The sequence below is a fragment of the Miniopterus natalensis genome, chromosome 6, assembly GCF_054644295.1.
Source record: "Miniopterus natalensis isolate mMinNat1 chromosome 6, mMinNat1.hap1, whole genome shotgun sequence".
In the NCBI taxonomy this organism is placed as follows: Eukaryota; Metazoa; Chordata; class Mammalia; order Chiroptera; family Miniopteridae; genus Miniopterus; species Miniopterus natalensis.
The window spans coordinates 83,155,027-83,296,745 of NC_142086.1; the positions used below are offsets into that span (position 1 = coordinate 83,155,027).

Consider the following 141,719-nt stretch of genomic DNA (forward strand, 5'->3'; position numbering starts at 1 on the left):
GGAAGCAGCACTCTGAGACTTGTGCAAAATTAAAACAGAATCCCCCAAAAGAAGAGAAACCAGAGAGAAAAAGTTGATGTCTGAAAAGGGCAACGTGGTCAGCAGACGATCATCAGCAACCTTAGGTGTCGAGAATGAATGAACCTCTATGTCCAGGGAGGCTGCATGTCAACAAGGAGTCATGTCCCCACACCACCATTGGCAGGGTGGCTGGAGGCAGTTCAGACCAACAAAGCCTGAGAATTACAGACTATCTCTGAGGTGACTACTAAGAGCCATAGCCCAGGAGAAGACTGAACCCAGAAGAAAGACATGGGACAGAAGAAGCAGCAGTGAGCAGGTGTAAATAAGCTGTAAAAGAAACAATATAGTGACTGATTTGGGGAAACATGAAAGTAAGGTAGAACTAAGATAGCAGACCTTTGGGTTTCCCCCAAATGACCCTGCAGGGTAGGGGTGGAGAAACACCAGAGCTTCTCTTTGCAGTCACCCCTTGACCTAACATCATAAGGACACACAATGTGTCACTGTGGTGGTGCTTACTGTATTGCTCCCATACCAGGCCACTCTTTCACCCACAGGACAGAGACAAGGGGGACTTCCGTGCTGTGAAGAGGTAGACAGAGACCTTCTCCCACCAGCCACTGCACACCATGTGCTGTTCTTGCTGCTCACAGACCCAGGCCACTGCCCTGTGAAGGCAGCAAACCAGCTGCTCCTCGCCAGTGAGCAGTGCCCCACAGGCTCCATCTAGCAGAGGGGCACCTCTTCCTATTTTTCACAAAGGAGCCTGATAGAATAGTGGCTCTATTCCCCTCATCCCTCTCATCAGAGTGGGAATTCTTGTGTTGTGGCAGGTCCATGTGGCTTTGTCCCATCAGTCTCGAGCCCCACCTTCTCTTCCTATTCCCCGCCCTGTCCCACCCTGGGGGTGGATGACCTAGCTCACTAAGCCAAGTTCTGCCCACACTTTGAAAACATTCACCCACCCTGGTGAGTGTTGCTCAGTGGTTGAACGCAGACCCATGAACCTGGAGCTCACAGTTCCATCTCTGGTCAGGGTACATTCTATAGGCTTGATCCCCATTGGGGGGTGTGCAGGAGGCAGCTGATCAATGATTCTCTTTCATCATTGCTGTTTCTATCTCTCTCTCCCTCTCCCTTCTCTTTCTGAAATCAATTTTTAAAAAACCAAAAAACATATTTTAAAAGAAAACATCCACTCATTAGCCCACCATAAGCCTGGATATATGCTGGTGACTAGGTCTTCCCTGGAGAGGCCCACACAAACCTTGGAAGCACTCCTGGGAAGTGTGGCAGGGAATTCTGAGGACCCAAGATGTGGTCTAGAAGGGAGGGGCATGAAATCTAGGTGGAAACACCCCTGTGACCCCCAAACATCTAATTCTACAGGGAGAGTTAGAGTAGGGCCAGAGAGGTCTGAGGGTATCCTTCAGGTCTGAGGGCTGCATTCCAGGTCGCCTATACCCAGATATGCGGATTGGCAGGTGATGTTGCTTCACTTTAATAACCATTCCTCATAAAGTAGGTGCTTTAAAAGATACACGTGCACGCACACATGCACCCACATGCACACATGCATGAGCATGCATGCACACACACACATGCACATAACCCCACAGCCTGAAAATGACTTTACTAACATGAGCCCAAGGGGGTGGCTGGGCGAGACTGCTGACCCTAGCCAGTTCCCACAAGCTGCTCACAGGCCACATCAGAGGACAAATTAGGCTAAACCATCATGATGTTCTAATCCGGCTTGAGAGTGGAATGCTAGCGCATACTTTAGCAAAAAACAAAAGACCTCATGGAATCTATCTTTCCAGGTAAAAGTGGAGTTTTCAACAATCAGTGAGAAAATAAAAAACGGACAATGTGCTCTGAAAACCAATATTTGAACTGTTTTTAATGTTACATGACTTGTTGCCAAGAGCTGTTACATTTGTCACCTGTACCAATTCTCATATTTGCTCGTTTTCAAAAGGTAGGAACATTTTTTTCTAATCTGTTAAAAAACACACACAAAAACAGTCTTTCAAATAAAAAGTTTCAGCAAATTATGAACCCATTTGTTAAAAAAGACACAAACGCAACTCTTCCCGATAAGTTTGCAAGAACCACGATGATGAGTTTCAGGAGAGATATAAATTTAGCAGCCGAATTTCAACAAAAGCTTTTCCATAATTGATGGATGAACTGAAACAAACAATATCATGATTTTGGAAGTGCAGCTGACGATACGCTTCTTATGTGAATTTACATACAATTCAGAGGTTCTTTTGAGCTCTGACAGACACATATTGAAACATGCCTATCTTAGACACTACCAAACCACTGATGTTGGAAGGAATGAAGCATATTCACTCAGACCAGCCTCCCTAAATAGTACTGTAATTATTAACTTTAAATGAGTAATAATGTTAAATTGAATGCAAAATGTTTTTAATAATAAATGAACATTCTGAAATATTGCTTATTTCATTTTATCTCATCCTTTCTCATTTTCATGTATATTCTGCAGCGTATTTAATATTTTAGGACAGTTATGTCTACATTTTAATAGATTACATAAATTTTGGGGAGTTTGCTCAGATGCTTTTAACTGATGGGTGGGTGACCAAAAAATGTAAGACCACTCATCAAATTAAAGAATTTTTTAAAAATTTTAAAGAGTTAAAAAAACAACAAAAAACACTAAGGGGAAATTGGGAACAGCAGAGAACAAAGTGCAACTGGACAAGTTTTATATGGACACCATATGTTCATTCTTACATGAGCACAGGAATGGATCCCTGCCTGCAAGGCAGTGAGAGTAATGGCCTCTCCTGGAGGCTGGTGGGGACTGAGACATAAGTCATTAGCACCCAGCACAAGGTAATCGCTACATAAAGGCTGCTGTTCTAATGAGGTTGAACTGTAGTGTTTGCCAATATTGGATGGTGTCTGACCTACAAACCAGCGTTTTGGAGGGAGGGTGAGCAGCTGTCAAGGAATGTGGTAGAGCCCAGTCTCCCGGTGCCCACAATATTTCCTGCCCATGTGTTCTCTTCGCTGGCTGCTCGCTGTGAAGAGACAGGACCTGTGTCCACTACCCTCGAACCAGAGTGGACTCAATTGAGACCATGATGTATGTGATGCTGCAGGACATCTGTGTCCAGGCCGAAAGGACAATCCAGCTTTTGCCTGGCTCTGTCTCTCTTGGGCCAATCACCTGGAGCGCTGAGGCCGAGTAAAAAGTTCTCTAGCCTGACACCACCATGCTGGAGAGGCCACACAGAGAGACCCATGTACCCAGCGAGAGCTCCCTTGGAACTCCGCAACTGAGTCTGCCCAGCCTGGGTGCCAGGCATAGGTGCGAAGGAGACTTTGGTGGTCCCCAGCCACTGTCCAAATGCGAGAGAGCTTAGGGCCAATGGAGAAAAAGAAACAATTGCTCTTTTTTAAGCCACTGAGTGTTGGGGTGATTAGTGCCGGTACCAGATAACTGGACCAAGTGACTTACAGTCTCAATGCTTAGAAATGTGCAGCTGGGACTTCAAACCACAGCTCCTGCTGCCACAGACTACGGTCAGTGCTCAGGCCTCAGGCCCCAGTGCTCAGGAGGGCCTGGGAGGGGTGGGAAGGAGAAGGGTTGCTAATTCACATTGACTCAGCAAGTACCCATCAGTGCATCCTACAGCCACACATGGAGGGGAGCCCGGGACCCATGGTGGGTAATGCAGGTGCCCACTCATGATGGGTGCAGAGAGAAATCACACAGTCAAGTCTATGAATTCGGTGACTTCTGTCTCAGGAGAGGCTGCTGCTCTGTCCCTCCAGCCCTGCCCCCATCTGCCTGATGACATCTCTCACTTCCTCTTCTGCCTGGGGAGGGCATGGCCACCAGGTGGGTGGCTCATACCGCATTTTACAGAGGAAACTGCAATACAGGCGGCTCACCACTGACTGTGTCTGCTTCTTTAAAGTGCAGTAAAGGTAAATTTGCATCAGTCCAAAGCTAAGACATGTCCTCGAAGCACCAGGATTAACAGCTCAGTATTACAGAGGCTCACGTTCGTTCTGCAATGTTCTGTGACATCCTCCCCAGGAGGCGAGACCATCCCCCAGGATCAGTCCTGAGAGCCCGTTAAACAAGTTGTCTCAGCAGAAACACCCCCCCGCCCCCCAGCCCTGGCTGTCCTGCTAGATTGTGTTACAATAACAGATGACACTTTGGACAAAACTTGGCATTAAAATGTTTAAGGGGGAAAATCTGACCAGGATGAAGTGCCTGATCCTTTCCAGGGTTTATATCTCAGAATGGGGAGGACTTAGGATTAAAAACCTTCAGTCCTGGAAATGAGGCACATTGTACTTCCTGCTGCTTGTCACTTGAAATGAAAGTATTTGGATTAAGTTTATTTTTTCCTCTTTAAGCTGCCCGGCACATACTTTGCCCTGAGAGTGGTTTTACAAAGCAAAGATATTTATTTTCAGAGTGGTGGAAAATCATACCCCTTTGAATGACCTGCTTATGTGAGGAGAGAAGACATGAATGGCACCCAAACCAAATCCAGCTGGTAGCACGCACAGTGACAGTCCTCACCCTCCCAGTGTGACTGCATACTAGGTGTGTAACAGTATCACTAGGTCAGGTCAAACTGTCAAGTCAAATATGGCCAAGTGGGAGGGGCCAGGCCTTAGAATCTCCCTGTCCCCTCTCTCAAAACAGGGTTCACAGTCACCAGGGGTGAGAGAGCCCTGAGTCACCTCTGGCAGTGTGACTCAGCCATTGGCTCTTTCTGAGCCTCAGTTTTTCCTTCTTTACATGAGAGGTGTGGACATCCATGTCCTGACTTGGCCACGAGGTCACTGTGGAGCCAGATGGCATCACAGGTTCTGTGAAATCGAGTTAAGCAAGGCACTATGAACCATCCTGAGGAGCCAGCAGGGTCATCCATGCTGGTGGCGTGGCTGGTGGGTGAGGAGGGGGTGGTGCTAACCAGGCAGGGCCCACAAGATCTGATTCTCAGCAAGGCCCCTTCACCTCTTACTCATAAGTACGGAGTGAGCACAGACTGTCCCAAGCAGCCTCTGAGATTCCCCCTACAAGCCCCTACAAGTGGCCTTTCCATCTCCACCAGCAGGGCCAGCCCCTCTCCACTCTAAGGTGGGTCAGTAGTAGCTGCCTGCCTTGTTTCAGCCTCCTCAGTGTAGGCTCCTACCCTGCACTCATTCAGCAGAAACCATAGCAGGGCACTCATTCTGTATTCCAGCATGTTCCAGTATGTTCTGGCATGTTCCAGCATGTTCTGGATGATGGGCACCCATTGGGATTGGGATTGAGCCCTTCCTCCCAACTGCTCTGGAAGGAGATCAGAAATCTGCAGATGGTGACAAGAACGGTGAAGGGGACCCACACGGGTGGTGATAAAGATAAGGGTGTGCTGAGGCAGGGGGCTCTGGACTCCTGGGCAGGCCTAACAGCTCCACCCAGGAGCCCTTGCCAGGCCTTTGCGGAACACTGGCCCAGCTCCAGCTCAATTATACTCCACCACCCCCTACCTCACAAGCCACACATCTGTTGGGACATTTTCTTAGAAACACAGGAATGACACAAACATGTAGAGACCCTTGGGAGCCCAGCCCAGGATCAGGCCCCATTAGGAGACAGGAGGTCACCAGATGTCCAGGAGGAAGTGACCTTCCCAAGACCTCACAGCTGGGACCATGGTGAGCAAGAGGGGATGCAGGGTCTGCTGACCCATGCCAAAACTTTAACAATGTTTTAACTGACCACTTAATTCAAAAATTTAGTTTAAATAAAATGTAAACTTCTAATTTTTCTGAAATGTGCTTTTTGATGTTCTGTGTCCTTAAATATGATTTGGCATGCAGAAAAACTGCACTGCAGGGCTAGGTCACGGAGAGGTGGAGACGGAGGGTGAAAAGCCAGAGCTCCTGAGTGAGAAAAGTGACAAGGTGGCCCATGTCAGCAGAGGATCAAGTCTTCTCCCTTGGGCAGCCTGGGAGTGAGATGGGCATGAGTTATAGGCAGGAGTTTGTTTGCTCTGTGGTTGGACCAACAGGGAAGAAGGCAAAGTGTCAGCTGGGGTAGAGCTGGGTGGGAGCGGCCTCTCTCCCTTGGCCTGGGGATGGACACAGCCCTGTGAGCCACCCCCAGGTGCAGGGGTGGGGGAGGTGGGTGGGTGGGTCATGAGATCTGCATGCATTTCACAGATGCTAACAGCAGGTGGTGGTGTGGGGGCACTTGCATGAGGACCTTTGGAACTTGCGTGGGGTACAGGACAGGGCAGGTGACAGGTGTCCCTCATATAGACATCTCCACCAGAGGTAGTGATGAGACTGCAGCCACCAAAACCACATCTGGGACCCTCATTGCCAAACTTGCTTAATAAACATCCAGGAAATTAAGCCGGTCAGTAGGCGCCTCTTCCTACAGATTTGCAGGGTCCCCATAGGCTTTGCAGAAGCGAGGGTTCCTCCCTGCCCATGCCTGCGCCACGATGTTTTATTCACTATGTTTTACATCTTTCATGGGCTCCCCTCCCCCAGAGGCCTCAGAGGAAGCGCACAGCGTGTCCTTGTCAGCGCCTGGACCTCCTTTCAGAGACGGCAGCTTCCACTCAAATCAGGGTGATCAGTCCTGTCAAGCAGAAGCTGGTTGTCAGGTTTTTGTGTTTTTAAGGTATTGCGTAGAAAGCAAAATTAAATGAACACTTGCGCAGTATGGGAGGAGAATCCAGAGGGGTGTGCCACCTGAGGGAACCCCGGGAGCACCAGTCCCTGGGCCCCCCACAGAACCCTTGGTGAAGACCCCAGGCTGTTTGCTGTGGGATGAAGAAGCGCTGATGAGGTAGGACCCAGGTCAGAGGGGGCAGCTAGCCCAGCAGGTAGCCCAGAGGTGAGGAGACAGCAGACCTCTGGCTATGGACTGGGCTTAATCCTCTAGGGCTGGAGCTACCCCCAGTCCCCAGGTGCCATCATGGGTCGTTTCCTACCAGAGGCTCCCTGGAGGGCTGCCTCTGGTCCCCTAACTGAGCCTTTCTCTCAGAGGCCTTGGGCACAGTCCCAGGGTTGCCTTACAGTCTAAGACAGGGACCCTCCTGCGGCCCCATCCAGCCATCCGGCTGAGCTGGGGTATGAATATTTGATGAGGCCACGCAGATGAGTCAGGATACATTTGCAGCCAGAAGGATGACAGGCGGAAGGAGAGAAATAACACTTCATCTCCACAGAAATTCCTGCCAGCCTCACTGAAAGGGCAGGTGGGGGGCACCTGGGGGCTCCAATGGCAGTAGGAAAGTGGGCTTTGTCCCCAGAAAGTGACATCTCAGAAGGGGCTGCAGCCTCCAGAGGTCAGGGAGAACCCACGAGAGCAGAGCAGGTTTCACCCTAGCCCAGTGCTCTGCACAGCCCCATCCTCCCAGGGAGGCCTTGGTCACTGCTGCTCGGGAGGTGCCGGCCGTGATGCCAGACTTGCCAGCTCTGTACCAAAGTGGACGGAGCCCTGAGGCCCAGTAGCAGATGTGGGTGGGTTTTCTGCTCCCCTGCTGCGCGCCCCCCCCCCCCTTTGTACCATGAAGCAGGATAGCAAATGAATGACCTCTGGAAGGCCTGGTTCAGCCCTGCACCTGGATGGGTGACCAAGGTTGTCCAGCGAACCTCGTGAGCTTCACTTTGCCCACATGTGAAATGGGAGGAGGGTGCCTGTGGAGAAGTCCACTGAGCCTCCCAGCAGCGGCTTCTTCTCCAGGGTGGCAACCGCCCTTCTCTCTCGACACCTGCGCATGCACAGTTTCTGAAAGATCCCATGTAGTTACAACAGTGGGGACCAGAGCTGGAGTTTGTGGGGGCTGGACACAGAAGAGCTTGTATCTCTAATTTTATTCCCTTTATCATGTTTCAATTACATCATATGCACATACTAGTTTTGTACCAATTTGGAAAAAAAAAACAACAAGAGGAGGAAAAAGGAAAAAAATTAGTCTAAAAATCTGATTAATTAACTCTGTTTGCAAAAGGTACCCAGTTGGTTTCCCAGTTGCTGTGTCAAATCAACTCAGTGATAGAATTAATTTCTCTCAGTCTGTTTTCAACAGAGAGAAGCACAATGTTTAGACATCAGTCCATTTATTATGAAAATTGAAATGTGTGCCTAAACGCAGCAAGCCTTGCAGGGGAGAAGCTCGAGTGAATGCTCTGCACGTCCCTTTAAAACCTCTTTGTCCCTGAGAATCCTCACAGCCTGTCTCTTATCTTTCCCAGCTCAGTGGCGCAGGTTATGATGAAGATATTCTTAGACCCACTGTCGTAAAACAGAGCTGGCCACGTCACTACTGCTCTCTCTCTCCTCGTGAGTCAAAAGGAGCTGTGCTGGCTGCAAGGTGACAGAGACCCATGCTGTCTCAGTTTTAAAGAAGCTCCTCTCCTGTCACTGGATACCCTCTCCGAGGGTCACAGCTCCCTCCCCAGGGCCACACCACTCTGCAGTCACCAGAAAAAATAAAATCCCTGGCCTCAAACTCTGGGTCTGCATTTAATGAGGTGGGGCATGGACATGTCTCCAACAGATATTGATGACACTTCCCCCCTGGGAACCCTGCTCAAACACTGTTTCCTGCCTGAGCCAGTCCCACCACCTGTCACCCCAGGAGACCCACTGCATGTTTGTCTGTGTTTGTCTCTCCACCAAGATATGAGCACCATGGAGGCAGCATATGCCCCTTTCCTTGTCACTCTTATGCCCCCACAATGTCTGTAGGAGCTCCTATAGCCAGGCAAGGTGGGGAGGTGGCCACTGTTCAGGGCTGCGTCCCTCACAGCCGTCCTTGCGTGGCCCAGGTCCTCCCCCGGGGAGGAGGCAGGACAGCCCTGTGCCTCTGGCCCGGGCTGTAGGGAGCAGCCACTACCCCCCTGGCTCACTCTCCCCTCCTCCAGCTGGTACAGCAAGGAGGGGCACCAGATGGAGGGACCCCATCCTCTACAGGGAGGACAGCGGCAGCCACCCAGCAACCCCAGAGAACACGCTGCTATGCTGGAGCTGGTGGGATTTGGGATCTGTTTGTTAACACCTCCCCCTCTCCCTCTTCCTCCCTCTTTTCCCCTCACCCTCCTTCTCTCCACAGAGCTGCTGTCTGGGGTGGTAATAACAATGTCTGAATTAAGAATTAGAGAATAATGGTGACAAGTGACAAGGGAAAGGACCCGATTAGAGAGGACTTTAGAAGAGACACCCTGAAGTCATGACATTTGGGCTCAGTTCTCAAGGCTGAGTGGGAGGCATGGAGATGCAGAGGGTGGTGAGTAAACATCTAGCCAGTAATTAAAGCCAGTGCGAGGGGGAAGATTCTATCAAACCACCGACTTGTTATAGAAGTAGGCGCAGGGCCACCTGGGGGCAAATGACAAACTCTAGATGCTAAGACAATACAGACGTGTACCAACACAGATGCACTCAAGGTGATGAGATTCAGACCACGAGGCATCACCCCTGTCAGTCCACTTGGGCCTCCAGAGCCTGGCAGACCGCACCCACCCCCTTCACGGCCCCCACACCCTCTTCTCTCACACCTTCTATCAGGAAATTAATCTTGTGCAAGCTTTCTCATTACAGACGTTGATAAAGCAGCTGGATTCTGAATTCACAAGGGAGCAAAGCAGCAGCTTCAAGGAGGGAAAGGCTAGTGGAACAGGGGGGAGGGTCCTGGCCACAGGCATGAGCTGGCCATGCCCAGGGTCACCACATGAGAACCCCCAGCTGCTCTGAGAGGAGGCCCCTGTCTTGGTCAGCTTGGGTGGGTGTAACAAAGCACCACAGACGGGATGGCTTAAACCACAGACATTCATAGTCTCACAGTCCTGGGGGATTGGATGTCCAAGATCAAGATATGACAGGGCTGATTTTGCCCTGTGTCCTCACGTGGTCATTCCTCTGTGTGTCTGTCCGTATCGCCATTCTCACAAGAACGATAGTCCTATTGGATGAGGGCCCATCCTAGTGACCTCATTTAACTTAATCATGTCTTTAAAGACCTACCTCCAAATACAGCCATATTCTGAGGTGCTGGGGATAAGGGCTTCAACATAGGAACTGGGGGACACAAATCTGCCCCTATAGACCCCAACCCCACTCCAGAGACTAAAGATGAGATCAGGGGCCACAGTGGGGCCCACTTCTCCAACTCTGCCCTGTTGCTCTGCTGGCCTCACTCCACTTCCACGGGGAGGCTATGTGGGGTCTATAAGTTTCCCCAGTGTAGATCTCAATGGCCACACCAGTGCCCAGGACCACGACAAGCTCACGTGAGCTGCTCCAGGGGTTCAAAGATTCTCAGCAGCTCTACAAGCAGCACCAGGGATATTTCCCACCACCGCAGACTTGGGTCAGAACCTGCCTGGGACCCAGGAGCCCAGGGGCCTGGTGCAGACACCTTCCTCACTGCTTTCGGGATCCAAATACTCACAAATCAAGTCTTCACGATCTTGGGTGAAGGTGGGGACTATGCTCTGGTTCCAGGTGTTCAAAGGTGTGGTGGGAAGGCCCCCCTTCACACATATGCCCACTCCCACCCTCTGGGCTCATCAGCCCTTCCCCATGGCCCCTGACAGGCCAGTCCCAACCTCTACTTACCCCGAGTGTTTACAAGCTCCTCCTTCCCCAGCCTCCTGCTTGGTGGCACCAGGCCCACATCATTGTTGTAATTACTTTTAAAATCATAAGAAAAACAAATTCCAGCTCAAAGAACATGTTTCACATATAATATTGATACTTTGGTCTTCACATCAGCACAGTTGTAACAGAACTTTTACCATTTCTTATGAAAGGGGACCCAGGAAGGCAGGAGCCCCTCAGCTCTCAGAGGTCGGGGGTGGGGGGGTGGGGAGCACACCTGCTTCAGTACCTCTCAGCGTTCCAGCAACAGTAATGTGGGCCCCATGGTTTCCAGAACATCTACCGGCGGGACCCTCCCCCTTAACTTCCGGGTCCCTGGCACTTGGCAAGAGCCAAAATTCCTGTGTCAAATCGAGTTTCCCCAATTCTTGTTGAACTGATTGCAGGAAGCTTTCTGATTCTGAGAAATCCCTGTGGGAAGAGGCCACATCTGCCCCTTCTTGCCTGCAGAAATGTGCAAATTACTCCCTGGTCCCAGCGGGAAGTGGACGCAGCTGGCAGGGTTCAGAGCCAGGGGCTTTGGAGCAGAGCCAGCAGGCAGGATGCCCGGGCTCCCCCCCCCCCCGCCCGCCCCCGCCCCTCAGGGGTGGCAGGGGGTGCTGGGGAGCCAGCCAATGGGCAGGGGGTGGCTGCACAAATGCTGATCTTCCAAGGAGCATTCCCTGCGCAGTCACGCTGTCTGGGAGATTTACAGCCCCTGGGCCAGGAGGAGGGTGGGCACTGTGGTCTTGCTGGGAGGGCATGAGCTCTTTGGCGCAGGCCTACACTGACCGGGCGCTGAGCCTGCCCCTGAAGCCTCCCATTCTGGAATGGTGTTTCACCAGCCCACTGAGGCTTCCTGTCAGCAGGAGGGCAGGGCCCCTTCCAGGCCTCCGTTCCTGGTAGACAGGTGAGGCCAGCAGACCCGCGAGTGCATGTCTACATTTAAGGAGAAATGGGAGCAGTGGAGTGGGCTGGAGGACGTCAGAGCCTTATTAAAACAAAGCAGCAAGGCTGGCTGAGGAAGGGAGGCACACAGGCCTGACATTTGGAGCCTGGCCTCACTCCACAAACATCATCAGTGATGCTGACTCTTTCCCAGGTCCTCTTTACTGGAAGAAGGAAGGACAGTGCGAGTTCTAGACATATGTGGTACTGACTCACCATGAGGCACTGAAGTCCTGCAAAACACAGTAATGTGTTACTGCATGGAAGCTGGTCCAGCTGGTCCCAGTCCGGGTAGAGGCTGGAACTAACCTTCCCTCTCCCATCCTCGGTGAGACACAGGTGAGCTGGGAAAACACTCCTGTGTCTCCTTTACTCTTACACAGAACATTTCCTTCCTGATACTGTTGGTCACCAAATGTCTGGAGTTTTCCTCACCAAGAAATTCTCCAACTCCAGCTGGGTCTCCTACAATTCAATTCAGTTCTGACACCATCCACCTGGAGTTAGCTTCAGATCCTACAGGTTCGGGACTCAGTCCCACAGGGTGCTCCCCTCCCCCCCCCCCAGTTACTTCAGATGCCACTCAAAGGCCCAGGTTGTCACCTGTGTATCTGATCAGAGGTCTCCATGACCCCTCCTTGGGTTTGACTGATTTGCTGGAGCAGCTCAGAGCTCAGGGAAATACCTGTATTTGCTAGTATATTAAAGGGTATAGTAAAGGACTCAGGTGAAGAGCCAGATTAAGAGATGCACAGGGCGAGGTCTGAAGGTCCTGAGTACAGGAGCTTCTGTCCCTGTGGAGTTGGGGTGCATCACTCTCCCTATGTGGATGTGCTCACCTATCTGGAAGCTCCCCGAGCCCACTGCTATTGGGATTTTATGGAGGCTTCCACATGAAAGCATGCTCAGTCATTAACTCCATCTCCAGCCCGTCTCCCCTCTGCCAAGGCAGGTGGCCTGGAATGCCCACCTCACCTCCTCTTTCCTATTGTCCCAGAAGGACACATGGCAGGACACTGCTCTCTGTACTGGTGTTAGATGAACCCTCCAAGTTCCAAGAAACAGAACACTCAAGTCAAACTGGGTAAGCATGCACTTGGTAATAGGGCTGACTCTAGTAACTAGACAATCTCAGATAGAGCAGGCTTCGGGTGTGACATGATCCGGTTTCCAGTACGCCTCTACAAATAACTCTTAAGCAATCCTCTATCTATCAACCTGATCCTCAAGGTAACTTCCCTCATGATGTCAAAGTAGCTGCTAGTTCCAATCTTCACATCCAGAAAGAGAGACAACATGGAAGTGCTACCATAGAGGACAATGCAATTCACCTTACCACACCACAACCCTCACTGGGAAAATGTGAGTGTCTCTAACATGACTGCTTGTGGGGGACGGGCACCCAGCAAAATTAGGGTATTTAACAAATGATGGGGGAAGGTGGTTGGGCCGACAAACACAGATTCCATGCAATGCAGCCCACTCCTCAGATAAGATGGCAGCAGTCCAGCCAGTGGGGCCACCAGGCCTGGTGGGGGCCTGACATCCTCCAGCTCATTATGTTCAGTTCTGTCCTATCCCAGGACTGGGAGCTGTCCTCAAACCATGTCCCTTACCCCAAAGTCCAACTTAAATTTCCCACCTCTGCTGAAACAGCCCCTGGTGTCCTCTATCTGGCATGGGCCCGCCCTGTGGCTGACCTCTGACCTCTGGCACAGCCCCACTCTATCTAGGAAAGACTTATTTGTCCCCCCACCCTCCATCTGCAAGCAAAGCTGCAGGGTTAGGGAGTGTCCAGCCTTGTATATTATAGAAAATTGGTGTCCTTCCCTTTTCAACTTCATAAAAGCCCCAGTCTGAGCCCACAGAGCCCTGGAATATTCCACCAGAGGGAGCCCTCACCTGCAGGGAGGAGAAGGCAGGGCCCACAGAGAACCAATCACCTTCTCAAGGTCGCACAACGAAAACAGAAGGCGTTTCACCACAAACGAATTTGTCAACACAGCCTAGAGCGCAGGCGTTTCCAGAGTTAAGAGGTACCCACACACCCATCCTTCTCAAATCCAGGTGTGGGAGGAAGCCTGTGCTTTCAGAGTGGAGTGTATCTGGGAGGCTGCATGTTCCTTTGGACAGAACAGTAGCAGGACTGGGAGCCCATCAGGTTCATCTTCAGAGACCGCTGGTCTTAGTTTCTGTGTGGAGGTAGCAGCTGGAGCACAGGGCCTGGTCTCACACTGAAATCCAAACACCTCCTGGGGACACGCGCCAGCTCTAGCCTTGGCAGCTGTGCGAACCTGGCAACCGGAGCAACAGAGGCCCATTTGACAAATTAAAGACATGACGAAGGAAAAAGGGCTCTGGAAATTTCCATTTGAGTGCTGGGGACCAAAGCTGCCCCCTCCCCCCCCCCCCCCCCCCCCCACACACCACCACCATCAGCACTGCTGGGACCTTCGTGCCAAGGAGCCCAGCAGGCTGTTTCCACTCAGCAGCTAAGGAAATGGCAGCTCTTACACAGGCTTCTTTTTTAAACATGAGACATGTTCAAAGACAGAATTCAGAAGGCACGTTTTTCTTAAAAATTATGACTTACTCTATCCAAGCTGCGTGCTGAGCAATGAGATTGGATGAAACTTAATCAGGTTCAATGACAAAGCTTCTCTTGGTGAATGCCAGATTAAATTATTTGTGTTGCAGATTTGGGCATTTTCAAAGTACACTTATCATTTTAAAATCCAGACAGAACTTTAACACACTTTGAGGTGCAAGAGGCAGCGCTGTGGTCTCCGGCTCCCCACCCCATCCCCTTGCCTGTAACACAGACAATTCAGATTTTACCAGAAGCAACAATTCCAGTTTCTTGGATTGCTATGAGTTTTTCCCTGCAGTTTTATTGGGAACACAGATAAACTGCCCATTTAAAGTAAACGGTTGATTTACACACACTTGTGAAGCAATCACTAAAATCATGACCATAAATATACTCACCCAAGTTCCTTCCTGCCCCTTGCCATCGCAGTCCCCAGGCCGCTGTTGGTTGACCAGCTCCCCATCCCCATCAACAGATCTGTATCGCCCAGAATGTCATACAAATGGAGTCATCAGCACATACACATGCTGGCTGGGTGTCATATGTGACTCGGTGTAACCCCCCATATCCCCACCACGCCGTGTGGTCAGCAGTTCCTTCCTTCCCCTGCTGCTCAGCCTCCCCAGTGTGGATGCACAGGTCTACAATCCCCTAGCGATGGACACTGAACTGGTGCTCATTTGGGGCAAGTACAAATAAAGCTGCTCTGAATGAATATTTTGTTTCTCTTGGGTAAATACCAGAAGTGGTATCGCTGGGCCACACAGAAGGTGTGTCTTTTGCTTTTTAAGACAATGTCTGTTTCCCAAGGCGGTTGGTCATGTCCCTTATCTCCCCACCACAGTGAATGGCAGTGACAGTCCCTCCACCTCCTTGCCAACACCTCAAATGGTTCTCTTTTCTGTTTTAGCCATCCTGGGGGGTGTAATGCCATCTCATTGGGGTTTTAGTTTGCATGTCCATAATGAATAATGACATTTTTTCATGTGCTTATTTGCCATGGGTAAAAGCTTTGCTGTTCCCCACCCCCTTAATATAGGGCTGTTCAGGCATTTTGTAGGATGCCCCTCAGTCCAGACTAGCACGGTGATTTCTCATGACTGGACTGGGGACACGGGGTGTTAGGAGGGAGACCGCAGAGATGCAGCACGTTGCTCATCACATCCTGTCTAGGAGCCTGCCATTGACATGAACTGTCACCACTGGTGTTGACCATGGTCCTCTGGCAGAGGTGTGTCTGTCAGGCTTCTCCACGTTACTCTTCCCTCCCACACTGTCCTCTGTTGGGAGTCTGAGTTGTTAACACTGGTGGATGGTGCTATATGCTGCTCCGCTCTGTCCTGGGCCACATTTAGGGTCCCCAGGAACCCTGGCAGGCCAGCTTTATGCATGAGTCCCAGCACCCATCCATAATTTCAGTGGGTATGGGTGGCCCATGTCATAGCCCTCATAGAGGTGTGGATTTGGGGACCACCATGATGACAGCAAGGGAGTTAACCACTCCTTAACCACTAAGGCAAGGTTGGGAGCAAGGGTGTGGCAGCCATTTAAAATGTTCAGCCAAGGTTGCTGGTTCGATCCCTGGTGTGGGGCATACAGGAGGCAGCCAACAGATGCTTCACTTGCATCAGTGTTCCTCTGTCTCTCCTTCTCACTTCCCCCCTCGCTCTCTCTTTCTCTCTCACTTCCTCTCTTTCTAAAAAACAAATTAATAGAATAACAAGTGCTAGCAAGGATGTGGAGAAAAGGGAATTCTCGTGCACCATTGGTGGGAATGTAAATTGGTGCAACCACTATGAAAAGCAGTATGGAGGTTCTTCAAAAAATTAAAAATAGAACTACCATATGATCCAGCAATTCCATTTCTGGGTATTTATCTGAAGAAAACAAAAACACTAACTTGAAAAAGCTATATGCACCCCTATGTTCATTGCAGCATTATTCACAATAGTCAAGATATGGAAGCAATCTAGTGTCCATCAATTGATTGCTGGATAAAGATGTCGTACACATATACAGGGTGGGGCAAAAGTAGATTTACAGTTATTCATATAGAAAATAATACAATAATTAATAAATTATAATACAATAAACTCTGTGTTTTGTGTACTCACAACTGTAAACCTACTTTTGCCCCACCCTATACGATGGAATACTACTCAGCCATAAAAAAAGTGAAATCTTGCCATTTGCAACAACATGGATAGACCTAGAGGGTATTACACTAAGTGAAAGAAGCCAGACAGAGAAAGACAAACACTGTGTGATCTCCTCTGTGGAACCTGAAAAACAAACAAATGAAAAAACAAAACAAAAAACAAAACAGAGACGGACCCATAGATACAGAGAACAAGTTGACAGTTGCCAAAGGGGAGAAAGTGGGGAATGAGAACAAAATTTTTAAAAATGATGAGGGGTAAAGTGAAACACAAAATATAAAAAGAAAACAAATAGTAGGAAAACAGTAAAAATAAATACATAAATAAAAAGTCAAGCCACTTGGCATCCTAATTTTGAAAGCATGACCCTTAAACTGTCCTCCATTAGGTGGCCTCGTGGAACTAGCGACGAGCTTCCTCTTCATTAAACACAGTAGATTTTGCCCTAATTCTCCCTGCCCGGGACTCAGGGGGCCAGGCGGAAGGCTGGCGGTGCAGTTACCACACACACCGTTTTCCTCGAGGAGGCAGTTTCTGCTGGTGCTCAGGGGTCCGTGTTGTTAACTGAGCCATGAACTCCTGTCCTTAGCTGTGATGCACTCTTCCCTCCTGTCACCCTGAGAGTCATCAAATTCCCCCAGGAAGGGAGGGAGGCAGAGGTCAATGAGGATGACTGTCACAAGGATCCTGACTACTCCCAGAGTGCGCAGTGCCATGCTGTAACTGGTGGTTCACCCTGTGCCAGCTTGTCCCCAGTGGGTCAAGATTTAGTCACTGGAGGGAAAAGGCGTTTTCACAGCTCCATCTTGCAGCAAGACTGTGGTGCACAGAGAGCCACTAGGTGGACAGTGGCCCATGGACAGCAGCAGTAGACTTGGCTGGGCTGAAGGAGGTTGCTTCGCATTGGGACCTTTGTGGAGGGCCTGACCAAGGAGGACACTGTCTCAGAGAAGAGACAATGGTGTGCACAGATGGCCTGGTGCAGGGACCACCACCCATCTGCAGGTCTCCCCCTGGTTTCCACCCCACCCCCAGCAACTCCAAAGTGATCTGCTCTGTCCATGCATGACTGGTGGTGTCCATTTAAATCTGTTGTTGTGGTCTAGAAACATCAGTAATAGCTGCACTGAGTCCTTTCTTTTCTATCGCTCTGTCCTAGGCACTCAGGCTGGTCCTGGCTCAGGTTCTCAGGTCCCCCACACAGCTGCCCACCTGCCCCCACGCCCGCCTGCCCCCAGCCAGTTCCTGTGGTGTGGGGTGATTTAGTCAGCATGATGTTTTGAAAAGAATTCAATTCGTTTTAATTAGTATGAATTGTCAATTTTAATTAGTTTTAACTAATTTAAATATTTTTAATTAGTTAAAAATCAGGGCTTTCAAATAAAAGTATCAGATTTCAGGCTTCCCTTGAGAAGTCAGCAGCACCAACATGAGCAGCATCCCAGTGGGAGAGGCGGTGGTTAGTGGAACGAGCAGGCAGGGTCATCCAGAGGAGCTGCGGGTGTGGTGACCCTGATCCCTGGCTCTATCCAGCTTCCTGCCTCCTTCCTGTCCCTGTCACCCTTGCAGCTGGAGGCCTTGCAGTGTTGGGTGAGGCCCAACAATTCCACGTGGGCTGAGTTAGCACCACAGACAGAGTTGTGATAGATGCCGTCCAATGACAACTTGTGTGGCCGGAGGCACCTCTCTGGGGGACAACTGGCAAACTCTCCCTCTCTTCAGGGGAGCATGGATGTGGCCTGAAGGGACACTGTAGGTGGCTGCCCAGACCTCCAGCCCCTCTTTCCCCCTCTCTGTGACCCTACCCCAGCTTCTTTGAGCTTCGAAGCTCTGACCTGTGACCCGGCTGCCCTTGGGCACAGGCTCCTGCCCACACAGAGCAGCAGCGCCATAGTTCACCAATTCACTCTGCCTCTCATGCCTGTCCCCGGCCCCCGGCCCCCGGCCCCCCGCCCCCCGCCCCCGGCTCCCGCCCAAAAATAACCTAAAACCAGGACTGAAGGGCAGTCCCGCCTGAGTCTGGACAAGCTGTGAGATGTTCCCCTTGGGGTCAGGCAGAGCTGGACCAACACCTGGAACCATGTCCCTGCCTGGCTTACTCCTCCCTGCCCTGTTCCCCCTCCCTGGACCTACCTGGCTTAGCCAGGTCAGGGATGCAGTGACCGCTCAGACTCATAAAGAGGAGGGGGAGCCCACAGCCTCAGGTGGTGGCCACCCTCAGGGCCACCACTGCCAGTCTGACTGCTGTCAGCTCTGAGGACCCCAGAGGTCTGCTCATTGAGGGCCCCAGAGTTGGAGGGCAATGAGGACAGATGAAGGCAGGTGAGGTCCAGTAAGTGCAGGTGAGGGTTGGTGAGAGTAGATGAAGACAAGCGAGAGCAGGTTGGAACAGGTATGGGTAGGTGAAGGCAGGTGAGGAACGATGAGGGCAGGTGAGGGCTGTGTGGGACTCCAGGGCTCCTCTAATCCCAAGTCCTCCTGCTTTCACTGCTAAGTCTGGTATCTCCTTGCAGACATATTTTTAGACACAGTTGCCAGGCACATCATCTCTACCACTGAGCACTGTTACTACCCACTGACCCCTCTGCTAGAGGAATCCAGCCAGTGACCGCTACCCCTGGGCTCCAGCCTGAAAGCCTGTGACCCGCCCTCGGTTACCCATACCTGCCGGGCTTGCCCATGGAGACCTCCACAACAGCCCTGTGTTCCGGTGCAGCCCAACATGATGGTGTGGACCCTGTCGACTCTCCCTCCTACACGAGAACCAGACACCTTGCTTGGTCCCTTAGGTTCCAGGGAAATCCCTGTAGATCACTTTGTGCCACTTCCCAGCCCTTGAGTAGAACCCACCCTGAAATGCAGGTACATGGTCACCTGTGCCCAGCTCCCTGCACCCTGCCTGGTGTTGATGGGTATTCTCTAAACCTGCCTGCCATGGGGCCAGGCCTGGATGCATGCCCTGAGTGACCCCTGCTTGCATCCCGCCCAGGCCATAAGAACCTGCCAACCCCCCTCCTCCTTACCGTTCCCCTCCCATCCCCCACCCTGATCGCCCAGGCCATGCCCTTACCAGCCCCACACTGGCCAGATCGGGTGGTCAGGATGGGCCTGCCTGGCACCTGTATCCAGCCAGGCTCTTAGACTCCAAAATGCAGCTGTCGAGCCTTGTCACCCACAGAGCCTGAGCCCCGACCTGATGACGGAAGAAGCCACCTGCCATCTGGTAGACACATCCCCAACCTGGGCACATGTTAATAGCCCCACATTCAGAAAAAGGAGTAAAGGAAAAGAGTTCCAGAGCCACAGTGAAGCATGATGCCACTTAAAAATTTTTAACTGGTCAAATAGCAGAATAAATTTTGGAAACAAAACCATGGAACAGTCCTGTGACCCCAAATTCATGACATATCCTTCTGGGGAGAAGAGGAGGGTTGAGATCAGGGAGTACTGGCTCCCTTGGTTTTTTATTAAAGCATGGAAAGAAGGCATAATGTTAAGATTTGGACAGCAGAATGAACAGTGGACACCCACAGAAGGAGGGACGGACAGGACTCGCCAACCACATATGTGTGGTGCCCCCTCCCCACCCCCTTCTGTGGGAAACAGCACCCCATTGCCCTCCAGCCCCATGCCATTTTGGGGCCTGTTCCCAGTCCAGAGCTGGGTCCTGACTTCCCTGACCTAGGCCGGGTCATCAGCCAGGTAGACGCTGCCCAGCCCCACAGGCAGGTCAGTGTGTGTTCCCACTGTCGTGCTGACCCTTCCTCTGGGGCAAAGTGGGCAGTGGAAACTTCCCATGCCACCAACACGTACCTTTCAGGTTTGGGAGAATCTGTCCACTTGGATTTTCTGGAGGAAAAGAGCTTTTACTGTCCTAGGTCTTGTGTTAAAAATGAACAAGCAGTTAGTTGTGTGTTTTGTGAGGCACCCTCCTACAACCCAGATACAGGAGCAGGGTGAGCAGATGGGCAGAACCCCATGGCTGGACATGCTCAGCCGTGGCCTGGCTGCAGACACAGCGTGGGACCCATGCAGGGCTCATCTGGGGGTCAGAGGAACAGTGCCCATGGCTCTGGCTCAAACAGGCTCTGCTTCCATGCTCCCTGCGCTGGGCAAGGCACATGCTACTGTCCTGGGAATGACGGATTTGATTGTCCATCCCCCAGGACCCTAAGGAGGTCCTGCACCCTGGGGCCAGGTCTCTGCACAGGAGCTGCCCAGCACCGATCTTGGGCCAAATTCTAAGTGGATGGCCTATCCTCCTCAGCTGTGTTCCCTGGGCGGCTGTGACCAGCCTGGTTCCTAGTGGTCCCCAAAGAGTCCCCAGGACCAATGGCAGAACCACACTGCCCCCAAGTGGTGGCCATTCAACACCATCCCACCATGAAGCCTTGCCAACTTGGATTCATTCTGGTTGCTCGATTATTGACTAGACTGACAAACAGCATAATGCACATAGCACAGGAACCAGATGCACTTGTCATGAGCAAGGGAGTGTCCCCGAAGAGAGTCACTCACACACGTTTGTTTCTTTCCACAAAACCAGGCTTAGTAGGGAATATGGCCCCAATAAGCCAGTAGAGTCGCACACAGGTTATACACAGAGGGAAAGCTCATGCAATAGAAGTGAGCAGAGCAAACATGCAATGCGAACTCCCAGTCCCTCGCAACATCTACAAGTGGAGAGGTGGGCATCAGTCTCAAGCCAGGCAGCTGCAGTGGCCGCACGCATCCTGTGGAGAGGAAGTCCCACAAGGCTCCAAAAGTGACCCATGGTACAACCAAGCTTGAGTATTGGGTGGCCGGAGCTCTGAGTTCTTGTAGCTCACCAGGGGTGGAGGTCCCACTCATATCTGTGTCCAGATGGAGTCCTTATCCAAGTGTCCAGACTTGTGGTTTTGGGCTTTCCCATGACACCCCATTACCTCGGTCTTGACATAGCACTTGACATGGCTGACAGTGACTCCATTTGGATTGTCAAAGGGATCCAAAAAGTTCGCCCTGCCCTTGGTCTGTACAGCACTCCACCTTAAGGCTTATCCTGGGGGCCAGCACCTGCCCAGTCATTTTGTATGTGCCCCCTTTCTGGGTGTCAGGACCTAGTGGGGGGCAACCCCTGTTCTTATGGGGTTGTAAGGGGACTGGTAGGGGCCAACGGGTGACACGTAGATCAACCAGTGAGAGAGCCAGACTTAACACCTGGGAGGAGGGAAGGAGGGGGAGAGGGAGGGAAGGAGGGAGGACTGCTGACCTGTGAGTCTATGGACTGGACCTAGAGCCATCAAGCTCTCAATTTCTTTATACATTCATACACACACACACACACACACACACGCACATGCGTGCGAACACATGTGCAGGCCCTCCCCACCCCCCACCCCCCACTCACATATACACACCGTGGGGAGGAAAAGTAACTTTCTACTCTTCTAAGTTCTTCTTGCTGGACTAATAAACACATTAATATTATGTAGATTAACAGGAGAAAAATGCCCAAATTTATTGTGTATATACACACGGGGATCCCAAAGAATGTAGGACCTCAGGACAGAGAGGGCAGATGAGGCTTACATGCCATCTGGAGGAGAAGGGGTGGTAAAGGCAATTCCCAGGCAGATGGAAAAGCCAATGTTTGGTAGGTAAATGTTTGCTGGGCCACCTTTAGCAATGGGACACAGAGGGGCTCTGATCAACTGTGCCTTGCTAGGTTCCTCCCTGTCTATCACACTAGTTCACCAGTGATGGTAGCTCCCTACCTGGAGTGGGTCTTTTATCTAAATCTTTTTAGGCAGTTAGGGAGAAGCTCAGAGTTTCTTCTTGAGACTTTTGTTTCTTAAAAATAACCAGCTTAAAATAATCCATATCCCAAAAGGCATGGGATATGTGTGGCACGGCAAACTCTGGTCCCCCTCAGCACAAGATCGCACACACAGAAAGGACACCATGGAAGGGTGTCCTGCAGTCATATTGTGTGTTATATACTCGATGTTCCTGCCTCTTCCAGACACAGGCACAGCAGTTCCTGCACATGTGTCCTGGACGTGGTTCCACAGTCTATGGCGTTTCCCTGTGCTGGATGCCATCATCCGAGTAGCTGGGTGCACACCTGTGAGCTACACCTGATGCCACCAACATTTCCTTTTAAATAGCACCGTGCTCCTGTCCCAATGGTAGATGCCTCTGTTCAACTCTGGGATGTGCTTTGCCCCAGTGGTAAAGTCTTTAATTTTATCACAAGCAGACAATGAGGTTCCTGCTTGTTCGCCCCCTCAACATTGAGAAGTGCCTCTCTTTCTACCCTGTTGCCTTGCTCCCCAAGCTCTGCAGAGGTGATGTTCAATTCTCACTCCCTGAAGTAGCCCTCTCTCTCCTGAGGGTTTGGATGCTTTAAAAATAGCAGAAAGTGGGGAGGGAAGCTGTCGGCACTGTGAGAAGCAGCAGAGCACCCCTGCTCCCAGCCACGGACTCAGTTTACTCCTAAAATACAAAGTAACCAGCTTGGAAAAACCAGAGAAACATACCTGAGTGGACAGAGTGCGAGTAGGGAGCATTGAAGAAACATCATAGGGTCTGGTAAGAGAGGGGGTGCGTAGAAAGGGGGAGTCCCCCCCCCCAAACCTGTGCTGGGCTCCGAGCCCCGAGGCTTGGAGGCTGCAAAGCTTCCTCCCATTGGGAGTGCAGACCAGCATCCAAAGGAGGGGATCTCACTTTTGAGAGGGGAAGGAGCGCCCTGCACGAAGGGCAGAGGGACCCAGGGGAGTGGTGTGCTGGCGAGGAGGGGACGGTGCCTTCCTAGCAAAGCAGCTTCTAATGGCGGTGCAGCCCGGCTTCTTCCACACCTGGTGCTGACCATAGGAAAGCTGTCCCAAAGTGTGCGGCACCCGAGTAGTAAGGGACCAGAGGTCGGGACTGAGCAGCTGCACACAGGGACCCTCTACCTCCCTGTAAGGCAGTGTGTACATGAGCCCCAGAAAGCACTGAATCTGCGTGGTGTTGGAAAGGGGGGAGCGCCCTCCTGCCCTGAGCTCCCCGTGCCTGCCGAGAGTCTGGGATCTGTGACCAGCCTCGAGGAGCACCTGCCACGCTGGCGCTTGTGGAGCCGCCCCAGCTTTGCTGAGATCAGCGGTGTGGGAAGCTGCCTGGAGCTGACTTTGGGACCTTGCAGGGCAGACTTTCTGCCTGTGTGTTGCTTTGTGCATTTTTTATTCTGATTCCAGAACTGGCTCCCACCTTCCAGACGGGCACTGGGAGGACAGACAAGCAGAGGCTGGGACTGGTGTCCGCACAGCAGACGGACTGAGGGGCGGGCCTGGTGCGACCAGCCAACCAGAGCTGGGAAGGGAGGGACGGAGCCCCTCCCCTCCACCTCTCCTGCAGCCAGGAGCACCGCCCCCAACAGGAAAGGGGCTGGTTCAGCTCACTGAGGCCCCAGATATCTCCAAAGGGCATAGTCCTGAGGGGAAAGGGAGAGCAGCTCACAGGAGGACTTTACAAGAATAAGACTCAGGGACTGGAGGAAATGCTGAAAACCTCTGCTGGGGGCTGGGCAGGCAAAGAGCTCACTGGAATGTTCTTTAATTGAACCCACTGATCCCAGGCTGCTGAAACAGCCCATACAGAAAAGGCAACAGGCTGAAATCAATCTGAAGCTGCAGCAGGACAGAGCCTGGGGAACTAGAACCAGAGGACAGGGTAGGGACTGAGGAGCTGGTGGTGAAGCAGAGACTAACTCCCGTAGAGTGAGTGCCTGACAGCAAAACCTCTAAGTAAGGGGAGTGATACCCTGGGCTACACTAGCCATCCTGGACCCTAAAGACTCTACAGAAGACTCTGGAGTAAGACCAGGCAACTACAAGGTTGCAAAATAGCTGACAAGAGGAGGAGGTCCACGGAGAGCCTCAGATCAACCAACTTCCTAAGGACACCAGAGCCAAACCTAGATGGCTCCTCAAATTGGCTGATACACAAGTACTTCCCAGGAGAATGGAAATCAGCACACAAAACAGTGAGCCACAGATAACATAAGCTGTCCAGAAGAAACTCACCTAATTGGCTGTTTTTTTTTTAGAAAGGGAAAAAAATTTTTTTTCTTCTTTCTAAATTTTATAGTTTTTTTAATTTTTAAAAATTTTTAGTTTTTTTATAAAAGAATTTTGTTTTGCTTAGCTTGTTTTCTGTTTTGTTTCACTGTTTTGTTTTGTGTATTTGCTTTGTTTTGTTTTATCCTTGCTTCTACTATCAAGACTTTCTTGATATTTCTGCTTAATTGCTGGGACTTTATCATTATACCCAACAAGTTTACTGCTTTCCTCTATAGTTTCCCCCAAATTTCTTATTGGACTCCCTCCCTGCCCTGGCTCTATCTCTCTCTCTCCCTCCTCTCAATTCACTGGCATAACTTTTTATTTTTAAAATTTTTTAAAAATTTTCTTTTTCTTTTCTTTCTTTCTTTTGTTTTCCTCCCTTCTGTCTTCCTGTCTTTTTGTTCAATTGTTAGGTTCTCTTATTCTCTTTATTGTATTTTTATTTTCTCATTTTCAACTATTATCCTATTCCTATTCTCTCCCTTAATTTTTTGCTGGCCCTTCTTTCAGAATCTTTTCTCTGCCTCTTTTATCTCCCAGTAGCTTCTCTATTTTTTACATTTTATTTTATTTTATTATTATTATTTTCTAAATTTTCATTACTATTAACAACATACTTTTCTCTCTCTAAGCTTTACTTTTCTTTCTCTCTTTCGTTTTTTTACCTTTTTTTCTTTCTTTTGCTCTAGAATTTGTGTTCTCTGTTCAGTCTCCCAGTTCTGCTTTCACTTGGGTTGTTTTCATCTAGATTGTCAAGATATTTTGTAAGATATCCTTTGTTTCCTGGGAGTTTAGTTGTGTATTATCCTGCCTTGCCAGCACCTGTACAACAGCTTACACAATGAGGTTGGGGCTGAAATACAGTTAGCCAACCTGAGAGGAGAGTCCTCCCAAGGATTGGTCAACAACAATCTAGACCCAACCACAACAGGAGAGCCCAAAAAACCCACAAAAGGGACACCCACAAAAGGGACAAGCCTAGAGCAAAGAGCTCAGAAGTATAAGGAAAACACACCTCTGGGCTCCACTGGACTCACAATACAAAATCCCTCCCCATAAGACTGGGAGACAGCAAATATATCTAATATATAAATACAAACACTAAGAGCCACCAAAATGGGGAGACAAAGAAACAACCCCCAAATTAAAGAAAAGGAAAAATCGCCAGAAAAAGACTTTGATGGGATGAAGTCAAACAAGTTATCAGAAACAGAATTCAGAGTAATGATTATAAAGATGCTCAAGGAAATTAATGAGAAGAACAAAGCACTAGATGGTAAGGTCGAGGAACTTAGTGAAAACATGAAAAAAGAGATACATATCATAAACAAGAATCAGACAAATAAAGAATGCTGTATCTGATATCAAGAATACACTGGAAGGAATTAAAAGCAGGCTCAATGAAGCAAAGGATAGAATAAGTGACTTAGAAGACAAGGTAGAAAAAATCACTCAATGAAAGCAGCAAAAAGAAAAAATACTTAAAAAGCATGAGGACAGTCTAAGGGAGCTTTGGGACAACATAAAGTGAAACAACATTCACATTATAGGAATGCCAGATGCGGAGGAAAGAGGGCAAGGGATAGAGAACTTAGTGGAGGCAATAATGACAGAAAGCTTCCCTATGCTGGCGAGGGAGAAAGCCACACAAGTTCAGGAAGCACAGAGGGTTCCAAACAAGAGGGACCCAAAGAGACCCACTCCAAGACACATCATAATTAAAATGGTAAATGGTAAGGACAAAGAGAGAATATTAAGGGCCACAAGAGAGAGACAAGCAGTGACCTACAAGGGAACCTCCATAAGGCTGACATCAGATCTCTCAACAAAAATTCCTCAGGCCAGAAGGGAGTGGCATGAAGTTCTCAAAGTAATGAAAAGCAAGAACATGCAACCAAGACTGCTTTATCCAGCAAGGCTATCATTTAAATTTGAAGGTGAAATAAAGAGCTTCCCAGACAAAAGAAGTCTAAAAGAGTTTAGTACCACCAAACCAGCATTGCAAGAAATGCTAAAAGGACTGCTCTATAAAAAAGAAGGAATAGTGAGAGAAAGGTACATCAGCATAAAGGGGGAAAATGGCAATAAATAAATATATATCAATAGGAACCTTAAATGTAAACAGAATAAATGGTCCAATCAAAAGATATAGAGTAGCTGAATGGATAAGAAAACAGGACCCAAATATATGCTGTCTACAAGAGACCCACCAGAGAGCAAGAGATTCAGACAGGCTAAAAGAGAAGGGATGGAGTAAAATATTCCATGCAAATGGAAAGAGAAACAAAGCTGGAGAAGCAATACTTATTTCTGACAAAATAGACTTCAAAATAAAGACCATAACAAGAGACAAAGATGGTCACTACATAATACTAAAGGGATCAATCCAACAGAAGGAAATAACCCTTATAAACATTTATGCACCCAAAATAAGAGCACCTAAATATATAAAAAATCTTCGTGGTGGACTTTAAGGGAGAGATTGAGAGCAACACAATCATAGTGGGGGAATTTAATACCTCACTGTCAGCACAGGACAGATCATCAAGACATAAAATCAACAGGGAAACACAGAACTTAAATGACTCAATAGATCTAATGGATTTAATTGACATTTACAGAACATTTCATCCCATAGCAGCAGAATACATGTTCTTCTCAAGTGCACATAGAACATTCTCAAAAATAGGCCACAGGGCAAGTCTCTACAAATTCAAGAAGATTGAAATCATATCAAGCATCTTCTTGGATCACAATGCCATGAAACTAGAAATCAACCACTATAAAAAAAACCTCAAAAATATTCAAACACATGGAGGTTAAATAGCATGTTATTAGACAATGAATGGGCTGCCAATGAGATTAAGGAAGAAATCAAACACTTCATGGAAAAAAACAAAAATGACCAGACAACAACCCCAAATCTATGGGACACAGCGAAAGCAGTCCTGAGGGGAAAATTCATAACATTACAGTCCTATCTCAAGAAACAAGAAAAAGCTCTAATGAACCATCTAACACAAGAACTAAAAGAACTAGAACGAGAACAGCAAGAAAAACCCTGAGAAAGTAGAAGGAAGGAAATAATAAAGATCAGAGCAGAAATTAATAACACAGAGACTAAAAATAAAATACAAAAATCAATGAAACCAAGAGCTGGTTCTTTGAAAAGATAAAATTGATGCATCTTTAGCCAGACTCACTAAGAAAAAAAGAGAGAGGACCCAAGTAAATAAAATCAGAAATGAAAGAGGCGATATAACAACCAACCCAACAGAAATACAAAGGATTGTAAGAAGATACTACAAGCAACTATATGCCAACAAACTGGACAACATGAGTGAAATGAACAAATTCCTAGAAGCATGCAATCTTCCAAAGCTGAATCAAGAGGAGGCAGAAAACCTGAATAGGCCAATAACAACTAATGAAATTGAAGCAGTAATCAAAAAACTCCCAGCAAACAAAAGTCCAGGACCAGATAGATTTACAGGCGAATTTTACCAAACATTCAAAGAATAATTAACACCTATTCTATTCAAACCATTCGGGAAAATTCAAGAGGAGGAAAAACTCCCAAACTCTTTTTATGAGGTCAGCATCATCCTAATCCCAAAAACCAGATAAAGACACTACAAACAAAGAGAATTACAGACCAATATCCCGATGAACATAGATGCTAAAATCCTCACTAAAATACCAGCAAACTGAGTCCAGCAATACATTAAAAAGATCATACACCGCGGCCAAGTGGGATTTATTCTGGGGACGCAAGGCTGGTATAATGTCCGCAAATCAATAAACATGATACATCACAAAAACAAAATGAAAGACAACAATCATATGATCATATCAATAGATCCAGAAAAAGCATTCGTCAAAATCCAGCACCCATTCACGATAAAAACTCTCAGCAAAGGGGAAATAGAGGGATCGTACCTCAACATAATAAAGGCCACATATAACAAACCTACAGCCAACATCATACTCAATGGGCAAAAACTAAAACCATTTCCCTTAAAAACAGAAAAAAGAGAGGGGTGTCTACTTTCACCACTCTTATTCAACATAATACTGGAAGTCCTTGCCACAGCCATCAGACAGGAAGAAAACATAAAAGGCATCCAAATTGGAAAGGAGGAAGTAAAACTGTCATTATTTGCAGATGATATGATATTGTACAGAGAAAACCCTAAAGACTCCATCAAAGGAACCCCACGGTCTGGGAAAACATATTTACCAAGGATGTATCTGATAAGGGGCTAACTTCCAAAGTGCACAAAGAACTCATACTACTCAGCAAGAGGAAGACAAACAATCCAATTAAGAAATGGGCAAAGGACCTGAATAGACACTTCTCCAAAGAGGACATACAAATGGCTAAGAGACATATGAGAAAATGCCCAGGGTGGCTAATCATCAGAGAGATGCCAATTAAAACCACAATAAGGTATCATGTCACACCTGTCAGAATGGCTCCATCAACAAATCAGCAATGACACATGGTGAGGATGTGGAGAAAGGGGGACCTTAGTACACTGCTGGTGGGAATGCAGACTGCGCAGCCACTATGGAAAACAGTATGGAGGTTCCTCAAAAAATTAGAAATGGAGCTGCCTTTTGACCTAGTGATCCCACTTCTAGGAATATATCCTAAGAATCCTGAAACACTAATCAGAAAGAATATATGCACCCCGATGTTCATAGCAGCACAGTTTACAATAGCTAAGATCTGGAAACAGCCCAGTGCCCATCAGTAGATGAGTGGATAAAAAAGCTGTGGGACATTTACACCATGGAATACTACGCAGCTGTAAAGAAGGATCTCGTACCCTTTGGGACAGCATGGATGGACCTGGAGAAAATTATGCTAAGTGAAATAAGCCAGGCAGAGAAAGATAAACATCATGTGATCTCACTTATATGTGGAATCTAAAGAACTTAATAAACTGATGAACAGAATAGATTCAATGACATGGAAGCATGGATCAGACTGACGAATGTCAGAGGGATGGAGGAGGGCGAGTAGGTGGAGGGGGAGAGAGTAACCTAAGAATTTATATGCATATATGCACAAGCCAAGGGCATGGACAATGGTGTGGAGAGGGACTGGGAAGGGGGGTAGGACAGGTTGGAATGGGTCAATGGGGAGAAAAAGGAACATCTGTAATATTTTTAACAAAAATAAAAATTTAAAAATAAATAAAAATAAAAATAGCAGAGAGCTGCCCTGCCCTTGGTCAGTGAGAAGGCCCTGCCCCCCCCCCCCCAGCTCCCCTGACATGTTCTGACAGGTGGGTGGGCAGCAGTGAGTCTCAAAGGTCTGGGTGAGGAGAAGGCTATGTGGGTTGTTGAGGAAAGAATGTCCAGCCTAAGAAAAAGTCTTATAAGAGTTCATTTGAGCTCTGGCCGGATAGCTCAGTTGGGTAGAGAGTCATCCCTGATATGCTAAAGTTTCGGGTTGGATCTCCAGTCAGGGCACATGCAAGAATCAACCAATGAATGCATAAATAAGTGGAACAACAAATTGATTAAGAAATAATACAAAAATCATTGTGCAGGGAATTCTCCTCCGAGGCCCTCTGGCCAGGTCCTGCAGATGTTTGTGATGTATGCTTATCCTGAGTCTGTAAAGTGAAACCATGTCAATTTTGATTTCCTCTTTGACCCAAGACTCATTTGGAAGAATAATTGAAAAATTTCAACTAGTTAGGTTTTATTACATCTTTTGTTTCATTAATATTTTGTTTTATAAAGTTAAGTTCAGGCCTAAGTGATTTTTCAGTTTTTGAAATTGTTTTAAGCTTTGATTTGTAGCTGGTTTGGGATCCTTTAAAATTTCATGGGATTTTGGAAAAAACGTTTATTCTCTCTATGCACAGTGAATTTTATATGAAAAATAAAATAAAATCACCAATAGCAGTATTTGTCTTTTACACCCTCATTTTGCATTTTCTATGTGATCTATGGCATTTGTCCCAGAGTCCAGGTCCCCTGTGGCTAGATGTGGCCATGCTCTCTTCTCATGCCCCAGACTTAATTCCCACATCCCCATGCATGTGCATGTCTCATCCATGTAAGGTGCACTCCCTTATCCATTTCATTCTTTACCTTGAATTCTGCTTTCTCTGGTATTAACACCATGTCGCACACATTTCTGGGCTGTGCTTTTCATCCCCTCACTCGCACAGTTCCTCGTCACGTTGTTGCTGGTGTGTCCCTCACCGGTTTTGCTTTTCTGCCCAAAAGCAGTCTCGACCTTGGTCCCAGCGAGCACTTGCCCAGGTCACTCCATGAGGCAGGCTATGCTCGGTACCAGTGGCTTCCACAGAAGGAGCCTTGATGACCCTGGGGGATGGGGGAATGATGGATCAGAGGATCCAGGCCCAAGATGACAGGTCTGATTGCTGTGCCAGCCCTGCACAGCACCCCCTGAGCACTGGCTAGAGCCAGCACCTGGCCTGTGGCTGCTGGCCAAGGCCCACCTTGGGGAGGCTGGTCCAGTGCTGGGGAGACCCAAGGGCCCTCCTGGGGGAAGGCTACCCAACCAGCTGACCTGCTATAGGCAGGAACAAGCCGTCAGAAGCCTGGTGGGCTGCACTGAGGGCTGACCCACACCCATTTCTTCAAGTTCAGAGAGGACATCTGCAGGCTCATTTTCTTCTTAGCAGGGTTTTTCCCCCTTTAAATTCAAGGCTGATAACGTTCTGGTTGTGGTTTCGCTCTGTAACTTTGCAAGATGTCACCAATTGGGAAAACAGGATGAAGGGGACATGGGCTCTCTCTGTTATTTATTACAACTCCATATGGATCTATAATTACTTCAAAATAAATAAATTAAAAGATGTATAAGGCTGATCTATTATGTAATTAAAGAAATAGCTACCTAGATGTAAACAAGTCTGACTATGCAGTGGAGAGTAGTTTATTCTGCTTTATTGCTGTATCCAGGTAAACTGTTTATATACAATCATTTAAATTCTCAAAAAGTGTATTGGCTGGTCTTGACTCCTTCCCCACGTCACAGCCAGCTGTTATCACTACAGTGCTGTGTCACAGACAGTCCAAAGTCAGGAGCTGTCAGAAGAAAATATTCTTTCCCATCCACAGAGCAGTGGGTGGCCTGGAGATTGGTTTCCCTAGGTGGGCTCTGGACTCCAGGGGGTCCTACTCCTCTCTCGAGGCTCTGGTCCTCCTTGGACCAGTGGCCACCAGTTCACCTTTAGGGTGAGAAGCTGGAGTGGACAAGGCAAGTCCCACCTCAAGGCACATTTCACCCCTCTAAAATCCACAGGCCAGAGCCAAGGGGAGAAGTGATTCTGCTACCCTGAGGTCCTGGTGGGGGTCAGGGAAACACTGCTCTATGGGCATCTGTGCACTCCTGTGCTTGCTGTGGGCACCCTTCCTGTTCCAAGCCAGCCCATCCAGCCCATCGCCCTGCTCCTATGGGCAGGCTCTTTCTCACTGACCCTTCATGAGGGTCAGTGGCTTACACTGCCCCATTCCCTGTGCTGGTCGTCTTGCTTTCCACTCCCCTTTCTAGTAGCAGCCCCCCCCCCCATGGGCTGCACTGCTGGTCTGGGCCATCCCCCAGCTGGGATCCATACACAGGCAAGAAGAGGGAATTCAGTTTGCTGAGTGGGGCCTGTGGGTGATTGGGCTCCCACAAGCCTGCAGAGAAGTCCAGAATAGAGGAGCCAGCACAGATAGAGGGGAACATGGAAGAGGGTTCAGCCAGGGAACGTGCTCCCTCTTCAGCTCTCCTTACCTCCCAAGAGCCACCCCAGGCCCCACTTAGAAGCCCTTTTGAAGGCCTCTCTACAGTCCAAGGCTGGAGCAGCAGGTGGCTACTCACGTGCAAGGTCCGTGGCCAGGTTCCTGGGGGGCTTGGACAGGCACCCACACACTAGACCCAGTAGTCCTCACACAGCCCTGATGGGTCTGCTGAGCAGACACTCCCACTATCCTCTGGAGAGAAAGTGACCCAGACCTCAATTCCCTGCTGTGGTTGGACTGTGGGCAAAAATGACCCCCTGGCACTGGGCACCTGGTGGCCAAATTCCTTTGTAGCTGTGTTTTGGGCAGCACGCAGGCATAGTGGACGCTTCTGAGGTTGTGAGGCCAGGCTCGTGATTCTTCCCCTCACAGCAGAGAAAAGGGGAGACTAGTGGGGACATCTGAGGGCTCCTCACGATTCCTCAAGCCTGAGGGTCACAGCCTGGGCACCCCCAACCTCCCTGGTCATGCCCCAACCTGCAGGCAGCCTGGAGGGTGGAGTTCATTGCCCAGTGACCTGGAGGCCAGTGTCCCTCATGTGTTACAGGCCTCACTGCACTACATACAGGCCCAGTCCAGAGGGGTGAGCTGACTGTGGGGAGTAGGGAGGGGCACTGGCAGAGAGACTTCGGGTGTCCTCACGTGGGACCTGCTGTTCCCTTTCAGGGGAATTCAACAGGGTGGCCACCTGGGTCACAAGGCCCCCTTTGTCTTTGTACCCCCCCCCCGTCTGTTTTTGTCCCTCCCAATGGGTGAGGTCTGGGACCTGTGCCAATTGGCCAGATTATAGCAATCACATAACTGCGAACTGTGCGTGACATTTGAGTTTTTCCTCCAGGGCCCCTCTAGAATAGCTGGTGGCCAGGCCAGCGGGCCCCTTTCCTCCGGCTGCCCTCCCTGCACCTGTCCTACAGCCGCGGGCTACCTACTGAGTAGTGCAGCCTGGGACCTGCAGCTGCTTCTCTCCCAAGTAACTTTCTTTGCTGAGAGATGGGGAGGGGTGTGGATAACCCTGGGCCACATCTGGGCACCCCACCCCCACCCCCTTCCCCTCTGGTCCCTCAGCTTCCTATTGCTCTGCACAGAGGCTGACTGGTTCATGCTCAGTCCTGAGGGGGCAGTGAGGGAATGCAGGGAAGCACCAGCTGGGCTGAGTGGGGGTCTTGCTGTTTGTGGCCCCAAGAGCAGGTGTCTGTGCCTGGCTGAAGTCCTGAGGCAGCCACCAAACCAAATGGGGGTCAGAGTGAACTGCACACGCTGCTGCTGCAAAGGGGGAGAACTCATCAAACCCCAATAATCCTGTCCTGTCTGGCACAATGACCAGTGTCTCTGGCTTAAGCTTGGGGGTAAGCCAGGAATGGAAAGTTTTAAAATGAGCCTAAAAGAAAAAAGCACATGAACTTCTTGCTCAGGATGGCAGGTGGGGCAGGGCCGCGGCAGGGGTCAGGGGGCCGGCATTCTCCAAGTGCTGGACACAGCTGGGGTGGACAAGGGGAGGGCCTCCCTCCAGATGGGTAGGAGATGGCTCCAGGACGTCCACAAGTTGTGACCAGGGCACCATGTGGGTAGGCGTGAGGGGGCTCAGGAGTGGACGCGGTGAGGGGTGGCCCAGTAAGGACTATGGCCAGAGGGATGGGGGGTGTGGGGGTGGTCCAGTGGAGGCTGAAGCCCAGGTGGGGGGCATTACCGGACAGGGTCTGCCTGGAGCAGGTCTGCCTCAAGCAGGCCTGTAGTGTGTGGGTCCTTGACTTCCTATAGGAAAGATTTCGCAACACAAGTCCAGATGGGTTTGAGAATATATTTATTAATGCTGGGGACAAAGAAATAAATAAAGCAATTAGGGTAGAAGAAACAACAAAGAGCCTAGGCGGGGCTCCTGTTAGCTCACCGGGAAGTGAAGGTCACAGTGATAGAAGTGAGCCTAGGCGGAGCTGCTTTAGCTCACTGGGAATCAGAGAAAATGGGGTCTTGGAGACAGGATCAGGGGATAAGCCCGGGTCGAGCTGATGCTGCCCACCGCTCCCCGGGCTGCAAGTCTCATGGGGACCCTTAGAAATTAAGAAGAAATAAAGAGTTCATGCCCAGGAAGGGGCATGGACATGCTCTAGAGAGAGCCTGCATTGAGTCTTTGTCCTGAGGGCTTTTTATCCATTTTTTTTTCCTCTACAGGCAAGAATCTTAGGGGAGGGTTTCAGTAGAATATTCATCAGCTTTCCAGGTGCATTTTTAAATATGCTGATGCATTAAACTGAGTGTATAAGGGAGTCTTGAATAATTCTTTGGTCTGTTTTACTTTTATCTTAAGTCTGGCTGGCTTTAATGGGGTTTTTGTTATCTGTTCCCCAACTTCATCTGTCCTTGAGTTGAGCTGGCACAAATGGCATTAATTGGGTCTTTGTTCTCTATTTTCCCAGGCCAGGGTCATTTAAGCTATGTATTCTCTTGTTAGGGATGTTTTCAAGCATCCTTGGTTAGAGAAGATAAGGTCTTGCAGCCACAAGCTGCCCCAACTGTTTGGCCTTGTTTGATTTTCTTGTTTCAGTTTCCCCATTCCACTTGCCCACGGATTTTCCTAGCTTCTTACTATCTTCTTGCAGGGGGATGAGGTGGGGGTGATCCAGCAGACTCCCAGAGGGGTCTAGGGAAGCGGAATTCCAGTGGGGGCTGCAGCCCGTGGCAAGGCCGTGCCCCCCATTGGGAGCTCAGGCCTGCTCCAGGAGGGTACCATGTGACCCGGGGAGGTGACAGGGGCAGGCCAGGTGGGAACTGCGACCGAGACAAGCATGGCATGCTTGTGTGGCCCAGCTACTTAACTGCTCTAGGTCCTGGATCCCTAACTTGGGCAGGGGGGGGGAGGGAGCGAGACGGCGAGGCCACGTGTGCAGGGCCTACTTATTTCCCAGCAGCGCCACCGCCCGCCGCGGGGCATTTCGGCGCTGCAGACGCTCTCTCCCACTCCCTTCCCGCCTGATCACCTTGTTGATCAGATCTGGATCCCCGGCCCCGCTGCCCAGGGCCCAGGTAATCAACCAGCGACCAGCGGGGCCCGAGATGTAGGGACGCGGGTCGGGGATTGGCCAGGGGCACGGTCCCCTGTCTCAGGGGTGAATGCAGGGGCCCGCGTTCTCGGTCTGAGGGATGAATGCACAGGATGCAGGCCTGCAGTGCAGGGTAAAAGTAGGTGGCACGCGATGCGGTTTTCCGGGGTGAAAGCAGAGGGATGCAGGCCGGAGACGCGGGGATCCTAGTGAGGCGCGGGTCGGGGCTGCGGGTGCCTGGGGGTCCTTGAAGTTAATGCAGCTGGGAGCGTGGGGGGTCTCAGGGGTGAATGCAGGGGGCGCAGGCCAGGGCCTGTGTGCTGGGCGCCCTGGGCCACGGTGACCCGGACGCGTCCCCTCCAGCTGTGACTGGGCCCCACGCGCTGCACCCACCTCTGCCGCTGCCCGCGTGGGGGCCCTGTGTTAGCCCACGTGGGGCCCTGTGTTAGCCCGCCCCCCCCCCCGCCTGCTGCCGCATGTCTGCCGGGTGTTCGCAGCGCAGACGCTCTGAGACCCTGTGGCGCGGCGGGCTTACCTCCGGTCACCTCCCCACCGGGTCCGGTTGGTTGGTGCTGTGAGCGCCGCCCGGAGCCTCCGCTGGCTCCCCGGGCTCAAGGCTCCTCCTTGCGCCTGAGGACGACAAAGACCCCGTGTTGGGTTACAGCTCGGCCTGTTGCGCGCGTCACTCTGACCTGGGGCGGAGCCTTCTAGCCATCTCCCGCCAGGGTCCTGCCCGCGCCCCCAGATTGTTCTTTTGCGCCTGGAGCTCTGAGGCTTGCCCTGGAGAAAAGCCAGCCTAGTAGCCCAGGTGCACACTGTGTGGTCATGCAGCAGGGTGCCGGCCCCAGCCTGCTGGTCTCAGGATTCAGGTTAGAATGTGAGCCGGTTCAGAAATCCAAATACTACAGTTATCTGTGTTGGGCAAAGGTGACCAACACCTCCAGGGTGTTTTAAACTTGTGAGTTGGGTGTCTATAGCAGTGGTGGTCAGTGGATTTAATTTTACTCATTGGAGTACAGAATTCTGTCATGTGACCTGGGGGAGGGGTTGAACTGAGAGGTGCCCTGGAGCTGGAATGGAGTCCCTGGTGGTATATATACCCCGAGGTGGGTCACTCTGCCTGTGGAACACCCTGTGACCTGGGGCTGCCTTCTCCATTGAAGGGGCCAAGACCCTCCCAGCTGTTCGTGCAAGCTCCAGCAGGACTGGAAAAGCATGGCCTGTGTGCTCTTTCCTGGGTGCTGGGGGAGGGGACTAAGTTCGAGCTCCCCTGCCTGGCTGATTGTTTCATTGGCCCCTTGAAATGGTTGGGAGGGGGCTCTCCCAGGACCCTGTAACTCCCAGGCCACTGTTGCCCCCATCGCCCCTTCCCTTTGAAATTCTCTGTAATTCTGGAAGCTGCCCCTTGCCTATGCCCTGCCTTTCCTTGTGGCCCCACAAACCCACCAGGCCCAGCTTCTCGAAGTGTTTCACTACCCTCCCCCCACCTCATTTTCCCTGAGTCAGGAAATAAGCACTGGGGCTTAGACGGCAAAGGAATCTCAGTCATCTGACCACAGTTGCCTTTGCTGAGGCTTTAGGCCTTCACAGAGTAATCAGAGATCTGGTGAGAGGTCTCTGTCTGCCCTTGGTGGCACCTAGGGGTCTCTGTGGTCACCTGGTTTTCCGGGGCCTCATCCAGGGAAGAGTGTGGAGACACTTCCTGCTTAGATGGTCTCTGAGCAGCATGCTGGCCGAGCCCACGGGGAACAAGTGCCCAGAACCTGGTGGCTTTTCCAGTGCACCAGGTCCTACATCTTGAGAACTTTTTGTGTCCACTGCTTGGGGATTGGAGGAGATTTCTCCCCAAATGCAGACCCTCTATAGTCACCTTCCCAGAACCGGTTGGGCAGTAAGGGGCACAGAGCTGTCCCAACTATCTCAGCTCAGCACCCCCCTACACCCCCAAGGCTTCCTCACGCCTCTGGAGCCACAGAACAGGTGGCCACTTACTCATTCTCACGGTGTCTGCTTGGCCTGGGCACCCTTCTTGGCCTGACAGTTTTCATGGTAGCTCTCTTTTTGACTCTCACTTCAAAGTGAAGTTTGTCTGAGTGCCTTAATGGAAAACTATCATGTAGCATATAGAGAAGTAGCAATAAAAATAAACAGCAGATAACTCTGTATTCAGATAATTAGACATGACTATCTGCCTATCTAGCTATAAAGGGCACTTGGTGGACATAGGAATGGTGCCGTCACCCCTGACCAAATTGAGGTGCCACCCAAAGTGCCCCTGGGCGAGACCAGCCTCCCTCAGCTCATGTTGGTCTGGAGCTCTGTCTGTCCCCTGTGGCGCCTTCCCTTCAGATTGTACTCCTCTCTGGCTCCTGCTTCTCCCTTTGCCTCCCTACCTGCTCTGGGCTTTATCTCCAAACCCCATCTGCCCAGTCTTGTGCATGGAGTCCTCCCAGAGGCCAGTGGGACAGCGAGAGCAGGCTGTCCCTGAGACCTCTCCTGGGGATGGACTTGTGCCCAGCCCAGCAGCCACAGCCACCTGCTGTGAGCACTTGACATGAGTGGTGTGTTTGGGAAACTGGATTTTAAATTGCACTTACTTTTAGTTAACATTTAAGGATCCCCATAAGGCTAGTTGTTACCATATGGGACCAGGAAGCCCCGAAGGCTCCCTGGAAGGGGTGATAGCTCCGTCTGGGTGGATGTGGCATCCAGATGAGCCCCATCCAGATTGAGAGCATGGGGCTGGGGACTATGGGCTCCTCTCCCCAACTCCATGTGGATGTGGGACCCTGACTTAGTGAGAAGGGAAAGGCAGCCCTTCATCCAAGTTCTGGGGAGGATGGGAGGTGTCTGCGGGCTGCTGAGTTGCCCTGACTCTCTGTTCTTCCCTCCAGGGGCAGCATCACCTTCTGTCCCTCTAGGGCCGTGTGGGCCCAGGCAGCATGGCACACTCTGGCCAGTTGGTGAAGAAGCCGGTGTCCCTGGAACCCCAGCCAGAGCCTGGGCTGGAGCCTGGACCCGGCCACAAGCTTCAGTCCTGGCAGTTGCTGGTGTGCTACCTCTGCTTCTATGGCTTCATGGCCCAGATACGGCCCGGGGAGAGCTTCATCACCCCCTACCTCCTGGGCCCTGACAAGGACTTCACGCGGAAACAGGCATGTGGGCTTGGTGCGGGCAGGACGGGCCTGTGGACACGGGGGATAGTGGGCAGGGGTGCCGCCTGGAAGGGGAAGCAGCTGAGGCTGTTGAGGTTAGGTGGCCATGTGGTATCCTGGGTCCTGTTCCCAGTCCCTTAGGGAGCACTAAGGAGCCTGACTCTCACTTATTAACCAGGCCAGTTAAAGAGTGACAGTGGCCGCAGAGGGGGTGCGAGGCTGCTGCGGATCTGAGGGAGGCGTGCAGGGGGCGAGAGTATGCCCACCTGCCTGGCACCTGCTTCCAGCAGAGACTCAGCAGCTCTTTGCTTAAAGAAATGACTGAAGGAATTTTCCTTTACGCAGCCAGGACAGAGGATCTTGCTGAAATCTGACTAGTAAGCTTACACCGGAGTTGAGTCATGGTGGTAGGAGGATGAGGCAGGACGGGCTCCAGCCCTAGTGCTTTCCTTCTCCAGCCTTTGCTATTTCCTTCTCCATAAAATAAAACAAAGAAACTCAGAGGCTGTTGGTTGATGAAGCACATAGTCAAGGTGCCCTTCTGAGCTCTGCTCACCACCCCCTCGTCCACTTGAGGACCCCCGGAGCTGGTGCCGGTAAGAGCTGGTCCCAGGCTGCTCACCTCCGTTCCCCCAGCCTCCTCTGCCCTTTCCATGTGGCCACTGGCCTCTGCACCCGTGTCGCCATAGCTGGACCCTCCTGGGTCCCACTGTGCCCTTGATTTTTTCAAAAAACCCCTGCCTCTCCCTGGCCTGGAACTCTACCCTTACCCCTTTCACATTTTCATGTGAAAATGAGGCCTATCCCCTCTAAGTAGCCACCTTGGAAAGATGGAAATGGCCACATGCTAGCTCACATGAACTCAGAGCCCTGCCTGCCTGTCACTGTGTCTAATCCCATGGCCAGTGCTGACTCCTGGAGCTGGTTACTTCCCAGGTGAGGCTGGGTAGTAGGGCTGGGGCCTGTGGGGCTGTCTCCTGTACCCCCCCAGACCCTCTGGCACTCCTCTGAGTAACCAGTCCCTCACTCACTGGTCATCCGGAGGGCCCGCCTTCCTTAGAACATTGATCAGATCTTAAAGAGGGAGCCATCGCCTGCTGTGATTACAGGGATCATGTATACAAAGCTCTATTAATAGAACAGGAAAAATCTCTGTAGCAAAAAATTATATGTCCCATTCACCTGCCCTCTCAGTTTGCATATTAACCGATTATATAGTAGATTTCAGAAATTAAGCTATTCCACCAAGCTTGTATGTCATCAGAGGGGCGACAGGCTGTTGTCTGGGAAGTACATGTGAGCCAGGCCTGCTGGGCCTGGCTTGGGAGAGTTACCCACATGCGTCAGAGACTGTCTTACCAAAGGCGCACCCTAGGGGATTAAACCACAGAGCTGCCCAGTGCCTCTGCTCTCAGTTTGTCACCCTTGAGGCACAATGCTGCAGTTTCCTGGGCACTGATACCTGCTCCCTCTGCCCGTGGCTACAGCTTCCAGTTTCCCTCTTGCCCCTGTTGATGGCTGCTAGCTTTGATTCAATTGCTATGGAGTATTTCGTGGCTGTCCCTGTGCCGTGTCTCCCTCCCTTTCCTATGGGCTGTCTGCTTCTGCCTTGGAGGATCCCCAGCCCTTTCTTGTAGGTCACATCTTTTTACCTGATGGCTGGTGCCTTTCCTGTGCTTATGGTGTCCTTTTATGCTTTATCTTCCAGTGTTTGTGCAGCTAGGTTTTCTCTCGCTATGCTGTAAGCATTGCCTTACATGCCCTCCCCTCCCTGATGTACGCAGCCTTCAGTTCCTCAGCATCTGAGCTGTCAGGGTCAAGTCCTGTAGCCCTGCTCTCAAGGGGACCCCCTGCAAAAACCATTCATAAGGCAGTTTTTCCTGACTCATGGCCAATACTCCCATCACTCAGAGTCCTCAACTGGGTCCCTGCCCTGTCCCTGCCCTCTGGTCAGGGGGACTCAGCTCCTGTATCCAGGTGCTGACAGGTATCGGCTTTTGATGCCTCCCCTCTTGGATTTCAGTTTACCTGTGGCCTGGCCCTGCCCCCACCATCCCACTGGTCCTCAAAATCCACCATCCCCTGTCTCTCCTGCCAGCCACACAGCCCTGGCTTCCACCCCCAGCTTGTCCTGGCTGCCTTGGGACTCCAGCCTAGCCCCCCTGTTTCAGAGAAGCCACTGCCCTCAAGCCCTCTGGATTCAGATCTGGGCACAGTGCCTGAGCCCTGCCTGTCCCAGGTTGTCCAAACAATAATTTGCTGGGAATGCATCTGGGAGACACTGGGCTCAGGCCAGTAGGAGGCTGACTTCTTGCTGGTTCTGGGTCTCTTGACAGACGCCATCTGCCCCAGGGACTTTGTGCTCTCCCAGGCCCATGGCCCCTTGGTGAACGATGTCCTCTGCAGGAGAGGGGGTGAGGGGAGAGAAGAGCGGAAAGACCAGCAGGTCCTCTTCTCTGACCCCACCCCACCCCTTGGGTTCTGACAGCAAGCTGCTACCCCAGGCTGAGCAAGTCTTCTGCCAATAGGTCTCATCAGGAGGGACTGTTTGATGTTCCCAGAATTTTCCATAAACACGTCTACATCCCTGTAGCTGGGCTGTGATGACTCTCAATGACCAAGCACAAGTTATTCAGCTTCCCCCAGGGTACTGACTTGCACCACTAATATCCAGGAATGTCCTGGGGGGCCTTCTTTGCTCAAGTGTTTTGGGGACCACAGCCTTGGGGGTCAGCCTTGGCTTCCCATGGGCATGTGGGTTCAGGAGGCTGCCAGGCAGGGAGCTTTGATCAGAGTCTCCTGACAGCCTCCCTCTGAGCTCCTGGAGGCTTGTCAGTGTGTGTGTCCAGCGCAACGGACTTGGATGCGCTGCTCCAGCTGGCTTGTCAGCAGCACATTTGGGCGGGCAGATGCCAGGGCTGTGGGTAAACCAGCTGAAGTGAATGGGTCCAACCAGCCTCCCACCGGGCCCTGCGTGCTGACTGGGGCTCTACTCCAGCCCTTGGTTTCCATCTGTAAAGTGGGGCCTCGGAGCCTGTAGGCCTCTCGGGGCCGAGGGCCACCTGTGCTGGTGTTAGACAGTTATGCTTATGGTGTGGTTCTGGTGGGGGGCTACCAAAGGGCCTCAGTGGCTGTGTTGCCGAGCTGCGTGGAGTGACGAACCTGCTGTCGCACAGGTCACCAATGAGATCACGCCGGTGCTGTCCTACTCTTACCTGGCGGTGCTGATACCCATCTTCATGCTGACAGACTACCTGCGTTACAAGCCGGTGCTGCTCCTGCAGAGCCTGAGCTATATCTGTGTGTGGCTGCTGCTGCTGTTTGGCTGCTCCGTGCTGCACATGCAGTTCATGGAGTTCTTCTACAGCCTCACCATGGCCGCCCGCATAGCCTACTCCTCCTACATCTTCTCCCTCGTGCGCCCCACGCACTACCAGCGCATGGCCAGCTACTCGAGGGCCGCGGTGCTGCTGGGCGTCTTCACCAGCTCCGTGCTGGGCCAGCTGCTCGTCACCGTGGGCATGGTCTCCTTCACCACACTCAACTACATCTCGCTGGCCTTCCTCACCTTCAGCCTGGTCCTCACGATGTTCCTGAAGCGCCCCAAGCGCAGCCTCTTTTTCAACCGCAGCGAGCCTGCACACGGCGGGGCCTCGCCCTCCGAGCTGGACCAGATGCACCCCGGCCCCGGCTGGCCCAAGGACAAGAAGCGCAGCCAGACGCTGCTGTCGGGCTGCTCGGACTGGATCCTTGTGCGCATGCTCCGGGAGGTAGGGGACAACCTGCGGCTGCCACAGCTGCGCCTCTGGTGTCTCTGGTGGATCTTTAACTCGGCAGGCTACTACCTGATCGTCTTCTACGTGCACATCCTGTGGAACGTGGTCGACTCCACCAAAGACACCACCAGGGTCTACAACGGCGGGGTAGATGCCGCCTCCACTCTGCTCGGTATGCCCAGCGGCCCCGCCTGCCCTGCCTGTCCTGTCCACCCCAGGAGGACGGCAGTGACTGTCCTGTCTCCCCAGGTGCCTTCACCTCCTTTGCTGCGGGCTTTGTGAAGATCCACTGGGCCCTGTGGGCGAAGCTGGTCATCGGAGGCGTGACGGCGATGCAGGCTGGGCTGGTCTTCCTCATGTATAAGACGAGCAGCATCTGGCTGTGCTATGTGGCCTTCGTGCTCTTCCGCGGTTTACACCAGTTCCTGGTGCCCATTGCCACGTGAGTTGGACTGTGTGGGATAGATGAGAGGCCGCTGGCCCAGGCAGCCACTAAAAGGCCAGGGCCCAGGCCCTGGTGGACAGGAGGCCACTGGAGGGCCATGCACCTTCCTCCTTCAGGGTGGGTACTGATGGGCCATCTGTGTTATTAAGAGGCCTCCCTTCTAGAATGTTCTGTGGGGAGTAGAAGGGGTATGTGCTGAGCAGTGTGAAACAGGTTTGGTGGTGGGAGGAGCCAGGGGCCCAGTTTTCCTCTTGTCCATAGCACGCCTGTCCTAGCTACCTGCCATGACCCTGAGACTCAGCAAGGAGCCCTCCTATGTGGCATATTCTCTGCTCCTCCCTCCAAGGCCACTTGGTGTCCACAGGGACTGGTCCTCGTGAAGCTTTTCCTCCCAGCCTCCCTACTCCATCTCCCAGGCCTCAAATGCTTCTTGGGTAGCCCCATGGCCTTTTTTACCCTCTTGTTCCCACGGTGAGGAACAGTGGTTCCTGGCCAAGGACTGACCAGGTGTTCCAGCTTACCTTCTGTCCAGGGCTCTCCTGATGCCCTCATGCTCCTCATAACCCGGGGGACCCTCCTGTACCTGCCCAGGAACATCCTGCCCACCAGCTCCCCTATACTTCCAGAACCTTCCCCTGCCCATGTTCTGCTTGCTTCTCTGACCCTCTGTGCTCCTTTGAACTAACCTTTCACAAAGCCGCTCGCTCACACCACACAGGCACACAGGAGACTGCCTCCCTGTGCCTCCTGCACCTAGTGGGTGTGTCTGTCACTGTAGTCCCCCTCTAGCCCCCAAAGTAGGGCACCTCCAGTCCTGTCCTCCTTCTAGTCACACCCATGTCAGAACATCTGTTCCCACGTTGTCTTGAACTCAGACAGTATCCTCAGTCTCCTGACCCACTGCAGTCCCCTCTCCATGGAGTGGGGGCGTGACTCCCCTGTGCCATCTCACAGAAGTGCCCAGCACCCACACTGCCCTATCCACTTTGGGCCTGCTCCTGCCCTGGGCTCTGAGAGCCTGAATCAGACCCAGTGTCCTTGTCCTGTTCCTGAGGGCCAAGTGCTGTCAGACACCCTGACCACACTCCTGGCAGAAGACACCCTTCTCATTTAGCTGTCCAAAATACAGGTGTAATTGGTCCTCTTGGTGACAAGTGACATGCTGCATAGCTAATCCCCAACTGATGGGAAGGCGTCTTCAGTATTTTGCTGTGACAGGCAACACTGAAATCAATATCCTCTCAACCTGCATTTTTCTTTCCAAATTCTGATAGTGGTCTCAGATGTTCCTAGAAAGGCACTGGCCAGGTCAAAGGGCATGTACTTTAGTGAGGGGGTGTTGGTGGATACTGCAGATGCCTGCCGGGCAAGCCGCTCTCCTGTGACCTGAAGGCCAGCTTGCGTTTTCTTAGTGCGGCAGGGCTGGCTCCTCCCTGGTGTTAGCGGCCACTTCATATCTGTGGACTCCTTCTGCTGGGACTTTTTTTTTCCTTATTTACCTGGAGTACACTTGCATCTACATATGTGACAGGTATGCTATGCTTTGCCTTTAATCCTACTTATGGAGCTCATGGTGTGCGGTGTGAAACGCATGCAAATGGCGCGGTGTGATGATGGCATGGCATTCGCTGTGCCGGCAGGACCTGGCCCAGCTCCGGGTTCCCAGGAGTTCATATGTCAGACCTTCGATTGACAAGGTCTTTTCTCAGTTTACCTGCAGCCTTTGTCACGTGATCGCTCATTCTGGCGCTTCATGTATTTCTTGCTCCTCAGACCCCTGTGCAGCAGAAGGCCCTTGGCCTCGGTCATTCTCTTTAAAGTCTTGCTGGGTATTTTTGTTTGTTAATTCTTCAGAAGTTTAGAATATTTCTTGTCTAGTCATTATTTTTAAAGGCACTTTGGGGATTTTAATTGGAAGGACGTTCAAATGTCAATTTCTTTCCAGAGGATTGGGAGCTCTGAGCATATTAATTCCTTCTCTCCTTATTTGTTTAACTATTCTTTCTCTAGTTTATTGAATCATTTAATGACTTTGAAGTCATTAAAGACTTTAATATCATTAAAGACTTTTTAATTCCGGAATTTTCTTCATGACACTCTCCCATTCTCCTGAGGATGATTTTCTGAGAACGCTGTGGTGAATGAGTTACCCTGGGCCAGGATTACCAGGAAGCTTTTAAAATGTTTTCCCGAGGTTGCATTCGGCACTGATTTGCAATCATTTTATGAGTTATTGAGGGAGGATTCGGTGGGCAGCCTAGGTGCTGGTCTCTAGTGGTTTTAGCAGACAGTCATCAGACCACATGGCTATTTCTGGCAGCCAGTGGCAGCCCAGGTTTCCCGTTTGTACTTGTGGGCACTTCTTGTCCCTCCCAGCCAAGGCTGATCCTGGCCTGCTTTCCCTTTAAGTTTTCAGATCGCATCTTCTCTCTCTAAGGAGCTCTGTGCCCTGGTCTTCGGAATCAACACGTTCTTCTCCACTGTTCTCAAGACCATCATCACCCTCATTGTTTCTGACAAGCGGGGCCTGGGCCTCGCAGTCCAGTCACAGGTGAGCCCCTGTGTTGGGTTAACTTCCTTGGGGAGGGGAACTCTCAGGTATGTCTGGGCCAGGCCCTCCTGGTCCTCACCCAACCAGCAGCATCCTGCCCTCCATGGGACCCAGACCACAGATCTACGGAGGGCAGGGGGCATACACAGGGTGATTTGGGCATCTCCAGCTGGATACACTGGACTTTCTGAGTCAGAGCAGGAGCATGAAGTGAGAGACCCTGAGCAGGGAGGGAAGGATCAGAGGACTGGTGCCAGGAAGCCATGATGTGGCAGCTGCTGTGCTGGCCTGTACTCCTCCTTCCTAAGGCCCAGGTTGGAGCTGTAATGCTGCCCCAACTCCAGTTGGAACTGCGGGGCCTCTTAGTTGAGTTTGGATGCAGGTCATTTCTGGAGGTCTTCCTGGCCCTGGGCACCCCCCATGATGGGCTGATGTCACAGGAAGGATGGAAGTGTGATGTGGGCCGTTTCTCTGCGCTGTCACAGCTTACCACTTTCATGTCAGGTCTCTGACTGTGATGTCAAGGCCGTTAGGCCAGGACCCTGGTTCACATGACAGCTATTTGTTTCTTTACAGAGAGCAGATGAAAGTAGAGCCAGTGGGGTTGACATGCATGCTGGCCTCTCTTTAGTACCCCTCCCTTTGTCCAGTCCTAGGCAGGTTCTCAGAAGAGCTTGAGAATGCCTGTCCTCTGTAAGGTGGGGGCACTCCCATCTGTGACTCTGTGTCTGCTGTGAGGTGGAAAACACTCACCTGTGACTCCTGGTGTCCTCAGCCAAGGCAGGACCTCTCTGAGCAAGCTGGAATTAACCAGAGGACGGGCTAGCAGGAGGGTTGTAACTGGGATTTTCAGTAACTGGCCTGCAGGGATGCAGCCTCCACCTGCTCGGAGCCAGAGCCTCACTGGATGGCAGGTGTGTTGGGCTCGGTGGGCTCCATGAGATGTCCTGACCCTCTGTCTGAGGGTGCTGGGTCAGCACTGCCTCAGTGACCCCATAGCTGGCCAGGAAGGAGATGCAGGCAGGACAGACCCTCCTGTTTGGAAATGGGCTTTTTGGAAATGCCGTTTAGGGGAAGAACATCAGAGCTTCTCACCCTTCATGTCTACACAGGCAGTTGGGCTTCGGCCCTGCTTCTGCAGGGCCCTCCAGGCACACTGCCCATCTCCCAGCCCCCTAGGCTGAACGCTGTGCACTGTCTACCCTGAAAAGGGTTGGCAAAGCCCCCCATGGTCGGGCTGGACCTAGGTCCACAGTGCGTGTGCAGCTGTGAGTGGTGAGAGGGGCTGTATGCGTGGCATAGGCCCAGGGATGGGTAGGTCAAGGGTCTCCTTCGCTGATGCTGCTCCCTGCTGTCTAGGGGAGGCCTCCCTTCAGAAGGGGCACCTCTGCAGGGGCAGCATCCTTGGTTCCAGGCCTTTTCATGGAGCCTTGCCTGGCAGCTGTTCAGCTGGCCTGGGAGGGACTCTAGCACCTGGAGGATCCCCTCCCCCTCCTGGGAGCACCCAGCTGTCCCTTCTTAGCAGTGGGGCTTCTGAAGGGCCCATGGCTGGGTGGGAAGGGCCTGGAGAGTCTTCCCCAAAGGCTGGGCCTTTCTCAATTGTCCTTGTCCCAGCTTCTCCCACTTGGCAGCTCTATGTTGGGCCAGATCAAGAATAAGACATTGATTTAATTCATTCTGAGTTAAAAAGTAACTCTAGAAATGGGGCAGTTTGTTCATAATTAGAAATGCTGATGCAGTCCAGGAAGACAGTCCTTCCAACTGACCCTGTTCTCCTTTCCTACTCACTGCTCTTTGTGTCCCTTTCGCTTCATCCTGAGCGGTGAGAGTGGCAGTTGTTCAGGCTTAGGGGGCAGAGCACATGGGCCGATGGCCTGGAGCTGGCCTGGGTGTGCTTGTTTTTTAAAGTAAGCTTTTTAGTTTTGGATAACTGTTCACTCAGTTGCATTGTAAGAGGTAATACAGAGATCCATGTCCCTCATTTCCAGTTTCCCCACGAATCACATCCTGCGGTTCTCCAGTGCAATCTCACTACCAGAATATTGACCTTGTAAGTTCAAGAAAGAGAAGCTTCTCCTCCCCCCACCCCCCACCCCCCGTCCGGATCCCTCAGGCTCAGGCTGCTCTTTCATGGCCCCACCACCTGACTCCCACCCCCTCTCTTCCACAGCCCCTGGCAACCACAGTCTGCACCCATGATTTCGCTTGCTGCATTCTCTCTCCTTCCTATTGTATCAAGATTCTGTCTTTGTTCCCTTCCAGTCAAGAGAACCTCCTTTAGCCAATATTTTAGGGCAGGTCTGCTTGTGACAAAGTTTTTTTCATTTAGTTTTTTTCATCTGAGAATTTTAATATATCTTTATTGATTTCAGAGAGAGGAAGGGGGAGAGAGAGAGATAGAAACATCGATGATGAGAGAGTCATTGATCGGCTGCCTCCTGCATCCCCTCCACTGGGGACCGAGCCCACAACCTGGGCCTGGGCCCTGACTGGAAATCCAACCGCGATCTCCTGGGTCCTAGGTGAATGCTCAACCACCGAGCCACGCCGGCCGGGCTCATCTTTTCATTCCTGAAGATACAAGCTTCTTGGCTGATGGTTTTTTCCAGGATGTGAAAAAGGTGACACTTCCTTGTGGTCTTGAGGGCTCGTGATGAAAAATTCCGTCATTCTAATTGTTTTGCCCCTAAGGTGTCATTTTTTTAAAAATGGCTGCATTCAAGATTTTTTTCTCGGTCTTTAGCTTTCAGAAGGTTGAATATGGGGTGAGGTGTTCTTGCCACTGCTGGGTGGGGGTGAAAGTCCTGAGTCCACAGGGGCATGGTTGGGCGTTGTTACCATTAGTGGATGGGAGTGACAGTCCAGACTTTCCATGTTGTCTTTGTGGGGTGAACGTTGCAGCTCCCCACTGGACTTTGAGGAACACCACCCCATGGAGCAGGGGCCTCCTTACAGCCTAGATAACGAGGGTGGGTCTAGCCAGAGCAGGGCCATTCTGTCTGTCACTTCCTGCCCTACTGGGCTGTCCCTGTCTTGGTCCTCTGGTAGAGAGAGCAGCTTTGTGGGGGCTTTTTTCTATGTATGTTGCCATTTCTGGGTTGCTGGCTTCTTTGATTTTAAAATACCTGCAGCAAAAAGGAAATAAAGCCTGAGACCCATCACATACCACCGTGCTGTGCCTCGGGCTCTGGGGTCCCTAGCTGGGCTGACTTCCACTTTCAGTCACTTCCCTATGTGTACTCTGTGTGTTTCGGTCATACTGGGAAAGAATATGGGAAACATGTGACTCCGTCGTCCTGGGAGCAAAGTCCTCCATGGTTCCCTTCTTGGTTTACTTTTGAAATGAGCAGTTTTTCTATAAGGGCTAAGGGTGCCAATGTCACAAGGGGCTCAGGGAGGGACTTGAGCCTGGTCTAGCCCACAGATATTTTGAGAACACCCAGACCTCCTGTCCCCCTGGTGGTCATGAGAATCAGGAGGGACATTTCTGTGGGCTGGGTGTACATCTCTGTGTCACTACTGCAGTTTTGCCTGTCACCAGGGCCCCACTGGCTCACTGAGTAGGGGCTACCCAGGTCTCAGGCTACCTGTCCTTGACTGGGCTCCACCACATGCGTGGATGTCCATGAGCCCTCAGCAGTGTGGGAACTCTGCCCTTGGAGCAAAGTGCACATGTGTGGTCACTCAAAATGAGCAAAGTGCCTGGGGGTAGATCACAGAGTCCACATGGAGATAGCAGAAGTGCCAGGGTTCTGTGAAAAGTGGTGGGAGCTCCCCCCAGGGCTGTGCCTGGTGCAGTGGGAGGAGTGCAGAGGGCAGGCCTTGCATACTGTGGGACCTGCTCCTAGGCTGGCCTCTGACCCCTGGGCACCACCCCACCCTTGCAGTGTTCCTGTGGCCTCTGAGCAAGAGGAGGGAGAGAGGGAAGAATATACATCCACATGAGCTGCCCTCCCGACTGCCCCTCCCTCCCCTGCTCCCCACCCCCTCTCTGCCTCCCTACCACTCTTCAAAGCCCCCTCACCTCCCAGGCTGCCCCTCACCCCCCACCCCACCTCTCTCTGTTCCAGTTCCTAGTCTACTTTGTGTACTTGCTGGTGCTGTCCATTGCCTACTTCTTGGGAGCTGTGCTGGGGAGCCTGTGGCACTTCCAGTGTGGCCACCACCAGCCCCTGCCCCTGGCCCAGGAGCTAACGAGCCTCCCGGAGGAGAAAGCCGCCCAGGTGCTGAGCCTGCAGGATGGACCCCTCAGCAACCTGCAGCCCATAGCCACCACCTTGGCCCCCAAGGACGGCACATTAGCCGCAGGGCCAGTCTTGACAGAGCAGCCTGAGCCCAGGGCCTGATCTGCTCTCTGCCCAGCCCAGTGAGTGGCCAGATTCTGACACCAGAGGCAATCTGCTCTGCATCCTCAACATCCTCACTGGCCCTGGGGCCTTGACATCTCAGAACTGCCCCTTCCCTGTCAGGTTGCTGGTCTTCTTGGAACCAGGAATCGGGGTTTCTGGCATTGTTTGAATTCCATTGCTCACATTTTAAACAATGCTGTATTGCCCCCCTTTTTTTTACTCACATAAAGGAAAAGCCTTATTGGGCCTCCGTTTCTGTGGGAGAAGCTGGTCATGGGGCAGGCAGGCGTTTCCCTGTTGGGTGGAAGAGGGGCGCTGGGGTCTTTGGGCGCTGCCTCCTTTGCTCCCGGCCCTCGCTGGTCCTCCCGCTTCCTAAAGTGGGTTAACACCGGCCTGCCTCACCCTAATGGGGGCCACCTGGGGTGCTCACACACCAGCGAGGACAGGCCGCCTGGGGCTCCAGGAGCCAGTCATGTTAAGATGTGAGACCTGAAACATTAAACCTGAGTGTGAGGGGCTCCTCATTCCAAGCCGGCCTGGGGATGGGTGGCGCTGGGGTCAATTGGGAGGCCAAGGAAGGGGCCCAGCCCCTGCCCTCAGGCACAGGAAGGGACCCAACTAGGGCCCACAGTGTCCTTGGTGCTGCTCCTCCCATGACCTTTTGCCCTCATACGGGTGGGGCAGCTGAGCAGCACCCTAACTGATGGGGTTCGGAGGAAAGGCCACTGCTTGGGGCCAGCTTGGCAAGGAGCGTCAGGAACACACTTGGCTGAGGAGAGGCTACTGGTGCTGGCTGAGCGGGGCATCTCTGGGTGCCATGAGAGTCAAGGAGGAGGGTGTGCACAGGCTGGCCCAAGTCACAGCCTACGGTGTGGGTCTGGTCAGACAGGTGGATTGGTCCCCCGGTGTGTCCACACAGGCCACCACTGCCCCTCTGACCCTGCTGGGAAGGGGCAGCACTGAGCCCAGGGCCCAGCACCATTTCTCCTTTATGCTTGGATCTCGAGTGAGACTTCATGGGTTGGTTGGGGGTGGGGGTGGGATCTCACTTCTGTGCCTCCGGTCACTGACCCCATGATTCAGAGTTCTGTGCCCTTCCATTGGGATGCCCCCCCACCCCAGCCAGACCAATGTCAGCAGCTGGCCCAACTGCTCCCCCTGCAGCCTCTCCATATGCACTGCGTGGCCTGCTGCTCAGACCCTGCCTCCAGGCTCCCAGAATCGCCTTTCTCTGCTGCTCCCAAGCCCCTTGGTCATCAGGGCAGGGGTGGCATTTGTTCCCAGGGCACAAGTGAGGCCCTGCTCAGTGCAGTGTACATAGCCTCTCGGGGTCAGACACCTCCTGGAGCCTGGCTGGCTGCAGCACCTGTGGGGAGAGCATGGTGGTGCTGGGTGTGGGAGCCCATGGCAGACCCCCTACACAGACCTGGGAAGGCTGCTCCAGGGAGACCTAAGAGGAGAAAGGTCATCCGCTCACCCGATATATCTGTGTACACCCGGGAATGTCCACGCATACCCATACCCATGTATGTACCCGCATACTGCACCCCCGGGCTCCCTCGGGGTCTGCGTGCTGAGTTTGGGAGACTTAGGCCCCTGAGAACTGGTCTTGGGACAGTGAAGGCCACCTTCAAACCAGTGTCCATGAACATGGTTCTTACTTGGAGCTTGTTTGGAACCACATCTCACAGTCACCAAGACCAGCTCCTTTGGTTTATGGCTGCAGTGTGTGGACAGCAGACCTTGAGGGGGTTGGGCTCTGGCCTGCCACCCCTCCCAGCATGGCCACCAGCAGGGACACCCACCAGCTCCCCCAGAGTGACCCACATGCACCCCAAAATGGCCCCTGAAGTTCCCCCACAAGGACAATGACGGGGACTTTATGTGTTATGGACAGTGGTGACCAGGTAAAACACACAGCCTCATTCACTGCCTACACGCGGAGCTTGTTTGTGGACATGATCCAGTCCTGTCCTGCCCCAGCTGCAACTCCTCTGCATGGCCTCCCACAGGCTCAGCAGGAGGCAGTCCAGCCGGGACCTGAGGGGTCCTTAGCAGACGCTTCCAGGCAGAGCTGGGCCTGCATGGGCACTGGGAATTCTCACTCTGGAAAGGGGTGCTGGATGTGGGGTTGGGGCTGGGAACAGGATGCTACCATGCCCTGGTTTGTGGACCCCTCAAAACACACAGCACAGCTATCGCTGGGTCAAGCTCTGTACTGTTTTTGACCTCACAGGTCACTTGGGAAGCCAGCATGGGACAGAGACACCAAGGGGCAGAGCTGGCTCCAGGGAAAAAGGCCACCAGCACATACAGCATGGAGTGGGGCATTGCCCCTCAACCCCCACAGGAGCCAGAGTCAGCAGGGGGGCACTGAGCTTGGAAACTGCTCCAGTGGAAGGGGGGTATTGCTGCAAGAGGCCAAGGAGAGGTGGGCCCCCTTGCACCCAAGGCCCAAGAGTCCTGACTGCTGGCCGCCTGTGGAGGGAGGGCCCTTCTGTACCCCTGGGCCAGGTACAGAAGGGTAGAGGGAGTGGCTGGTCTGCAAGCAGGTCTGGGTTTTGTGCACAAGGAGTTCCAGGCAGAAAATAGCACCTGCCTGGGGTGATTAAGGAACCCACTGGGGGCCTAGGGGCCTGGGGTGCACACACCTTCCCAGGGCAGTGAGTGCTAGAGGCGACGAGAACAGAGCCAGGTGTGCTCCCTGGTTTGATTTGAGGATTGTGTCCTGCATGGCCAGGCCAGGCCAGGCCAGCTAGGGCTTGGGAGGGGGCGGGTCAGGAGAAAGACTTGGCACCAGGCCTTCTGTTTTAAACTTTTTAAAAAATACACTCTTTGGCTTTCTTTATTTCTGGAGGATTACATGAAATGTGAACCACACAGAAAAGTGTCCCAGCCCTGTCTGAGGTGCTGGCTGCTGCTCCCTACCCGGCACTGGGGGCTTCTCCACTCCCCCTGCCGCTTGGTCTCCTCTCTGGCCATCTGTCCACACTTCGTGCGAGCTGGCAAAGGTCCTACTTGGAGGAGGTCATGAAGCTGTTCTCAATGCAGAGGACGATGAAAGCATTGTGGCAGCTCGCAGCTTTCTGCTCCAACAGCCTGCCTGCCAGCAACGAGGAGGCCTGGCCCGTGGCTGTCACGGCCTCAGTCCGCCATGTCTCACAGTAGCTCTCAGTCAGCCGTCGTCCGCTGGGGTCTGAGCCGTGCCACACACTCTTCTGTGGCCTGCAGGACACATGGGCTGTCAGTCACACCTGGGCCTGCCCCTCTTGGATGGAGGCCCCCCCCCAGGCAGAAAAGGGTGGAGGCTGTGGCTGGATGTGGAAGTGGCAGGGACTCAGGCCATCCCTAGTCACTGGGGATGCTACCCTTGGACAGCACCCCATGCTGCCACTGTTTTGGGGGGCACAGCATACAGAGCAGACTCTGCGACCCTGATGACTGGTCCCTTGGGTCTGGGTGCTTCTCAGTGAGGGTGGGGTACATACTGTCTGATAAATGAGCCACCTTTTAAGAGCATGAGCTGGGGGAACAGGTGCCCCAACACCACGCTGGCAGGACAATGGGTGTGAGGGCAATCTGACAACTTTCACCAGTATTTGAGGTGCGCACATCCTCCAACTGGGAATTCCACTTTGGGGAATTTAAGGGAGAAATCACTCGCTGTGATGTCTATGTGACAGTGAGAGCTGGGTAATCCTGGGAGGCCCCTGAGGGGTCCACCATGGGCCAGTCTCCTGGACAGCAGCAGTGGGGTGCCCCCCCCGGGGAGCAGACTAGTGACGGTGTTTCATGCAACACACAAAGAATGCTTTGTATCATTAATGTTCTTCTTGATCTTGTGAGTTTTAAACAGTGAGCAAGTATTAGGCAGAGGGTCAGACTAGAGACAGGGAGGTGCAGAGACAGGGAGGTGCACTAGGCCTGGGTTCTCTGAGAATCAGCAATCCCCCGCCCCCAGTGTTGCACCTACCAGGCAGGGTGCTGCAGCACGTCTCTGCCGTCGAAGGAGAAGATGCGGGCCCCAGGCTTTAGCTGGCCTTGGGAGCCTGAGAACAAGGCCTCCCAGCTGGGAAACAGCTCCTCGTCCTGCAGAGGGAAGTGGGGCCAGTTTACCCATCTCTGGTCACCGCCTGACAGGACCATCGGCCGGGGGCCTTAGCAGTCCAGGCACCTTCCCCAGCCTGGACCCCAGGTCTGGGTGAGTCCACCCCCCATGGCTCTGAAATGGTGCTCTGGAGCATCAGGAAAACACACAATGGTGGTGAAGAGCCACAGAATAAAGCCACGTGAAGGGCACTGTGGGCAGGGGCTTTGCTGGGTTCTCAGGGGTATGCCCAGCCCAGTGCACCCGACTGCCAGGCCCCTCACCCCAGCTCTGGGAGCCCCATGCACAGGGCAGGGCACCCACCCTGAGGTTGACGATGGGCACGAGGGTGCGGTCAGCACGACGCACGATACTGTAGAGGTCCTGTAGGCGGGACGACAGGAAGGCACGGAAGGTGCCGGCCAGGCCTGCCGCACGTGCCTGCTGAAAGCACTGGAGGTCTGCGCCACGGATGCCACGCAGGCCACCAGGTTGCGGCCCGTTGAGTGCAACCAGGTGCAGCTGCAGGAGAGCCATGGTCAGCTGCAGTTAGCCTCCAGTGGCATCAGTCCCAGGCACCCCCTCCCCTGCCTGCCCTCCTTTCTGCCCCAGCCCTGCACAGACAGTAGGGGTGAGTGTGAGCACAGGCAGGGCCCGGGAGAGAGGAGTGCACCCACTAGGGCCCTAGAGAACCAGCCTGGGGCCCCTCAGCCCCGGGGAGCACAGATGTTTGGTGTGCTAGGGGCCCAGAAAGCAACACTCAGCCTGGGCACGGGCTGTGATCGGCTTGTAACGGCCACCCTCCTTTATCTACCTCCTAAGCAAGTCACTGTCCTCAGGCCTCAACAGCCACCTCTGTGAAAAGAGGCGCTGCAGGGCCTGTGTCCCCAGTGCCGTCATATGCACCAGTCCAGCTTCTCCAGGACATAAGCAGGGACTGGTCTTGGAGGTGGGCACCAGAGGGCAGTCCCAGGCCTGGAGAACCTACCCTGGGAGCTCGGGCTGGTGGACATGTGCCCCCCAAGGTCACTCACTACTGGCTGGAAGTCGTGGTGGGTGTGGACAGGAGCACCAGTGGGGCGGGCTGGCCGGGGGTGCACATAAGAGCTGTGGTGTGGGACTCCAGGGTAGGGCTGGGAGTCCAGCAGGCGTGGAGGCCTGGCCAGGATGTCATCTGCCCGCCAGGGTCGTGCCGTGGAGGGGGGCAGTTCCCACCGAGGGTGTGGGTTACCATCATGCAGCTGCACCAAGGGGGGCTGCAAGGCGGCTACTTCATTGTCCTGCAGATTGAAGGGTGGACAATACATGGGAAGGGGTCCCACACCCATCAGCCCCACATGGAGTCTCTGTGGGGCCCCTCAGGCTCTGCTCTCCTGCCTGGGCCCAGGTTCCTGGCTCCGTCCCAGAACATCCCCATTCATCTGCACCCCAGCTTGTGCTCTTGGTTAGGAGAGGGATGGACTGGAGTGATGAACTGGGGTGCCCAGAGTGTTGGGTGGAAGCCAGGCTCGGGGAGACCAGCCATCCTGTTCATGCCTAAATCAAATTGATGGCCCTCTGTTCACATACCCTCAGCTCCAGTACACTCAAGCCACCTCCTTGCTGTGGCCTGGAGAGCCCTCAGGTGACCACATCCCCTGACCTCAAGGCCTCCTCCTTGTTGTAGCTCAGACACTGGGCCATGACACCAGAAGGCGCCTGTTCTCAGATCCTCAAGCCTTTGCTCCATTCCCACCACAGAGACAACATAACTGACCTCCACTTTAAAATCCCAACCCTTGTGCCCCCACCCACTTCACGGAAAGCCTTAGGACACACCGTATAATTTATTACTGTTATCTATATACCTATTATTAGATACTTAGTACCTGTTCATAATAAGTATTTAGAATTCATATAATTAATTTATACAGGTTTACATAAAATATTTGGATTTATATAATTATACATTATGCTTTGACAAACCTATTATCTTTACTGCCTATCTCCCCCATACAGTGTCAGCTGCAGCGGGCACTGGTTTCGTCTGTTTCATGCCCAGCTGTACCTCATGCCTAGAACATTGCCCAGCGTATGGGAGGGACCCATGACTATGTGCTAAATGAGTAAATGAGAGGATGGGCCATTTGAGAAGTCACAATTTTTGAAAGGAGCCTACAGCTGTGGCACGTAAACTCAGGTACTTATTTCAGCCCATTCATCCACCCATCTCCTTCTCCCGTTCCCCCTCCATCCACCCTAGAAGGGTCTGTCCTGTGTCCCGCATTCTAAATGAGGGACAACGGAGACTCAAATGAACAGTGGATTTTGGCCCCAGTTGCCTGGGGAAGACAATAGGTGTGAACTGAAGAAAGGCCCTCTTACATAGTCTGAGTACCCCATCTCCCTAGCAGGGGTGGCCCTCAGATCCTAAAGCATCATGTTGTTCCGAAAATGTGAGGCAGTGCATAGACCACCAATGCACACCCCGCACGTCCTGGCCATCCATCCTCCAGGCTCGAAGGCTTGCACCCCTAAACTGATGGCTGGGAGAGAACAGCGCTCCTTACCGTCGTCCCACGGGGGAGTGGTATCCGTGCCTCCAGCTGGAAGAAAACATAAGGGTTACTCCAGTGACCTGACTGACCAGCACCCACAGCTGGCAACCCTCCCGAATCCACTTGCCCAGCCCCGGCCTCTCCCCCCATCGAAGCCAGCATGGCTGCATCCGGGGCCTGCCCAGAACCTGGCACACTATACATTTAATACCTCCATGCACTTTAAGAAGGGTGAGGGCTACTTCTCTGTAAACCTGAAACTCCTCAAAAAATTCTACTAATTTAAAAGGTAGTGTGAGGAGTGCTGGCTGTCTCTTGTCCCCGCAGGCCGCCGCCAGGATGGTCCTGAGGGTCCTGACCCTGGCGGAGTGTGCGTGCTGTGGGTGCCAGCAGTGGCCTGGGTCCCTGTGCCCCCTGCCCAGGGCCTGGGGCCTTCCTCCTCCATGCAGCACTCTCCACCTTACATCTTCTTCCAAGTCCTACCCCCCCCGAGTGAGGGCAGGAGGTACAGGGAAAGGCCCTCCAGAGAACTCACCGGGACCTTCCGGAACCCATTTCGGACACGGACATAGAGCTCCTCCCTGTCCGCCACGAAGATGAGCCAGCCCTCCGGCACCTCGGGCACCTTGTCCAGCATGGTCTGGTATGTGGGCCAGATCCTCACCTGCGGGATGCCCACCCAATGGGGTCCCACTGTGCACAGAGGCGGCAGCGGGCTCACGGGGCAAGAGGTGAGGGCAAGGGGTGAGGACAGGGATGGGCGACATGTTCCTGAAGGGGTGGGGTGTTCAGGGGACTGATTTGGACATTCAGGGTGCTGGGGTGGAGACAAGGACACCCTGGAAAAAGGACAGTTCTTAAGACTTAACTGGGCACCTTCTCGTCAGGCTGGCCCCTGAGAACACCCTGTGAAGGCTGGCTGGATGAGGCCACCCTCAGGAAGGAGGGAGGGGCAGGCCTGGCATGAAGCCCCCCGTTACCCATGAGCACGGTAAGTCCCTGGACCTCTGCACATGGGCCCGCCCACTAGGGCCTCCTCCATGGCTGTCCTCTGTCCTCTTCACCCTGCCCATCTCAGTCATGGCCCCCGGGTGCCCCACTTCAGAAACCACATTTCAGGGTTCTTATGTTTGCCCCAGGAAAGCCAGCCTCAGCACCAGGGTTCCTGTGGGGTCTACCCAGGACCCCTCTGAAGCAGGCCCCCCACAGGCCTCCAAAGGGAAGGGTGGCTGGGCAGGCAACTGGGCAGTGAGGGTCAGGGCAGGAGGATGCTTACCCCTGAGGAGGTGCCCATGGTTCCAGGGGGTCCCGGGGGCCCAGGTGGGCCTGGGGGGCCAGGAATGCTGATAGCTACAAGAGAGAAACCAGAGGTAGGAACAAACCAGCCCCAGCGGTACAAGGCTGGAGCCCAGACCCACCTCCTGCCCAACTTACTCTGCCTGTAAGGTCCAGGAAAGGAAGGAGGCCCTGGGGGCCCTGGGGGGCCAGGGGGCCCAGGAGGCCCCTGACGCCCTTCGTAGCCAACGCCAGGGGGTCCCTGAGGTCCAGGTGGACCAGGCTGGCCCCTGATGCTCTCTCCTTTGGGACCCTAGGACAGACAACAAGACATGAAGTATTGTCAGCTAGGTCCCTAGGCCAAGGACACTTAAGTTTGAGGGGCTGGGCAGCATCTGCCAAGAACCTCGGCAGGAAACAGCCATGTCACCTCCCTGCCCATGCCCCAGGGCCTGGGAGAACCCCCACCCCTACCCCATGTCTCTATTGCTGGGGCTTGATCCCAGCATGTGGACCAGAGCAGTCAGGGGCTCCCAATCCATCTCCATCCCCCAGACAGCCGGGCCCACTGTTTCCTGGAATCTTTTAGGGCAGATGGTCTCCCTGAGGGGACTTGGGGTCCTGATCAGGAGGAACAGCGCCAGCAGGAGATCAGGTGAAGGCTCCACCCTGTCCTCCCCTCCCTGGCTGTGAACACTCCCAGGTCAGTGTGCCCTCCCTGGTGGGGGGAGGGAGAGGGACAGAACTAGGATGGGAGTGCTTGGGGACCAGTTTGCAGGGCACAGCCTGTGGGCTTCATTGGGTGTTCATGGCCAGGCTGGCTCTGCCCTTGGCTCCTGGCCCCAGGGGCCTCTGGGGACCCAGGCTCTGGCACAGTTCTGGGTGTGTGTGTAGGCACCTACATGGTGGCCTGAAGCCAACTTACCGGAATCCCAGGGTAGCCTGGAGGGCCCGGGGGTCCAGGCACACTGGAGCCGAAGAATCCGCCACCCCCGGGCTCGCCCCTTTCTCCTTTCTGCCCGGTGTCCCCTCGGTCACCTTTCTCCCCCTGTGGATGGAAATACTTGTTTGAGACAGTCTAGCTCTCATTTCTGGTATGGGGAGGGGCGGGTGCTGACCCCCACAAGCCTGGAGGTGGGCAAGGTAAGGCAGCTGGAAGCATCTGGAGCCCAGGCCTGGCAGGTCTTTTGCTGCATCTGAGTGAGGCCCTGCAAAACCCAGCCGGGGACAGCCAGTGCGCCACGTGGGGTGGGCAGAGGGAAGTGTTTGGCAGGGTAGTGGTCTGAGGAGGGCTCAGCAAAGTGATAAGGGGTGTCACCCACCTTCATTTCAGCCTCTAGCTGGAGAAGGTCGAACGGGAACTGCCCTACAGGAAAGATTTTGGATGGGGCCTCAGTGAGACATCTGTACAGCATCTTTCATTTACATCCCCACCTGTCTGCATCTTCTTTCACTTCTTTCTGTAAAAGTTCTACGTAGAGAATCTCTGCCTATTTTGTTACACTTATTCTCAGTTACTTGATTTTTTTTGGATTTTTTTTTCCTTTCAGTTTTATTGATATAACTGACATACAGCACTGGATGAGTTTAAGGCATACAGTAGAATAACATGACTTATGTTTATTGTGAAATGATCACCACAGTAAGTTTACTTAACATCTATCATCTCAGATGGATAAATGAAGAAAAAAGGTTTTCTTTCCTTCTGATGAGAATCTGTGGGATCTAGTCTCTCAGCAACTTTCAAACCTACGATAGAGCAGCGTTAACTGTAGTCACCATGCTGTACGTTACACCCCCAGGACTTACTTATCTTATTACTAGAAGTTTGTAGCTTTTGACCCCCCTTCATCCAATTCTCCCTCCCCCGACCCCTGCCTCTGACAATGACCAATCTGGTATCTTTCTAAATGTTACTTTTTAAAAATTTCATTTTGTTTATGACTGGTTATTGATTTTGTAAATTACCCTTGTGACCCTGATGAATTTACTTATAAATTCTAACAGTTTATCTGTAGCTCCTTTGGGGTGGCTGACGATCATAAACATGTTGTCTATGAAGATGGCAGGTTGATTTCTTCCTTTCCATAAATGTGCACCATGTATTCCCTCCCTGCCCCTCCCCTGGCCAGGCCCTGCACCCAGTGAGGATCACAGACGCCCACCTGGGCCCTGACTCGGGAGCCCCGCACCCCCACTGAGCACGGCGGGGGGGGGGGGGGGTCAGTTCCTGTGGACCCTCTACCAGATCGTAAGGTAGTCCCCTTTCCAGCATGTCGCCGCACCTCTCTCCTTGTCAGTGTGCGAGGGGCGCGTTAGTATTATTAGTCTTTTCAAAGAACTAACGTGCTGTTTTGACTTTTTGATGTTTCCTACTATACACATGTTTTCATTCACTTCTGGTCTTTACTATTTCTTCCCACCTATTCGCTTCAAGTTAAGTTTGCTATTTGTTTCCTAACTTGCCCAAGGCGGCCCAGCTCACATGCTGTCACCACGGGACTTCCTGTCCTGCGTCCTTCTCACTGCGTGCGGGGCCTGCTGCTCCAGGGCCTTGGCAGGCAGAGTGAGAGCGCTGTTGTGCTTTCTCCATACCTGGGCACTTTTCCGGCTACACCTCCACTGTGGTCAGAGAGCAGACTCTGCATGATGTCCCCTCTGCCCAACTTGCAGACCTGCTTTTGCCTGGCACGGGCTCCTATGTTGAACACGCTGTGTCGTCCGTGTTGGTGTCAGGACCTGGGCTTCAGGTTGTCACCTGTTCAGATCCTCCATCTACTGACTGACCTGTCCTTTCTCTGCAGGTCCCATCACTTACCAAGAACCGGTTAAAATTTCCCGTGATCACTGGTTTCCTTGTTTTTCCTTTCAGTTCTGTTGATTTTTGCTTCTTACATTCTGAAGCCACGTTGTTAGGTGCAGACAGATTTGGACTTCCTGTATTTTCTTTTTATTTGGTGGGTTTTTTTCTATCATTATGGATGCTTTATTTCTGGCAATGTCTCTGCCTTTAGACACACGTGTCTGATTTCTCACACGGCACAAATGTGGGCACATACGTGTGCTTCCATGTCCTTACATTTAGGAGGTGTCTCTTGTGAGCAGCATGTAGTTTTGTTTCTATCCCACTAAGGATTTTGTGTTTTAATCTCAATATTTAGCTATTACGCTTACTGAGAGAGCTGGTTTAAATTAATTATTTTACTCCCTGTCTTCTATTTGTTCTGCCTGTTCTGTGCTTTTTCTCTCCTTTCTCACCATATTTTGGACCACGTTTTCTATGTTGCTCTTCCTTCCCATTGGTTATTAGCTACATGTTCCTTTTCCATTCTTGACTCAGCTCTGAGGGGTTGGTGCACCCCTGACACTTGGAGTCTCACATGCATGAGGTCTTCAGTGCTTCCTGGGCAGGGCTGGGACCTCAGAGACTTGGACTCTGCTGTGCTGTCAAGTGGGGCCACATGGTTCCACTGTCCTTCATCCTGTGTCTCAGCACATCACTTCCTTCTCCCTAAAAGGTTCTTCACCATCCCCATCAGAGGTGCCAGGTCTTTTCTGGGAGGCACACACTGAGGCCCAGACCTGCTCCTCAGCAGGTGGGATGATGGGATATCCTGCCTGGCCATTGCCTTGGCCCCACTATCCTTGCCACCCCCTAGGCCCTATGGGGGCTATCAGGCCAACCAGGCATCCTAAAGTCCAGCCCCAGCCCCACAGGTCCTGTCAGGGCCCCACAAGTCTGGAAGGGGCTTTCTTCCTCCCAGAGAGCAGGACAGGTAACCACAAACACAGCCCCTCAGCCCAGGGCCACCCAGAGCACTCTCACCTGGTGGTCCAGGAGGGCCCACTTCTCCTTTGTCGCCCTTTGGTCCTGAAGGCCCCTGGTGCCCTGGAGGGACAGAGATCCCAGTGCCCATTATAGAATGTACGAGAGGGGCACACCCTCCAGAGAACCTAAATTGTGGACATCAAGTGGGGTGGCCACTATGTCCACTCCCATCCATGGTTAGGTCCCAGGGAATACATATTGCCTCAGAGCTGGGTGAGCAGGGAGCGCTAAGTCCTGGAGCATTCAGCACCCCTGTAAAGGGCCACCCATCCCTAGCTCTCCCAGGGGCCCTAGGAGCCCTCACCTGGCAATCCGGGAGGGCCAGCAGGGCCAGGCTCCACAAATGCCTGCAAAGAATGGGCCAAAGGTGGCTGGTTGAGGGAGACACTCTGGAAACTGAGGCCACCACCCACCCAGGGGTCTGAGTCCAGAAGACCCAGCACCCTCTTCGAGGCCACAGAGGCACCCTTTACCCCTCAGCCATGCCCATCCCAAGATGGGTGCAGCTTGGGGAAAGGAGAGGACACGGGGTTGGAATCAGGAGCCCTGGTCATGACATGAGGAGTGCCCCATGAGTTGGCTTCATGTCTCTGAGCCTCGCCAAATGAGGATGTCCACCTTCCCAAGGACCACGGCGTTTGGTACTCAGGTGCCCAGATCCAGAGAGCTCTCCCTGCCCCCGACCTGTATTTTCCTGGGGGCTTATCTTCTAATCAATTGTGGCCCCTGAGGAAGGCAGCCGGGCGCCCACTACCCAGCTCCCTCCCAGAAGCACCTCATCTCCCCTACTCAGAGGCCCAGGGGCTATGGCTTCGGCTGCCCCTCCCTGAGGTTGGTGAGGGTTGGTGTTGGGAAGGTGGCAGCAACCAAGGACTCTGTCTAAGGACTGGGGAGGGGAGAGCAGGTACCGGGTGACTTACGTTGCTGTCATAGACAGGGGTCCCGGGAAGGCCTGGGGGCCCTGGAGGCCCTGGGGGGCCAGGCAGACCCTATATGAGGGAAACAGAAAGCCCTGGTCAGTCAGGTCCCCAGCAAGGGCACAGACACTGGCCAAGGCGGCAGATGTGGGTAGCAGCATTTCTGAAAGTCACAGTGGTCACTTCCTAAGCCACTTTCTGAGTATGGCCAAGGAGGGAAAGACTAGAAGCAGAGCCGGAGGTGGGATGCACCTGACCAGGAGCACATGCACAGCCATTTCATACCTGTTTTTAAAACTCAACAGTGTGAAAAGAACCCCAGAGCTTCTCCCTTATTCACAAATGTGACCTACTCTTCCATCACTGCGTCAGAACTCTGAAAAATGTTGCCTTCTAGTCCCAATTTTTCCTAATGGCCCAGTTTTAGTCAACAAGGGGGAAGGAAGCCTCTACAAAGAACCACAGTAAAGAGAAAATTGGAAGAGCAGATTTCCTGGGACACTGAGCTCAGGACCTGTCCTCCTCAGGCTGGGCTCACAGGAACCCGGGACAGGGACCAGGGAGGGGCGGGAGGGGCCCTGGGCTGATATTTGGGCTGGGGCTGGGCTTCCAGAAGAGGATGTGTGAGTGTGGCAGGAGGGGTACTGGGTGCCCGGCGTGTCAGGAGCAAGCCCTGAGTCTCAGGAGGAATGGCTACAAATGCCTTACCCTGCTGATGTTACTAAAATAAAAACCTTGGCTCGAAAAATGGCAGAGTTACTGCCAGTGATAACGTGGTGTTGAGTGAAGAGAACCCTGTAGCACGGAACCCATGCCAACCTGGACGTCCTTCCAAGAAAGGGAGTCTGTTCCAGGTGGGCCGGGGCTGTGTGTGAGCACGTGTGTGCATTTGGACGTGTATGTTGTCCACCTGTGTGTGGGGGGAGGGGAGTATTGGAGGGGAGTCAGAAAACCAGCACAGAGTGGTCACACCACAGGGCCCCTCAGAAGCAGCCTCCTGAAGACGAGCCTGGGAACCCGAGGCTGTTCCAGCCAGGCTATTCTGGGCGCTGGGTGTCCCAGCTGTGCCCTGTCCACTTCTTGAAGGATACTCACCCTTGCACCAAATCCAATGCTGACATCTCCTGGCTCCCCTTTCTCTCCTTTGAATCCATTCATCCCAGGACGACCCTGGGGAGAGTGTTGGGGGAGCTGCTGGGTGCTGGCCAAGATCGTGGCCTCAGCTGCTATCTCAGTCCCCGCCAGCGCAAACCCAGCCCAGCCTAGCCTCATACCACCCCAGCCCTCAGGCCCTGGGGGGCTGGGACCCAGGAGCTCCTGTCCCCACCCAGGGCCTCCTGGGGGCATCAGCCCTTTCCAGGTCCAAGCTGCCCATTAGCAGGGCCAGGACTCCTCGCCCATGTCCCAAAGAGAGCTGTGTTCAGGCACGGGCCATCCTAGGTGCAGGACAGTGGGAAGGATGGCAGTCTACTCTCTTCAGAACCCATGTCCCTGTGGGCCTGGGCTGCTCTCTGCCTATTCCTCCCCAACACAGCAAGAGACCCTCGATCCATACCGGTCGTCCAGGGAAGCCAATCTCTCCCTTGTGCCCAGGCCGTCCATACGGACCCTGCAGAGAGGAGGAGCCACGTTTCAGGTAAGCAAGACATAACCCGCTGTGGTTTCCCACCAACAGCTGTCCTGAGCTTTAAATGCGAAGCTGGGATGTAAACTCTGGTCACTCGTGTTTCTCAGTAGCCAGGCAGTGACAGGTGCTTTTCAGCACACGCATGTGCGTGGGGGGGAAGTATGGGCTACTCACCGGAGGTCCTCGAAAGCCGGGTTCTCCCTGAACAGAACCAGAAGCACTGTTAGGTGACAGCAAGTCATTCCCCCCACGCCCCCCGCGCTGGGCACTCCCCAGGGGTCCTTGTGCCCATCTAGATACCCCCAGGGCTCCCTGTGCCCATTTGGATGCCCTCTAGGCAGCACTGAAGCACTGACCACCAGAGGAGGGAAGGAAACAACAGCAGAGAGAAGGGGCTGGAGTGGAGTTTCTGTCCCAGGGAGCATGGATGGGGTGTACCCTGAGAGCCCTGAGGCTTGGGAGGCTGCCCTGCGGTGTCCTGGTTAGAGTCACCATGGCCCTGACCTCAGGTATGAAGCCAGCTGGGGCTGGCAGTTTTCTCTGGGCCTGGGACCCAAGGTCCTGTGGCCCATCCCCAACAATTCTTGGGGCTTTGGGGCCCCCTGCAAGCCTGCACCCATAGCCACCCAATCAGGGTCCAGTTACTCCCCAGGACCCACCCAAGTGCCTGTCTGGAGGGTCATGTGCTGGGAGCAGGGAACCACACCTGACCCCAGCCATGCTCTGCTCCCTCCTGAGGAAGGAGGGCCAGGACCCTAGCCACAGTCCGAGGCTGAGGGGCAGCCAGACACAGAAGGATGGGGTAGCTCCCACTGGGCAAACTTGGGGACTCTATCTCCTGCAGGTGAAGCCAGGCCAAGGAATGAGCCCAGAGCCGTGGCCCTGAGTGCCTCCAGCCCCTGTGCAGGGCTGGCTCAGCCGACGGGAAGGGTATGACCAAGGACCAGCAGGTTGCGGCCCATCTGAGTGTGCAGGACCCTCCCAATGTGGTTGTGAAAGAGGAACAGACAGGGAAGGGCAAGGGGGCCCAGGCTGTGGAAGATTCCGGAACCATGCTCAGGAGGCTCTCCTGCGTGGCTAGGAGCTGGTCCCTCTCAGGAAGACAACCCACCTCCATGCTCACTCCATGGTCCCTGGAAACCCTGCTCCCCTGGCCTGTACAAGGAGTGAAAAGCATGGCCCAGGTTGTCTCACCTTGGCTCCTTTCTGGGCAGGGGCCAGCACTCTGCCATCGGGACTGAAGACTGTGCCGGGCTCACCCTTCTCGCCCTAGAACACCGAGCAGCACAGTCAGGGAAGACAGCTCCAGGGGAGAGGGCCCTCACACTCACCACAGCAAAGCCCCAACTCAGGCGTCCATGCAAACACCCCAAAACAGGCACACATGAGCAGGCCTCCCCTTCTGGGGGCGCTGTGGTTGGGAGTCTTGGTGGGTTCCCCATGGGTCACACTGAAGTGACAGAGAGGAGAGCCTATGTCAGAATCTGTCACAGGCTTCAGGTGGGCCGTGACAGCTCCCAGCTCCCAGGGCCGTGACAGCCCCCCCTGAGAATAATCAACTGGGTGGACCAGTACTGTCCCCCAGGGTCACAGACAGGGCCATCCTTGAGCAGATGGTGTAAAACCCCTCACCTTGGGTCCTGGGGGGCCCTGCTGGCCTCTGGAGCCCACATCTCCCTTCGACCCGGCTGGTCCCTGCCAGGAGACAGGAAGGAATGAGGGGCCCCACGAGCAACCCAGTCCCCGCGATGGCCACTCATGCCCTCTCCCAGCATGGCTACCTCAGATGCGCCTGTCTTGTGGTCTTGACCAGTTGTAGGCAGAGAAAGGCCTGCTCCACCCTACCCAAGACCCCTGTGCTAGACCCCAGGGGCTCCTACTAAGGGGTCAGAAGGTTTCTCAACCTAGCAGGCGCCCACCCAGCACTGGGCTCCTTCAGTGTGGAAGCCCTACTTCCTGCCAGGCCGGGGTGGGGCTGAGGCTACTTACCGGGAGGCCCGCGTACCCTGGCTGGCCCTGTGGGATAGAGCAACAGTGTCTGTCACTGGGGGGATGGTGACAGGCACTGTGCAGCCAGACTGCATTCCAGATCGGGCAGCACATACCTTGACTCCACGGGCCATGGCCACTGCTCTCTGTCACCAAGGAGGCAGAAACACAAAATTGCAAAAAGAAAACCACATTCACAATTAAAATTCCACTCTCATTTTATCAGTCTCACAAGACCAACAGAACATCACCAGAAATTAAACACGGGACAGAATTTTGTTTTCAACAGTCCTGGCTTGTGCCTCTAGGTCCCCTCAGGTAAGAAGTGAAGCTGCTCCTGGGAGCCCACCTCCTGAAATGTAGAATTGTCCATGGCCCTGGGACCAGGAGTCCAGTGCCCCTACCTCCTGTGCTGTGCACTGGGGGCCAGAGGGGAGAGCTCAGCACACGGAGCGGGTGGCACTCGGACAAATGGGACATGCTGCCAATTGGGCAGCTCTGAAAGGCCTTGCTTTGACAGTGAGAAACCTCACAGAACCAACAGACTGGAAATCGTGATGTCTTTGGGGGTGACCCTATGGGGGGAGGCCTGGTGGCTCTGACAGACGTCATCCCAGCCCTCACTGGAATCAGAGTGTGGACCCTGGAAGTTGGGAGTCAACACTGCATTGGCTGTAACCAGCACTGGGGATCCAGACAGAACATATGCCCACCCATGCAGCGTCCTTACGTCCTGCTCCGACACATAGATGACAGGCCCTGGGATGCCGGGGGGGCCGGGGGGGCCTGGCTGCCCCACTCCATCCTTCCCTGGGTCGCCCTGGAAGAAGAAGCCTGTGTCCAGTGCTTGGGTTGCTTGTAAGGGTAGAATTGTTACAGTGACTCTGGCTGGGACTCCAGAGCCCATAGGGTGTAAGGAGGTGGCCTGAGAGCCCCCCAAGGCCACAGTGTACCCTCAACCCCACCTGTGCACCCAAGGCCCCCCCCCCCACTCACTTTCTCTCCCTGGGTCCCCTTTTCTCCTTTTGGTCCCTGCAGAGACAGAAAGAACATGTTTCATCATAAACAGAGCACAAGCCACCCTCCCCACCCCCCTGGGACACCCCGGACTGCTAGAGCCCACTTTGAATGAGGTATGGGGAGTTCTTTCACTGACCAAATGGGAAGGGGATAGATGAGCTAAGCAACCACAGGAAACTCCCTCGGGCAGCCTGGACTCCCGACTTATCTCATGGAGTGGAGTCTCCGGACCCCTTGGCATACAGAGAACTAAGTTGGGGAACCACCTGAGAGACACACTAGAGTATCGGCTCCCAACTTGGGGTGTCACCCCCCAGCATCCCTGGGAGGTCACCTACCTGGGCTCCAGCTACGCCCTCTCTGCCAGGAAGGCCAGGAAACCCAGGGGGCCCATCTGCACCGACTTCTCCCTGCAAAGGACACAAGGAGAGGACCGTACGTCAGACACGACCCAGCCAGCCGGTGCTGGGGAGGTGTCAGGCTGGAGCTCACACCCAAGATCCATTCGGTCTCTCAGAAGCACTGAGGAGTCAAAGAGGACAGGACAGGGCTGGGAGCTGGGGGTCGGAGGAGGGTCAAAGGACTCATGTGGTTCCATGATTTCTGTAGAGAGCCAGGAGGAAGCAGGAAAACCTGGGGTGTGACCTGGGGGTGAGCGCCTTGGGACAAGTAGGTGTTAATTCTAAGGAACAGAGTAAGGGCCAAGATGACAAGGATGAGCCAGGGGAGAGCGGGAGAATAAAGCTGGGCCTGGCCTGGAGGGTGGCCCTGTGCAGGCTCACTCCTGTTACTGAGGCTCCGGGGGGATTGGACTGATGAGGCCAATGGAGCCAATGGGCACAGCACAGCCAAGGCTTCTAGCCTCAGCCTGAGGACCCCTCCCCGCTCCCAGACTAGGGCTAAGAAAGATTGCCTATTTCCTAGACCTGAGAATCGGTTCTTACCTTGGTCCCTGGTGGCCCAGCTACTCCAGGATCCCCCTAAAGTGGGTGAAGGGGCTCTGTTAGTGCAGTGTTGGGCTGGCCCAACCCCATGACAGTGTTCACCCGTCCCCGGAGAAAGGCAAGAAAAGGTTAGTTATTCAGGTGGCCTCCCACACCGCTCTCCTCCCCCAGCTCAGAGCTGAGTGTCCGGGGGACATTGAGCAACATATGCAGGGACTTTGTGGCCTGCATGGCTGGGGGTTGGCCACATGCTAAGGGCACATGGCTAGGGCTGTCCTGGAGGCCATGCTATCATGTCATTGACGTCATCTATGAGATGACTTCGTTTTTTACAGCTTATGATAATAGGTAAGGACTTCTAAAAACTCAACTTTTGAAATGTCCCAAAGTTTTGCAAATCAAAGCAAAACATTCTTAGGAAGAGTGGAACAGCAGGGGCAGATCTCGCAGTGGGCCTATTGAACCCTAGAACCCATGGGAGGGGGGCACAGAGCAGCCCAAAGGGGAACCCCTACTGGGGGCCACTCCTGCCCTCATCACCCTGAGAGGGGGAGGTACCCTCCAGGGACAGGTGGGGGAGCAGAGAGCAAGCAGGGAGGAGAAAAGATGAAGGACAAGGTAGGGGGATGGCCCAAGAGAAGCCCCCAGGGTCTCAGGGGCACCATCTGCTCTCCCAGAGGCTGTGGGGGTTCCTTCTGAAGCCTTTTTTTCTGCCCAAGTCAGCACACACTTCAGATGCGTGAGGCCAGGGATCTCAGGTCACATGGCTTTAGAAAGATGGGTCAGACCCCCCTACCCCACCCCAACATGCAGGTACTGGGCTGCAGTGCGTGACTGTTCCCCTACACTTCCCATGATGCACTGGGGATATGAAGCAGTAACTAACTCCTGGCCGGGGGGAGTGTGGCAGGGGCGCCCACTAACTAATCTCCGACTTACCTTGACCCCAGGCCTGCCAGGCGGTCCCTGTGGGTGCAGAAAGGGAAGAAGCCCTTAGAGCCTGGTCCTGCTGGGAGAGCTTCTCCCTCTCACAAGCCCTTCCCAGAACTGCTGGCTCCCAGTGAAATGGGAAAAGTCAACAGGAGCCAGCACCCCACCCCTGAAATCCCACCAAGAGGGTGGTTTGTCCTCGGCACCATCTAGAGCCCCATAGACATGACATAAACTAGCTGCAGCAGGTGTGCCAGTCCCCACGCCAGCCCTGAGCCAGCCCACCTGGGCCATCAGCTCAGACCACCCTAACACAAATTTGCAACTTATTTAACTAAAAGTAAGTGCACTTGAACAGATGGAATACTGACGTTTGGCTGGTTTAGCCTCGCTGTGACCCCCAAGGGTCTCCATCACCTCCCCCTGAGGCCTGAAACAGTCCCACTAACCCCTCCAGAGGTCAAGGAGCATTGGAGCTGTGTACTTGGGCCTGGAACCCTGAAATAGAGGTCCTGTGCCCCCAAATCTTGCTGCCTTTGCCCACAGGATTCTTTCCACTTGTGTCACAGCAATTAGTCTCACCTCTTGGCTCACACCTCACTTGATGCCAGGGCAGCTAACTGCTATTGACAAGAACTGAGATGTTCTAATACATAAAAGGAAAGGTACTGAGCTGAGATGTTATAGCCATCCTAGCTGACTATGTATGGACTTAGTTTCTGTCCAAGTGAAAATTCTTATTGATGTTGCTCAGAATGGAAAACTCATCTGGCTGCTCCCTCTAGCCAGCTGAGACATCCAAGGCATCAAACAGAACTCAGAGACTGAGATTTCCCAGAAAGATTCATCCTTCAGGGCTCATTCCACCCCACATTCATTCATCTTGACCAGCAGGGGCATTTTCCCACATGAGGGAGCCTCTAGGGTGGAAGGTGCCTTGGACTCAGGTGGCTCCTCTGGGCCTGCAGCATTGCTCTTGGTCCCCATTCGGCCTGTCCCAGGGATGGGCCCTGCCCCAGGTGACCCCACACCCCCAGAGCTGATCAAGCATGTTCATAGGCAGTACCTGCAGACCATCAGCACCTCGGGCTGTCAACCAGAAGGGTCCCCCGGAGCCTTCCATGTCATCCTGGAGAAAACATCACTCTGGTCTGTGTCTCTTCTTACAGAAAGTGACCCTCCCCGAGATCTGGTCCGGTTGCCTGGTAGGGGCCATCCTCGTTCTCAAATAAGAAGCATGTGCCTGGGGCAGGGCCTGCTGGATGGGTGCCCCTTCAGCCTCTCAAGTTTAGGTCATTCACTCTTGCTCCAAGGGTGTGCTGGGGACCTGGCTGTGTGATGGTGCTCAGTTTCTGCTTTTGTCTCCCTGGAGCAGCCCTTCAGCATCACTCATGGGACATGGTCTCTGAGCAGTGGCTGTTTGTGGAAATGGGTGCCTGTTCCCTCCCACTGCCCATGGCTCTACCGTGAGGCACTGTCTAGGCAGTGATGTGACTCAGAAGACACACCCACACTCACTATGCCCTAAAGCCAATCAGTCCTTCCTGCTGAGGATGCTGAGCCACTTACAGCTCACGGGTGGGGACTCCACTATGGGGTAGTCAGTGTGGGATGATGGGAGGGAGCCGTGGGGCACAGGCCCAGGCTTTCTGGGGGCCAGGAACAGCTGGTACTCACAAACCCTGCGGGAAGTCCTGGTCCTGGAGGCCCAGGGGGCCCTGGGGGCCCTGGTGGTCCTGCTGGTCCAGGGAGTCCTGTCAAGCCGTTCTCCCCAGGAGGACCAAGGGGGCCAGGGTCTCCCTTGCTTCCCTGCACAGGTGGAGAGAGAATGTCATCACTCTCGGCCATCAGAGTGGGTGTCAGTCACTGTGTCCCAACACACCTACATTTCCTTACAAAGCTTTTTACAAATCTGCAAAGCCATAGAGATAAATAACATTCCACGAAGCAAGCAAACCCTTTTGTACCTCTTCAGAATTTATGAGAGGATTTCATCCACTTAAAAATAAAAAAACTGAGAGAGAACCACACACACATGCCTGAGACATTCATTTCAGAGGAGGGAGACACTCATGGTTTAGGGTGCACTGTGCACAGAGCATGCTGCCCACGTGGGGCAGGTGGGGCTGAGGACTGAGAGCCAGGAGGCGCTGTGGCAGGTCACACCAAACCCACTGACACAGCAAGGGCACAAGTGTGACCACTGCCCTATGCTGGCAGCACAGCCTGCCTAATGGCAGGAAGGCCACCTTTCCACAGCCCCGGGGTGCTGACCAAGGACCAAGGACAGCTCCTATATCAGCACCAAGGACAGCTCACTTCCTGTGGGGGCCTGCCTGCCCACTCCTGTGCCCTAATAGGGGGTGGGGGCTACTTCCACCCAGCAGCCAATCCAGCCCGGGAAGTATGTCTGTACCTTAGGTCCTGGCGTGCCCACTTTACCCTGCAGGAAAGAGAATAATTACTATCAAGAGATCAATGAGCAGCCAGCAAAAGAAACGCACACAGGGTTTCATTCATTTATCCTGGCCCACAAAGTCACTATTTTCCCACTTATGCTGACTTATTAGTATCTGATTTTCCTCTCTTCTGGACCTGAAAGCTGGGATGCCTAAATGCCGCTCCCAGAAGACGTGCATCTAAAACTCCAACTGCCCCTCTTGGTCCTGGCGTACTTCTCTGGCTGTTCCAACCATTGCCCGTATCAGGTGGGGACAGAGGCTCCAGGGAAGGCTCAGCCGTGGGGGTCAGTAATGAACCACTGCTGAGAGCACATCCCCACCACTGTATGCCAAGTAGCGAATGCCCCAAGAGAGTCCTTCTAGCTCAGGTAGCCAAAGTGAGGAACTCTGAGCTGACCCCAAGGAGCCAGGTGCTCACAAAAGGTGCTCCATGGAAGTATCTCCAAATGACTGCAGGCTGGCAACCCTGCCCCTCTCCATTCATTCACTGAAAACCAGAAGGAGGTTTGTGCAGACCTGAAAATTTCTCCATTATCAATGCAACCAAAACTGAAACGAAATAGTGTCCAAATCAAATGAAGTGTCAATATTCTTCAAAGCACATTAGTTCAATTGTCATAAGGAAACAGTGATAACAAGGTCCTGGATTTTGACATGAGCCCCAGCTAGCTGTCACTCTAAGCAAACTTCGGGAAGCCTGAGGCCTGCCTGGATGTTGCACTGCGATGAAGTGGTGATGGTGGCTGCCTGTTGGAGTAAAGCCACCCACAACCTCAGGTGTTGCCACCCTGTGGCACTTCTTCTCCATGAGGTCACCAGGGCCAAACCCCACATCCAGGGTTTGGTAACCCTCTGGCCACACTGCAGCTGTAGGTGACGTCCACCCTGGACACCTGGAGAAGTGACTTACAAGGCTGCCTTTCTGGCCGGCATCTCCTGGTCGCCCATCTTTTCCCGGAGCACCTGGAGGTCCCTGAAGGAGAGAAAGCAGAGTATGGGGCCAGAGCGAATTCAGCAGCTGAGAAGGTGCTGAGCTAGTAGATGATCTGGGTATCCACAGATTTCCTGAGAATCAAGGACACGCCTGAATCCTGTGGCTCACAGTAACCCTCATGGTAACACAGGTCAGAAAGCTCAAGCTGCTGTGCTCAGTTTTTAAATTTCTTTCCTTCCCTTTTTTTCAGCTGCTGATCAAATTGAGGAACAGCCAAACCTGTGGTGAGGGGGCTGTCTCACCCACAATCTTGGGGCAGACCCTCACTAAAGTAGGCCAACATGCCGTCAATAGGATGAATTCTGGTAAATTATGCACCTAGAGTACATCATCAAGTGAAAACCAGGCTATGTGCACCTGGTTCCCATGACCCGATCACTGTGGCAACATCTGTAGGAACCACCAGGCCACTGTGTTCCCAGTGCCAGGAGCAGGGGAGCCGGGCTCTAAGACCCCTGTGAATGGTGAGTTGGCCAAACATGAGCTCCTCACAGCCCCTGGTTCTCGGGTAGTGGGGCCCACCCTGATCCCATGAGAATCACTCCTGGAGATGACCTCTGTGACGTCTGCTGCCCACTGAAGGACAGAGAGGTCAATGGCACTGCATGTGGTCACCCAGTGGGTCAGCGCCCAGAGTTATCAGGCTCCTCCCATCTCGAGGACTAAGTGGTGAGGACAGAGTACAGAGGTGGTGAGGGGGACTTCTGCCCAGGCAGGAAGAGGCCCCCACACTTGGTGTTCACCCCCATACCTAGCCTACCCCGATGTGGACAAGGGCAGCTGAGGGGAGGCAGGTCTTACTGGGAGGCCGGGGAGCCCAGGCGGTCCATCCCGCCCAGGCACACCAGGGAGGCCTGCGGGTCCTGGGATGACTGAGCTGTTCATGCCGAAGCGGCCTGGCTCTCCGGGCAGACCTGGGACGCCGGGGGGCCCAGGGGGGCCAGGGAAACCTCTTGGGCCCTGGACACAGAAAAACACAACAGTCATGCACATGGCATCTGCCAAAGGACAGCTGCCCCCGCCGAACTGGCCCCCCATCCCCTACGTTCCACTTGTGCATGGAGACAGTGGGGCAGCAGCCACCTGGGCCAAGGGACACTCACTCGAAGGCTCTCCAGGTCACCGCCGAACCCGGACCCCTCCATGTCAATGAAGGTCTGAGAAAAAAAGACCAGACACCCGTCACCCAGAGCCCAGACCTTCGTCCACACGTCTCTGGCCCTGCACAACGCTGTCCCCTAGGCACTGCCCCATGTCACCACCAGGTCAAGACAGGAAGCAAAGAGAGAGTGAAGATAGGATCCCCTCCAAGTGAAAGAGCCTGAAGGAGACCCTTCTGAACCCCAGAACTACCCGGAGGGTTTTCTGCTCTACCCTCAGCCCCATAGGCAGAAGCTGACTCCCTTGGGCCCAGGCACCGCTCAGGAAGGCCGATTCCAGATTTGAGGGCAAGTAGGTAATGGGAGGGTCCCTCCTCTGGGACCTTCCCATGGTGGAAGAGGCTGCAGGCGGGACTCACCAGCTTGTCGTGTCTGAAGGAGGGTCCTGGTGGCCCCGGAGGCCCTTGGGGTCCTGGGGGTCCTCTTGGACCAACCCCAGGATCCCCCTGGGAAGAAAAGATGCCTGGTCATACCAAGTAGCACGGCGCCGCTGTAGATTGGGGATCCAGATTGTAACGCGGCCCACCCACAGCCCCAGCCAGGTTAGACTCACCTTCTCACCTTTGGGGCCCACGTCTCCTTGCGTTCCCGGGAAGCCCTGAGGCCCAATGTCACCCTGGAAGACACAGGCAGGCAGCTCAGTCAGGGGGAAAGCACCTCTGTCTCATCACCGTCTGAGCCACCAGACCTGCAGCTTTGTGGCTTTGAGCCCTGAATGTCTGCTCCCTTGTGAGCATTGAGGAGAGGCAGACAAAAGCTGAACCTGAGCTGGGACCAGAGGTGGATACTTCTGACTTTGGGGACTCCTGAGGCTCTGCACATGACCCTCCTACAGACAGCTCCCTGGAGAACCTGCACAGAACTGACTAGAGCATCCTGCAGACATCTACCCATTATGTGTGCGGGTGCATGCCATGTTGCATGCCACCTGGGTAGTGGGCTAGAGGCCCTTGTGGCCTAAATGACCATCAAGGTATTTTAATGTCCACATGTGCTTGGAATACTGCAGGGTCTGTCAGACTAAAAACTGCAAAGCTAATGCACTCTATTAGAGCAAGCTTGTTAATGGAGTCATTTGAATCCTAAATCAATCAATCTCTCTCTCTCTCTCACACACACACACACACACACACACACACACACACACACACACACACACGCATGTCCCTGCTCTGTGGAAGCCCCCATTACCACTGAGTGCTCGTTACTTTCCTCACACACCTTATCAGTCTTGTTGCAAAGCTTTGTCGTCAATTGTGAATGAAAAGATTAATTAGGGATCATTCAGGTGTCAACATGAAATATCCCTTCTTGTTTGGCACGTTTTTAACTAGTCTTTTGTGTCCAGGGTTGGTCAGCGACACTCTCTTCTGCCTGCTGTTTGCTGGTCTGTTGCTTCCCAAATCTTTATTTATGACCTTGTGTCATTTTATCCTGTTTCTTGGAACTAGTATTTGTTGATTTTTCAAAATCCAAATTAAGTGTTTTAAGACAAAAACTCTTACATCTACTGAGACCACAGACTAGTCTGCAACTAACACCTACAAATAAACAAACGTGTCTTCTGCTCCACGCATGCACTGCCTCCAACCACAGGCGGCCTTCTATTTCTCCGCTATGCATTTTTTCCTCTAAGAATTTGGAAGTTATACCTTTTTTCCATCCCCTCCGATAACTAGCCTAAACATCTCAATACATATGCATAACTTTATATTTTTCTACAAAGAGTTAAACTTGTATTTTCTTAACAAAGTTAAGTTGCATTTTCCAAATGGCTTCATTTTGAAATCTCTTCACTGTGCTGAACTTGAAAAGTGTCACAGGATAAAACGTCCTGAGGGGTTTACACAAATGTCATAGATAATACCTGGCTCTGAGAGAAAAGCAAACTTACGGGTTTTCCATCTTCCCCAGGGTCGCCCTGGAACATGCAAGAGAAATGGTTAGTGATGGACTCATGGGCTCTTGTGCCCACAGCATCTGACATGGAATTGGACCCTGGGCTCCATGCCTTCCACAGACCTGACTCCCATGGGAGGACCTCCACCCAAGGTCTGGCCACCTTTGTTCGTGGTGGGCTGGCCTCAGCTGGCTCTGCCCGCAGCCTCCCAGCACCCTCCAGCTCTCCCACAGGGAGGGGAGCAGCCAACACAGTGCATACTGTCCTGGGGTCTCCAGGGTCCCTAGGGTCCAGCTGCTCTGCCACATCAGCTGCACCCTCTCCCCTTCCTGCCTGAGCCCCCACCCCAGCTGGACCGAGGAGAAATGTGTACTTACTGGCTCACCATCTCTTCCAGGGGCGCCATCCTTCCCTGGTGGCCCTGGGGGTCCAGGGGGTCCCTGTGGCCCAGGGACAGCCCGTGCATCAGGACTCTGCACCACTGGGCCTGAGAGACGCTGGAAGGAGGAAAGGGCACAGGCTGGGGGGCCACATACATGCTTACCTGCCCACCCACCACCACACTCTCCTGTGTTCTGGGCTGAGCTCAGTACCACACAGGGGGACACACAAAGTAGACACACACAGGGGATACAAGAGTGGACCCACACAAGGTTCAGGCTGGTGGCACTGACATTAACAGGGGTCTGCCCAGTTGTCCCCTATCCCTACCCACATGTTCCTCATGCTCTGGCCAGAGCCTCCCAGCCATGCCCATCATGTGCCAGGCAAAGGGACACAGAGGAAGAGTGTGGGCCCAGAACTTGGTTGGGTCACCAATGAGCAGACCAGAGGCATAGACTGCTCTGGGGCCCCCATGGTTCTGGGTCAGGGATGTGCCTCACCTCTTCCAGGACATCCTCAGAGGTCTGGATGCTGCTGTCCAAGGTGGTGACTATATTTGAGCCAGGAAGGGTCTGAGCTGGGGAGCGGGGGCACAGAGGTCATACCCCTGAACGGAGGCAACAGTCTCTGCTCTTGGCTCATGCTCCCCTCCATGGCTGCTTATCGCCGCCTAAACACATACTCCAGTTGTCTCTCACACTCAGTGTCACACACACACTCCACTTCTCGCTGAGCCACTTGAGAGTCCCCTGCATTATCATGACCCTTTCCCCCTGAATGCCACATCTCCCAAGAACAATTGTGTTTTCTAATGACCTGGTGGTCACATATGCAAAACTCAGCATTGTCACATACAGTGACCTAACACACAGCCTGATTCGGGTTTCCCCACTGCTCAGTGGCGTCCTGTGTAGCTTCTTTTGGGGAAACAGTGACAGTGGGGAAACCAGCCCCACTAAGTACCCTGCCCATAGACCAACTCTGGCCAAACCAGCCCCCTGCCTGAGCTGCACATCTCCCCAAAGCTGCAGATACCAGCATGCAGAGAAGAGCAGGGCCCATGCCACTGCAATGCTTGTGTGTGGCCCCGTTACCCACTGTCCCTGTTCTCTGCTTCTCCCATTTGTCAATTTCCTCACTGGGTGAAGGATGGGCACACGTAATTTGCTTGAACATAATTTGAGGGTAAACTTGAGGCTGTTCCCCAAACCTTTCACTTGAACATTCTAGCATCACTGAGTCAATTGGAAAACACAGGACTCATGCTGCACTGAAATTTCACATGCACCTGGTGACTTGCAGAGGCCCTGTCTTCTGAGGGAAGTTCAGAGGCATGTCTGACCCTGGCTGGGGTTTGACTGACACTCTGGGCGCTTCACCCACCTTGCTCATCCTGGCTGTGCCTGTGGGAAGCACATCCCTGACAAATGCCACAGGCATCACTCCCTTAGCCCACCGAGGGGAAAATGAGAACAGCGGGAACCTGTAGGACTGACCGTCAGTTCTCACTCATTTGTTCTTTTCTGTTTCTAATTTGGCTGCATTGAAAATGTATTATTTCAGTAACTTAAAAATCAATCTGTGCTTTTTCCTAAGTAAAAAAGTCTATGTAATTTTCTAAAACCTTGAAATTAATGTGCAGACAGAACCCTACAGATACCCCTGGAGTCCTGTCTCCTGGCCATTCAGTCAGACACTAATCTAGGTGCCACTGGGAAGGGACCTGCAGATGTAACTGATAGGTTACTAGCCCGCCCACTAACATAAGGAGATCACTCTGGAAGTTCAGGGTATGACCCAATCATCACCGAAAGCCCCAAAATAGAAGACGAAGGCAAGAGGGGGGGTCGTGAGGAGGAGCTGAGGAATGTGGGTGACCTCTAGAGCCCGAGGGCAGTCCCTGGCTGACAGCAATAAAGAACCTGGACCCTCAGTCCTACTGCTGCAGGGAAAGACGCTCCCCTGGGCCTCCTGCAGGGAAGCAGCCCTGCCCACCAGCCTTCAGCCCTCGGTTCCAAGGAGGACTCCTGCCTGCAGATCTGTGAGGCAAGACATGGTGCAGCTGCAGACAGCTAAATTTGTGGCAGTTTGTTGCAACACAGCAATGAACTAAGACACACTTCATTTTCAATGCATCCCGGGCACCCTGGCCCTGCCTCCAGCAGTTCTGTGCTTGTGTACTCTCTGGGCCAGCGCACCTCCAAGGTCACCAAGGGGAGTCCCTGACCCCATACTGCTGACCCCAGGGTGGTTCCACTTCATAGAGGTTCTGGGCAGAGAAGTCTCTGCCCTCACAACCTACTCTCATGTCCTCCTAGTGACCCACTGGCCCCCAGGCTGAGCAGTGGCATGTCACTCCAGCAGCACACTCAAGACAGTCCCACAGATACCCCAGAAAGAAGAAAACAATAAACAAACCCTGGGAAAGAGAAGCACGTGTTCCACAGCCACTCTGCCCTGACTTCTCCTGGGGACAGCTTGTTCCCACAGATGACCCCATATGTGCCAGGGTGGCTAGGGGGCAGGGCAGGTGCCAACCACTCCCCAGTCTGGGGCTTGTGTCTGTGATGGACAGGAGCCCCTCACTCAGCCACACATACACATGTGCATGTGCACATAGCACTAACACACGCATATACCACTAACACGCACACCACTAACATGCACACACACCCACAAGAGCTTTACCTCCTAATAAAGACACAGTAGTTTGCTCCTCGATTTCTTCTGTTCTGGAATCTTCTGAGTTGCTGCTTTCAGCCAAGGGAGGAAAAGTGACTGGGGGAGCCTCAGGGAGGCTGGGCTTTAGAGACGCTCCCTGGCAAGGTAAATGGGAAAACACCTTCGTTATTCGGCAAACTTGGACGTCTTGTGAATGCGTATGCTGTCAAATGTTAGATTTATATGGTTTGTAAAATAAGATCTTTCTACACTTTAGGAAAGATGAGGAAGAAGCCTCAGGCCTTCACCTCAGGCAGGAAGAAGTTCAGGGCCCTCCAGAGCTGTTCTCTTCTAAACAGCCAGAGAGGTGGGGTCCCCTCCCCTAGCAGCCCCACCTGGAGAGCCCAGCAAGTCCTCGAACTCCACAAGCCCACCAACTTCCCCCATGCAAGGGAGGAGTCAGCACCCACTCCCTCAGCTCACAGCCCAGGGTGGTCCCTCAGTGACACTCCAGAGCCCTGTCTCCTTCCCGTAGTCCCAACAGAGAAGGGCAAGTGGTCAACACTGTCACAGATGCCCTCAGGTGGAGGGAGCTCTGGTGGTTCACTGCATGTTGGGTGTGGCTATGATGTGTCCTTGGCAAGGGCCCTGACCCTGCACTCCATGGTCGGGTGGCTGCCACCCACCCCCACCCCCACCCGCAGGGGATGAGGCATATCTGCCCTGAAAACCGGTCTTCCCTGTTCCCAGAGGCGCCATGGAGCCTGGGGATATAGGTATAAGTGCATGTTCAAACAGCAGGCCAGACGCTGCCTGCAGCTGGCCACCCCACACTGGGCATGCGCTCCCTGGAGACACTGTGTGTGGGCGACAGTCATCCTGTGAGTCTTGTCTGAGAGCTCCCCCCACTGTCTGGAGGGCAAGCAGCAGCCAGAGAGGGACACTAGGCCTTCTCCCGTGGCTGGGGACTCCCCCCCACCAGGCCCGCGCACCCCACAGGGGATCTGCCCAATGCCTCTGACAGTCACAGATGCACTCCCTCCTGCGTGTTCTTTCAGGCAGTGTAAGCTGGGGGACTCACCGAGCTGGCCTGTGCTGTCCTGCACAGCTTTCCCCTTCTCTGACTTACAGACCCTCTAGCCCCTTAGGCCCTAACAGCTAATGAGGACGCTCCATCAGAATGTTAAGGCCACCTGAGGGACTCAAGGAATGTGAAGAATTAGAAAAAACAATTTTAAGCATTCCCGAGAGAGGAGAGGGAGCATAGCGTGGGCTTGGACGGGGCCCTGGGTGGAGACCCTGCTAGTACTCACAGCTTCCATCTTGAGAAGCTCCCGGTTCTCCTCCTGCCCACTTCCGAAGTCTCCTGATGCCTAAAGGGTTTACAGGAAACAAGGAAGAAGCTGGTGACCGAAGCCCCAGTCCCAGCAGGGCCTAGAGAGCAAATCAGGGCAGGTCCCACCTGTCCCAGGCCCATCCCAGGCCAGGCAGGAGGGAGAGGACAGAAAGAAAGGGAGGTGCTTTTCATGGTCGCCAGGAGAAAACTGGCTCTCCCCTGAGTGGTGTCAATTGGTCATCAATGAGGCATGCCCAGTCAGACCAATTAGAACTGTCCACTGGAAATCAATTTGGCTCCTGAACAGACATACAGAGAACCATAAAGAAACATGTTCCTTTCCTTCCACTTGTCATCCTGTTCCTGGGTCGCTATCCAGGGAAACAGCCCAGAGGACAGAAGCCCCGTAGAGATCTGGAGCCTCCCCCCAGAACATGGCTTTCCTCCTGTCTGTCCATACCCCAGAACAGGTGGACCTGCCTCCTCAGGTCCCACGTGATTGTGTGCATACACACTCACAACATTCACACTTTTTTTTATAGTCGTTTTCTTTTCACTCACACTTTTTTTTTTAATACAGTCATCTTTTCCTTTTTCACTTACTCACATTTTTGCCGTGCTGACTGCTATAAACTGTATCACCTACTGGCTGTCCTGGGGACCGTTTCCATCCAGCATTCACTTTATAGTCCATGTGTGTTTTGAATGGAGAGTCCCAGGAAAGGGGGGGGGCACTTTTTTATGCTCTAGGGCAACTGAAAATGTTACCAGGTTCCTGGTATCCAAAATGGCATCTTTCAGAGAGACCTTTCCAGTCCCATCACGTTGGGGTTCCTGGGGAAGGCCAGCCCTTATGGCTTGGGCTCTCCTCCCAAGGGGTAGGGATGGGGGTGGAGGAGGGAGACTCACCCCATCATTGTCGTCGTCATCGTCCTCCAGGCAGTGCAGGGGGCTCACCTGGGGATGACCACGCACCCTCAGTTCCGCGATCATTCCCTAAACATAGAGGGAAAGAGAGGTCATCGGCGGTCCCAAGACAGGTGGCGGGGCACAGAGAGACCCTGACTCATGGAGCCTGGCACCCTCTGAGGTCAAGATTTCAGGTGATATAAACCTGAATGAGAGGGGTCCCTGCCCTGGGTCAGGCCAGTGTTGCTCCTGGTCAAACCTCCGATGCAGCAGGGAACAGTCAGATTAAGCGGAGAGAATCCAGGTCTTACTCTCTTTGCAATGTCACTTTTTTTCTTTTTTAATTTTTTTTTCCCCTTCACCCGAGGATATTTTTTCTGTTGCTTTTTAGAGAAAATAAAAGCAGGAGAGAGAGAGAGAAACATCGATTGGTTCCTTCCCGCATGTGCCCCGACCAGCTAGGGATTGAGCCTGCAACTGAGGTACGTGCCCATGGCCGGAATCGAACCCAGGACCTTCCAGTCTGCAGGCTGACGCTCTAACCACTGAGCAAAACCAGCTAGGGCTGCAACGTCACCTTTTCATAAAACAAGTGAGAGGTCAAGGACAAAACAGCCCACAGTGCTTGAAGAGAGCTCTTGGCTCTCCGTGCACATGGGCTGCTCAACCCAGAGGCAATTTCATCCGTTCACTCCTCACTCATTCATTCACTCACTCCCTCTCCCTCTCCATCCCTCACCAACGCTTGTTCCCTCACACGTTCTCTGCCCCGCACTGGGCACCAGGGCACAGCAGTAAACAGGGCCCTGACATCTCAAGTATTAGTGTGGATCTTAGAGGAAATCATGTCAGGTAAGATGGTAAGACAAAGATGAGGTGCGTCACTGAAAGTGGTGTCCCTGGGGACACAAAGCGGATGGAACTGGATGGGGGGAGGACGGGAGGGCAGCAGACACAGGCGGGGCAATGTCCTGAGCTGTGAGTGCAGAGGGTCCACTGCATGGAGAAGACACAGGACACCTACCTCAACAGGAGGCCCTAAGCCTGAGTCAGGGAGTGGGGGACAGTTGCCAGTTGGGGACAGCACAGGTGACAAGGACCTCATCCTGGCTGCACTGGGGCCTTGCAGAGAAGATCCCCAAAGGGTAGGGGTGCAGGGGTGGTACCAACTGCAGGATCTGAATCTCTGCCAACTACTCGAAGCCAAGTAGGTGAAGCTGGCGATCCAGGGCCTCCCAACACCAGCAGGGCTCCCACAAACCCAGGCGGATCCTGTGCCTTTGGCGTGTGATGTCCTGGCAAGTACCTGTCTTCGATGGCACTTTCCCTACCGGGAAGTTATGAGTGTTCTCATAACTTTTTCTAGTATTTTTTGTTTCTACTTAACATCTTGACCCACTGGGATTTACTTCAGTGCATTTTTCCCTAAGCAGAACCATGTCCCATCAGTTCTAAACTTAAACCACTCTTCAACAGAAAGCCCTAGGTCAGAGGTCGGTAAACATTCTTTAGAAATGGTCAGCTGGTCCGTATGTCCAGGCCTTTGTCACACGGACTGTGTTGTACCAGGAAATTGACCAGGACAATATGTAAAAGACGGGACGCAGCTGTCTAACCAAACCTTAGGGACGCTGACATTTTTATTTCGTAAGATTTTCACACATCACAAAATGTTCTTTTCTTCTAACCATTTACGCATGGAAAGCTCTCTAGCTTGCGGGCTGTATGGAAACGGGTGGCAGGCTGGATGTGTCTGAGGGCCGTGTGCACACTGCAGCCTAGGTCATTCAGTTTATTTTTCCAACTGCACTTCAGACTCCCTTTATCGACTGACCCTTGATCTCACGACCTTCCAGCTCTGTGCCAATAAGGAGCATGTAGCCACAAACACCCAGCTGAGCCCTTGCCTGGCTCCACTCATCTTTTGAGGCTCAGCTTAGGAAACACCTCCTTCTCCAGGAAACACCCCTGGACTCCCTCCTCAGGATGGTCAGCCTCTCCAGGGGCCAGTTCTGCCTGACTCCATGTTTCCCCTTCAACCCCTAGTGCTCACAGTGAGGCCTGTGGGACAGTGTCCCATCTTCCTGTGTGTGTGTGTGCATGGATGTGTGTACATGTGTATGCATATGTGTGTTGTGTGGATATGTACATGGTTTTGTGTGTGTGCATGTGCATGCATGTGGGCATGGATGTAGGGGAGGCACCATCCAGGTTCCAGGGTGCCACTGCCCAGAGGAAGCACAGGCCATTCAGACTTAAAAATGCAGGGGTCAGGCTCTGGGGTGACTAGGACAAAAGCCGGAGACCCACTGCAAATATTGAACAGACTTAGAGCCAAGTGTTAGGACATCCAGAGATTTCATTAATAAAGACCATTTAAAATATGTCCTGCCACTGCTTTGCCAAGGGCTACATGCCTTAAAGCTGCATACAGATGATCAGAACCCTACACTGTGAAAGCATGTCACTGAGGTCACTTGTGTTGGGGCTGCCTCCCTGGGACCCCAACCCCCCGGGCCCCCAGTATTCTCTGGGGGTGGCCTCTGACCCACCCCTTCTGCCCCTGCCCAGAAGGGTATATACTGGCCAGGCAGTGGGGCTAGAGAAGCCTATCTGGGGGGATGCAGCACTCCCAGGTCTGCCTCATCCTCACCTCCCTCCCTCCCTCCTCTGCTGGCTGGCCCCCCCAAGTAGGCCTGGTCCCTTGTCACCCACCCCAGCCACAGCTATGACTGGGCCACGCCCCCAATGTCCCATTTCCTTGTACTTCAGGCCATCTCACTGACATCCCACCAGACTCCTGACTATCTGCGTGAGAGCAGCTGGCTGCTTCAAGGTTTCTTCCCGTGGGGTCACGGGTGGACATGTACCTCCATTACAAACACCTTTCCTCTCCATCTCCACCCCAGGGAATCAGTATATTGCATGGTGGCTGTGGCGCTGTGTCTAGGTTATATTTGTGTGTGTCACTTCCCATGAATGACAGGGTTCCAAGCATTTGTCGTAAAGAGGGGTGTCAAGTGGAGCAGAGTCAGCATGACCTCTGGGGCCCCCGCACCCCCTCGGTCAGGAGTAGCAGGTCTGGTGCTGCTAGGCTTGGGGGCCATAGCGGGAGGAGGGCTATGGGGTTGGGGACAGTCACACTTTCCCTGCCCGCTCCGTGCCATCCTCAGTATCGAGCCTGTCCCTATAGCCCAAGCCTAGGTGGCCAGTGGGCAAGCTCTTGGCTTCAGTGGGCCAAGCACTGATTTATGTAATACAGCCAACAGAGCCACATGTAAGGAATGGTGACAATGTCCACACTCCTCGCTGAACACAAGGAGTGAACGTGGGATGAGCCAGTAACAGGACAGGCCCGGCCCTACCTGCCTGGAGACTACAAACAAGGGTCCAAGTGATTCACAGGCAGTTTGTCTGATAAACAGACACCTGAGGCCAAGAGAGAACCATAAAAGAAACCCCAGACTAAGAAGAAGGTGGCTTCACAAAGCAGCAAACGGGGAGTGAGGAAATGGGGACAATGGGGACACTTCCCACAAAGAGAAAGGGTGCCAAGAAAATGTGAGCACAGAGCACCTGAACCAGTAAAGAAAGGAGAGGTACATAAACATTGAACAAGAATCGGAAGTGGATGTTAATAAGCAAAACACTGTAATAACTGCGTGGAATAAATGATTTCCCAGGGATATTTATAACCGCATCTGACAAGAAGAATAAATCTGAAAAGACCAATGAGGTTCCAGGATTTTCTGACAGGAGAAAACAATAAAGGTTCAGTAAGGAATCATGGGGACCAGTCTGGGGGAATGCCCAGCTTCCTCCCAGCACCCTGAGCTTTTGTTTCTGCCAAGTTGTTTAAATCACACAACTCGAGTGACTCTTCCTAAGAATCTCAATTCAGAAAGTCTGAAAAACCTTGTACTAAATTGATCTGCATCAGACAACAGGCTGCTCTTTCACCTAGCTGGAATCTGACCAGAAACCCACACAGAAAACTCCTGAAACTTCTAGTCTGCACAGACACAGGAGCCAGTCCTTGCTTAACTTAGCTGAATGTGACACAGTGGTCGACAGGAGGCAGGGTGACAGCCCACAGTCAAACAGCAGCCTTACGCTGCCCATTTCTGTCTTTCTAACCGTCAGAGACTTTGCTGGGATGGTCAGCGCCATGGGAGTCTTCTCCAGGCCAGATTTAACCATATAAACACTTTAAATATCCCAACGGTTTTGTTTAAAAAAAGTAAGGTAAAAAGGCAAATTATAAACTGGGAAATAATATTTGCAGCACACAAAACCAAGCGTCAGTTTCTTTTGTATGTAAAGAGTTTGTAAAAATCAACAGGAAATGGTTTGAATCCATCAAAACAAAACGCAAAGAACATAAGTGGGCCAGTCACAAAAGAAGGACTACAAATAGCCACGAAACACATAAAAAAAATAAAGTCTGTCTTCACTAACCACCAAGAAATGCAAATTAAAATACCCAGAGGAAGTTTGCCAATGTATCTAACTGGCAGTCGTGTTTTCACAAATGACTTGTTGCCCTGGTGAGGTCTAGGGAGGAAGCCTCTGGTGCCTTCCCTGCACGATGGTGTGACCACTGGCTCCTCCCTTAGCACCCTGAGCTCTGGGCAGCCCTTGTCTCCATCAGCACATGGTCAGTTTTCTGTGAAACTGTCAAGGATATGGAACAATGGCATACTTTTCCATCTAGAAATGCCAGGGAAGTCACACAACAAACTGCCAGTAAACACAGCCCCTCCCTGGATGAGTCGACTCTCTGTGACTCCTTCTAGTTAATCATGTTTGAGAGTCAAAATGAAAACACAAAGAGGCCCAGTTTGCTATCAAAGTCCTGCTGGCTCCCAGACCCCATGGGTGAAATTTCTGCCAAAGGTGAAAGGCCATCTTTCAGAACCCGAATCTCCAGGACTTAGAACAACTTTAATCAAGCAGCTTTTGTCTGGGTAATAATTAACCTTCTGTCCTTTGAAGACACATCCCCCGTTAGCATACACAGGGACCCCTGTCTGGGGCGTGCCAGCAGCAGACTGGCTGTAATGTTAGAATTGAGTCAGCTCAGGTCAAGGGTGCCCACATGGTGTTTCCCGGAGGCGGGGGCCCCAGCTAGAGGTTCCAAATGTAGGGGCTGAGTGCCCAGGAGAAAGATCCCACCCAGGCTGTGGGGTTGGCCTCTCCCCAAATGAAGGCCCAGGGGGTAGGGGCTTCCCTGGGGACACAGTGAGACAGTTACCTGCCCAACACTGCTGGAGAAGTCCCGCCCACACTGCTCTGAGTAGGCCACTGAGCAGTTCGGTAAAATAATAACAATAGCATAAATGATGCTGGCACGAGGCCGGAAGCCCTGGCCCAGCCCAGAGGATGTGCAGCTTTCATGGGGTGCAGCCTATCCCCAGAAGGGCCGATGCTCGCTTCTACCCTCTGCTGTTGCCCTCTTAAAACTCCTAATTATGGATCAAGGGGCCCATTGCTTGCACTGTGCAGAGGTGGTGGCATGGACTGGCATCCTGTTAGAAAGGTGGCCCCAAGGGGGCCTCAGAGAAACCACTACAGCCCAGGGAGACCCTTGTTGGGGGTGGCCAACAGGCCAGAGCACCAGGGAATAAAAGACACGCTGGGTCCAGGCAGGTCAAGGACCCCTGGAGCCTGAGTCAGGTGGGGACCATTACCCCTTGTCCAGGTGGCCAGGCCCACACCTCCACACCTCCACACCCCACACCCCCAGAGCTGGTCAGTCCTCAAGCAGCAGCCATAGAGTTACCTGGAACTTGTCGGGGTCTGCTCCTCCGGCCTGAGCCACAAAGAGGCCTGAGCCGGGCTCCAGCTCCAGGCCTCGTGGAGATCGTACAAAGGACACCCACTGGACCTTCTCACAGTCCACAAAGAGTGTCACGGTGTCACCATCCACACTAAGTGCAAAGCGTGTCCACTGGCCAGTGAAGGCAGGCAGGGGAAAGCTGGCGGCCACATGTGTCTGGGCAGCACCAGGCTCGGTATACAGGAGCTGGATGTGCTGTTGGCCACCACTCACGCCCGACAGCTTCACACCCACTGAGACAACTGCTTGGGCCGCATCTGTGATGGCAAACAGCACCCCCGCACCCTCAGTGGCCGGCCGCACGTGGAAGAACAGCGAGAAGTCACGGAAGAACGGGATGGGGAAGTGGTACCGGGCCACCTGGCCGCTGTTGGCATCTGGGCCAAAGATGTAGGCTGGTCCCACGTCGGGGTCATCGATCTGGGTGACCTGCTGGGGCGGGGGCTCCCCGAGCAACTGGAGGAGCCCCACCTCTGTGACCACTTTTTCTGCGAAGAGGAAAAAGACACCTCGTGAGGCTGTGTGCAGAGCACAAAGGGGAAACCAAGTCATACACCTGGCACCTGTCCTGCTCCCCTGGGCTCTGCTGGCCAGGGATGTGGATGGGTACCCCATCTTACCCAGGCACATGTTGAGCCAGGACATAGTGGCCATAAGCCACTAAACCATCCCCTCAACAAGCTTGCAGGCGCAAGGGGGGACAGGACACAGCAGGGACCATCCCAAACCAGTGTGGCAGAAAGCGGGGAAAGGAGCCTGCTGTGAAAGGCTGGGGGTTCTGAGCTCACCTGCAACCTTGCCCCACATCCTGTCCCCACCCCCGACCCCCACTCTCAGACCCCTCCCACCCCCACGCGACCCCACCCCATGCTGAGATGCACAGAAACAATGTAGGGCACTGCAGAGCAGTAACATCACTCACTCCCTTACAAACAAGGGAAAGAAAGCTGTGCACGAGGGTGTACCCTGCAGCTTCATTCTCATCAGGAACCTGCCTGGAAACAAACCCCTAGGAAGGCAGAAAATGAGAGGGGGCTGTGTCTCCTAGAGGAACTGGCTTAGCTTGATCGGGTCCTGTGATTTCCACTACTAGCTGACACTCAATACAACTCATACCCCAGCAGTACATTCCATGGCAACCCTGGGGACTCCAGAGATGTATGAGCAGTTCCACTTTCTTTCCGTGAAATGCCTCAGGTTCCTGTTGGAAGCCTCCAAATGCCAAGGCCCTAAGATCACTGACCAGCTCTTCAGTTCCAGGCACCAAATGTGTGAGTGGAGGGTGTGGCCACCTCCCTGCAGAGCTTTTGGCAGGCTCAAGGCACTGGCCCTGCTGTCTTGGGTGGGAAACCATCATCTTTCCAAAAAGCCCTCTCTGAGAGCTTGAAGAATGCCTTTCCAGAATGCAGTGCCCCCATAGTGTCGAGGAACATGGAGCATGACACCTTTAGCAAGCTGGGGCCCATCTTGTGGCCCGTACTCTCCTCAGATCAAGAAATCAAGGGACTAGCCTCGTTGAAGACAGTTTTCCTTTCAGCAAACAGGCCAGCCACAACCAAGTGGGATTTATCCCAGGTATGCAAGGCTGGTTTTTGAAATTAACATAATCCATCACATCAAGGCTTAATGGGGGGGGAAAAAAATCACACAATCATATCAAAATTGCAGAAAAAGCACTTGACAAAAACCCAATACCCATTCATGATAAAAACTGTCAGTGAACTAGGAATAGAGCATAATTTCTTCCACTTGATAAAGACTATCTACAAATACCTTACAGCTAACATCATACTTAATGGTGAGAAACCTGAACCCCTCCCACTAAGGTCAGGTACAAGGCAAGAATGTCCCTCTCTCCACTTCTTTTCAACATCATACTGGAAGTCCTAGCTAATGAAATAAGACTAAAAAAAGGAAATAAAAGTACACAGATAGGGAAGAAAGAAATAAAACCGTCTGTTTGCAGATGATATAATCATCTATGTAGAAAATTCAAAAGAATTAACCAAAACAACAACAACAATTTAAAAAAACCTCCCAAAACCCCACCTCCTGGAGCTAATAAGTGATTACAGTAAGGTTGTAGGATACAAGATTAATATACAAAAGTTAATCACTTTCCTATATACCAGCAACGAACATGTGGAATTGGAAATTACAAACACTCTGGCCAGTGTGGCTCAGTTGATCGGGCGTCATCCCATGCACCAAAAGGTTGTGGGCTTGATCGCTGGTGGGGGGCAGGCAGGGAGTGGCTGACTGATCGATGTTTCACTCTCGCATCAGTGTCTCTCTCTCTCTCTCCCCCTTCCTCTCCAAAAAATCAATAAAAATATATTTTTTAAAAATACAAAACACCAAAATTAAGTACTTAAATATAAATGAAACAAAATATGTACACGATCTATATGAGGAAAACGACAAAACTCTGAGGAAAGAAATCAAAGAAGAGTTAAATAAATGTAGAGATAGTCCATGTTCATGGATAGGAAGACTCAGTATTGTCCAGCTGTCTTCCCAACTTGATCTAGAGAGTCAAGGCAACCCCAATCCAAATCCAGCTAGTTATTTTGTGGCCATTGACAAACAGCTTCTAAAGTATATAGAGAGACAAAGACCCGGAATAGGCAACACAGTGCTGAAGGAGAAGGAAGAAGTTTGGGGAATTACTTTAAATCTACAGCAATCAAGACAGTGTGGTGTTCTTGAAACAATGAAGTGATCGATGGAAAAGATGGAAAAGGGTAAAGGCAATACAATGGAGTAGAGATGATCTTTTCAACAAATGGTGCTGGAACCGCTGAACACCAATGTGCAAAAAATTAAATCTAGACACAGGCCTCTTACAGAAATTAACTCAAAGTGGATCACAAACCTAAACTTCACAAAACTCCAAGAAGAAAACACAGGAAACACTGCTGATGACCTTGGGTATGGTAATGACTTTTTAGATACAACACCCATCAAAAGCACAATTCATGAAAAAATATCATGGATAAGCTGGACTTCATTTAATTTCTTTAAGATTAGAAACTTCTGGTATGCAAAAGGCATACTAAGAGAATGAGAAAACAAGCCACAGGCTGAAAGAAAGTATTTTCAAAACATGTATCTGATAAAAGGAGATATATCTAAAATATACAAGAACACTCAAAACTCAACAAGAAGAAAACCAACAACTCGATTAAAAAATGGGCCAAAGATCTCAACAGATGCCTTACCAAAGAAGATGTAAATATGGCAAATAAGCATATGAAGAGATGCTCCACATCACACTCATCAGGGAAATGCAAATAAAAACAACCTGAGATACCACTTCACACCTATTAGAAGGGTTACCATCTGGAACACTGACAACCACATCTGGCCAGAATGTAGAATGACAGGAACTCTCAGTCACTGCTGATGGGAACACAACACAGTGCAGCCACACTGGAAGACAGTTGGGTGGTTTCTTACAAAACTAAACATGCTCTTACCCTACAGTCTAGCAATCACACTTCTTGGTATTTACCCAAAGGGCCTGAAAACATGCTTCCACACAAAAACCTGCACACAGATAATTACAGAAGCTTTATTCATAATTGCCCAAACTTGGAAGCAACCAAGATGTCTTTCAACAGGTGAATGACTAAATGTGGAACATTTAGACTATGGAATATTATTCAGTGATAAAAAGAAATGAGCTATGAAGCCATAAAACGATATGGAGGAAATGTTAATGCATACTAAGTGAAAAAAGCCAGTCTTAAAAAGCTACGAAATGTATTATTCCAACTCTATAACATTCTGGAAAAGGCAAAACTGCAGAAACAGTAAAAAGTTCAGTGGTTGTTAGGGGCTGGGTGAGGGAAGGATGGGCGGGCAGAGAACGGGATTTTTAGGGCAGTGAAACTACTCTGTATAATACTGTAATGATGAGCACATGTCATTTTATACATTTGTCCAAACCCACGGAACATACAACAGGAAGGGTAAATCCTAATGAAGACTATGGACCTGGGTGATAGATGATAAGTGTGTGTCAGTGTATGTTCATCGATTGCAGCAAATGTACCATCTAGTGGGAATGTTGAGAGCGGAGGAAACTAAGGATGTTGCGCGGTGAGGGGGGGCATATGGAAAATCCCTGGACCTTCCCCTCAATTTGCTATGAACCTAAAACTGCTCTAAAAAAAAAAGTCTTTTAAAAAAAAATCAGGCAAATGACAACAGAAAGTAAGCAAATATTGCAACACTGCTATCAGATAAAACAGAATTCAGGTTGAAAGCCATTAAGTGGGACAAGGGGATGATACTTTTGATGTGCTGACATGCGTGATGGGCCTGGCACCACCCACATTCACCCAACGGTGGTGCCCCCAATGCACTCGGCCAACGGCGAGGGAGGGGTGGGAAGTTCTCTGCAAATGACTCCGCCAGTGTGATCACAGTGATGGCCCTTGAGACGGGGAGATTATCCAAATAAACCACATACACCCTTAAAAGCAGAGAAGCCCTCCAGCAGGGACAGAGAAGGAGTTGTGATGAGGGAAGAAGGGAAGCAGAGATGGCAGCACCAGATGGGCCTGGCTGGCTCTGAAAATGGATGAGGGGCCAAGGGGCAAGGGATGTGGGCAGCCTCCAGAAGCTGGGAAAGGGTGGGAACAGGATCTGCTTGCAGCCGTGGGAGAACCCGCCCTGAGACACCTTCATTTGAGCCCAGTGGGAGGATCCCTGACTTCTAATCTCCAGGAGTTAAGGTAACACAACTGTGTGGTTGTAAGCCACCAAGTTTGTGGTCATTTGTCACAGCAGCCCCAGGACACTCCTGCACACGCATCTATGCCAATACACAGAGGGGCTGTGAGGGGCTTGGGTTGCGTTCAGCCCTCTCTTGTGCGATTTGAATCCTGCTAACCGTGTGTTCACAGCTAGTCCTGGGACAAAAACCTGACACAGGAGAGAAGCAGTGAAGGCAACGTGAGGGGAGAGCGGTCCTGGGGGTAAGAGCAGAGGATGAAAGAAGTCCCCCAAGGCCAGCATCTGCACACTCCCTCCTCCTCAGGACCAAGGATGCAGGTCTACAGAAACTGCCCCTTTGGGGGGGCTGCCCACAGACCCTGCCCCCATGCCCGCAACCCTGTCCCTCTCACCTGAGCTCCCTCCTTGCTCAAGGGGGCAATCCCCCTGCTGGCCCACCCAGTGTGGACACAGTGAGGACCTGGGACCTGCTCCTGCTCTCCCAGGGTGAGGGCCTCACTCGCTTTTCTCTGTGGCTTGAGGGACAAGCTCACAGACCGCAGGCAAGACCCTGCACCAGGTCCTCAACAGTGGGCTGACTGACGGCCAGCTCCAACTCCAGCTCCAGCTCCAGCTCCAGCTCCAGCACAGGGCTCCCAAGGTGGCCTTCTCTGTCCTGACTACCTCCCTAAACACAAGCCACTGGCTGGATTGTCTCTAGCCCCTCCCTGACCCTGCTCTCCTTGAGGGGGCAGAGAGGAACAGATACAGGGGAGGCCTTTCCAGCAGCTGGGCAAAGCTGTGACCTCATGCTGGTGTGCTTGGGACCAGGTGACCCATCCATGCCCCACTAGCCCACCACAAGGGGAGTGGGAGCCATCTCCATCCTGGGCCACCCTGCAGGGCACACGCAAGAGGAGGGGTGGAAAAGGTGGTGCGGCAGTTCTGGACAGGTCCCGGGAAGGAAGCAGCACCCAGGCTCAGGTCTCCATCTCCCCCTCCCCCCCAGAGATACACCCCACCACACACACAGCCCAAGGACCTCACTAGGCCAGTGATGGTTGTTGCATCCCAGCACCCCTACTCACCAGGATCCCCACTACTGGCGGGGGGAACATTCACCAATATAGGAGAGGGGCTGGGGCCTTCCTGGTCCCTCCGTTTCCTACCAGGCCTTCCTCTGCCGCCGCCTCCCCCAGCATGAAGGAGTGGGAAGGCCAGGTGATGGGTAGTTCCCACTAAAAAGCCAGAGGATGGGGAAAGGCATGTGGGACGCTCCCCAGCCAGGCCACACCCAGGAAGGTCCCTGGTGGGATAAACAACTGAAGCCCACCACCAGCAGGAGGGGGTGCACAAGCGAGCAGTGAGAGCTGACGGCAAAATCCCCCAGGATCCTGCTAGGAACGCAGCCTCCCTCACAGGCCGGGGACCCTGCCAATTGTGCAGATGTCCAGTGAGAAATCCCCTTTAGGCCACTCAGCTGACCAGACCACCTGCAGTTAGAGATTCCACACCCCACACCCTCAAAAAGAGATTGGAGGCCTGCCTGAGGCCTAGCAGCAGGTCTGGTGTGTGCAGGCCCTGCCCCAGCTCCGTGGAGCGCGAGGAGGGGGTAGGCTATGAGCTGCCAGGGGAGCTGCCACGTTCATTCACATGGAACCTGGGGCCTCCTGGCAGGACACTCCCTGTGAGGCGGCCCTGCCACACACACTTGGTGGGGTCAGGGTAAGGAGAAGACCCTGGCAAGCCCAATATTTGGGTGTTCCAGGCACCAAGTGTGTATGGGACATGGGAACATGCAGTTCACCATGGCCTCCAAATCAGAGCCCACTGTGCTGACAGCTCAGGACTCGGCCCCTGACCACTCCCCCAGCCCCACCAGCTCACAGGGGCAGCCACAGGGCCCCCAACCCTGCACATACCAAGCCTCTCAGAGCAGGGCTAGAGTGGGCTGTCCCCCTGCTGGACACCCTCCTGGCCACTCCTGCTCGAGAGCAGGGCTCAGCCTCCCTGCCCCTCTGTCTGTAGCAGCTGTCATCCTCCCTCCAGTCCAGCCTCTGGTGTGCCTCTTCCTTGGGGCACCACTGGCACTTGTTTCTGCCCTGGCCCAGGCCTAGGCGCCAGCAGCACCCCCTCACTTCACCCCAGGCCTGGCACAGAGTGCCAGGGAGTCACCCACACATCCCTCAGGGTTCCAGCAGGGGGATACACCCTCGAAGTCCAGTGCAGCCACCCCACCCCCACCAGCCCGGTTCCAAAGCAGGGACGGATGAGTGGTCAAGGCTGCTCCCCACGGGAGGGAAGGGAAAGGGACACGCATAGCCCAACATGCATGAGGCCAAGGCTTCTAAGAATAGCCAGGGAGCAGGCTCTTCTCAGGGGCTGGGCCCCACTGTGGGCACAAAGGGAACTGGGGGCCTGAATGGCTGGACTGCCCTCCCCCCTCCCCCACTAGAGGAGCAGAGACTGCATTGGAGCTCATGGCCCCAGGCTGGGGTGGCTTCACATGAGCTCCACAGACTCCTGCCTGCTGACATGGTTTTGACCTTTCAACCTTCAGAGAAGCAAGCGCCCCCTCCCTGTAGTGTCCACCCTTGCAGCCCCCTCCACTCGATCAGTCTGGGGCTACAGAAAGGAAGTCACTGCGGCGTAGTGGCTGGAGCAGAAGCCAGAAGCAGGTGGGAATCCTGGCTCCCTCGGCATATCGTGTCATGCTCTATTTCCCTTCCATGACTGGGGGTGTCTCTGAGGACTAAATGAACTAAAATGCTTGGGATGGGGCTGCTTCCCACACATCTGCCGTTGTCATGGACAGGGTGCAGGCCTCTCCAGACCTCAGCCTCCCCGGAGCAAAGGAGGTATTGCATTCCTGCCTCTTGAGAGTTTGATGGGCACCTGACCATAAAGGACAGCACGGGGGGTAAAGGGGCCTATGCCAGGTTTACACCAGCCCTGCCTGGCTCGCAGGAAAGGGCAGAAAGGAAAGGGTGGGGCGGATGGGCTGGCCATTACCTGCAGCCGGCCCAATGAAAACACAGTACCCGTCCTCCTGGGCCGGGAGCGAGGCACAGGTGACTGGCAGCCTGCCCCCGTCCAAGTGGCTCCAGCATGCATCCTCCAGGGCCTCGCAGAACTGGCGGCAGGGTGGTGGGGCAGGCAGGGGGCCAGTGCCACAGGGTGGGGCCAGCAGCAGGCAGAAGAACCAGGCAAGGAAGCGGTGGCAGTGCGTCCGGAGGAGGCCACCCCAGGCCTGAGCGGCGGCCCATACTTCCTCTCCACTTGAGTGGTGGAGGTGGTTGGGCAGCCAGGAGCGCCCAATGCCCAGGCTGCCACAGACCGGTAGGAAGGGCGGCAGGGGCAGGCAGTGGCCGGTGGCATAGCGGACAGGCTGCACTGTGGGGGTCAGCCGGTGAGACCCCAGCTGCACAAAGTTATTAGCAAGATCAGGCCCCACAGAATTAGCCACGTGAGGAACCCAAGCACCGCTGTCCCCAATTAAAGCTGAGAGTGAGATTTGAGACAGATTGGTGCGGGGGTCAGAGGGGAGAGCCGAGGGGGCAATGTGCGCTCTCAGGGAACCCATCACCAGGGGAAGCAGAAGTGGCTTGCGCTTGAGGATGTCAGGGTGTTGGTGCTGTGGGCCAGAACGGGCTGCCACGGACAAGAGTCCTTTGCCATCCAGATCCAGGGGCCAACCTGGGGACTGCTGGCTCCCCCAGGAAAGGGTCCCACCCAGCATGGAGGAGAGAGCTCTACCTGGGGACTTTGGTGGCACCGAGGGCTCCCTGAGCAGTGCCCAGGGCCTGTCCAGGGAGGATGGTGGCTGGGTGGGCACTGGAAGGCTGCCGGCCTCAGTCCTCTTGGTGTCCGGAGAGCTCAGGGCCCCACTGGGCAGCCAGGACACAGAACCATTCTCCTGAGGGGCACTGGTTGGTCCAGAGAGGGTGAGAAGGCCTGTGGGGATTGCAGGTGCTGGCATCTCCATCCTGGTAGTATTCTCGGTGGGGGTGGTATTATCCCATAGCTGGACGAAGTTCCGGATGCCCATAGCCACGTTCAGGATCTTGGCTCCAACGCCAGCAATATTCTCTTCCTTCGTGTCCGGGCTCGCAGTGGAGGCGGTGGAAGCAGGACGGGAAGTGGAGGCCTCGCCCTGGCCAGCCTCCAGCCTCTCCAGGGACAGCTCAGGGCTGGCAGGGGCAGTCCCCTGCTCAGTGGGGACATCCTGAGGGGCTACCTGCGTGGTGATATCCTCTGTGGGCTGTACAGGTGGGCTGCCTGGAGGCAGGGAGACCCGTGAGGCTATGGGCCTGTCTATCTGAGTGGGCAACCACAGCCAGTCCAGCAGATCAGCCCGGGTGGCAGCGAGGCAGCAGGTGAGCAGCAGCAGCAGCAGACCTAGGCAGCGGCCGCTGGGGTCGGGAGCCATCGGGGCTGTGTGCACACGGAGAGGAGGGCGGGCAGGCTTCTGCCCTCCGGGAGGTGGGGCCAGCCCGGCTCCCGCCCTTCCAGCCCTTCCAGCCCTCCCCGCCCACGGCCTGCAGTCAGCAACCCCATTCATGTCTCCAGGCGGCTCTTCTACCTTTTCACTCTCATGTAAGAAAAAAAGACGGAAACTTCTAAATCAAGGTGACAGGCACCCTTGAGAACTTCTCACGCCTTCTTAAAGCAGCCACAGACTTCAATAGGTCAAGGGGACATTTAAGCACATTCAATGAAATTCCTAACTCCCTGAGCTGTGAGCTGGAGGAGGCCTCGCTTCCCCTTGCCAGACTGCGGTGGATCCCTGTGCTGGTGTGTGTGAGAACAGGGCTCCAGGCCAGCACCCTGATCCCCAGGGCAGCTTCTGGAAGGACCCTCTTCCTGTGTTTCTCAGAATCCTGCAAGAGTTTCTATGTTAAACCTTGAGAACTACTTAAAAGGGATGGAACACAGCAGCAGTTGGGTATGGCACCAAGGGAAAGAGAGATTATGGAATTTATTGAGACTGATGCTGCCACTGACAGCAGGTTCCACACTGACAGATGTCCTCTCCCATCGCCTCCATCCCCCAGATCTCAGGCTCTGTGTGTACAGAGGGGACTGCCAGGTCACCCCAAGGCCGTGAGATGGAGCTGGTGAAGGAGCCCTGCCCACAGCCCAAGTGCCAGCCCACCATGGGGCCCAGTCCTGCCTCCTCTCTGCTGTCTTCACCAGGCACCTCTTCTGGGCTGTGTCTCAGGAAGGGATAGGATCTGAGTATTGCCACTGCTCCAGAGGACATGAGCCAGGCTAGCCAGGTTAGCCGGATAGTTCCCACTGTGTCCAGACTCCTTCCCTTTACAAAACCTCAGATAACACTTCCTTCGTCCAGGACATTAAAAGGATGCTGCCATGTGGTCGGAAGTTCTGCCTGTGCTTGCTCTGGGGCTGCTCCGTACTTACTACGCATGCTGGCGTCTGACTTTGATTACGCTGTCACCCTCCCGATGCAGCCAGGCCAACCCCACGGAGCAGCACCCACCCTCTGTGCTGCCCAGCCAGAGTGGGGGTCCCCAGCTCTGGGCAGTGGCAGGAGGAGTGCAGGTGGGGGATTAGCTATCCATCAACACAAGGACCCCTGGTTGGACAGAAACAGCCCCATGCTCTGTCCCATCCAGCACCTCCCAACAGAGCTGATGTAAAAGCAGAGATGCCACAGCCCACCAGGCACGGTGTCAAGTGCCCTGCCTTCATTCTGTGAGTCTGTGCCCATCAACCAGCCTATGAATGAAGAAACTAAGGCATGGAAACCAGAGGTCTGGCCCCAGATTATAAAGCCCAAAGGAGGAGAACCAGAATGAGACTGCACACGCACACTCACACACTCACATAGCCACACATGCATATTCACACACACTGTTTTCACCGCCACGTTCCACACTAGATCCCGCGTGTGCTCTGCACACCGGCTGTCCATCCCTTCTGCCTGAATCAGCTCATCACCCTGTCTTCTCCAGGCTGTGCCAGGGGGTCTCAGCCACCCTCCCCCAGGCTGCATTCAGCGGCGAGAGCAGCTCTGTTCAAACAGCCCTGAAGTCCCATCCCCAGCTCCCATCCCCAGCTCAGGACACGGAGGATGCGACCGATGGAGTGCCATCTAAACGGCAGGGCTCAGCTGTTTGGAATCAGTGCTCATGTTCTGGGACAGCTAAACACCATGTCCCCTCTCGAAAGGTGGGGGCATCCCATATGCAAACATCGTGCGCCAGTGAGGCCTTTTACCAGCATTAATCCTCACGATGCTCAGAATTCTTAGAAATGCCCAGAAAATAGTCTCCTTGAAAATTCACTGCCACTAATGTGATTTTATGCCCAAAGTGTCTCTGGAAAATCTCAGGACAGAAATTCCAAAGGCCCCCCCCCCTCCTTTCTCCCTTCCAGGTGGGAGAGGGAACTCTGGGTTCATGTGTGGCAGAGCCCAACTCCCCACTGGGGGGCTGCCTCCTCGTCAGTCCAATGGCCCTGGGCACTCAGTTACTCTCTGGGGCCACTCGCTCAATGTGCTGTTTCCAGGCAGAGCCAGGAGTGAGAAACAGAGGAGCTGTGCTGCAGCAGAGAGACAGCAGCGGCTGCTGGGGTGAGGGGCAGGCTACACAGGAGGGCAGCAGGGGCCCCAACCAGGGTGAGCCAACCCTGCGATCCAGCAGGGCATCTCTCCACACTAACACTCTAGACCGCGCCCTTCCTGCCCATGTCTGGGGCCACTGCCACCTCCAAGCCCTTGCAGAGAACCACATGCCTGCAAAGCTGTCTGGTGACTGTCACATGCAGCTAGAGGAACGCACGGGTCATCTGCCTGAAGGCCCTGGGATATTATCCAATAGTGAGGGTACTTTCAATTTTAAAGGAGAGTTCTGAGCCTGAGTGGAGACAGGTAATTGGCACTGTGAGTCGCGGGTGGCTGCCGCTTTCACAGGGTTCTGAGAACATCCTTGGGACAAACCAATCAAACACTCACTGTGTCTAGTGGGGGCCACTGACCCTCATCAAAGCGCCTTTGTCTGCCTTCACTTCCCCTCGCACAGGGACCTCCTGCCCTGCCTGAAATGCCCTCTTCTCCTCTTGCCATGACACACACAGCTCTTGACCCCAGTCGGACACCTCCACACATTAATCCACCCCAGGACTCTCCACATGTATGCATGTATGTGCGTCTATGTGTGGATGTGTGTGTGCACGTGCATTTGTCTCTGTATGTGTTGTGCTTGTTGCTACATAGTGTGTGCATGCACGTGTGTACACATGTGTTTGTGTGTGCACATACATGTGTTGTCTGCTCCTGCACACTTCCACTCACTCCCATGCAGAGAGTTTTCTTGGCATTTCCAGATGCCTGGAAGGCTCCAGGACCAAAAGTCCTGCCAGACCCGGCTTGATGGGTCATCCCTAGCCCTTCACACCTGCACAGTACATGCCCTGGGGAGGGACATTAGGACTTTATACATGGAAGGTGAGCACACACCTCCAATCTGCATGGCTCTCACTTTGAATGACCCCCAAATCCACAACCTTCTAAGTGCTGCCAAGCCCTCTCAGCTCCCTCTGGCCAGGTATACTGACCCTGGTCTTTCACACACCTATCTCTGTCCTATGTCCAGGGCCCAGGGGCTGGCCATCCCCTCCTTGATCTTGTATCCTGCAACTTTACTTGAATTTATTAATTAGTTTTGAATTGTTTTAACGGATTCCTTAGGGCTTTGTATACTTAAGACATATCATCTGTGAACAGAGCACAATGCTGAACAGAAATGGTGAGAGGGGACAACACTGTCTGGTTCCCAATCTTGGAGGAGGCACCAGCCTTCCACCAGTAAGTGTGGGCCTTTATCAGTTGAGAAAGTTCCCTTCTATTCCTATTTTACTGTTTTTTTGGTGTTTGTGTGTGTGTGTGTGTGTTTTAAATTATGAAAGGGTGTTGAATTTTGTCGATTGCCTTTTCTATGCCTAAGATGATCGTGTGATTTTTATTTTTTATTCTATTGATATGATGTATTACATCAATTTTTGGATGTTAAACCAGCCTGCATTCCTGGGATAAAGCCACTTGATCATAATGTGTAACTGTTCTATGTTGCTGAATTTGGTTTGCTAGTATTTAAGGATTTTTGTTTCCACATTCACAAGAGATACTGGTCTATAGTTTTCTTTTTTGTGTGTCATGTCTTTGTCTGGTTTTCATATACATGTAATACTGGCCTCATAAAATGAGCTGGGAAGTGTTTTGCCCTCTTTTACTTTTTTGAAAATTTAAGAACTGGTTTTCACTCTTCTTTAAATGTTTGGTAGAATTCATCTGTGAAGCTGAGCTTTTCTTTAAGGTTAGTTTTTGGATTATTAAATCAGTCTCTTCACTTGTTAAGATCAATTCAAACTGTCTATTTCTTATTGAGCTTCACTGTATCTTTCCAGGAATTTGCCAACTCCAATCAAGTTATCTAATTTGTTGACATACAGTTGCTCATAGGGTTAGAACGTTGTTTGGGGTTAGAACAAAGCTGGACGACTCACACTTCCCAATTTCTAAACCTACTATAAAGCTAAATAACCAAGACAGTGTGGTACTGGCACAAGGAGAGACATACAGATCAATGGAAGAGAACTGAGAGTTCTGAAATAAACTCATACATCTATGGTAAATGGATTTTCAACAAAAGTGCTAAAACCATTTAGTGGGGAAAGAACAGCATTTCAACATCAGTGCTGGAACAATAAGATTGCCACAGGCAAAATAATAAAGTTAGACCCTTATCTCATATCGTACACAAAAATTAAAGTAAAATAGATCAAAGACCTACATGTAAGAGCTAAAACTATAACTCTTAGACAAAAACATAGGAATAAATCTTCATCACCTTGGATTTGGCAATGGATTCTTACATTTGACACCAAATGCCAAAGCAACAAAAGAAAAAATAGATAAATTAGATTTCATCAAATTTTAACTGTTTTGTGCTTCAACAGACAACATCAAGAAAGTGAAAAGACAACCCACCGTTGGAGAATATATTTGCAAATCATATATCTGATAAAGGACTTGTATCTAGTTAAAAATTCCTACAACTGAACAATAAAAAAAACACCACAATGATGCAATTAAAAAGCTGGCAAAGAATGTGAATGGACATTTCTCCAAGGAAGACATAAAAATGGCCAGCGAGCACATGAAAAGATGCTCAACATCACTAGTCATCAGGGAAATGCAAATGAAAACCCCATGAGATACACCTCACACCCCCTAGGATGCGCTAGAATCAAAAAGCCACCTAATCACAAGTGTTGGTGAGGATGTGAAATAGGAGCCCTCACACTCTGCTGGTGAGAACGTAAAACGGGCAGCCACTTAGGGAAAGAGTCCGGCCATTCCTCAAACTGGTCAACACAGAGTTACCCTATGTCTCAGAAATTCCACTCTAGGTATGTACCCAAGAGAAATGAAAACATGTCCACAAAAAAAGAAAAATTGTACATGAATTTTCACAGCAGCATTACTCACATTAGCCAGAAGGTGGAAACAATGCCAGTGTCCATCAGCTGCCGAGTGGATAAATAAAATGTGGCCCACCCATACAATGGAGTATTACTCAGCCATAAAAAGGAGTGAAAAGCACTGACACATAACATGGATGAACCTTGAAAATGTTATGCTCAGTGAAAGAAGCCAGACACAAAAGGCCACATATTGCATGGTTCCATTTACATGAAATGTGCAGAACAGAGAAATCCATAGGAAGCAGGTCAGGGCTGAGGGTGACAACTAAAGGGTTTCTTCTGAAGTGACGGAAAGTTTGTGACGACGGTTACACATATCTTTGAACATATAAAAACCACTGAACTGTAGACTGTGAGTTAGTGGGTTGTATGGTCTGTGAATTATATTTCAACGGAGCTGTTTAAAAAAGGAACCAAGGGAGAGTAGGTCAGATTTCAAACTACACACTCCTAAATGCTGCTTAGTTTGCATTTATGGGATTGACTGATTTTTTAAATATATTTGACGCAAGCATTTCTTTCCTTTTTAAATTCCTGTTCACCTTTATTCATTTTCTACGGGAGCACCTGCCACTTTTTAAAGAACAGGGATTTGGACCCTGGTCACCTTTGCTGCTCTGGAGCTTTTCAGGCTCCTCGCTGGCTTCGTTCAGGGAACGCAGGGCCTCCTTCCCCGCTCAGAGCTGCTGCGCTCGCTCCTGCGCCCTGACGCTGAATGTGCTGCGCACTGACTGGGTACAGAGCCCACGGGCACCACTCCTGGCCTCGGGAACATAACCCTCAGCCTGCCTGCCATCAGTCCGTCGGAAGACGGGAGTGCAGGGTGCAGGTGGCTGCCCTGCAGCGGCCATGGGGCAATGAGAGCCCCCGGCTCCCGACCCCACACTAAACCCCGTCCCTGTGCGTCAATTCGTCACCTTGCACGGACATACTTTCCTTCGTTCATTCAGCAAATATGTACTGAGCTCCTACTGTGTGCCCAGCCCTGCTCTGGGCACTGAACCTCATCAGCTACAGTGCAGGAAAAGCTTCCACAAAGTAGACATGAAGGAGATAAACCAGGCGGGAGAGAGCAGAGGACACACGGGGTGACCCCAAACCGGGATGTGGGACAGAGGGGATGAGCCTCTCGCAAGATGATGGAAAGTTCTGTAGCAGCAATGGGTCCCCAGGAAGCAGGTTCCCCACGGAGGGACGCCAAATTCCTGCGTGGTGACGTGGCCTTTCCCTTGGAAGGGCCAGACACCTGCTTTACCCCCCCAGGGGGCAGGCAGCCCCGCAGGCCAGCAGAAAAGACAGTTCCCTTTCGAGGACGGGTCATTCCAGTGTCCCCATGAGATCTGCATAGTGGATTCTTTACCAGGTGCAGAGTCCAGGTGTCCTGTCCATGAACAAGGCCACACAACAGGGCACATGGGACAGCGTTTCTTTCAAATAAAGGTTCTTGACCCAGGCAGTTAATATTCGACCAGTGCCTTCACCAGCGCCTCCTGGACACCTGGCACCACAGAGCATCATATCACTGCTTCATCTCCCAGAGAAAAAGTGGACTCTAAGTGTGGATTCATCCCCAAGACCCCCATACGGGCACAGCACAGCCCCACCCCATGACCCACGAGAGCACATTGGGAGGATGGCAGGCCTTGGCCAGCGAGGGCAGGAGGGTCCCAGCACCACGCAGGACCCCACCCCCACCCCCAAAAACTTGGCTCCACTGCCGAGCTGGGCTTCTAAGGGCTGGGGCTAAGAGGCAGCAAGCAGAGAAGAAGGGGACTGGTCAAGACATTAAGCGTGAACAGACCGGTTAGGTTTAAGAGGCTGGCGGGTTGCTCATTAACTGGGTTTACTGGAGGCTGGAGGGCTGGCTCACGTACCAGATTCCCAAGGGGAGGGTGTTTGGAGCAGCTGACCTGCTCAGCTCCCACTAGTGACAACTGCGCTCCAGTCTGGTTAGGGTCATGGGTCGAGCACCTCTCATGTGCCAACACCCCAAATCCCCAACACCCCTAGGCTGAAAAGGGCAGGCTGGACCAGGATATAGTTGGGGGACCCCAGGCCCCACTCTGATCATGGACCACCACATGGACGGCGCCCAGTCCTGCTCCTCCCTCACTTCCAGCCACACAGCAGGTATCTAGAAATTGCTGTTACCACTGAGAACACAAGGGGCATGGAGGTCACCCAGCACATACAGGTGTTTACCTATGGACACAGAGGGAGGGGACCCACAGTGCTACATCAGTAAAGCCCCCTGACATCTACTGGCACCTGGCCCGGGCAGACAGAGGCCCTGCTGCCTTCACGAATTCCAGGCTGGCACAACTTGCAGGTGCCACACTCCAGGGCCTGAGCCACGGCCAGTCAAGGCAGGAAACCGATGCCTGGAGGCTGCAGCTGCCCTCCTTAATCTCATGTCCACCCAAATCCTCAAATGCCCCAAAGGGTACTTCTTCAACAACAGGACCCTCACTCACTTTACAGGGCCATGCCCTGGGGAGGGGGAGGGATGCAGAGTCTGCCCAACCGACAGAGGGCAGAGGTGAGCATGCCACTCTAGGTTTAGACACAACAGAAACTAGCCTTGGGCTTGGCCCTCCCCAGGCCTGAGTGCCAGCCCTACAGGGTTCTGTGGGGTAGGGGGTGGATGAGGGGGGTGCCCAGGCCAGGCACTGTGGAACCCGGAGCTCCCCTGCACTGCTGGGTCCACATCATGCCACAGGGATCTGGGAGGGCCTCAGAAAGTGCTGGAAACACTGCAGCAGGTTGAATGGTGGCCCTAAAAAGAGTTGCCTAAACCCATGGGTCATGTAAACATGACCCTCTCAGGAAAAAAGGTCTTTGTGGGTACAACTAGTTAAGGATCTTGAGGTGAGATCATCCTGAGTGGGCTCTGAATCCAATGACAAGCGTCCTTATAAGAACAGAAAGGAGAAGTCACATGATGATGAAAGCAGAGACTGGACTGACGAGGCCCAAACCAGGGATGCCTGAAGCCACAGAAGCTGGAAGAGGCAGGAAGGACCCTCCCCTAGAGCCCCTGGAGGAAGCCTGGCACTGTGACACTTTGATTGCAGCTTCTGGCCTCTAGAACTGAGAGAATAAATTTTTGCCGTTTTGGGAATCCCGTGTGGGGTAACTGCGACGGCAGCCCAGGGAACTTACAGGGATGCTAAGGACAGGTGGGAGCAGAACAGGGGCTGAGTTGGATGGGCAAGGGAGAGAGCAGCAGAGCCCACCCAGCATGCAAGGCTTTCCCAAACAGACGGGGCCACCGACCCCAAGACCTGACCACTGGCAGGGCTGGCTGCCTCATCTGCAGTGGAAACAGCCCTTGTCTGGGCCCCAGGTGTACTGGGTACACGATCATCTGTAAGAGGTGAGGCTGAGGGAGCAGAGCGAAGGCCCAGTGGCCACCAATGCCAACCTGGCCCTCCTGAGGATGACCCATGGAACACAGCACTGGAGACAGCCACCTGTGGCAATGTCGGGCAAGAGAATCGGACTCAGTGTCTTCACAGCTGCCCCGCGTAATCCACCTAGGCCCCCTGATGGAGTTCCAATGCCACAGCGGCCTCTATTGGGAAGTGGCCTCCATCACTGCTGACTCGCTTCACGAGACGGTGACCTCATATACATGGACCCTTGATGCCCGCTTGGGGTCAGTGCAACGTGCTCATGTGGGGACCATCTCCATGAGCCAAAAAGTCAGGTGCACTTCACAGCCTCTGGTCTTTCCATAACCTCCCCCAGCCCCAAGGAATGGCACCGGCTTGGAGGAGGGAATCAACTAACTCCTCCCAGTGTCCCAGGAATTTGGTCAGGATGGTAAGCTGGTGCCAGAACAGTCAGAAACAGACATCTGCAGCCCAAGCTCTGCCTCTCCTTCTCCACCTCCCAGGCATCCAGGAACAGCTGCCCGCCAGCACCAGCCCTGCACGTCCCTGCTCCCTGCCCTGTCACACAGCTGGTGACATGGACGGGGCAGAGGGAACAGGGAAGCAGGGCTACCAGCTAGCCAGGGACTCAGCTTGCTTTCACAGGAAGCCACCCAGACACACTTCAGTCTACCCTTCTCCAGTTTTCACTTCTGGCTGAAGAGACAACTGGAGGCCATGATTCCCTTCGCAGGCTCACACCCAGCACAGCACGCGGGGTGCTCAGTTTACACGTAGGGAGGGTCCTTCAAATGCCAGGCTCTGTGCTGTCCCTTCAAATCCTGAGCCACACTCGTTTCAGGTGTCCAAACATGTCAGAAACCAGAGGAAGGTCATGTTGAATGTGACCAGGTTTGCAAATGCTGATGCTATCTATATTGCGGGTGGAAGACACCCTAGGTCCCGCAAGGTGAGACAGGCTGTCATGTTGGCATCTCACCACCAGGGGGAGTCACACACCCGTGATTTCTAACCCAGGCTCGGTGTTCCCCTGGGAAAAATGTACTTCCAAAGTTCACTTTTGTTCTTCACTTGGTCAGATTTCTTTAAATTATAAAAGCAATGCACATGTTGTAACACATAAAGACCTAGGAAGTAAGGTTAATAACCCCCAGGTCCCACGGCCCAGGGATCTCTGCCTACTCGAAGCCTCCATCACTCAGGACTGCCCAGGCCACCGAGGGCTGCGCCATGCGGGTGAGCGGAACTCAGCTCTGTCCCTATGCCAGTGGTCCTGTCAGAGCAGGTGTGTTTCCTCCCCTGGGCTTTGTCCGGCTGGGTCACTCTAAGTGATGCTGAGCTGCTGTACTGACAGGTGGGTGCTTGGATTCCAAGAGCACAGATTCCCAAAATGCAGTCACCAGTTCAACAGGATGAAATCTCAGAAAGTAAGTAATAGAGAGGGTGCAGTCACCTCCAACAAGGAGGCCTGATCACAAGTCCCAGTGCACAGAAGCAGCCCCTCCTCACTGCCCACTGGTAGGAAGTGGTGCTTCAGTGTTTTTCATTTCCTCTGTGTGGACATTGGCATGGGATGGGTTGTTGCATGTGAAAGGAACCAGAGGGCAGAATAGTGCCCCGGCCCAGAAGTCCACATCCTACTCCATAAGGTTATGTTACCTGGCAAAGGAGAATTAAGGTTGCAGGTGGATGAAGGTTGCTGCTAACCAGCTGACCTTAAATAAAGAGATTTTTTCTGGATTATCTGGATGCGCCCATTGTACTCACAAAGGTCCCAGGAAGGGGAAGAGGGAGGTGGAAGAGCCAGAACCAAGACTCAGCTGGTCACTGCTGGCTGTGAAGCTGGACAAGGGGCCACAAGCCAAGGAAAGTGGGGGCTTCCCCCCAAAGCTGGACAAGGCCAGGAAACAGACTCCCCCAGAGCCTCCCGGGGAACCAGCCCTGCCGACATCTAGATTTCAGCCCAAGGAGGCCACCTCAGTCTTCTGACCTCCAGACTCTAAGAGGATAAATCTGTGCTGTTTTAAGGCACTAATTTTGTGGTCACTTGTTACAGGGGCCCCAGGACACACACACACCCTGCACCTCCTGCCTTTCCTCAGGTGGGGCCTTCACTTCTGATTGCCGGCACCTTCATCTTCTCATCCAAGGGCCCCCTTCTCCATCCTCACCCCGATATTTCAGGGGCTCCATTGGCAGCTCTTGTCAAGACACCCTGTTTTCAGAGCACACGCTTCCTCCTGGTTTGTCTTCATTTTTCTGCCACACTGAACATTTTCATTCTGCAGTCAATCCCTCCGACCAATCCCAAGTTCTGAGGGCCCTGTTGTGTCCCCCCGAAGCCACTGGATGATCCCCTAAACAGCAGCGTAACGTGTTCAGTTTCTTTTCAACAGTTGGACCTTCAAGGCCACTGTCTCTCAAACTGTGGGCATGGACCAATTTCCCCTCATCGCTGTGGCAAACACTTTCAGAAAACACAATAAAAATGTCACTATGATGCTGGATGGCTATAAACAGCTTAAAACAGGAATTGTGACTCTCTGTGCCCACCTCAGCACAGACGGGAACAACGCTGTGTGGACACTCTGGCCCCCAACTGCTCTCAGGAGCAGTGGGTCAGCGTCTGGAATTCACTTTCATGTCCTGTCACAGCGGGTGTCTAATCTGCGTTCTTCCAGCTGCTTGGATAACCCTGTGAGTGCCAGTGAACAAGGAAACTGCTTTCCACGAGAACGATGGCATCTCAGGTAATGCACGCGACTGTGCAGCTGGGGTGGGCCAGGCGCCCGCCATCCTGAGTGGCCAGTAACCGAGGGGCCACTGGAGGGTCCATCGTAAACAGGGCCTCGGGTAGGCTCAAACCCTGAGGCCCCCCTCCCTTTCGTGGGGAAAAGCTGCCGTGAAAACCAGCCCCACCTGCCCCACAGACAGGCCCAAGACCTGGACAAGGCAGAGAGAGGGCTGCCTGGCAAGGCCGGCAGAAAGGAAGGAGACGTTGGCAAGAGTGCCTGGAAAACGTGTGCCCGCCCCTACTCAGTCAGTGGCAGCTCTGGGAGCCCCACCTGGGAATGTGTGTGTTAGACGTGCGTGTGTGAGACTGGATGGGACTGTGACTGCGAGTTACAGAGTGTGAGAGGGAGGGAGTGTGAGAGTAGGTGACACACCCCATCTCCAGAACTCAGGCACGTGAACCAGCCCAAACCTCGGAGGGACAGTGACACCCGCTGGTGGGAGCCATGGGGGTTGGACACTCGGGGGGCAGTCCATGAGTCCTCACTGCCCCTTCCTGTCTGCAGCCTGGGCAGCTCTGTCCTTGGCCTCAGCCCAGCCAGCATCCAACATCCAACAAAGCCGACCTTTTCACCTAATTAAAAGCCCATCTTGTTCCAGATAAAAGCTGGAAATGGATATTCCATTAAGCTTTAAAATCACAAGAAATGTGGTCTGCAGGAAGTTATAAATATGAGCACTGATTCCTCTGAAGACAGACTGGTTTTACAGGGGCGCCAGGCACAGCCCCTCTTCATACCGGCCCAGTTCAAGGGGGAAGCTCCCCGTCAGCGCAGCTGGACGGCGGCCCGGACAGAGGCGGCGGCTTCCCAGCCCCGTCCCACAGGAGGAAGGCGCGGGCACGGTCCCCCCTCCCGGAGGGCCGGGGTCACTTCTAAATGAGGTCCCACCTCATGGGCTAAAGACATGACTGTTGAAAGTGTCACCCATGAGGACGTTTCACTGAAGAGACAGAAGAAGTGAGAGCACCAAAGGCAGGATTTTAGATGGGTTCCCCTCGAAACTTTTTTCTGAGAGGACACTGTCTACAAGGACCCCGAATCACCCCAGCCCCAGGCCAGACCTGACACCTTCACCCCGTAGGAACCTCTTCGGTGGCCTTAGCCCCGCTCCATCGGCTCCACCGCGCCAGCTCACACCCACCGGGACCCCTGGGCAGGATGAGGCAGCGCCCCGTCTCTCCCCAGCTGCCAGCCGACGCCCTCGCGCTCACCCAAACCCACCTGGGCGACAGTCACATGGTGAGGAAGAGGGCGCTGGCAGAAGGCTGGAGTTGCAAATCCAGTCTCTCGTTCCCTCTGGGGTTCTTCTCCGAGCTGACTGTAAATGTAGTGGACCCGCCCTGCTTACAGATGCCACAGAGTCTAGAACCGCTGCCAGTCACCAGCAGACCGAGGAAAGTCCCATCTGCAGCTGAGAAGGAGCAAACTCTCTGCTGGGCAGCATCCGCCACAGCCAGGCTTCTGGGCTGAGAGCAGAGGTTCCAGAGCCCCCACCTCTGTCCCTGTGGAAGTCACCTTGCCGCCCTGCTTCGGTGTCAAAGTACAGAGATGCCAGTCCTCCTGCAAAGGTGCCATGTTACCTTTTGGTTTCCAGAGAGCTTGCCCATGGGCCTGAGGGTCCCTGAGAGGCTCGCCAACATTACCTGGCACCTGTCCCCCAGCTAAACGCTCCTCAGCACCACCACGACATCTTCACAGTACCTCCTGTAGCCGGAGCTCTTGTGAGCCCATTTGCAAGAAAGAAAAACTGAGGCGCAGAGAAGACACAGGACCCAATAGAATGGCACAGCCGGCCAGAGGCGCAGGTTGTCGGGGTAAAGGAAGCAGCCACTGAGGCACACAGGGAGCCAGGACTCAGGAATGCATCCTGCTATGGCCCCTCACAGGGTCCCCAACCTGTTCTTGCAGGAGGCACTTTGGTTGAAAGGGTGTGCGAGGGGCCTGCCTGAGCAGTTCCCGCCCCTTCTCAGCCCCCAGCACCACCCAGGGCAGCGCCCAGCCCAGCCGGGTACCTTCATCTCCAGAATGGGACCAGGGCAGTCCCATCCACATGTGCTGGGTATCAATAACCTAGTATTTGGAAGTCTTTTAAGAATGTACCTATAAAAATAAAGATTTTTTTTCTTTTAATCTTAAGATTGAATGAAATATTCCTTCCCATCATCCAAACTTCCTCCTGATATCTGAGCAAACAACAGTTTCTTTCTCCTTACTCTTCTCTAATACTTAGGGGTCAAAAGAAATTAAACATTAAAGAGAGTATGTGACCCCTTTCAAAACGAAACTGTTGTGATTATTTTCTTAGGCTAAACTATTATGTTGTCTCAAAGAGGATTAACATCTGTGCGATCGCTGTTTTTCTCTGGTACCTATTTGGAGTTTTCTCAGGCATTACAGGAAAAGGGGACCATGAGGGTGCCCCGGAGGAGGCATTTCTCGGGGTCACCGTGACAGCACACTTGGCATAACTCCGGAAGTCCGGTGGGCAGATGAGGGGGGCGTTCTGACAAGTGAAGCAATGAGCAAGCTCCAGGCAGGAGGGGACTGAGCAGGTCCCAAGTCCCAAGTCCTGTCTTCACAGTGAGGAGACCTCAGGGGCATGGGCATGGGAGAGATGTCAACCAAGTGACCTATTCCAGAGTCTTGAGGATGACAGGCAGGAGCAGAGACGTCTCAAATGCAGAAGGACCTCAGAGGGCTGCCGGGGAGCCCAGCCTGTGGGGAGCCCATTGCTCTGCCCATGGGATGGGCTGATCCTCCGCCAAGCCCAAAAGAGGCCTTTGGGGGTGCTCCTCTCCAGGGTCCCAGGTGGAGGTGACCCATCCACCCCAAGATGTCCTCCCAGCCAGAGGCTGCGTCCCTCAGCCCAGGGCAGGTCCAGATGCTGAGGAGGTGCCTGGCCCTTGGTAAGTATTTACACCATTCACACCTGACTGCAACTTGACTGGACCAAGTTGCCAGAAGCCATGAAGGCTGGGGTCCCCTAGGCCATCTGTAAATACCTCCCTGTGGACCACAGAGCCAGCTGGGCATGGCTCAGGATGCTCGCACACCTCCCCTTCCTCCACGGCCCACGTCTGCCCCAGCCGGCCCAGTCCTCACCTACCCCCACTAGTCCTGGGTCTGGGTCTGAAATGGTCTCAAGTACAAATATTGAAAGCCACAGAGAGCAGCTGGGGGTCCTCCTGGGGCCTTGGGGAGAAATTTATAGGGTCTGGAAATGTACCTAGGACAGCAACTGGGGCCTTGAGGATGTCATCATCTAGGGGCATCAAAACCCCCCTCTCCCATGTCATCAGGGTCTGGCCTCCTCTGCACCCTGTGGCTGCTGTGTTGGGGGGGTCCTGCCCACCTAACTCCCCCTGGTTGTGAGCAATGGCAGGTGGGTGGACCCAGGACTCCAGCACTGTCCCCGCACACAGTAGGTGCTTAAGGGAGGTCTCTGCAAACACCTCCCTGTTGCCGTTAGACCCTACTGGAGGGAAGGGGGAGAGACCAGCTAGAGCTCTGTTCTGTCTCAGGCCCCCTCCCAGGCCAATCTGACAGCCCAGATAAGCTGTTATGATTGGAATGTGACCTCCCCGGATGTCAGACCCCAACCCTGCAAATAAATCACCTGCAAGACAAATGACCAGGCGCCTGCTGGACAGCAGACTGCGAGGGCATGCCTGTTACCCACACGTTCCTGTTCATTCCTTTAGATCCCCCCACCCCCACTCCAAACCCTGAGTCACCCGCAGACCTGCCATGTGCGTGAGGTGACCATGGAACGACTGGTGGGCCTCATGACTCCAGCTCCCTGGGCTGGCCTGTCCCTGATAAGGGCTTGCTGATGAAAGGGCTGGGGCTGGGGCTGGGGGCTTCTGCCGGAAATCTGCCCAGCCAGATAAAAGGCCTCTCGGGGTGGTCTTTGCCTAAAAATGAAAGCAAACTCACCAGAGGAACCAGAAGACCAGAGGCCAGGACCAGCCCTCTCCACATTCCTGAGTTTTCATGAGCTTAGGCAGCCACTCACATTCTCTACCCGCCTTTGTAACTGGACCCAGGGTCACCAAGAGTGACCCTGAGCCTATCCTGGGTGGGCCCAGCCATTCTGGGCAGTGGTCAAGGGGGCCCACCTAAAACCTCCTCCCTGGCAACCAGGCAGGTGGCTGAGGGCCTCAGGGTGTCGGGAGGGCCCCCCTTCCTGCCATGTTAATCCTTTCAAGCAGCTTGCCCTGCCAGAGGGCAAAGGGACCCACCATAGGGAGTCACAGCACATGCATGGGCACCACCAAGACCCCCAGGTCCCAACCCCCACTTCACGACATACACTCCCCGCCCCTGCACCAGTGTAGGACGAGCCAGGAGCAGATGGCCCAGGGACCCGCAGCTGAGGGTCACATAGCAGCCGTGACCAACTCACAAAGGACGCTGAAGCAGCAGCTGAGGCGGGTAAACGGACACAGAGGGAATGTGTCTATACAGAACCACCAATTAGACAGCCACTGACGGTAACCGCACAGAAGGACCTGCAGCCTGAGGGGCACCTACCTCTTTCTCTACCTGCCCAGTGTCCTGGGTCACCTGCTCAAAAGTCACAGCGCCAGTCTAGAGATGTTTCCTTTACATAAGAATTGTTTTAAAAGTTAAGTAATTTACAGTGGAGTATTACTCAGCCAGGAAAAGGAGTGAAGCACTGACACAGGCTATGACACGGATGGACCTGGGACACATGATGCTCAGGGACAGATGCCAGACCCTGACATCCCATTTATGTGAAATCCCCAGAGCAGACAAATCCCCAGAGACAGAAACAGGTCAGTGGCTGCCAGGTGCTGGGGGAGGGGAGGGAGGGGCTGACTGATAACCGGCAGTGCTCCAGAGCTGAGAAAGTTCTGGAACTAGAGGTAGGATGGTTGGATAACGTTAATATTCTAAAGGTACCTGTATTGTTCGCCTTAAAATGGTTAATGTTTTGCTGTGTGAATTTTATCCCAATGAAAAGGAATCCGATTGTTCCCTGCTCAAGGAGAGGGAGCACAGAATGCACACGGAAACCACCCCCTCATGTCCTGGAGTCTCCTGACCTCCAGTCCCCCACCCCTGGCCAGCTTGTCACCACCTGTACCCAGTGGGCTGAGGGTGGTCACCCACTGTGCAGCACATCCAAGGTAAACAGCCTCCCTCACCCACTAACTTCTCAAGCCCTGAGGGCACCTGGGCCCTGACCCCTTGCAGCAGGACAAAGGGTGCCTATGGAGGGATAGGAAGGGGGCAGTCAGTAGTTAGAAGGGCTGCATGGAGGAGGTGGCATGAGCACGTCCACCCACCTTGGCTCCAACCAGGATACCTGGTGTCCCAGTTCCCTGGAGGATTTGGAGAAGCTGCCAGGAAGCAGCTGGGAAGCAGCCTTCGCTGTAGAGGAACAGGAGCCACTGGAGGCCCCAAGGCTGTGAGTCATAGCTCCTGGGCTCCTCCTTAGTCAGAGCTGTTAGTCAGACCTGAGCTCATGGCCCAGGTGCCAGCCCAAATTCCTAAGTCCAATCCCTGAGGCCTCACCTTGTTCTGTCAGCCCCAAAGCAGCAGCAGCAGCAGTAGCAGGCTCAGCGTTCCCCAAACTGACTGCCAGGAAGTCAGAGCCAACAGTCTACTGAGCACAGAAATCAGAACCCAGAGGCTGAAGGGTTTCAGGATGGTAACCCTGAAGCGCTGGGTGCTCAGGGCCGGTGGGACCCCACTGTCCAGCAGAGGAGCTGATGCGCCAAACCCCAGGTCCGGAGAACAAGAGCCAATATCATCCACATGCTAATAACTGAGCCCAACCTCAGCACAAAGGCCCTGCAGCCCGGGCGGCCTCCCAGAGCCTCCTACCAGGCTAAGGATGGTGGTGTCCTGACACGCAGCGGTGAGGTCAGGGCTGATGGGCGAGGGGCAGGAGGGGGCCTGCCCAGCAGGCGGAGTCCGACCCACAGGCTCAGCACCCTCGCCAAGCAGCATCCCAGCCAGAGCCTGGGGTGGAGGGGATGGGATGCCTCTTGGGACTGCCAGTGAGTGGAAGGGGGCCCTGCATCTGCCTCCTGGGGTCTGCACCCAAAAGTGACTGGGGTGACAGCAGGGAGGGGAACCAGGTCATGAGTCCTCTCTGGGAACATTGTGCTCACATAGGAAACAAGGGGCAGTGGGCAGTGAAGACACAAGTGACGCACAAGCTCTGAGGATATGAGACAGGGAGGAAACATCCAAACATAAGCACAACTTGGCTGTTCCCAGCTCAGGCCACCCCGTAGTCACACTAGTCCAGGTGCTGCAGTTGACCCGGCCCTGTATAAATGCTCCAAAGGAGGCCCAGTTTAACACACACAGAAGCACACACATGCACACCACACCACACACATGTACACACACATGCACAAACATGCCCACACACACAGTCTTTGCAAGGAGGGAAGTTCTGTTCTCTCAGGACCCTCGGTAGCAGGGCTGAGCTACCCATGTGCTCAGAGGACATCTGGTTTAGAGTGGTCACCCCCCAAACCTCTGCTCAGCGCTGTGCTGCTCACAGCCACTTGAAGCTCCTTCCACCACTGGGACCCTGAGTGAGTCTCAGTAACTCCTGAGGTCTGGGGTCCTCCCATGCCCCCGGCAGCCAGCAGCCCTGGGACCACCTGACACTGCAGGGAGGAAGGACACAGGTGGCTGTGGACAATCATCGGGGTGAAAATGAAGTCATTCTTCCAGAAAACGGGGGGGCGGGGGGCTGATCCGGCCGGTTAATGTTTGGCCAAACCTGAGCTAACTAACTCAGCATCAGCCTGGGTGACTTACGGCCAGGGCCCCACAGCAGGGACAGGGAGAAAGTGCCAACCTGGGCTGACCCTACAGAGACAAGGGCTCGAAGAATGAGGCCGACTCACTGTCCTGAGTGAAGGCAAATGGCCACACTCCCCCAGCAGAGGCAGTCACCCACGCTGGTCTGTGCACTCGGACTTGACTGCCTATGGTCCTGTCCCCACTTGGGAAACTCCCGGGGGCGGCAGCTCCCACATCTTTCTCTCTTCAAGTCACCTGACCACATTCTGGGAGGGAAAAAGGAAGGGACCGAAACTCTCAAAGGCACCCAGGCTAGCAAGCGTTAACTAGATGGCACCAGGACCCAGATGACACCCAAACATAAGCCACCATGCTCAGTCCCGAGCCCCAGCTTGAGCTCCCCTCAGATAAGGAGAAGGCAGCAGTGACAGCTGGTCACACCCTAAGGACACCTAAAGCCTCTTGGTCCTTCTAAGAACTACCCCCAGGCTAGAGGAGGCTCCCTCACAGAACAGCGGTCTCCCAGGGACGATGCCGGCTCTCACTTGGCCAGTGAGCATTCACTGTGCCCTGGAAAGTGTGGGCCCTTCCTGCTCCCACCTGGCCTCGGGCCTCATGACCATTATGAACGGCTGATGACCAGCATCCATCCACCTGGCAGCTGGCAGGGGGGCAGGCCAAATTGTAAAGGAGGTCTCTCTGCCTGGCTTCCCACATCCCTTTTGTATTCCTGCAGTTCCATACCGACCACCTTCAAAACCCACCCAGGGAGACCCTCATGACCTAGAGGTGCGGGAATGCCTCTGCATCCCTACCACCTGCCACTAAAGCCAGTGGCCTGTGCCCCTTGGACAGTCATTTGAAGCAGGGGACTGACGACACCTCTAGCCTAAATCATAAGTCTTTCATAAACCCTCATTCAAAAGTCCCTCCATCCATCCATTGGGAAGCATTTATTGAGCCCCTGCTGTATGCCTGGCCCCCTAGGTACCAGGAGGCTGCAGTCCCTGCCAGGGAAGATGACTCCGCTAACCCAGGGCACCAGGCAGGCAGAGGAAAGACCAGAACCTGGAGCAGAGGGTGCAGGTGCCAGGTCCAAGGGGTGGAGGGGTTTGCCAGGCAGGGTAGAGGTTCATGAAGCAAATGCAATCTCAAATCAGAGTTTGAAACAGGAGGGAGTCCCTCTAGGGATGGGCCTGCCCAGCACCCCTTGGAATACCACCCACAGTCTCTCTCCCAGGCCACAGAGACGCAGATAGGGAATTTGGGGTGGCAGGTGGGAAGGGTCTGCAGACTCTTCCCTCTAGGTTGGACAAGTGACCAGCGAAGAAACCTCTGGCTGGGCTCCCTAGAGGGGCCTAGGGCCTGCGACCCCAACAGCACCTCCAAGGACAGGCAGGTGAGGTCAGGAGCAGAGGAAGAAGAGGTCACCCCGATAGGGGGGAGGTGATGGGGGCCAAAGAGCATGGGAGGAAGCTGAGTTCAGGAGGAAGGGGAGCGTGCAGGGGGGTAGGGGGGCTACACAGTAGCCTCTGAGCCAATTCTTGGGGTGTGGGTCCTACTCCAGTTAAACCTCAAGGTGGGCTTGGGTGATTGTGTCTGTGTGTTAGGGCATGTGTACGTCAGCGTGTGTGAGCATGGCTGTGTCTGTGAGTGTGTGTAAGCATGTTGGGATGAGGGTGGTGGGAACCACCACCAAACTGCAAATAAAGGGAGCAGTGGCCCCAAGTTGAATGTCAGGGGCTCCGCAGTGCCTGCCTGCACACATAGTAGGTTGCAAGTGCTCAGAGATCCCAAAGGTGCAGTTATCCCCGAGAAGACCCTGCAGAAAATGTTTACTTATGTGGTACACTTGCTGTCTCCTGTGGAGCTGGTCCCTGGGCCTTGGTGTCAGGATCTAAAAGGCCCTGCTCCCCTACATCCTTAATTCCTGGGAGTTTGCAAGACAGAGTCTCCCTATAAGGAAGGCACCAAGAGTACATGGCCGACCTTAAAATAATCTAAGCTTGGTTTACCTGCTGCGCCTCTGTGTCTCCGGTGCAGGTGGGAAGCAGAGAAGGAAGGGCCTGTGGGAGCGGCCACATGATTTGCAGAGGTTTCCCGATCAGATGAAGAGCAGGACAAGCAAGAAAAGGAGAACCTAGCTTCTCATATTCAGTGGTTTTTCATGACGCTAACTGCCAATGATTCCTCTAAGGGCAGAGGGGTCTGGCAGGCGGGCAGAGGGGCACCACCCCCTTACTTTCAGGAGGGAGGGGAGGCTGTGTGCTCAGCTATGTTCTGCACCCATTTCAGACCTCCCGTGGGCAGAATGAGGGCAGCAAATGACAGAGCCAGGACACAAGGGAGTGTGAGAGGAACCTGACTGATGCCTCCCCAAAACAGCTGTCAGTCGGAGGAGGCGCTGGGGAACTCCTGAAGCTGTCTGCCAGGCTAGTAAGAAGGGGGGAGCACTTGTTACTAATCAACCCCCAGCTTCCACTCACTGGGGCCTCCTTCCCCCCTTCCAATTGCTACAACCCGTGACCATCACTCCTACTGCTCCACCCAGCTGGATGGCAGCTCTGCCTCCGGGGTCCCTTTGCAGGAGACACTAGATTAAAATTTTGGCAAAGGTTGCAAACGCTTCAGGGACACAGTCTGATCTGGCCCAGAACCCATCAGTCTGCCAGTCTGTCCAGCGGGAGACCACAGGGTGCTGAGCGGGATACCCACAGGCAGCAACTAACCTAACACAGTAGGAACCAGTGTAGATGCCACTGCAGAACCCGTGGGGAGCCCGTCTGGAGCTGCAGGGACAGACGTCTTCCAGCTTGGGGGGGCACATGGGTAAGGAGCTCAGATGGGGCATTAGCCAAGTGCCCTTCTTGCCCTTTCCAGTAAAAGGCAGGAATGTGTGGCAGGGCTGATGGAACTGGGCTGGGGAGCAGGGCCTGCACTCAGCCACACAGAGCTTCCAGCAGACTCTGAGGCTCCCCTCATGCACGGCCTCGGCCACCCAATCCCCCGCCCAGGGTCCCAGGAGCTGTGGCTCCTTCTCTGCTTGAATCCTGCACCACTGTCTCTTGGTGACCATGCTGCCTTCCCTGCCCACACCCCACTGCTGGCCCCAGAAGGTTCCAGAGAGCAGGAGGAGTGGGGCCCCCACTCTCAGAGGGCCTCGGGAATGCCAGCCCCCCACCAGCCATAATCCTGTTGCCAGGATACAGGCCCAGGAAGAAACGGAATCCTGCTGGATTAGTGTCTAGACAGCACGACCTTTCCTCTCCTTCTCTAGAAATAATTGGGACCCAAATCGGCAGGCATCATGAACTGATAGCATGAATAAAGGAGGAGGTTGTTTGCAGTGCCTCGTGGGGACATTCCTGCAGCGAGAGGGCCATCCACTACCTGCTCTGGGGTGCCGTGTGAACGGAGCCCAAGACTTCAAGCTGTGCTCAGGCTGGGCACAAAGGGGCTTTCATCCCAGGGGACCTCCCGTCTTCAATTGGCGATGAAAGAACTCACAGATACTGGCTTCCCAGTGCCCCTCACACCCACAGGGAGGTGCCCATTAACTCTGTGCTGCCCATGCTCCCTGCAGGCTGGGGTGCAGGGATGTGTGCCACAGGAGAGGGGCCTGCCAGGTGCTGCTCAGTGACAACCAGTGGCTCCCTCCATCACCTCCTGCCCCCCAGGGGCCGGTGTATGGCTCAAGTGGGCCCTGGGGGTCTGTGGGTGCCCTGAGCACATAAGAACCTGTCCCCATAAGTGTCTTGGCCCGAGACTGTGCTATTTGTCCAATTTCATTTTTCTCCAGAAGCTACCTTTTATTTTTCTTTCCACCCATAAAAGCATCCAAACAATTTCTCAGAACCACCTAGGCCCCGCCTCCTAGCCAAGTAACAGACTAATGACCAGTATTTGAAAACTAGAGCTGTGAGCTAGGTTTGGAGGGTGACCTTTGGGGAGGGAGAGAGGCCATGTGTCCTGCATTGTTTGGGGTTCAAATACTAAGTGTGCTTTCCTGTTTGACTTCATAATTTCACAAAATAAAATTATCTGAAAAGTCATGAAAATTGCACAATACAACCAGGTGGACCCAGATCCCTTCTCTCGATGCAGTGCCCAGCAAAGGCTCTGGGGGGTCGGCCCACCTGTCCTTAGGACCAGCCTCTCTGACACCCACCCACCTTGGTCTCTCCCACGTGCTGTGGGCTCCACCAGCATGGTGATGGGGTTTTGAGGGTGTCCACCCACATTCACCTTCTTCCTAGTTAAAGTTCTGCACCATGTCAAGTTCTGGTGATGATGGTGGTGGCAGTGGCACAATGGTGCGAATGTACTTAGTGGGCAGGTGTGTGCTGCAGCTTCCAGTCCAACTACTGCTCACTAACTAGAGATGTAACAACCCAATTCATCTAGTATTTAAATCTGCTGGCTGGGACATAAACGGTAGCTAGGGTGACCAGACTACAAAGGAGGGGCTTTTGTAGCCCAGAATCACCAAGCCTCCCCTGATTTCTGAATCTGAGCAGAGAAATGCCACCCTGCCCCTCTCCCCACCCAAGACCCTGAGGTGCAGCTTTATACCCACCCTCCCAAAGTCCCCTCAGGCTCAAAAGGCCTATTTCACAAAGGACCCCGAGGTTCCCTGTGGCCGTCCTCTGGCCAGGAAGTGACCTGTCCTGCTGGGCCAGCCCTGGTGCTGTTGACCCAAGACGGGCCCAGGGAGTTGGGGGTGAGAATGAGAGCTCACTGTACCCAGAAAGCCCCTAGGAAGCCTCCAGCTCCCAAGCCCTCCCCCCGCAGCCCTCTGCACAGTGCTGCTTTCCCTGATGCCCACAGAACCAGGCTGAGCTCTTGGCCACTCGCCTGGATGTCCTCTGCTTTTGCTAAATGCGTGAGCTCTCTAAAAAGATCCCTGCATCAAAAACAGGTTAAAAATGTCCAATCTATGGAGGCAAATGACAGATGGAACTTAAAAGTCTTGAGAGCACAGCCTCCTGCATGTGACCAGCTTAACCATTTTCATAAGTAAGCCCAGTCTGGTACCAATTCCCAAGCGCCATCCCAGATAACAGAAGGCCCATTGCAGCATCTGGATGACTGAGGGCTCACAAACACTCATCCTGGCTTATTGGCCTGTGTCACCCTTGGCAAGCACTGTGTGCTCTGTGCACCTGGTCAGCTTTACTTTATAAACTCTTTCTACAACACACTTGGGCCGTGGGCCATTTGGAACTTTCTGGGAACCTGTTTGTAGCATTTGTCTCATTCTCCAAAAATAGAAGGGTGGGTCCCTGTCTGACCTTGTGGAGGGTAACACTCACCTGCCACTGTATGAAGTCCCAGGACAGCCTCCCACACCAGGGCCTGATCAATAGTCAGCACTGCAGCCGCAGGACCCTGTCCAGGCATTCTCACACCCAGGCATTCTCATACCCAGGCATTCTCTCCAGTACCATCTTCAGGGACCGGGTCCCCACTCATCTGTTCTTAGTCTAACCACCTCCCTCCCTGGTTCAAGCCTCCCACCCCTCCAAGCTCACTGTGGCCCCAGATGGCCCCTTGATGTACTGTTCCCGAAGTCATCCTGGGGCCTGAGAACAGGAGGTCCCACTGAGCTCTGAAAGGTTCTGAAGCCAGCGCCCCATCTTTAACTTATCTTAGCCCACAGCCTGGGGTGCTTGTGTGCAGGACAGGCCTCAGGGGTCAGGAAGGACATTCCAGGGTTCTTACACAGGAGGGGAGGGGGTCCCAAGACCTTAGGACCTATCAGAGGTTCACATGGACCTAAAGCAGCACTTTACACATAAAAGGCTTTGCAGTTACCGTCATTCCACCCCTTCCAGTGACCTAATGACACGCTGTGCAGTACTAGAGGCTTCAAAAAACACAAGTTTGCTCTCGTACAGCTCTAAAGGGAGAAGTCTAAAATCAAGGTGTCGGCAAGGCTGCTTTTCTTCCAGAGGCTCCAGGTTCTAGAATACGCCTGCACCCTCGGCTCTCAGCCCCTTCCTGCATCTTCCAGTCTCTCCCTCTGACCTCTGCCACCAACCTCTGCCATCATCAAGTCTCCTTTTCCTGACTCTAACCTTCCTGCCCCACACCAACTTATTAGAACCCTGGGATGACAGGTAGGGCCTTCCTGGGTAATTTCAGGATCCTCTCACCAGCTCAAGAGCCTGAATCACATTTGCATAGCTCTTTTGATCACCTAAGGCTCTGTGAATTAGGACACAGACAACTTTGGGGGTTGTCATTCGGCTGGCCACATGTGCTATGGAAGTAGAAGTATAAACAAGGGATTTCTGTCTTGATTATTAAATGTGGGGTCACTAGGTGTCACAATGCCAGCCCAGGGTCTGCCCTCTCACTGGTGGGTGGGGCTGTTTTCATACCCTATGCCCTTCGCTCTCCTCAAGGCCCTCAGGCTTCTGTACCCAGAGAAGGATCTGTCACGGGGCCAGGCTGGGGGTCAGGAACCACAGGGACAGTGGGCCAGGTCTGTCTAAAATGTCAGGTTTCCCCCACAATGACAGGAAAGATTGTGTTAAAATGGGTACTTTTTCCTTTCTGCTGTCTGAACCTCCCATGGCCATCTTAATTATTTTCACATTATAAGGTTATGAATTATAACATAATGATAAAGAATTCTGGCTAGATCCGAGTCCCCTGGGTATGGAGGCTCATTTTAGCCAAAAACGAAGGTCCTGGCTGCCCAAGGGGACTGCCAACCCTGGATGAAGATGGGTTCCCTTCAGTGGCCTGCAGCACTATGAGGGTCAGTCTGGAGACTCGGAGAAGTGAGCAGAGTGTCAGCCTCTGAAGCAGGGCAGGAGGGCCAGGGGCCTTGGACAGACATCTGGGCTCAGAAAGGGCCTTCCTCCTCCCCCACAGGGACCAAGAGGCTCTTGAGAGACATGGGTAGGGACATGCTTGGGGTGACAGAAAGCTGTTTAGCTGAAATAATTATTTATTTTAGAAAAACTTCTCCCAGCTCCACTGATGGGCTGGCTCCACTGGGTACCCGCCTGCCTGGGACCAGAGCCCCTTCAGTCCTATCCTAGGGGATTTCCGAGGGAACCTGCCTTTTTAAAACCCTCAGACTGCATGTGAGGGAAGGAGATGTCTGAGCTAGGGGGGCATGGGGCAGAAGCAGCAGTTTGGACAGCTGGGGGGGGGGGGTGCTTCACCTTCCTCAGGACCCAGGGATAGGTGGAGAGGACCCCAAAGGTAGGGATTAATGGCACCTTTCCTTCTTTCTGATTGGAAGTCTGATGGGACAGGTGACAGAAAGGAAGCTGAATGCTGTCCTCCAAGCTCTCCCTGACAGCACCACATCAGGCTATGTCCAGAGTTACAAAGCACAGACCAGGGACAGACCTGTTTGCCGGACAGCTCCCCACCCAATCAGAGAGAACAAGGGGCCTGACTTCTCGGGTGTCTCCTGACAGCCTCGTGGAATCTCAACAGGAAATTTTTTTTAAAAAAAAACACAGCAGCCCAGTAACCAGATCCAACAAGCAGAGGCAGGTGTGTGCTCCCTGGATCCCTGCAGCGGATGTGTGGGATGGGCATGGCCACGACGCTGCCTGGCCCAGAACACCTGGAGGACTTGGTGATGGGAGCTAGTGGGCTCCGTCCAACATATGATGTTCTCAATGGGCACAGCCCACAGCCACGTGCCAGTCATGTGAACCCATTTCCAGCTCATAGTGCACACCAGGCCCTGCCCTGATGGCTGGGTTAGAGCCTTCCCCATTGTGGTTCCCTCAGAGCCCAGTGAGGGGTGGTCAGGATGCATCCCAGGAAGCCACTCCCCAGGAAGCCAACACTGGATGTGGGCTCCCTACAGTTACACCCAGGAGGAACCACCATCCTCCTCACTTCACAGATCTGAGACAGAGACACAGGCAGGGTGAGGAACCTGCCCAAGGTCAGGGGCAGAGTTGGAATTAACTCACATTCCATCCCAAAACACAAAGTGACCAGCAAGGTGCATGCCAGCTGTAATTGTCCGCAATTTGGCGACTCCACTGTTGTTTCCTGCAAGGACCAGTTCCACTCCACACCCACAAAGACAGAGTAAAGATCATGGCTGACGTGTAGTGTGTGCCCCCCACACACACTGCTCACCAGCCTTGCACACTTTCACTCACGGAATCCTCACTACCCCTCATCATCCCTGCAATACGAGGAGCCCAGCCGAGGGTCCCCGAGCTGGGCTTATCACTCGTGTCCCACCTCTTAGGAAGAGGCCATAAAAATGAAAGAAAAACAACAACTCCATGCTTTAAGGAACAACACACCCCCTATTGAAGGCCGACCACAAACCAGAAAACTATGCAAAACCTGCCATTGCAGAGATGACGCCATGAGCAGACGGAAGTCCTCGAGGAATGACAGCACGCCCAGAGCAGACGTCAGGACCAGGGAGAACCTCAATGGCCAGTTAACACATTAGAACATCGCTTCATTAATGAGTGAAAATGCATAAAATACTTTAAGTGGTGTTTTTCATCTGTCAAATTAGCAAGATGTTCAAAGTGATAGTGCCCAGATCACCAGGGAAAGCAGAGTGTACATTAACCATGCCCAATCGGAGGGATGTCCCCCAAGGTCCCCAGCCACAGCCCCTACACTGGCTAAGGGGGCTCCCAAGGTTAGGAGAGTGAGGACCCAAAGTGCTCGGTGAAATCCAGACCCCACAGTGGATGCACTTGGCCCACCCAGGAGGTAACGACCTACACTGCCTCCCTCATCCTTCCCTCACTGCAGGGCCCCGATGGGAGAAACTCTGGTGGTCCCCTGCCTGTCCTTTGGGGCAGGCAGGGCACCTTGCACCTAGAAGGGGCTCAATCACGCACACAGGCAACATGAAGTCAATGGCCAGATGGACAAAGAGGTCACATGATGGGACTCACCCTGCCAGACCCAGCAGGGAAACCAGCCAGGCCTCACCCACCATGTCCCAGCCCTAGACCAGCCAGGAGGCGAAAGTAAGGCCTTCAATAATGCTGGCCCTAACATCTGGCCTCTTCAGCCCTGGCTGACCTCCATGGGCCAACAGGGCAAAGGGACCTCAGAGGAAGACAGGGCCAGCTCAGATGGTGTCCTTCCTCTCCCAAGTCCACTGGGTGAGCTGGGTCTCTGCTGGCTGGCTGGCTGGCTGGTCTGCTGAGAGTCCTGGGGCGTCACCTCTTCTCCTCTCATATCCCTGCCCTCCCCAACAGCACAGGGGAGGACCACTCTTGCCCTTACATTGTCAAAGCAGCAGCATCCACGTGAACCACCTGATTTCTACAAACATGCAGTCCCCTGGGGTCTAAATGTTAGCGTGGAGAAAAACTCTCCCTTCACCCGGGAGGCCAAGGGGCATCTGGATTCGGGTCTTTACCAAGGCCATTGGGCCTCCAGCAGCTGAATCGGCTGCTCTTCTAGAGCCCTCACACTCCCAGAAGCTCGCTTTGGATGGTGGGTGCCACAATGAGATTAATGGATACGGAGATGTGCCCTCCCGGCACTGCTTCCTCACCAGCTCCAGTCACCACAAAATAGAGGGGCGCCTCTCGCATTCACGGAGAACAGCCCACGCCAGCAGGTTCTCTACATACAGGAGGCTCAACTGCCAATGCCTATCTGTCTCAAAGATTTCTGAACTTGGATTCAAAACAGAGGCCAAACTGTGGCTAATTGTGAATCTACTCAAAGGAACCATGCAAAACATAAAAATGAGTACTTCAGACCAAAATTAATGAAAGACTGAATGAATAAAAAATTAACTAGCACATGATATCTGCAGACTTTCAGTCCAGGCTCCACCAAAAGCAGTCAATCAATCCATCAATAGGACATGGTGTCTGGAGTTTAGTCACCAGCCCTGCCTCTATAACCCATCGCTGAGCTTGTTCGTCACACAGTCCCCGCCCCATTACCTTTCCAACCCCATCCCCAGCCTTTGGCTCTGGTCAGATGTCTCTTCCCCGGAAATATCCTATAAAGGTCAACCCTGACCCACAGCCAGTGCCTGGGCCAACTGGACCCAGCACTGGCTCATGCCCACCACAAAATCTCCTGGTCTTCCAGAAACCAGGGGTGGTCAAAGCCCCACCAGTCACCCCAGCCCAGTGCTGGGTGCCCTTGCCCTATCCTGCCTCATCATAGATCAGCCCAGGAGTGACCCCTCCTGCCAGCGTGGAATTCCAGAAAGATGAACGGGCCTGCAAACAGGTTCTCCTTTCTGGGGCTTTCACTGAGGATAGCCAGAAAGGCCATGCTCGGGCCTGCCTGTGCCGGAGGAGCTGGGCAGGCAGGACACGCTCCTGCAGGCGCAGCGGGTGGAGCAGACACTCTGCCCTGCAGCCTCCAAATTGAATCTGACTCAGCGCATCCATGATCAAAAGCTCCTTCTGACAGCCATTCTGCATCGGCCCAGACCGCCAATCTAAAGCATCATGTGCACTATCGGCCAGCCAGCATCCCTCTTCCACCCTTTCCCAGCCCTGGGTAGTGCTAGGGAGAACAGAAAAGCACCCTGCCCACTGGGGGCTTCTTATCTCTATGAGATACACCAGATGGTGTGTGGAGACACAATGTGTGGTATACAAAGATACCTCATGTGATGTAAAGATATGATGTGTGGTATAAAACACAATGTACGTTATTACATACACTGTGTAGCTTTACAAAGTGACCACCTGCTGCTCATGCAGGGAGGAGGTGGGGGGGTGAGGAGGAGCCCCAGGTTAGGGGAGGGAACCCAGGCAGCCTGGGAGCAGGGTCAGGCACAGGTGCCCCAGGCTGTCTCAGGAGGACCCAGACCTGCGCTGAGATCCTGGCTCCTTCCCGAATTGAAGGATGGCAGGAAGGGGCTCTGGGGCCCCATGGTGCCTGGCAGAGGACTGGTCCCAGACCTAAACCATCAGGGATGACAGGCCTAGGGTCCAGAGAAGCCATGTGACCTGGCCAGGCAGGCAGTTTCCACAGGCCAGAGCCCACGGTATCCCCCCCATCTGCTCTCATTATCTTTCTGGGCCACTGTTGTCAAAATGTATCAAATTGAGTAATGTTATTATAAGCACGTCAAACCACACGTATGTTTTAATTTTCCCAATTTTCATCCCTCCCTACCAACTGCATCAAATTTCAAGGAGCTTTTACGTGTCAGGTCCTGTGATGCCCACTTTCAACCAGGCTGCTGCCTGAGGCGTTGAACAGCTGCTGCTTAGCCAGCTGTGTCCTAGTAGGAGGGGCTGCCATCTGGGGCAGCATCTGGTTCTCACAGAAGAGAGTGTGACATCTGCAGGTGGGCCTTGGGGGAGGGGTCACTGCAGACAGAACCTGGCCCTGGGGCTGCTCATCAGTCAGGGTTGCAGCAAGGCGAGCTTGCTCAAGCCACACTCTCATGTGATCCCTGAGCCCCCATTCCAGAGGCCACCCTTCAGCTGACTGGCCCATCCCATCAGCCCTCATGCCATGAGGGATGAGGGAGAGGCTTGCTGCATGCTGAATCAGAAGACTGGGCTTTGCCCCACTTCTGTCACTGCCTCACAGAGAAAGTATCAGGATGGACTAGGGTCTCTGACACATGCTCCAACTCCAGGCCCTGCAGGGGCTCAGTGTGCCCTGACCTCGGCAGCATGCAGGGCCTGACAGAGCCACCTTTGAGGCTGTGTGGGCAGCACCGTCCTGAGAAGCAACTGGGCCACCCCAATCCTGGACAGACAGCTGAGTAGTGGGGCATCACGGGGACTCCTCCCCCTGGGCTGCACATGGGCTGCAGCCCTGGAGCTGTTCTGGGGCAGTGCCACTGCCCACACCAGAGGGGGGCTGACATCCCACACAGGGCCCCTCCAGCTCTCCCAGGGGCCCAGAGAACTAAGCCTTTCAACAGTTTGGATGAAGAATCAGGTACTTTAGTGGACAAAGAGCACGCATGTGTGTGTGCATACCTGTGTGTACATTTATGCATGTGCATTTATGTATGTGCATGTGTATGCACATGTGTGCATGCACATGTGTATTTTTTAAGGTGAATCCAGGGCGGGTGGGGCAGGGCTCTCCCGGAGCCCCATGTGCACTCTATTTGGAGTCAGTTTCTGGATGCAGTCGGTTTTGCTCCTTCTAGGTTTCCTTGCCCAGGGCTTTCCCCCCTCTCCTTCTTTTAAAGGAAAACAGGAGTACCCTGAAAAACAAGTTTTGCTGAAATTCAAAACTATCATAGAGGTCCCACTCCTGAACCCTGAAGACTCCCCAGCCAGTGAGCTCTGGTGACAGCTTTACCTAGACGCAGGCCAGCCTGGGATAAGACCTTTTTCCCATCAGCTTAGGTCCACGATGACAGACACACCAGCAACACGGGGCAGTAGGGTCTTGGCTGTGTCTTACAAGCCCAATCTGGAAGCTCCCCCAAGAAGTGGGCGGGTGCAGGGAGCTGACAGAGCCTGATGCCGAGGACACATGTGGGAGAGGCCTGAGACAAGATGCCTCAGAGACAAGGCTGGACACTTTCCTGTGCCTCAGCCTGGACTCTGACTCACAAACACCTCCCAGGGTCAAAGACTATTTTACAACCAGTGAGTCCACACACTTCCACCAGCAACCGGGATGCAGGCAGCACTGAACCTCCAGAGTCATCAACACTGTTCAGCCTCCCCCCTTCTGCCAGGCTTCCGGTCAGGGGGGAAATGCATGAAATGCCACTCAAGAACATCAGAATCACAAAGACCAATCCTTGCACAAAACAGCAAGAATTTTGTGTGTCTGTGTGTCAAGCGCAGGATAGAGACTTGGGAAAATGCATCATTTCTGGTCAGAAAAAAAAAGTACAAATCAGCAAACTGGGCCTAGAATGATTTTTAAGGGTTTCTCAAACAAATTGAGCCCCTGCTAAATCAGGATTTCACACAGGTTAGTTCTTCTTTGGTACCACCTACAGGGGGCAATTATCATCCCAATTCAAGAGGACTTGGTCTCAGCAGGGTATGAAACCTGTGTCTTGGGGGGGGGGGGGGCAGCACACAGACCCCACTGAGCCTACTTCCTGCATTAACCTCCAGGTTCAGAAAGAGCTGCATCCCGCTAGCCAGGGTGGAAGAGGCCTTCCAGCCTTCCTTCCTTCCTTCCTTCCTTCCTTCCTTCCTTCCTTCCTTCCTTCCTCCCTCCCTCCCTCCCTCCCTCCCTCCCTCCCTCCCTCCCTTCCTTCCGAGGAAACACTATTCTTCCAACCTCCAGTGTCTTCACTTTTCTCCCTGTTACTGATTATAAATGAGGGCTTAGGCTTCCAAATTCCTGCTCCAGCAAGGAGTTTGGTCCTGTGGGTGTCCATGTTCCTTGGTAAGCTGAGGGAACAGCCCCTGAAGCCCTGACTAGCCACCCCAAGTGGCCCCGAGCCTTCCCTAAGAACTCAGGGCCCTGATCATGTAAGGACAAACTTCCCCCAAGTGCCCCCTGGAGTGAATGCGTTATCAGCTATCCACAAGCAGGTGCTTTTGGAAGATGTTTACGAGGTGCTATTAAAAAGGTCTGCACTGCTATTTAACCTAAGCCGGTTGGAAATAATGAAACAAATTATTACTTCTCTCTCCCGCAGAATGACTTCCCTCCAATCAGGGCCCTCCTCCCTCAACAGCTGTGACGAGCGTGTGTGGTGCTTCGTGGTGACCAGCTACTTGTCTCCTGCTTCCACTGGAACCAGGAGGAGCCGGCTGACAAATGTCTCCGCACAGCATCCTAGTTTTACCGGTGACCAAACTGGGGTCCAGCATCTCCCCCACCTGCGACACCGCCTCCTCCCGGGCCATTGTTGGGCCTGTCGGGAAGAGGGCCTGGCAGCCGCGTGGTCAGGAACGGGGTCCCAGGAGCTGGTGGCTGAGGGAGTTTGAACGCGGCTGAACGGCGCCCTCGGCACAGTTGGCGGCGCACGCGGGAAAAGCGGCGGGTGCAGCCAAACGACGGACTTCTGCGCATTGTTCGCCGAAGGCTCAGCAGCATCAAAGGGGACCGCGCGCAACCCGACACCGCAGCGACCGCAGGGACAGAGGCCTGGCGGCCCCGGCGGCGCACAAAGGCTGGCCCTGGGGAACCAGAACAGTTTTGCCTCAACAGGTTGGAAACTAAGTGGTTTCGCTCCGAACTGCACTGTCTTCCCCGGAGACTGGCCAGCCCCCAGGACGGTCACTCCCGGGGCCCAGGGGCGAAACCCACTGAGGCCGCTCAGGAGCTGAGAGGGACGAGGCCAGTGACCGCGACACGGGAGGGCGGGCAGTGGATGCCCGGGCGTCTCCAGAGCCACCGCGCGTGTAACAACTGCCACCACGACCACAGCCCTGGCCCCTCGGTGGCCCTCGGTGGCCCTCGTCCAGCAGAGCGGACCCCCGAGCGCACCAGCCTCCCCGCGGAGTCGCCGAAGTTTGATCACGACTCGAGGGACTCGCGGCGCTATGGGCCCACACCGCTCCAGCCCACTCCCTGGATCCTGCGGTGCGCGGGGGTGGCGCGAACCCCTTTAGCCGAAGAATGAATGACCAGCGCGGGACACTCGGAACACCGACCCCACCCTGTTCCTCCACCTGCCTCCCGCGGTCCACCAGTGCGCGTGGGCAGAGCCGGGGCCGCCTCCCGGGACCGAAGCCGAGATGGGTTGGAGGTGCGGAGGTCGGCACCGCCGGAGACCCGCACAAAGCGCCGGGGCGCGGGCGGCCTGGAGCGCGTACTTTCGAGTCCCCGCTGTTCTTACCTGGCTCGGCCGAGGCCGCGCGAACCCCGAAGAGCAGGACCAAAAGTACGAGCATGTCCAGGAGGCGCCGCGGTAGCGGCCGCAGCGAGGGCCACCTGCAGACGACATACCACAGGTCAGCTCCCCGTGCGCGTCCCCTGCCCGCTCGCCCGCCCAGGCGACCCCGCCGCCCCTGCCCGCCCCTCGGCCCCAGAGGTCCACACCTCGGCGCCATGCTCTGCCGGCCCGACGGTCTGCGCGACGGTCTGCGCGGCGGATCCTGCGCCCTCCCCGGCGGTGCGCCCGCTCGGCCCCCGCGCTCCGGCCGCTGCCCGGACGCGCAGGGGGCGGGGCGGGGGCGGGGCGGGGCCAGTAGGGGGCGGGGCGCGGGGGTTACTGACCGAGGGGGTGGGGGGCGGGGCGTTGGGGCTGGAAAGCAGCGCCTGGGCGTCGGGCTGAACCCCAGGGTGGGCTGGGCTGGGGCTGCGGCCCGGGCCCAGGGACGAGCCCGCTCACAGAGAGGTGACCGGCCGCTTCCTCCGGTCCAAGCATCCTCGCGCGGGAGCGTGGGGTGTTTCCTCCCCACCTCCCAGCCCCAGGGTGCATGGTCCACCCACGCCCCCGTCCCGGGAGACAGCTACTCCTGCAAATGCCCGAGGCGGCACTTGGGGTCCGGGCTCCCAGCCCCGGGCAAGGTCCGGGCAGACGCAACCAGCCCGGATTTTATTCGGGAATGTGTCTTCCCCGGCCCCCGGAGGAGTCATCCTCAGGCCCTGAATCCGGTGGGAGCAGCGGGAAGACGAGATTGAACAAAGACGTTTATCACTGGGGACAATGGATAAAGGGAGAGGAAGCTGGGCTCCTCCTGCCCAGCCTCGTGGGCGCATTAGCCGCTTGGTGGTGGCGCACTCAGCCTCGCCGCCTGGGCAGGCTCGGGCCCAGGACAATAGCTCTCCCCAGGCTCCGCTCCCCACGCTGCGCCCACCGCCACCTCCTGCAACCCCTCGAGAAGGACGTCCGTGTGCCCCACCAAGCCTCAGGTGGCCGTCCCCACGAGCGCCGCCCGCGCCCCCTGCGGGGTCCTGCCCCCACTTTACAATGGGGCTCCAGGAGGGTCGCTGAGGCCAGCCCGCTCCTTCTGGCGCTCCCCTGCCCCTAGGATCTGGCCCAGGAGGCTCCTTCCTGGATGTCCAGCTACCCCTCACCAGAGCCTTCCCAGCTTTCCACCCACAGTTATGTCCACTTTGTTTCTATTGCCTCAGGCTGGTGCTCCTGACCCTGCCGGGTCTCAGCTCCTACCTCCTCGCAGCTGTGAATGGGTCCTGTCCTCAAACCCACCCAACATTCTTCTCCGTGCAGAGAGCTCCTTCATACCCTACCTCTTATAGTAACTCGAATTTGCCTGTATCTGGTCCCCACACCCTTGGAGAAAACAGAGTCCCCAGCGCCATCACCCTTGGCTTCTAACTTTCTGGGAAACCCACTGGATTACTACTAAACACCCTCCTCAGTCCCCACTCCCCTTCCTGGCCCAGTCATCTGCCTGGGCCCTGAGCAGGGTCTGCACCTAGGCACCTGTCTATCCCCCCCCCAGGCTCTCTACACCTCTCCCACCCCCTACCCCCAGGACATCCTGCTGGACACTCCCAGACTTCATTCTTCTACCAGCCTAGAGATCTTATCCCTGGCCAGGCCCCAGCCACATGCCCTCCACGCTGGAGGCAGCCTTACCCATGTGCCCTTCCACCACCACCTCCCTGGGCCCACCCTCAGCACCTCCCTCCTGTCCCTGCTCTCCACACTGCAGCAGAGGGGCCCGCCTGGCTTCTAATCTAGCCCCTCATTACCCCCACCACCACCCGAACCCTGCCCTGGACCCCAGGCCCTGCCAGTCCACCTGCCCCATACCTCCATCATCATCTGCCCAGGAACTTGGAGTCTTACTCTAGTTTATGTGACAGGGCACTTGTGGTACATAGTGGGGAGAAAAATCAACTTAGAGGTGTCGCCCATGTTTTTTAAAAACGAAGAGAATATCATAGAGCAGAGGATTAGCATACTCTTTTGCAAAACTTGTTTCCTGTGTGGATGGAGGGGTAGGGTGGGGGTCCCTGTGAGTGTGTGTGTCTGTTTCTGATGGGGTGGGTGAATCTGTGGGTGCTGTTTATGCCTGTGTTTGGTGTTTCTGTAACTTCGCATGGTGTGTGCACATGCACGAGTGTGTGGCGTGTTCCCATGTGTGGTTGACACCCCTTCATGTGGTTCCAGTCCATCTGCCTGTCCATCAATCCATCTGTCCAGGGCAGAAGCCCTGCTCCAGGGGAGGAATCTGAAGGGCAGGAGCTCCTTTGTCTCTCCTTTCTCACCTGCCCTCAGGCACATCCGGCTTCCACCCAACCCCACCCATTCTTAAATCTGCAGTCCTCCCTCTGACTTGCCTCCGCAGGTGTAACTGATCTGCAGCTCCTGGAGGGAGCGGCGGGGAGGGGGAGGGCAGTGCGCTTGGGGTTTGGGGCTTGCCCCCTCCCTCTTCCCCTCCTGTCCCCCCACCCCTCACCTCCTGGGGCTCATCACATCCCAGCAGTTCTCCCCTGGTCACCACCTTTGCTGTCTCCGGTTGGAGGCCCTGGGATGGGTGAGCCCCCCTTTGTGGGCTGTGGGGGGAGGGCTGGCTTCAAAGGGCCTGTGTCATACAAAGTGCTATCAACAACAGAAAGCACAGTGGTACCTCGGCTATCGAATGTGATCCGTCCGGGAAGAACATTCGAGTTCCCAAAAGCTCGAAAACCGAGGCATCCACAGCCGCCAGCTGGGCCCCAGGGTCTTGCCCTCAGCGGAAGCCGCGTGGCTTGTTCGACTTCCGAGGCGGTTCGGAAACCGAAGCATTTACTTCCGGGTTTAGGGCGCTCGTAACCCGAAGTGTTCGGCAACGGAGACGTTGGAACGGAGGCACCCCTGTACTAAAATACGGTTTTCTACTGTGAAACACATGATTGCTCAATGTAAAAAATAAATTTTGGATTCATTTTTTCTCTTTCTATCTTGCCAGAGTCGTTGCTCTGTCTCCGCAGTTCCCATGGCATTCACACCTTTCTTATTAAGTCTTATCTTTTCCTTTATGTGCTGTAGAGGTTCAGAATGAGGCACCCCAAGATGTGCCTGGGTTGTATGAAGATTATTTTGAGCTAAAAGCTACCCAGACCCTTTGGGCTCAAGAGAAACTTCTGCCCTCCCCCTCCCCCCAACTACTTAGAAGAATTTAAATTTGGGACCTTGGCCATAATTAGAGTTATCACCAACAGTAACTTTTTTTGACATACCTATAGGGCAGGGCAAGCTTCTAAGGACTGGACATCTGCTCTTATCGCCCTACAGTGACCCTCCTCCCCTCTGAAGCCCCAGGCGCCGTCCTTCTTCCTTAGCTCAGAATGTCATATATCCCTCATTTTCCCTGTGTGTCCCTGAACCTCTCGCGTATGTGGGGTCCCCATATGTACACATGTATGTATTAAATTTGGTTGTTTTCTCTCGTTAATCTGTCTCATGTCGATTTATTAGGCTGGAAGAACCTGGGATGGGAGAGGAGAGTTCCTTCCTCCCCCCACGGTCCACGAGGAACACGTGGTCACATAAAAAATACAGACGTGCACATAGAAAAAGATGGCCCCAAATTCCCTCAGCTGACACTGCTCTGCATTCTCCCACCCCATCCACAGAGACTTGGGAGAGGCGGGAGAGGCAGACACCGTCAACTCATCCCAAAGACTCAGAAGTCCCGGCGGTGCCAAATTCTGGGAGTGAGGGACCTCAGGAAATGTGGGCAGCAGGGGACCAGAGGCCAGGGGGCTCCTCACCTGGGCTGAGGAGGCAGGTGGGAACGTCCCTTGGGAGCATCTGGAGCAAAGGCCCCAGGGAGAGGGCAGGCCATCCTGGGGTAGAAGGGCCTGAACTCCCGCTCCAGCCACATTTCTTGCCTGTTCCTTGTGTTGATTTCCTATTTCCTCTGATGCTGTGTGTCTCACTCTCCTTACACAGGAGAAATGACAAAGTGCTGTGCTTGTCCCCAGCTTGGCCTGTGAAACAGCTGCTGGTCCAGCAGTGACCAGCCAGCGTGCCAATAAGGCTTGACTGGCTGTCCCCCCATGGCTGGAAGTAGAGACTCCAGGTCCACTCACACCCAATGCCGGGCTTTTTAAAAAATTGCTCTTTGTTTTAAATTGACAGGGTTTTCCAAAACTACAGAGGATTCCCTCAAATCTGAGGCCTGCACCTTGGGCATTTGTCCTGCTCCATGGGCAGTGGGTCTGGAGTGGGGAGTATGGGTTTGTGAAGGGAAAGAGGTGGGACAGGCAGGGAAGGTGCTTTGGAGCCAGCTGAGCAAAGCCAAGAATGTGGAAAGGGCAGGACATGTGACCTCTGCCCAGATTGTCCCGTCTCCCTGTGTCCAAAGAGGCACCAGGGAGCTTGCCATGTGCTACAAAAGTAACTTTTCATCAGGAGAGGAAAAAGTTATTGGTGGACAGAGCTGGCTGTGAAAAGCACAGGCTATCCAAAAAGTGTATCTGGTTCCACACCAGGTCACACACTTCAGTTCTCAGGCCCTGGTCACATGGTCCACCCCAGTCTGAGATGCAACTGGGGCCTCTCATGTCCTGGCCACACAGATGAATAGATGGAGTCCCATTCATGGCCCTACACTCTGGCTTCTTCTGCTGGACTCTATCACCACCACCACCACCACCACCCCCCCACCCCCCCCCCACACACACACGTCCCATACTCCTGTCACTGGCTCCAGTGCCCTGGTTTATTGTGCCCACTGCACCACTAACTGGTTTTCATGCCTGCTGCCTGCACCACCGGTTCTCTCCCAAGTGTTCAAGCACCACACCAGGTGTGTTTTACCTTTTCTATGTTTGCACCTGCAACCCCTGGGGTGATGCCTGCCTCCAGCGGCTGCTCAATAAATACCTGCCCAGTGAAAGACTGCATGAGTCAATGGCTCTCGACCCCTCCTGCCCAGCTTTGCCTGAGGCCCATGGCTCAGCTCATGTCAGCCTCTGACCAGCCGAGGTGTGGGCACCGGGCTGGGCAGCCAATGAAGCTGGTGTTTGGAAACAGCAAGTGAGTGAATGATGAGACTTCCACGAGGTGGAATATTACACCCCCATGAAGAAATCTAATTAAATGAGAAATATTTGGGTGGAAAAGCTTTGTCCGACAGCAGGCAGGCAAGATGGTGCTCTGATGTGAGGAATGCCTCTGAGGAAGGCAGTGAGCCCAGCTGGAGAGGTGGTTTGCACTGAGTGCTGGAATTACAAGCAAGTGTTAGTCTTTTCTCCATTCTTTTCCACATTTTCAAAGGTTCATAACAAACATTTGTATTAAGCACAGAGGCATTTCCTCATTTCACTGCTGCAGGGAAATGCCTGTACTCACAGTGAGTCAACGGGCCGTGGAGTTGGGGGAAAGGAGGGGGTCCCTGGATTCTCCAGTGCATCATCTAATGACCTGGATAGTCCTCTTTCTCAGGATGGCCTCATCTCCACAGACACCACACTGAGGTGCATCAACACCAAGGGAAACACCAGGTTTTGTATGTTGTACGGTGCTGCCGACTCACACAGGCTGCAGCAAGAAGTCCAGGTGACTCCTTCCTGCCAGCCTGGCAGCCTTCCACGAACAGCACCCCGCCGCTTTCCTTCCTGGCAGGCGCCGCGTCCCTGCTCCCTCCGATGAGTTCATCAGTGGGGCCTCGCTCCACTTCTGCTCACCCCCATGAGCTGGGCTGACGCCCCACCTATGTGCACCCCAACACCACACACTCACCCACACTCACACACACACAACCTGGGTGTGTTCACACTCGAGATCAGTACTAAAATATCTCCAACCCTACTCCATTCCCGACCCCACTCGACGAGGGGTGAGGGCTTTGATCTTTCCCCGCGCCCACCCTCACGGTCTGCAGCACCCACGGTCCTCGGAGCTTGCTCTGACCGCTCACTGTCACCAGGAGCCCTGCACTTGCCACCACACACGCCCAGTTTACTTTTCTGCGGAGCACTTACCGCTATTTAATATCCTTGTTCCCTTATTTGTTCATTTGCTCATTTATTTGCTTATGGGCTTCCCACTTCCCTCACACAGGCCCCACACACAGCTTCTTTGCTTTGTTCACCAGTGAACAAAAGGAAAGAAGGAAGGAAGGAAGGAAGGAGGGAGGGGGGGAGGGGGGGAGGGGGGGAGGGAGGGAGGGAGGGAGGGAGATAAGCATACTACAGCTGAGCCAGACATTTGTATATCAAAGCGCCCCTTCCCTAGGGCAGCACCAGAGCCCTAATATGAATCCTTCAGGGCAAAAGGTTTGTAGCTACCACACCCTCCAGCCTCCTTTACCTCGCACCTTATATATGAGCGGTTTGTGCACCCCTCCCCCACTCTCCCTCGCCCGCAATCAAAGCCTGAGCCATTTAAAGATACACACTGACATGATTATAACTCATTGTAAAAACTCCAAATGTTAGTAATAAAGCTGAATTCCCAACTGACCTGCCTCTGCATCTCAGTCTCCTGCCAAGTATAGTCCCCGTTTATTTTCATTCCGCTGGTTTTTATAAAATGCAGGTTTTTATAGATGTTTGTTACTCCAGAAATGTAGGAAGTTGTTTTGTAAAGCACACATGAGATAATGCTCATGGTTCTAAAACTTGCTTTATTAACACAATAACTATTGTTGCTCTTTCCATGTCACTATATATACATTTATCCAAATGATTGCACATATGTTCCATGCCACGGAAATAGCATACTTAGTGATCCCACCATAATGGGACTTGGGTTGTTTTCAATTTTTTTACATAAAGTAATGGACTGCCTTGAAAAGAGATGGAAACAGAAAGAATGAAATGGAAATGCTAAAGATGAAAAGCACAGTAATTAGGGATGAAAAATGGTTTTGACAGGCTCATCAGCAAACTCAACTTAGCCAAGGAAAGACTCAGGGAATTTGAAAACAGTGCTGCAGAAATTAGCCAAACTGAAACAGAAAGAGAAAAAAGAATGGATATAAAACAGAGATGTGCATCCAAGAGCCGTGGGACGATATCTAACAGCCTAAGATACATAACACCGGAATCACAGAAGGAAAGGAGAGGGTGGGGGTAGAGGAAATATCTAAAGAAAAATGGCTGAAAATTTTCCAAGATTAATGACAGACACCAAACCATGGATCGAAGAAGCACAAAGAACACACAGCAGGATAAATGCCCCCAAAAGGTTGTGGACAAAAAAGGGGCCACGTACTAAACCTGACAAGCTCAGGAGAGGCCTGCATGGTGGCCTTAGAAACTCAGGGACCTGAAGTCACCACATGGGATGGACTGAAATTAAAACTTTCCAACTAAAAGCAGTTCATGGCTGGTAGTCATGTCCTAGGCAGGTATTTTTCTACAAAAAAGGTCAATCTTTACCTTAACTGAGCCTGTCTGCTTTTTTTGCATCTACAATAACATACCTGATAACATGCCTTTGGAATATCAAAGCAGTTTCCTTTTTTTCTGAATCCCTCAAAGCACAACCACCAGGCTAGAGCAGAGACCATAAATCCCCCCATTGTTATTATTATCATGTTCATTGTTAACTATGTAAAACAAGTATGTGTCTATTCCTTATACTTTTCATCCCATCCCAGAGGTTTCCCAGCTTTGCTTTCTCCCACCTCCCTAATTTATCGCCAATGAATTTCATGTAGCTCCCTTAGGTCTTCCCCTTTGACTCTGATGCCGAAAATAAGGTGTAAAACTGTCATTCTCTGGAGCATGTTCTCAATCCCTTGAGATTTTGCTTCCCGGGCAATTGTTTGCAGCTTGGCTCAAATAAACTCATAAAAAATTCTCTACATGTTTGAATGTTTCTTACAATGACAAGGTAAAACAAACAAGCAAACAAAACCAAACAAAAACCCCATTTGTGTAACACATTTAAACTGATGGGGGAAAGAGAGATAGGAAAATCTCTAAGGCAAGCAGAGTAAAAACACAGATACATGACCTGCAGAGAACAACAAAGGGAAGAATTAGAGCAGAATCTCTTCGGAAACCATGCAGGCTAGATGACAATGAGGGGTATCTTTATAAACCCTGAAAGAAAAATAAGTAATGGTTCAAAGTTCTATATCAGTGAAATGTCTTTTAAAATTAAGGATTAAAAAAAAAAAAGACTATCTCAGAGAAACTAGAACTATGGGAATTTATTGCTGGCATACCTACTTCTTGGGAGTGATAAATGACGTTCAGTAATCAGAAAGAAAATGAACCAAGTCTGCTAACTGGATCTTCACAAAGAAATGAAAAGTCTTAGAAATGGAAGAAATGAAGATAAGATAAAATTATTTTCCCTTACTTTTAATTGCTATAAATGATAGCTACTTTCTAAAGGAAAAATAGTAGCATTGTATCGTGTTGAGAGCATACATAAAAGTAAAATGTATGCTAATAGGAAGGGTGGGAGATTGGAACTGAGAGAATATCATTATAAGGTTTTTACGCTATATGTGAAGTGGTCTGATACGATCTGAATGTAAATTCTGATTAAGATTCATATTTTAGCCTGGCCGGCATGGCTCACTGGTTGAGCACCGACCTAGGATCCAGGAGACAGAGGTTCGATTCCGGGTCAGGGCACATGCCCAGGTTTCAGGCTCCATCCCCAGGGTGGGGCGTGCAGGAAGCAGTGGATCAATGACTCTCTCATCATTGATGTTTCTATCTCTATCTCTCCCTCTCCCTTCCTCTCTCAGAAATCAAGTAAGATATATTAAAAAGGGGGAAAAAAGATTTTAAACCCTAGGGCAACCACTAAAATTTTTTTAAAGAGGTATAATAAGTCAAGAGGATATACAACAGAAATATAAAAATTGCTCAATCAAGAGAAAGAAGAAAAGAGTAAAAGAAAAACAAAAAACAGATGAAACAAATAAAGGACAAGTAGCAAAACTGTAATTTAATCCAATATTATCAATAATCACATTAAGTGTGAATGGTTTAAATAGGCCAGTTAAAGGGTAGAGATGGTCAGAATGAATGAAAAACCAAACTAAATTATGTCTAGAAGAAATGCATGTTAAATATAAAGACATATATAGATTTAAAGCATAAAGATAAAAAAGATATGCCATGTAATCATTAGCCAAAAGAAAGCCAGAATAGCTATCTTAATATCAGATGGATTTCATAAAAGTGAATATTCACAGGTAATGAAGGAGTCAGTTCCCCAAGAGGACATAACAATCTTAAATAAGCATGTTTGTTTCTAAGCAATAGGCTTCAAAATATATAAAGCAAAAACTGATTCGACTAGAAGGAGAAATAAACAGATCCCCAATTATAGTTGATTGAACCTCGACCAGGTGGCTCAGTTGGTTGGAGCACTGTCCTGTGCAACAAAATGGTTGTGGGTTCAACACCCGGTTAGGGCACTTACCTAGGTTGCAGGTTCGATCCCCGGTTGGAGCACATATGGGAAGTGTGGCTTCTGACACTGCTCTCTCTCCAGCTTCATCTTGAGCCTCCCTCCAGCCATCTCCTACCTGCCTTCCACCTCTCATTCTGGCCATGCTCCCTCCTTCTCTGAGACTTTGCTCATGCTGTTCCCTGTGTCAGGATGCTTATCCACCTTTCTTCATGAGGTTACCAAGCTGGCTCTTCAGGTCTCATCCCAGGAGACCCCTCATGGTGTCTCCCTCATGACACCATATTCCCATCCTGACTAGAACATGGACTTCTGTATCCCCAGCACGTGCATGTGCCAGCCTTTCTCAGCTGCCTTCTGGTTGGGAGGTCATTCCTGTCTTCTCTCCACAGCTTCTTCAGGCACCTTGTTGTTGCCTGGATTTATTCCTGAGTCATAGATTTTAGAAAACTTCACGGGTGGTTGTTTCCTCAAAGTTCTTTCATGTTTGACAATGTATGCCAGTTGCCTTAATGTCTGAGTGACAATCTGGCTTGGAGTTGAGTGTGTGTTTGAATGCAGTGTGTTTCTAATCTGCTTGGCTGGTGTGTTTGCTCATTGGTGAGTGTATTCCAACGTGCCAGTGTTCAGAGGTTCCTGGAGAGTCTTGGAAACACGGCCTCTTGTTGAGTTTCATTGCAGAGATGGGCATCGCCACCTTCCTGTATGTCTACCTGCACCATTTCTTCTCAGATAGTGCAGACACTCTCCCTGGAGCTCTTCCTCTCCCAGGAGCGTCGTCTACTTGGCAGCATGCTGGTTCTGAGGGTCCACACCCATGTATGCTAAGTCACAGTCTGTGCTCAGAGGCAGCATGCGTGGGGAGGAAGACACCACCTGGGTTCATGAGAAATGGGCGCTGACTCACCCTGGACTAAGGCCCTGGCCGTCTGGCTGACAGCTTTATGCAAAAAGTAATAACCGAGGAGTGTGTGCACAAAAGGAGTCAACATGAGCAGGGAACAGGGCTCACATTTATCCAACTTGATCTTGTGTCTGAACACCACGTGCATTGGACTTCTCTCCTCAACAATTTAACCAGAAACCAGCACAGTTCCTCTTCCCGGTTGGAAGAACTGAACAAAGCCCTGACACAAGAGTGAACAGCAGGATGTCCAGGGTCACAGCTCTTCCCTCCCCACCTGGGCTCCCCCTCTGTTGCAGAGATCTCTGCCTGGGGCATTGGCTCCTCAGCGACAGCTCAGATGTCACAGCCAATGTGGACACCTTTGTCCAGAGAGGGTGGGTGAGCAGCAGGTCCATGTAGGTCCTTGTGAAATTGCTGTTGTGGCCACAAATGCATCCCAGCCAACACAGGTGGCCTGATGCTCACCAGCTCTGCTTTCATCTCTGAGGAGCTCTGGCTCCAGCACTTACTAGGTCTGTGACTTGGGAGAGTTTCTTAACCTCTCTGTGCCTGAGTTCCTTCATGCCAGGGCTCTGGAGAAGACCAGTGACACCATGGGAGGAGGGGTGGCGTATGTGACGTAGAGATGGTGACTGTGTGGTCTGAGCCTGAGAAGATGCTCCACGTCACTAGTCATAAGGGAGATGTAACTAAGACCCCAGTGAGACACCTGACATACCTATTAGAATGGCCAAAATGAAAAGACAGACTATACCAAGTGTTAGTGAGGGTGTGGAGGAACCAGAACTCTCACCACTAATCATGCAGAAGAAAGTGGAACAGACACTTTGGAAAAGTCTACAGCTCCTTAAAAAGGTAAATATGCACCTACTGCTGTCTCTGGAGCACGTGCAGGATGGGGACCCATCCTGCTGTGTGACCACAGGAGGCCCAGGTCTGTCTTAGACTCGGCCCCGCATGGTAGTGAAGACAAATCAGGTCAGGTGAGACACAGCCATCCCAGGTGTGTGAGTGTCCTGTGGCTTAAACAACAAAAATCTATTGTCTTACAGTATGGAGGCCAGACGTACAAGATTAAGGTGTGTGTAGGGCTGGTTCCTTCTGAAGCTGTGAGGGGAATCCACCCCAGCTCTCCCAGCTTCTAGTGGCTGCTGGCAATCCCTGGTGTTCACTGGCTTGTCCAGGCATAACCCCAGTCTCTGCCTCTATGTGTCTCCTCCCTTTTCTTATAAGAACACCATTCACATTGGATTGAAGGCCCGCCCTACGCCAGTCTGACCTCATTGTAACTTAGCTAATTATATCTGCAGTGACCCTATTTCCAAATAAGGCTACATACTGAGATTCTGGGAAGGACACAGATTTTGTGGGCACACTATTTAACGCAGTACAGCAAGCAGCACTGGAGTGGCACAGTGACTGTGGGGCACATGAAAAGACTACTGTTTCCTAGAAGGCCACTCTGAGAGGTGACAGATGAAATGTTTAATTTGCATCTACATGTGACAAATTAAGAGCTCATTGCAGCAAACGATGGTCTTGAACAAGTGGATTTTTCTTGCAGTTCCAGGAAGGTCTCTTTAAAGTCCTGCTTCCTGCAGGTGGCAGATGCTCGGTGCTGCCCAACCCACCCCCACAACATCCCAGAGGCATTCAGCACAGACCACTTCAATTCAATGCCAGCATCTGTGTTTCTTGGCCTGAGGCATTCTCTAGATAAAACCAGGGTGGAAGTACAGAGTGTCAGCAAAAAATTCCCAAAAAAGTATATAAAAAGGACAAAGTTTATTCAAGTGAATCAGGGAGATGAAGCCTTCAGTGGGAACTGAAAAATGTGTTCTGCTGAGACAAAGGAGAGGCCCTCTTTTATAGAGAATGTCCCCACCCAGGTTCCCATTCAGGTCCACTTATGCAAATAAGGACTTCAAGTCTGATCAGTTCTGATTGGTTGATATAGATGCAAATGAGGGGTGAAATTTGTGCAGTTCTGACTGGTCAGGGCTGGTCACAGTCTATTAGTTAAGTGGTATTATGGGACTTCCTTGCATGGTTGACTCAGACCATGCCAACGTGCAGGGGGCTGAAGTTCAGGCTGTAGTTCTTCCCAGGAGCAGAGGATGGAAGAGTCTTCTGTCAGCAAATGCTGCTGACTCTTGTCCAGCCGGTATGGCTCAGTGGTTGAGCACCAACCTATGATCTAGGAGATCGAGGTCTGATTCCCAGTCAGGGCACATGCCCTGGTTTGGGGCTCAATCCCCAGAAGGGGTCATGCAGGAGGCAGCTGATCAATGACTCTTTTATCATTGATGTTTTTCTCTTTCTCTCCCTCTCCCTTCCTCTCTCTGAAATAAATAAAAACATATTTTTTTAAAAAAGGAATACTGTCTTTAAAAAAAATGCTGCTGACTCTAGTTTGGAATTTAGGCCCAGTTAACCACAGGAGTCCATCAATAGATAAATTCCTTCTTGAGATTCACAAGAAGAATTCATACCACCCACACCCTACAAGCAGCTCTCAAGCCATTGAATACACACAGCAGATGTCTTTCCCTGGACCTCCATTGAAGAAGATAGATATACCATGTTCATGAATAGGAAGATCAAATCTCTGTGAAGACATCCAGTGTCTCTAAACTGATGTTCAGACTCAACACAATTCAAATAAAACAACTTCACAAATGAAATCTAACATTTGCATGAAAAGACAAAAGCCCAAGGGTTGTTAAGATTTTCCAAAAAAGAACCAGCTGGGGAATTTGCCCTGCCAGGTATTAAAGTGTCTTAGAAGACACAATAATCAGGGCAGTGTAGTGTCAGCAGAGGGATAGACAAAGAGGTTAACCAAACAAGATAGAAAGCCCCAAAACACCACCTCACAGGCATGGAAACAAACCAGGCTCTTAGGGCTCAGCAGGCAAGGATGGGCCTTACTAATGGCACAGGATGGTGAGTATCCACATGTCTTAGAAGAAAATTGAATCTCTTTCTCAGATTGTGACTCAAAAATAGTAATAAACTCCAAAGAGATTAAAGATATGTAAGTGGAAAAGGAAAGATATTTTAAAGTGAATATATAGAAG

The 141,719-nt window shown here is 53.1% G+C and overlaps 2 protein-coding genes and 1 long non-coding RNA gene across 10 annotated transcripts; 1 reads left to right on the forward strand and 2 right to left on the reverse strand.

Annotated features, from left to right (window-relative positions):
- Positions 1–34,016: 34,016 nt before the first annotated feature.
- Positions 34,017–35,930, reverse strand: LOC107543102 (uncharacterized). The gene is made up of 2 exons (XR_015714696.1): positions 35,806–35,930; positions 34,017–34,280 (listed from the first exon to the last, which is right to left on the reverse strand). It is a non-coding gene; the product is annotated as an uncharacterized LOC107543102 (long non-coding RNA).
- Positions 35,931–38,025: 2,095 nt separating this feature from the next.
- SLC19A1 (solute carrier family 19 member 1) lies at positions 38,026–59,375 on the forward strand. Of its 8 annotated transcripts, none has more exons than XR_015714697.1 (8): positions 38,029–38,425; positions 41,602–42,373; positions 42,451–42,643; positions 45,056–45,197; positions 55,632–55,812; positions 56,498–56,813; positions 57,058–57,161; positions 58,035–59,375. XR_015714697.1 is itself a non-coding variant. In XM_016220480.2 (5 exons), the coding sequence occupies exons 1-5, from the start codon at positions 38,213–38,215 to the stop codon at positions 47,849–47,851; spliced, it is 1,452 nt and encodes a 483-aa protein (XP_016075966.2). In that variant the 5' UTR covers positions 38,026–38,212; the 3' UTR covers positions 47,852–49,163. The 8 variants fall into 8 exon arrangements, 5 of the variants coding, with proteins under 5 accessions (XP_016075966.2, XP_016075994.2, XP_016075972.2 ...); XR_015714698.1 differs by having other exon boundaries at positions 56,648–56,813; XR_001603776.2 differs by lacking the exon at positions 56,498–56,813.
- On the reverse strand, positions 52,350–95,497 carry COL18A1 (collagen type XVIII alpha 1 chain). The gene is made up of 41 exons (XM_087818390.1): positions 94,081–95,497; positions 86,290–86,834; positions 80,508–80,594; positions 79,576–79,635; positions 78,290–78,419; positions 76,102–76,178; positions 75,595–75,714; positions 75,212–75,238; positions 73,871–73,933; positions 73,677–73,763; positions 73,261–73,314; positions 72,959–73,117; positions 72,074–72,136; positions 71,118–71,144; positions 70,379–70,510; positions 69,768–69,830; positions 68,711–68,737; positions 67,772–67,807; positions 67,166–67,237; positions 66,804–66,839; positions 66,538–66,627; positions 65,924–65,953; positions 65,808–65,834; positions 65,451–65,513; positions 65,013–65,087; positions 63,993–64,019; positions 63,747–63,800; positions 63,287–63,361; positions 62,195–62,263; positions 61,579–61,621; positions 61,272–61,334; positions 58,768–58,811; positions 58,371–58,493; positions 57,605–57,758; positions 57,447–57,520; positions 56,706–56,834; positions 56,183–56,218; positions 54,668–54,913; positions 53,958–54,155; positions 53,520–53,635; positions 52,350–52,771 (listed from the first exon to the last, which is right to left on the reverse strand). The coding sequence occupies exons 1-41, from the start codon at positions 95,495–95,497 to the stop codon at positions 52,561–52,563; spliced, it is 5,229 nt and encodes a 1,742-aa protein (XP_087674516.1). The 3' UTR covers positions 52,350–52,560.
- Positions 95,498–141,719: the final 46,222 nt, after the last annotated feature.

Coding starts and splice junctions, on each gene's coding strand:
- SLC19A1 (XM_016220472.2), top strand. CDS start 38,213: ATGGCACACTCTGGCCAGTTGGTGAAGAAGCCGGTGTCCCTGGAACCC. Junction 42,374..42,450: donor TGCCGCCTCCACTCTGCTCG/GTATGCCCAGCG, acceptor CTGTCTCCCCAG/GTGCCTTCACCTCCTTTGCT. Junction 42,644..45,055: donor TTCCTGGTGCCCATTGCCAC/GTGAGTTGGACT, acceptor TTTCCCTTTAAG/TTTTCAGATCGCATCTTCTC.
- COL18A1 (XM_087818390.1), bottom strand. CDS start 95,497: ATGGCTCCCGACCCCAGCGGCCGCTGCCTAGGTCTGCTGCTGCTGCTG. Junction 67,238..67,771: donor CTGGGCCACCAGGGACCAAG/GTAAGAACCGAT, acceptor TGTCCTTTGCAG/GGAGAAGTCGGTGCAGATGG. Junction 58,494..58,767: donor AGCTAGAGGCTGAAATGAAG/GTGGGTGACACC, acceptor TTCCATCCACAG/GGGGAGAAAGGTGACCGAGG.